Consider the following 142,139-nt stretch of genomic DNA (forward strand, 5'->3'; position numbering starts at 1 on the left):
TGATCAGAGATATGAATGGAAAGTACTCCCTCAAGGGATGGCTAACAGCCCAACTTTGTGCCAAATTTATGTTGATAAAGCAATCCAGCCACTTAGAATTCAAAACCCTGAACTACAGATATTTCACTATATGGATGATGTGTTAATGGCACATAAAGATAAAAACACATTGCTAGAATGTTATGCCACGCTTACAAACTTATTAAAAAATTATAATCTAGAGATAGCAATAGATAAAGTACAATTAAATCTTCCAATTAATTATTTAGGAGTTCTATTATCCTCAACCATGGTCCGTCCACCAAAAATTCAAATACGAGTAGATCAACTCAAATCACTTAATGACTTTCAAAAGTTATTGGGAGATATAAATTGGATAAGGCCTTATCTAGGCATACCAACAGGAGAATTAGGACCTTTATTTGATATTTTAAAAGGTCCATCAGATCCAAATTCACCCCGCATGTTAACGCCTGAAGCTAGAAAGGCATTAAAAATCATTGAAACATATATGGAAAATATGCATTTGGATAGAATTGATATAAGTTTGCCTTTATTATTTATTGTACTACCGACAAAAAATATTCCTACAGGGGTATTTTGGCAAGAAGGTCCATTATTATGGATACATTTATCTTATTCTCCTAATACTATTCTTACTAGATATCCTGAGGCTGTAGGGCAATTAATACTCAAAGGAATAAAGGCAGCAAAAGGAGTGTTTGGGATTTCTCCCAATAAAATTGTTACTCCATATACTATGGATCAAATTGATGAGTTAGCTAATGAGTTAAATACTTGGGCAATAATCATGTGTAAATCTAGTGTTGCATTTGATAATCACTTGCCATCTAATCCTTTGTTGTCCTTTTGGTCTAAGCATCCTGTAGTTTTTCCAAAAATGACAAGAAAAACCCCTATCATAAATGCTCCAAATATATTCACTGATGGGTCAAATAATGGTACAGCAGCAGTAGTTACTCCTGATCAAACTTTTACATTTTTAGTACCCAAACAATCAGCTCAAAAGGTAGAGCTCAATGCAGTATTGCAAGCTTTTATGATGTTCAAAGATTCTACATTTAATTTATTTTCTGATAGTCAGTATGTAGTTAATGCTATCGTATCTCTTGAAGATGCTGGTAGGATTTCTCCTTCCTCTACTGTTTTCTCTTTGTTTTCTGCTATACAAAGTCTAATCTGGGATAGAAAGGATCCATTCTTTATAGGACATATCAGGGCACATACAGGATTACCTGGAGCCCTTAGTTTGGGTAATGAACTAGCAGATAAATCTACACATGACATACATATTTTCTCCACAATAGAAGAAGCTATAAATTTTCATAAAAGGTTCCATGTCAATGCTAATACTTTACAAAAACGTTTTAAAATAACTAAAGAACAAGCCAGACATATAATAAAACAATGTCAAAATTGTGTGACATTTTTGCCACAAGTTAATCTTGGAGTCAATCCTAGAGGACTGATACCTAACCATATTTGGCAGATGGACGTCACACACTTGCCAGAATTTGGAAAATTAAAATATTTACATGTTACAGTTGATACTTCTTCTGGATTTTTGATGGGCTCCCTTCATCCCGGAGAAAAAACTAAAGATGTTATAGCTCATTGCTTACAAAATTTTGCCACTGTGGGTGTTCCTAAACAGTTAAAAACCGATAACGGTCCTGGTTACATCTCCAAGTCTTTTAAACAATTTTGCTCATCATTTGGCATTACTCATATAACAGGAATCCCATACAACCCACAGGGACAAGGCATAGTTGAAAGAGCTCATCAAACTATAAAAATGTACTTATTAAAGCAAAGGGACGGAATTAGTAAGGGGTATATATCCCCCAAAGATAAACTTAAAATAACCCTTTTTACTCTAAACTTTCTAAATTTGGATTCATCAGGACTTAGTGCTGCGGAAAGACATATGTATCCGAAAAATGTACATAAGCCTAAGGTACTTTGGAAAGATATTCTAACAGGACAATGGAAAGGTCCGGACCCAGTAATAGTCTGGAGTCGGGGCTCCGTCTGTGTTTTTCCACAGGAGGAACAGCAACCAATTTGGATTCCAGAGAGATTAACTAAAACAATTTCTACAGAAAAAGAAGATGATTTGACTCAAATCCATAACAGCTGATATCCAGAGTTCCAGCCTGGCTATTCTTGCATCTGCGACAGTGATTTACCACGGTGCCTTTTTCAATATCTATTTTATTATTTGCATTTTTCCCACATCATAAAGTTCTATTTTATTTTATTTTATTTTACCTTATTTTTTAAGCTCATACAAACCTAGGTTAATGTTTTTCTGATCAGTTTTATTTTTTTTGACTGTGTTTTATTTATTTATTTTTTTTTTTAACTGTAAAGTTTTTAAACATTGCAATGGAGATTTCACCTAGCTATAGCTACAAGGCCTTTATTTACTATTGTCTTATATGTTCTATGTTATGTATGCTGTTTTGTGTTGTATGTCTGTATGTGTGTATGTCCATATTTCATTTATAAGGAGCGCTCATGTATATATAGATACAAGTATTCAAAAAAAAAAAATTTAGTCACGTGACTTATATGGTTTAATTTACTTTAGGTAAACAGCTGTTATTAAATTTTGTTTTTAAAGGTGGTTAACAGATATGTTTGTTTACTTTCACCTTTCCTTTTCATTATATTTCATAATTCTGTTCAGGATAATGTCTCTTTAGCAACATGGCCATAATTCCCATCTCCATCCCAGTGCCGGTGAAGACTAAGACCAAACTACAACTTTTATGATAGCTATCACTATAAACTGTATAAATTGATACATCAATCAAAATAACTCAATAAGACTGCTCAATCAAGGACTTAATTTACTTTGGGAGGAAATGGACATATTGATAGACTCCTCCAATTTGAACTGCTCAATCAAGGACTTAATTTACCTTGGGAGGAAATGGACATATTGATAGACTCCTCCACTTTGAACTGCTTACACAACTTGTCTGGACTATGTATCACCTGTATACATTGTGTTCTATTTGTTGATACAGCGAACTGGTAGTGCTAAATATCTTAGCCGATGTGTCACCAGTGTTTCCAAAGGAGCCGTCAATTGGCTTGGTGTCGTGGCAATTCTGCGTCTTTCTCCCTTCTGCTAGTGATGGTCTGATTTTGGGGGCCAACAGAGGTGAGGCAAGAACCTCACCCCCCCCACTGGCACCAAGGTTAAATTTGGGGGCCAACAGAGGTGAGGCAAGAACCTCACCCCCCCACTGGTGCATAGGCCTATTACACAGGTATGGCTATATACTGGACCGGTAGTCAGTGACGGGTATGATTCGGTTACAGTGGTATCAACCTAAGCCAGGAGACTGACGCAATAAGGTCAGTTTTCCCATGACGGGTAAGAACCATATGTGAATTGGACATACCTAACAGGCACGGTCCCTAGCCACATTTGCCTGTTGTTTATTTAAACAGTAGGGGGCAGATGTTAGGAGCCACAGCAAAAATATTGATACAGGCACCTTTGGATTTTATTGACTGCCAGCCAGCAATTCACATTCATATGGTAATTGGACTCATGCTGTTCAGCTGGGCCCATTTCAAGACTCAGGTTACTCATGTCACTCTTGTAATGGGAGAGTTCCCATTGGTTGGGAAAGGATGGTAGGAGGGTGTTCCGGGGGAAGGGGAAACCCCCCGGCTCAGGTAGAACACACACGTGGCGGACCCACCTGTTAGGGGACGCACACGGCCTCTCTCTAAATAAAACTTTGTCTCAGTTTGACTGGCTTGTGTTTTTGTGCCCAACCGGGTTGCAAGATTGCAAGCCCGTGTGCACTGACAGCTCAGCAGGGGATCGCTCAGCAGGGGTGCCGCAGGCAGTGCTCGGCAGCAGGAGCGGGACTCAGCCGGCCTGGGGCCGGGCAGTTTGCGGCAGAGGCCCTAGGAGTCAGACACTCAGTGATACTGGGGTCTTTGAAAGCATTCCCTGTAGTTATTCTTCAGTCAATTATGCTTAATTAGTAGACTAGAATTATAGAATCTTCAGTTCACCAAACATCAATCCTAAGTGCTTTGCCTTGTCTCATATAATCTAAAAGGCTGACTTCCTCTTGTGTAGGTGAAAGTAGCAACTCCTCTTTATTAGCAAGGAAGTTGAAGCTCTGAGGGTTTAAGGACTTGAGCCAAGGCCAGACAGCTATGAAGAAGCAAAGCGGTCCACCTTTCAAATTGTATAAACCCTAACAATGTTAGCTAGATCAATAAGAAAACAAGCATAAGTTGACAGGAGAAAGAAAGGCTGACAAGTGGATTGCTTTGGTTCACATGTTTGGGAATTGTGGGCTGAACACAACAGATTCAGGCACAGCTTTATCCAGAGGTTGCAGTGTCATCATCAGGACACTGCCTCTCTCCATCTCCCGACACTGCCTTCTTTGCCCACTCTGTCTCTGGGGGTGGTGGCATGTTGCCAAGCAGCTTTAGAGACACAATCTTCTAGATTGGCATTGGAGGAAAAGACAGTGTCCTAATGATGATAGTGAAAGTCATGGGCCAGCCTGGGTCACTGCTTCTTTCTGCCCATTATGGTGGGATGGATTGATCTCAGTGGTCAAGCCTGGAGGGGCTGAATCATTGTGTGAGAGAAAGGGTAAATTATGAGACAGGGAGATGAAAGCCAAGCAGGCAACCCACAGATGTCCCCACTGAAGGGGTGAGAGCAGCTGCATTTAGAGCACAGCCCCTTGCAGTAGAGGTGGCTGATTTTGCCCCTGTGCCTGTCTTTGGTCTTAAGTGCTGCCTGCAGGCTTACTATTTGCCAGGTGTCCACTGGATCATGTGAGCAGACCCTGATATTGTACAAACAGACACCAACTGGCTGCATGGAGAGAGCCTCCTCAGCTTTCCTGGGTACCTCCAAGTGCAGTACCCAAGCCTGGCTCAGATTGTCCAGGTCTTAATCAGTGGAGGCAGTTGTAACTACGACCATCAACTGTGTGGCTTTGAAACATCAGAAACTGATTTCTCACAGATGTGAGGGCTGGCAGGCCAAGATCAGTGGGCCAGGATGGCAGGGTATGGTGAGGGCCCTCCCTCAGGTTGCAGCTGACCCACTTCTCATTATATCCTCACCCTATGACTTTTCCACAGCTTCCAAGCCCTCCTTTCCAATCCTGGGGGAGCTGTGGAGACAACAGTGAGCACAAGGAAGGCCCCTACCCTCTTGGAGCCCACAGTCTAGAAGGAGAGACCAAGCAAGGACAAGTAAACTCTTGAAGAAATAGGATGAATTCAGAAATGGTTGAGGAAACAGAGGAGAGAGGGGGTCAGGGTGTTCCTAGGTGGCAGTCAGAATGGGCTTCTCAGAGGAAGTGTCATGAGCACTGAGAGCTTATTGATGGACAGGAGCTGCTGGGCCAAGAAGTGGGAAGGGCAGCTCAAAGGTGCTCAGGCAGCAGGCAGCTGGCAGCCTCTTAGGGAGCAGGGGTGGAATAGAGATAAGTAGGGACAGCCCAGGGACAGAGAGGGAGAGGTGGGCCACCCTAAACCTGAGTCTCCCCTCAAGGCCTTCTGAGGAGGTGTCAGGCAGGGTTTCTGAGCTGTCACCATCAGACAGCTTCTCTATAAAGACCCCAAAGCCCCTTGAAGACCATGCTGTGCTGAGCTTGGAGAGAGGCAGGTTGGGGAGGAGGTGCTGGGTCTATTTGCCCCAAGCTCTGGTTGCCTGCCCTCAGCCTCTCCCAGTGCAGAGTGACAAAGCACACTTCTTCCTCCTCTTGTTTTTTACTTGATAACTTTTGAGAGAATTTTTAAGCTCAAAATTGAGGGGGAGAACAGAGATTTCCCAAATGCTCCCATCCCTGCCCAGCCTCTGCCTCTGTCACCATCACTACCCACCAGAGAGGCACATTTGTTCCAGTTCAGAAACCCACATCATTGTCATCTAGAGTCTGGAGCTAACCTTAATCTTTCCTCTTGATGATGCACATTCTGTGGGAATGGACAGTTGTAGAATGACATGAACCCACCTTTGGCCATGACCATGATGTTTACTGGCTGTGATCTGAGGAATCAGGTACGTTGGCCATCAGGACAGAGCAACCTGAATCCATGTGGAGCTTCACTGATGCAAAGTGCAGTCTCCTCACAGGCCTGATGGGCCTTGCCTTGCTAGGTCAGCAGCCTCATTGGAAGCTTGGGAATGGTAAAAGTGACACCTACATTGCATGGGTGCTATGAATCTTTGGGCTTACACAGGAAGCACTCACTTCCAGGAGGCACCCATAGGGGTTTGTGGAATGAGTGAATAATGGTACTCTCTTCCAGACTTGGTGTGGGACAGCCTGGATTTGAATCCCCCCCACCCCCGGCACTTGTAGCTGAGTATTCTGTGGCAAGTCATTTCATCTGACCATGATTCAGTTTCCTCATCTCTAGAGGGGGAATATACCCATCACATTGAGTTACCATGAAGAGTTGAAGAAACCATATCCATGATCATGGGCCAGAAACACAGTGGTAGGTGGTGCTACTAAAACAAATGTATGCACACTTACTATGCAGCAGCTACTGTCTTCAATTCTTGAAAGGTACTGTATTCCTCCCAAAATTTGGACATTCCTCAGAAGGTGCTGGAGCTGCTGTGTAAAAGATGTGTATTGCTTCCAAGCCCTGGCACATGGCCATCTCCTGCTTGGTGCTGGGAATTCTGGGAACTCAGTCTGCTCTGGGGAAAGTAGTGTTTTCAGAGGAGCATCCTGCCTGGATGTTTAGAAAACCGAGTAGGATGAGCCCAAAGAGTGTCTGCCTCAGGTCTGGTTCTGTGTAACTATAGGCAGCCTATAGCTCTGGCCTTACCCTGTGGGCATATCCCCTCCCTGTGAGAAAGTTCTCTGCCTCAGGCCTCACCACTCTGAGGCTTCAGGAAAAAAAATTTCCACATTTAGGAAGGAGTCTGTGGATTGCATCTGGGAGCATTCCAACCTGCATGTAGCCAGAATAGGGACACCTGGGGAGAAACGAATAGGGTCCTGGCCCTGAATAGCTAGGCAGTAGGTGGTTTGGCTCAGTCATCACTCAAATGTATGTGTAGCACCACCATGGGCCATCATTTGGCCTATTATTTAGGAATCAATGCAGACAAACCTTCTAGTCCTGCTGGAGTTCCAGTATTGTCAGGAACTTAGTCAAGCCCACCAGCCATCTTGGCAGATGAGGGGCACAGGATGTTAGAGGTGTCAGCCTCCTCACCATCTCTAAGTATAGAAACCTGCAGCCAGATGTTTGTGAGGAGTAGCTTCAAGGAAAGAAGAGAGTGTTCTTTGGGCCAGTCAGGAGGGCTCTTGTTTCATGGGGAGCTCTTATAAATGATGGCTGGGCAAATCCCAATTTCCACCCTGTGTGATTTCCCACAGAGGACTCAACTCTGGGGTTTACCCTGTAGAAAGAACATATTGTTCTGCATTTGACTCTGGGCACCAAAGGAACAGAGTCGTGGTTGGGGTCTCAGAGCCAAGCCCTGTGGGGATCCCTTTCCAACACAGCCAATCCAAACCCAGATTGCCACTACTTTTCTGTACAGAGACCGGAGAGCAAGAGTGGGGAGCCCCTTACCCACACATGTGCCTCACAGGTTGCCCTTTTGATCTGGTGCATGGACTTGCCTGGCTACTCTTTGGGAACCCATGATGCAGGGACCTTGGGAGGTTCCAGTTAAAAGAGAGGCCCTGTCCATCATGACTCCCTGTTTCACTCCACATTCCACCACACCCTCTGCTCCATCATCAAAATGCAGCTGTACTTCTATCCAGAATATTTTTGAGGTCCCAAGACATGGACAACCTGAAGCTTCTCAAGACCTTCCTGTTGATCATTATGCCTGAATCATAGGGGAACTTCCATGTCCTTCCCCAGCTGAAGAACACAGATCCTGTAAGTCTGAGCTCTCTGATGATGAGGTCTGGGGTGGATGACTGAAGGTGTGTGCAGAGGAATCTCAGCTGGTGCCCCTGGGATCTGCCATATGTTCCCAAGACACACAACTCTGACATCCTTCAGCAGGTGGAACCTAGTCTGGGAAGATGGCCAATTGTGGAGGAGGGCCAGGACTATTCTCAGAGGCAGGGTTCTAGTGTGAATTGAGAAAGGCCCAAGGAAAGTCAGTCATGTTGGGTGTTTTCTCCTGCAGCTCTAGCACCATATCAAGTGATATAATTGCCTCCAGCAGCTGTGGCCCAATTTACTGGCTTACATTTGGGGGATCATATCATCACATTCCCTGTGAAGGAGGAGAAATAGCCCTCAAAATCAGAGGTTGGTCCTACACCAGCATTGACCACACAGGAAGATATGGAGCCACCAGTGGCCACTGAACCTTCAAGAAGAGGAGGAAGCTTAGCTGCCAATAAGCAAGTCAGTGGATATTGAACATTATCTTCCACTTGGTATATATGTATGGTACATATGGTGCTCCAAGCTGCCATCCCATCCTCTGAAAGAGAACCACCTTTCCTGGCAGCAATATAAATTCAGGGTCCAAAACAAGAGAGGCAGGAGGTCAAAAAACTATTAGGCCACAGCCCTCCACATCTCCTAGAATTTATCCTCACTTCCCTAGTTCTGAACTTTTCAATGGCACCTCCCACATGTGAGCTCCTGAGCATTACCCAGGGCCAGAACCCCCAACACAGCTCCCTTCCCCTCCCCTCTGAGAATATCTATTTTATTTTTTGTGATGCTAATTCTTATGGCATTGTAAGTATTTTTAGTGACATTATTTTATGTTGACCTAAAAGTGCTTAATCCATTCACCAGGCTGTGCCACCACCAGTACTGCGTAGCTGCTGATGGAGCCCATGTAGAACTCATAGGTGCTGTGAGAGAGGATACAAGCAGGCCATCCAGGAGGAGGTGAAATAGATGCCCCTGTAATGGAGCAGAAGGGACTGTCTAATGAGTGTTGAAGATTTTAGGTCATTATAACTCATACTATGATCTATTTTAACTGTCATGTGGCACTACAAATCCCACTCACATAAGATAAAAACCTTAAAATATACATTCTTATTGCTCCACAGATCATGGCTCACCATCCTCTTATTCTTCAAGACACAATATTGAAGTTAAAACCGTTAGTGACTCAGTAATTGTCTGTATTGTTTAAATAAAAAGAAGAGTCTTACGTTTTGCACTTCAAATAAAAAGCTGTGCATCTTACACTACTTTGTCACACTGAGAATGCAAAGGAAATGTTCAAGAAGGAAATTAAAGTGCTGCTCCAGGGCATATGTAAATGACTAGAAAGCAAAAACGGCCTTATTGCTGATCTGGAAAAACTTTTTATATTCTGAAGAAAAGAAGAAACAACCCACGTTCTATGAAGATGAAGCCAAATCCAGACAAGGCCATCACCTTAGATTGTTATACTGACAAGAGAAGTGAGAAAGCTGCAGAAGAAGTTTGAAAGTGCCAGAGTTTGGTCCATGATGTTTTGGGCAAGAGGCCCCTCTCCATAAAATAAAAGTGCAAGGCAAAGAAACAAGTGCTGATGTAGAATCTCTTGCAAGTCATCTAGAAGGTCTTGCCAAGCTATTCGATGAAGATGTGTTGTGCTTTAGGTAGTAGGTGTCCCCAGAAGCTCATGGGTGAGCCAATACAAGGATTATCAGTGAAATTATTAAGTTCTGAGAGCTTTAACCCAATCAATGGTTTATTCCCCCGATAGATATGAACAGGCAGCAGGCATGGAAGGACATGTGCTGGACCCTCCCCAAGCCTGGAGGTATAGGTGGCACCTGCAAAGGCAACTAGTGGCTGTGAAAGAAGTCTGGTTTCTAGGACTGAAGCATATAGAAGCCAACCTCAGCGTTCCACAGCAGGGTTTCACATTGGAGGTTCCCAGTGACCAGGAGCAGTGTCAGAATCCTGTAGCAGGGGCATCCACCTGTGGGGAGAATGTCAAACAGCGAGCCTAGGTGTCTTAAGGCAGTTTGAGGAGCCCAGATGTATCAGTGGCAGGATGGAGAATTGGCCTCAGGCTTGGAGGACAGCCATAGGCAGGAGCCTGGGCAGTGAAGCCTTGGCGTTTGGAATCTGTGGAGGTATTGGTGTCTGAAGTTCAGTTATGGCAGTGGTGGCAAAGGCAACTGAGGAGTCTGTAGGTGGCAACGTCAAGCCAGGCATCCAGAGAGTTGCATTCTCATCCTCTGGCAGTGGCAGGAGTCTAGTCCCAGTGCAGTGATGATGGCTGCGGAATCACTGGTGGCCCTGTGGGGACTCCAGTGGCTTCAGTCTGGAGCTCTGTTAGCGGTGATGGTGACAGCTTGGGACAGCAGGCCTCAGAGTCAGAGGGCGAATGGAGGCTGTGATGGCCTCTGCAGTGTCTCCTCCAGGCAACTGGTATTGCTCCTAGTAGGGCCTGCCTGCTCACGAAGCAGGGCGCAGGAGCTGGTGGTAGCCAGACACCTGCTGAGGACCTTATGCTGCCCATGCCAGCAATGCCTGGCATTGGCCTTGAGTTCACCAGACTGCTCACCTAATCCTTGAGTTCACCCTGCCCCTCCCTGAGTTGCAGCCTCTGAGGGATGAGTAGGCCTGCTGCCAGCTGGGGCAGCCTTGGGAGAAGACACCCACCCTCCCCAGCTACATCGCCCCTGGGCTGTGGTAGCAGAGTGCAGAGGTGGGAGGTGGGGGGGCCTAGAAAATCCTCACCCTCCAAGTGCATCCCTGGGGTGGGACAAGGGTGGAGGGCACAGTTGTCAGTGGGAGTCTAAGGGCTATGAGTTCTCTGTCTTTGTCTTCTGCCACCCCCAGCCACAGAAATGCACTTTGGGGGTGAAGATGTCCTAGGACCTCTGCTTTCTGCACCCACAGTCCATGCAGGATGTGGCTGGAGATGGTGAGATTCTCTCCCAAGACAGCCCCAACCTAGCAGACAGCCTAGTTCCTCAGTAGAGAGGCTATATCAGGTGATGGGGTGAGCAGACACACAGTGGGCTCATGGCCAGAGCGAGACATGGCAGCTTTGGGAAGCATAAGGTCCTGGGCAGCTGCCTGGGTACCACCGCCTCCCGCGTGCTTCTTCCTGAGTAGGCCAGTCGACCAGGAGCAAGACCAGGGCCTGGAGCCTCCACCACAGAGGACATCCCAGCTACTGGTTAACTTATCACTCTGACTCCCACTATCCCATGCCCTTGCTGCCATGCCAGCCTGGAGCTCTTCGCTGCAGCCAACCAGACTCCCCACATGGCCACTAGATGCCACCTTCACTGCCCTGCAGCTGGACCCAAGTTACTTCTATAGGATCAAGATGCTCACTGCTGGACACTGCCTGCTGTTGCTGCCCCTGCTTCTGAACTCTTATGGTGCCACCACCATTGTGCAGCACTCAAACTTCCAAACTCCAGATGGACTCCAACACTGCCCACCAAGGCCCCAATGTCATTGCACTTTACCCCACACCTGATGCCTGACCCCCTATACTGAGGCTGGATCCCTGATGTAGCTGCATGTTGCTCCCACCCCTGCCAGACTCTGGAGCTCCACCCTGCTGCCACCAGACTTTAACATGGATACTAGACAGTGACACTCAGTACTGGGGCCAACTTCATTGCAACTGCAGCCAGACCCTTGTCACTATGGCAGATGAAAACACTCATGGCTGGATGCATCTGTTGTTACAACCACTATTTCTGGATTCTTCCACTGTCACCGCCACCATGAGTAGGAAGCAAGGAACTCCCAAATCACGGCTGCATGCTGACACCACCACAGTCACCCCCACCCTATGCCAATACTCAACTCCTGACTTTTGATGCCTGATGCCCTATGCCCAAAACAGCTGGATGCTGCTCTTGCCACCATATGCCATCATTTCATGATAGTGCCATTGCAATGAATTGACCCCAAGGATGCTTCTCTGCTCAAGATGTATAAGAGCTGGGAAACTGATCATTCTCCATTGCAGTCACCCCACCAAGTTCCACTGCATGCTGCCTGCCTTTTGTCACCCCAGGACCAGCCACCAGTCCTCAGGACCCTTGAGGAGTTGTGGCTCTAATTCAGGGAACTCATCCAAATAAACAAGTGAGCACTTTAAATAAAGGCTGCAGTCCTCACAGCAGGCAGTGGGTGGGGCTAGGTGGGTCCAGATCACTGGTGAGAGGGTGGAGTTAGAGCCTGGGAGCTGCTGGCCAGGTCTAGACCTGATCCTGTAGGGCAAGATACAGAGGGATCTCTGGCTGCTCTGGGAGTCTAGCCCTGGAAGAAACTTCTGGTCCTTTCTCTTGAACTTTCCATGGTGTCTCCTTCCCCTACTCCTCCACTCTTCCCTGAGGAGACTCTGTGTCCTGGACATAGGGTCATCTGGGCACAGGGTCTCTGGGCAGTGGTGTGAGGCCCCAGTACATTGCAGCAGGCTGGGGACAGCTAGACTGGCCATACCTGGACTTGTAGGAAAAATAGCCTATTGGGAAAATACCCTCCTAGATCTACCAAATTTAGCCTAACACTGGCTTCGTCCAAGAGATTATCAAGAAAGGAAAAATATAAGTAAGCAAGTTTGTCTGGCTAAGGGGTAGTGTGAGGAGAAGTAAAGACTTCAGATTGGGTAGAGCTGGATTTAAATCCCTCTTAACTGGGTGACCTTGACCAGGGTGCAGAACTAGGTACAACCTTGGGTTTGCATCTGGTAAAGTTGGTGAGGAGGATAAGCCAGGGGTAAAATTAAGATGTTCAGCAGTACCTAAACTTTGGGAGCCAGGAAGGCATTTGACATGATTTCCATGCAGAAATATATTCTGAGATTAAAGTCAACCCACTTAGAGGTGCACCTTTGGAAGGCAACTGACCTGTGAGCAGGCGGTTGAATTTACTTCATTTTTTAGATGAAATAATAATATATTGAAGATCATAAGCCAATGTTGGGTCAGACTTGTGAAATTATAGGCTGTTTTCAAATTTGTTTAAAGTTACATTGAGTTAAGTCTACATAGTTCAAGCCTCCTGGTATATCCCCCACCTCTTGTCACACCCCCACATAGAGCACTATCTACAATCCCTTACTCTAATTTTTAGAGTGTCACCAAATATGTCAATGCATGTATGTACATATGCAGAGATATACATTATGTAATACTTTGTTCCTTTTAGCCTGCTTTGGAACCTCCTGAAAATAAAATCTCTTATTCTTACGTACATTCTTTTGCAGCTTTCCCTCCTTAATTTGTACCCCTTAAGCTGAGCATCAGGAAGAAGGAAACACCAGAGAAACTCAAAGATCTGAAGGACACCAACCCTGCTCAAGTCACTCTGGAAGCTGACTAGCCTGAATGTGCCCAAAGCTTGAGGAAACATCAGCCCTGCTTCAGCCACTCTGGGTTGGATGTACAAGGTGAAAGATATACTAACCAAAAGGAAAATGGACTGTTTCACTCTTTAAGACAGCTCTTATACTGTCATTGCCACCCCTTACTTCTGTCATATACAGAGTCCTTTGTTTTGTCTTGACTCTAGGACTGATAACAATCAAACACATAGTTAATAATATCAGAAAACAAACACATGTACCAGTTCAATCCTGAAAGGGCATTGCAGTTGAGATCCAAGCTCACTATTTGGAGGATGGTTTCCTTTTCTTGGTGGATTTAAAAGCTTAATTGACATAGCATGGATTGTGCTATGAACTTGTTTATTGCTTCCATGTTTGTTTCCTCTTTACATTAAAATTAGTGGTTCTACAATAGAAGCAGGTTTCTTTTTTAAAAAAGAGAAACAACTACTATGATATTACATTATATAAAGCTTTAAGCCAAGAAGATAATAATGCCCTTTGACTTAGAGGATTAAACAATGAGCATCAAAGGGGGTAATGCTGTAGTTGCCAAAAGACCCCCACCTTAATTGTAACACAAAAGTCTCTCTCCTAATCAAGAAGAGATTATTTTAAGAAGTCAACAAAATTTCCAGAGCACTCATTGTGCTTTGAGCTCCTTTTTGTTGTAAAGGCCAGGTTTCTCTTTCTTGTAAGAGTTAGGCCTGCAGGGCTGGGGTTGTGGCTCAGTGATAGAGCACTTGCCTTGCACATGTGAGGCCCCTTGTTCAATTCTCAGCACCACATAAAAATAAAGGTATTGTGCTCATCTACATCCTAAAAAAAAAATAATCTCCAATCAAGTTTGTTGATGCGCGAAAATTTCTGTTTTCTGTGTAAAAAATTGTGAAACCTCTGTCCAACCTATGAATGTGGAACAAAATTAAGTTATATTAAACATTGTGTTGTGTAACCACCCACTGAAATCTTAGAGAATTTCCAGACCTGGGGTCCAGAGCTTGTTTGGTGTTAGCCCCTCTGGATTGCTGCAGCTTAAATAAATCTGCTTCCTCCAAATTCCTCAGGTGTCCAGACTCATCTTTCCTGCATCAATGCCTGCTTGAAATGCTAGAATGTCTTAATTATTGAAGGGCCTGAAGAGACAGTCTCTCAGACTCTGTCACAGTATGTATGAATTCTAGGAAAAGTAATTCATCACAATGAAACTAAATTCAGGTTTCATTATAGGGACTTCCTGAATGTGATATCAAAGTTGCATGATAAAACTTGTGTACGTCTATCGAGTTGCCATAATATACCCCATAAAGATATATAAATGATATATTTGAATAAAAATTTAATCTGGGGGAAAATATGTTTTGTGAAAAATCTAAAGCCATGCTTGCATTTTGTGTTGTTTTAAATATTATGCTGTAATAATATTATATTTTATTATTACATTTTTAAATCTGAAAAAGACATCAGAATTTTGTACCATAATATTGTCAAAAAGGGAAAATTTTAATGATTAGAACATATGCTTTCCTGTTTTTAGAGCTAACAGTTTAATTAAAGTTTTGCACCAGACACCAACTCCATCAGAACCTCAGTCTGGTGAAACCACATCTTGGTGCCTGCCCAGGCCAGTGCCCATGAGCAGGTCCCAGAAGGAAATCAGGCTGGCTCTTCCCAGAGCCCTCTGGACAGAGGTTGGCCTCCTCCACTCTTAGTGTTATTTTTTCTCTGATTGCCTGGCTCCTCTCCAGGCTCTTCAAGCTGTTCTCTCCCATCTTTGTTGTTCAGTGACATCACCTGTCATTCATGTTTTTATTGATCTCTGAGGAAGAGAAAATCCACATGGATTTCAGAATGGCTCAAGATGTAAATGACTGGTCATAATTGGACACCCTAAAAGGGGATGGTATTGATGGCACAGGGGTATAAATCTCATGATGGGCCAGAAAACTCATTTACAGAGCAGCCAAAGGTCTATGTAGATCCATAAAATGGCCACAAACAACCTGAAAATCTAGGTAGTAACTCATCTGGAGCAGTCATAACCTCTTTCTGCTGGAGAAATATCAGTGGCTTCTTTTGGAATTGAATTAGGTGTGAAAAATAGCTCCTATGCCATTTGGTTAGGAAAAATGGTAATGATGATGAAGGTGATAATGCAATAGCTTATATTCATAGGCCACTTTGCATACATTATTTCATTGAATATTCACAAAGTCCTTTCACTGACTGTCCTAGTCAGTTCTAGCTGCTACAACAAAATATTCTAAGTTTAAGAAACATTTATTTCTCCCCATTTGGGAGGGTGGGAAGTTCATGGTCAAAGTACTGATAGATTGAATTCTTGGAAAGAGCCCTCTTTTTGCTCATAGCTGGCTGCTTCTCACTGTATTCTCACTTGGTGGATAGCAAGTAAGCCCTGGTCTCTTTTTCAAATTCTGAGAACACTAATCTCATCTTGGGAGACATGCCCCCCCTGGCCTATCGAAATCTGATTACCTCCCAATGGCCCCACTTCTCATGCCATCACATTGGCATTAGGGCTTCACCATGAATTTGGAGGAGACACAAACATTCAGTAGGGAATGCACTATGGAGTCTTGGGCATATTCTGTATCTTCTCTGTGCTTCTGCTGCCTCATAAATAAAAAGGATGGTAATAACACTTGATCAATGTGTGTGCATGTGTGTGTGTGTGTGTGTGTGTGTGTGTGTGTATGATTACATTGAATTAAAAACAGGTGATTAGCCCATCTACTGTAATTCATTTCTCTCCTTGTTTATTTGACTTGCTTCATCTTAAACACTTAGCAAAGACAGTCAAAGCCAAAACACAGCTATTCCTGGACATTTTAAATAATAATAGTTAAATGTAACTTCCATGAATAAGTAAACTGGAGGCTGCAAAAGAGATTCTCAGACAGGAATGCCTTATAACTATCAAAAGGAACTGCCAAAGTAGTTTTTTTAGTTTAAGGCCTTTATTTTAACCTACACAGGTAGGCATGGTGTTTACTAGTATGATCATCCAGCCCTAATAACAGAATTAAGGTCTCACTATTAGACACAGAGGTCATACTAATAAAAGGATTTTGCAAGATCAAATGACATTTCTATATCTTAAGGGAAGGACAACTGTAACCCTAAAAGTTAAATGTTGTGTTTACATCCCTGACATTTCTGGCAATGTGACAAATATCCTTAAAGATTTACATGCTCAGATAGAAGCCATGTCCTCAGCAACTTTGTCATGGAAACAATATCTTAGCTCCTGGTTCTTGGTACTTTATGGTGGAAAACATTGTTTGTCTTTGCCATCATACTCATTGGCATATTCCTGTGTGGTGGCATTTATTGCCGCATCAATATGGTTCCAGTACTAATGAATTCTTGTTTCTCTTATAGACCACCCATCACTCAAATGGCCCTCCAGCCTATTACTTCTCAATAGGACTTTTATCATGGACTACTCCATAGACCCAATTTTTAAAAGGGGACTCCAAACTGCTTGCCCCACACCGTCCCTTTTCAGCCTGAAGAAGCCAGAAAGATCTTCTTCGCCCCCCTTCCTTACAGCAGTAAGGAGTTCCCAAATTAGAGGGGGGAATGAAGCCAGATTTAAACTTAGGTAGTCAGTGTAGTTAGGTAAATCGGGTCTAATACCGAGTGAAATCTAAAATGGAGGCCATGCTAGGAAATGCAGGATCCAAAGTCCACTCCAAAGAAATGTTAATGGAGCCCAGGAAAAAGCCCCCAGCGGATTTGGAGATAGCCCATCACAAAGAAGTGTTAATCTTCCTGCCCAGATTACTTCTTTAGCCCACCTGTGTCCCACCCCTCGGGCCTTCCAACCTACATTCCATCACCAAAACTATAAAAAGGGGAGACAACTGCACTTCCACGGATTCCACCTCTTGGGTCCCCTTCTTCCTCCGGAAGAAGTCTTTTCTGCTGTCCTTTAATAAACTTCTAATTTCTACTCTGAAAAAAAAAAATAAAAAAATAAAGTACATGAGCTGGGGAGTAAGGTTGAAAGTTGGAAAAGACAGAAATAAACAAAGTAGTACATATTTAACTGAGGTACTATACCAAGTTAGCAAAAAAAAAAAAAATAGACTTTAAAAATTGCATGTAACGACTGGGGTTGTGGCTCACCTAGCACATTCGAGGCCCTGGATTCGATCCTCAGCACCACATAAAAAGAAATAAAATAAAACAAAGGTATTTTGTCCAACCACAACTAAGAAAATAAAATATTTTTTAAATATTGCATGTTAATGAATGAGGTACAAAATATATACAGCAAATTATCATTCATTTGTCTAGCATTTATTTTTCTCTATTTGGTAAGTAATACCATCATTTATGATGCTATTCTTTTGTCACAATTTTTTTTAATTAGTGCTGGGGATGTAGCTCAGTGGAGGGGTGCCCACTCAACGTGCATGAGTCCAGTGTATGATTCTTAGCACTGAAAATAAGGGGAAAAACTTATAGTTTAAAACAAAATAAAATCAAAAACTAGTAATGTGGTTACCAATGAAGGTCTGTGATAGATTTATAACGTCTCTGCCTTTATGTTTGGCATATGAACCATATATCCAGTCATAATATCTTTATATGGTCTCATTTTATGCCAGTACTTACTTTTATCAGCACATGTTTGGAGCCTACAGGAAGGTATTAACCACTCCATTCATTAGATATAAGAAGTATTATATCAGTAAGAGAGTACCTCAATATTATCCTTGAGAGATTTTTTTAACTAAGTCATTATTATTTAAGTGAAGTCAATGAAAATCATATGACTTTATTAAATAAATGTTTATTTGACCCTTAAAGAAAAATTCCAATAGTTGACATTATTTAAAACTGAAAGTCTGGGCTGGGGTTGCAGCTCAGTGGTAGAGTGCTCACCTCGCATGTGGAAGGCACTGGGTTCTATCCTCAGCACCACATACAAATAAAAATAATGGTATTATTCTGTTAATCTACAACTAAAAAAAATATTTTTTAAAAAACTGAATGTCTTGAGTGAAATTTATGAATGATGATTTTAATCTAGAATTCATCTCCTAATGAAATATATCATTTTCCCCCAAGTTCTGGATCAATAGGATTTTTAAAAATTTTTTTTTTCGTTGTAGATGGACACAGTATCTTTACTTATTTTTATGTGGTGCTGAGGATTGAACCCAGTTCCTCACACATGCGAGGCAGGCACTCTACCACTGAGCTACAGCCCCAGCCCCGCAATAGGATATTGAGTCACCTAAAAACAGTACTTAATTTGGGGCTAGCGCTGATGTCATCTTTCAGGAAAACTCCTACTGAGTATTTCCTAACATTTTCCCTACTCCTATGTCTTTTGCAGACTATTTCATATGCAAACAATAATAACAAAATGCTCAGCATGTTTCCTGAAACTCCATTCTTCTCACAGAGAGGAAAGATAAGTTGGTCTGACCATTTTTTTCTCTTCCTGTCTAATCTGTCATGAATTGAGTCTTCCTACCTGAAAATAAATCAGAGTATATGAAATTAACTTCTGCTATTTAATTCTGTCTGCTTCAGGAAATGAAATGAGTTATCAAATCTGAAGCAAACTTATCTTCTTCCTATTATTTCTTTCCTATCTTTTAAGAAAACCTTTTGGCAATTCTATTTTGTATGGATGGGGTTCAGACCTCATCAATGAATTTAATCTTTCTTTTAAGATTAGCATCAAACACTGCTTGAAAGTACTTGAGTTGTGTTCAGTCAGGAACATTTGCAATTAACTATGATTTGAGGAAGACTCCATAAGTTCTAGGCATTTACTGCTACCTATTTAGTTACACTTAATTACATGCATACATTTTAATTTTATTGCAATGCCCTACAAAAATATTTCAGTGTTTTTAAATTATTTTACCAGTGGAGAATCATTTCACCAAATGAAGAATTATAACTTCCAGGGGGTAGAACAGAGAATTGAGAAATGATATTATAAAAGGGAGCTTAGAAATCAGTGCAATTCCCTTATTTTTACAAAAATAAAAGATAAGGCTCAGAAGTGAAATGAAATGAAATGATCAAAAAACTTTCAAAAATTATAATGTTTCTGTATGATCTTCTCTGGATCCAAAATCCTGAATTGTGCTAATTTCTACCCCCATTGGGTTCTTTCTCTTACTATCCATACTTTTCATTGTTTACTACCTCCATTCATCATTCCAACTAATATTAATGAGAATCTATTCTATACCACATACTGTTCTAGTCTTTGAGAATAAAAAAGTGGGGGAAAATTAAATTCTCTTTATCATCTGGGGTTTATATTCTGGTAAGGAAGATGGGCCATAACAAAATGAATAAATTAATTTCATAAAAGAGGCAAATGAACCGTGAAGCTAACAGAGCCCAATTTAAAAAAAAATCTCCTGACAGCAATTTCTAAGATTATAATAAATTTTATTTAGTCACTATGTAGTAGAACATACCTACTTCTTCATCTTATTCCTCCTGTATAATTAGAAATCTGTGTCCTTTGACCAACATCTAACTAATTCCCCCCTCTTTGTCCATTAAAATTTTTAGATTTCACTTGTAAATAAGATTGTGAATATTTGTTTTTCTGGGCAAGCCTTGCTTCACATAAGAAATGTCCTCCTGATCCATCCATATTGTCACAAATGACAAGACTTCTGTAAAAAGGAAAAAAAGTCAAGTTGAAATCCATTCTGTTTATGTCCCACATTTTTTTATTCATTCTTCAATTGGTGGATAATTTGGCTTCATCCAAGTCTTGATATTTTGAACTATGCTTGCAGTGAACATGGAAAAACACATATCTTTTCAAAATATATGAGACATACATAGGTAGGTAGGAGGGTAGGTATGTAGATTGATTGATTCCATGGAGTATTGCTAAATCACATATGACCATATGGCCTCTTTATTTTTAATTTTACAAGAAGTTTCCACAGTGTTTTTCATATGGGTGTATTTATATTCCTACCGATAACATATAAGAGTTCATTGTTTTCCATTTCCTATCTGAAAATTCTTATCTTTTATCTTTTCATAACAGCCATTCTAATAGTATGAGGAGTTATCTTTCTTGTAGTTTTAATTTTCATTACATGTATGATTAGGGATATTGATCATTTTTTCATGTAAAATTTTATCATTTTGTCTCTTCTTTAGAGAAACGTCTGTTCAAATTATTTGCCTTATATTAAATAATTTTTCATGTGAAATTGAATTATTAAATTATTAAATTCTATAAGGTTTCTCTTTACTCTGTCAGTTTTTTTCTTTCCAGAGCAGAAGCTTTTAGTTTGATGTAATCTCATTTGTCTACTTTTACTTTCGATTCTGTGTACATATCTTGGTCATTCTGTGTCCTGAAGTATTTCCCCTACATTTTCTTCTAGTAATTTTATAGCTCCAGGTCTTGACAAAAATGTTATTGCCAAAACCAACATTATGGAGATTTTCCTCTATATTATACTTTAATAGTTTCATGGTTTCAGATATTTAATTTAAAATTCTAATCCATTGTGAAATCTTTTGGTATATTGTGATAGACAAGGTCTAAATTTATTCTTTTCCGTGTTGTTATCTAATTGTCCTAACACCATTTATTGAAGACAATTTTATTTCCCCATTGTCTTTGGTACTTTTACTGAAAATCAAATATCAGTAAATATTTCTGGGCTTTCTGTTCCATTTGTCTATGTATCTTTTCTTATGCCAGTACCATATTGTTTTGGTTACTCTATCACGGTGGTTCATTTTGACATCAGGTAGTATGATGCCTATAGCTTTGTTCTTTTTGTTCAAGACCATTTGGGTTACTTGTGGCCATGTTTCATATACATTTTAAGATTGAATTTTCTATTTTTCTAAAAATTGTCATTTCAGGGAGCTGAGGTTGTAGCTCAGTGGTAGAGTGCTTGGCTACCATGTGTGAAGCACTGGGATCGATCCTCAGCTCTGCATATAAGTAAGTAAATAAAAGTCCACCAACAAGTAAAATAAAATATATTTTAAAAATGTTATTTGACTTTTGGCAGAAATTGCATTGACTGACTCTTTAAGAGCACTTTGTGAATTGTAGATCTTTAAATATTACTAGTTCTTCTAATTCATGACCACTGGAGGTTTTTCTTTTTTGATCTTCTTATACTTTCTAACATGTTTTATAATTTTCAGTGCACAGACATTTCACCACCTTCTTAATTTTATTGCTAATTAGTATTACTATTTTTGGTATTATTGTGAGGTTGTTTTCTTTATTTTTTCCTGATATTTTTAGGGTACAGAAATACTAGTGATTATATCTTACAACTTTACTGAGTTAATTTAATATTTCATCAGTTTTGTTGGTAAATATCTGTGTTTTGTCTACACAGGACTACATTATCTGCCAAGAGACAATTTACCTTCTTTCTTCCTTTTTTGAACTAATTTTTTATTTATATATAATAGCGGAATGCATTACAATTCTTATTACACATATAGAGCACAATTTTTCATATCTTTGGTTGTATATAAAGTATATTCACACCAATACTTCATATATGTACTTTGGATAATAATGTCCATAATATTCTACCATCATTTCTAACCCCATGCTCCCTCTCTTCCTTTCCAACCCCTCTGCCCTATCTAGAGTTTGTTCATTCCTCCCAAGCTCCCCCTCCATACCCCACTGTAAATCACCCTCCATATATCAGAGAAAATGTTTGGCATTTGTTTTTTGAGGGGGGATTGGCTAACCTTACTTAGCATTATCTTCTCTAGCTCTATACATTTACCTGCAAATGCCATGATTTTATTTTCTTTTACTGCTGAGTAATATTCCATTGGGTATACATATAACATATTTTTTTATCCATTCATCTATTGAAGGGCAAGTGTTGATGAGGTTGTGGGGTGGGGGGGGGAGTACACTCATACACTGCTGGTTGGACTGCAAATTGGTGCAGCCAATATGGAAAGCAGTACAGAGATTTCTTGGAAAACTGTGAATGGAACAACCATTTGACTCAGCTATCCCACTCCTCAGTCTACACCCAAAGGACTTAAAAACACCATACTACAAGGAAACAGCCACATCAATGTTTATAGCTAAACTGTAGAACCAACCTAAATGTTCTCCCTTTCTTTTTGATATGTCTCCTTTATTTCTTTCTCTTGAATGATTACTTAACTCAGACTTCTTGTAATTGAATAAAAGTGGTGAGAGTGAATTATCTTGTTCCTGATCTTAGAAAATATTCAGTCCCCCCTCTAACTTAGAATTTGATTTTTTCTATGGGTTTTTCATATATATCTTTTATTGTGTGGAGATTCTCTTTCCTTTATACTTACTGTATCAAGTTTTCTAAATAAATCATGTTGAATTTTGTTTAATGCTTTTTCTGTGTTTATTGAGAAATGATTGTACAGATTTGTCATTCATGATTGTACAGGTTTGGCATTCATTCTGTTAATGTGATATATCACATTTGTTGATTTACGTAAGTTGAACGGTTCTTGTATATCTGGGGAAAATCCCATTTAATCATAGAGAATAATTCTATTAATATGATGTTAAATTTGGTTTGCTATTATCTTGTTGAAATTTTTCATCAGTTTGGGAGGGATATTGAATTTTAATTTTCATTTCTTGTTCTATCATTGTCTGTATTTGGCATCATGGTAATGCCAGCTTTATCAAATGAGTTTTGATGTCCCTTTCTTCAAGTATTGGAAGAGTTTGCAATCATTAGAATTATTTCTTCCTAGAGTATTTGTAGAGGTGAGCAATGGCTATAATACCTTGGAATATCTTTGATTGGAGAATATTTATGACTAAATTAATTTCCTCACTAATTATTGGCCTACTCTTATTTTTTTTATTTATTAACAACTCAATTCTGTTAGTTATTTGTGTCAGGGCATTTATCAATTTCTTCCAGGTTTTCTAGTTTGTTTGGGTACAATATTCATAGCAGTATCTTGTGATGCTTTTTTATGTCTTTAGTATCAGTTTTAAAGTCTTCTTTTTAGTTTATAATTTCATTTATTTCTGTCCTCTCTTTTGTAAGTTTTTCTAAAGCTATGTCAGTTTTTTTAAAAATCATTTCAATTTAATTTACATTTTATGCTTTTCTCTAGTTTTTATTATTAATTTCTACTCTGATATTTATCACTTCCTTTTGTCTTTTTCCTTGAAGTATATCATTAGGTTATTTGGGGTTTTCCTATTTTTCTTTGTTACAAGGGATTGAACCCAGGGACATTTAGCTACTGAGTGACATTGCCATCCCTTTTTTGTTTTTTGTTTTGTTTTGTTTTGTTTTGTAATTAGGGTATCATTAAGTTGCATAGGGCTAGCTTTGAACCTGTGATTCTCTTGCCTCAGCCTCCTGATCTTCTGGAATTACAGGAGTGCACCACTACACTACTGTACCACCCACGCCTGGTCCTTGTTTTTGATATAGGTGTTTCTTGCTAGTAATTTTCTTTACAAAGTGATTGCACTATATCTCAAGTTTTAGAATATTGTGTTTCCAGTTTTGCTTGTATAAACATATTTTAAATGTTCACTTTTAATTTTTTCTTTTTTTTTATTCTGGTGCACCTTACTTAATTTCAACATAATTGTGAATTTTCCAAGACGCTTTTTTTTTTAATCAATCCCTATTTTCAATATCATTTACTCAGAAATGATACTCAGTATCATTTCAGTTTTCTTAAATTGATGAATTCTTTTTTTGTGTCCTAACATGTAATCTGTACTTCTAGGGGCATTTAAAATGAATGTATACATGAAATGAATGTATATATTCAGCTGCTGTTAAATTAACTGTCTGTTCTAAAATTCACTTTATATCCAACAGTTCCTTGTATGTGTGTCTCTGGGTGATCTGTCTATCATTGAAAGTGGTGTATCAAAGTGCCCTACTATTGCTGCATTGCAGCCTATCACCTTTCAAATCAGTTAATATCTGTTTTAAATGTTTAGAAGCACTAATGTTGATTGGTTATACATTTACAATTGTTATATCCTTTCAGTTAATTAACTCACATAATTATACAATGACCTCTTTCTCTTATTTTACATTTTTTTTATTTAAGGTGTATTATCTGATAAAGTATAAACTACTCCTGTTCTTTTTTGATTTTCATTGGCAGGCAACATTTTATTCCTTCCTTTTCAGGTTTCATTTGTCATTACAGGTAAAGAAAGTCACTTGTAGGCAGCATATAATTTTTTATTTTTAACTACTCATTCAAGTACACTGTGCCTTTGATGATAGAGAACTTCATTTACATTTAAGGTATTTAAGATATAGTTAGTATTCCCACTTTTTCAATTTTTCCTGATGGTTTTATATATTTTTTGCCCTTTCATTCTGTTTTTTTTTTTTTTTGTAATTAATGATTTTTCTCTAATGGTATGCTTTCATTCCTTGTTTTTTTTTTGTTTGTTTGTTTTTTGTTTTTTTTTTTTACTTTTATGTAACTACAATAGGTTTTTTTTCTTTGTGGATACCATGATGATTGCATAATACATCTTTTTTTTCAGGGCCTTGTACATGCTAGGTAAGTGCTCTGCAACTGAGCTAACTCCTCAATCCCTGAAGAACACATCTGAAACAGCTGTTTTATAACTTAATAACAAATTAACTTTGATCACATGTAAAACTTTATAATTTTATTCCAGTACTACCTCTCAGATATTAAATTGTTCATGTCACAATGTACATATTTTAGTGAATCTCTGAACAAATTGTTGGGGCTATTGGTATTTTAAGGGTTTTATGTTCTAATTCTCATGCTAAAGGTATAGGTGATTTACAGAGCAATATTAAAGTATTAGAAAATTCTCAGTTTTACCATATACTTCATTTTACTGATGAATATTTACTCTTATATGTTTTTGTTTTACTCATTAATGTTCTTTTCCTTTCCTGAACCACTCTTTTCAGCATTTCATGAAGTACAGTTCTGACAGTTATGAACTTCCTCTGTTTTGTTTGTCCAAGAAAGTCTTTATCTTTCCATTTCTGAACAACAGCTTTATATGGCATTGTATTCTTGCTTGGGACATTTTTCTTCCTTCAGCACTTTGCATTTATTATTTTACTCTCTCCTGGCCTATAAGGTCTCCATTGAAAAGTCTGCTGCCAGTCTTACTGATACTCCCTTATTTGTCATTTGCCCTTTTTTTTTGCTTTCAGAATCCTCTGTTTGTGCTTTTCTTTTTACACTTTTTTTATAATGTCTTGGTGTCTTACTTGAATTAAATGTGACTGGCAACTTTAACTGACCTCTACCTGGATATTTTATCAATATTTGGAAAATACTCTCATATTATTACTTTAAATAAGCATTCTGCCTTTTCTTTCTATTCTTATTCATAGACTCCTCTAATATTCACCTTTAATAATTTCCAATAGGTTCCATAAGCTTTCTTCTTTCCTATCCATCTTGTTTCTTTATCTCTCTGATATATTTTTAAATAACCTGTCTTTGAGTTCACAAATTTTTTTTTTATCAATTCAGCTAATGATTTTTCTATTGTATTTTTCCTTAATTTCATTGTATTTTTCACCTCCAGGCTTCATCTTAGCTAGTTTTTTTTTTTTAATTTAACTCTGTTGAAATACTATTTTACTCAAGATTTTCTTTATTTTATTGAATTGTTATTGTTTTCCAGTAATTTCTTGAAGTTCACTGAATTTCTTTAAAATTATTGTTTTTAATTTTTTGTTAGGCTGCATATCTCCATTTCTTTTGAGTCAACTACTGTGAGGTTTTTGTGCTTCAATTTTTCATGTTCTTATTTTGTTGATATAATGTCTATACTTTTTAAGGAGAAAGTATTTCATTCTTTACAGACTGACTTTGCCTGAAAATACCTGTATGCATGTGCATAGGTAATGTCAGGCTGTGTGGTGTGGTGGGAGTTTGAGGGAGAGGTCTTGTTACTGGATTCCTTAAACAGACATTTTTGTTAGCAGATGGCTGGTCTTGAATATACGTCCATGGGGTGGACTCATTGACTGGATCTCCATAGAAGGGTCTGGAGCCTGGGTCTATGAGGATGGACTTGAAGCCTAAGTCCATAGAAATTGGCCTAGAATTTCATTTCCATTCTGAAGCCTGGATCCATAGAAATTGACTTAGTACTGAGTTTTCCTAGAGCCTTATAGCACGGGGACAAGACTTGAGCCAGAATTGTGGTAGTGTTTCAGGAGCCTGGGTCTGTCTGGGTATTTTATGAGCCTCAGTCTATGTCCTCAGCCTGACATTGAGGACTAAGGTGAATCTATACCCTAGTTATGCTGAAGCATAACTGGACCCTAGTGCTGTGGGAACCAACCAGAACACTGGGGCTATTGGTTTGATATGATGCTGGATACACTTGGATCCTGTATCTAAAAAGACTAAACAACTTAGAGAAAGAAACAAAGAAAAAATTTAAAATTAAATAACATAATCAGTTAGGAATATTGCATTATATTTTGAATGTGATACCCTGATAATTTTAAGTATTCCTTCTCCAGTGCCCAGGACTTTTATGTAAAAATTGATATATTTTATGACAAAGAAACATCTATATTATATTATTCATGCAATCAAAATATTATAACCAGTTTCCTCTGATAATAATGTAATAAAATTAGAAATCTCTAAAGAAACAAAAAGAAAAAATACTATTTGCCAGAGTTCCCCAGAGAAACATACACACATACACACACAGTTGTTTGGTTTTTTGTTTGTTTGTTTGTTTGTTTTCTGCCACTGCTTGAAGTCAAATTCTCTGGTGAGCAACTTGCTTATTTCTATAGTGAGCAACTTGCTTATTTCTATAGTGAGCAACTTGCTTATTTCTATAGTGAGCAACTTGCTTATTTCTATAGTGAGCATGTGGCAGTAGTATGAATATCACTGAAGTAATTCTGACATTTGGTTGATAAGATTTACATTAAAATATATTTACAGAAATTCTTTGTAACTAGCATATAGCTACACAACCTTTATCAATTTCAAACACACTTGGTTTTCTCATGCATAAAACTTACTGAAATGATTGCCAAGAAAAGCAATTGCAAACTTTCTTCAAGCAGTTACTAAGGACCTATCTACAAATTTCCTCTATGGTAAAAGAGGGAAAGAATACTATAAAGCTGAGATAAAGCAAAGACTAAGATAATAAACTCTTGATTAATTAATCTATACTTATTTTATTGGCAAGTGTCATATGCAAATATGCACCATTAACATCATTCTTTTCAACAGAGTGCTTTGTGTTTTTGTAATTTTTCCCTCCTTCTTGTTTCATAGTTCAATTCCCTGAGCACATAAGAATTAACAAGGAAAGGCATTTATTTCTCTGGGGTATATTATCTTCACATTTGTTTAAAAATAGTTAAAGTGTATGAGAACATTTTCTATGCTGGAGTTTACTTTTACTAATTTATATTCATAAACTATGGTATTGCGTATCAACAGACAATCAAGTTCTATAATGTTGATGTTTTAATAAAGTTGTATTTACTGATTTGACTTTGAACAGGTTTTACATTAATGTTAAGATACAAAAGAACTTTTAGCTTATAGGAAAGCAACTAAATATTTCTAATAATAAGTATAGAAATGCAATCTTTACACAATTTTTACAGTAGATTGGCATAAATAATATAGACATACATTAAAATTTTGCTTGTCAATACTGCCTTATGTTCACTTAAATTTCGTAGTGAAATACAAAATTGGACTTTTATTAACTATGTACTTTGATGACAAAACAATTTTAAAGTGTTAAAAATATCTTTTTTCCTAAACACTGAAATCCAAAGATCTAACATGTGAAATTAGGAACCCAATTATGAAGCTGGGTGCACAACAAGATGGCAGCTGGAAAAGATCCCCTAAGGACTGTCTTCCTACAGACAAATCAATAATAAGTTATACATACAGCACCAGATTACCTTCATAAAAATTGAGGAAGCCAGGTGAGAAACTGCAGTGACTAATTTCAGTATAATAATAATAAAAACCATACTAAAGAAGGTGGGAAAGAAGACCCATACTACCCACCCCCAACTTCAAGCCCCTTGAGAGAGACATCTCCTTCTTGGAGGATGGAATAAGGTCTAGACCTTATACTTGACACCCCATAGTTGGCCTGCCACTGTGAAACCAGAGATAGTCAAGTCCTTCAAAATCTGTCCAAGCAAGTAACTGCAGAAAATGCACTGGGCTTCATTATACAGATGCCTACTGCCCACATCATCCCTCCTCCAATTGTGGACAGAAGAAGAGGAGCTGGATTGCATCCACAGCCAGGTGGTGCACCAACACAAAAAATTGTTTGAGAGGTAAGTTCTGTGGATTACAGGGTGGTATTTGGCATCAAGAGACCTTTATGGAAGGCGATATTCAAATACAGAGCTTGTAGGTCTGTTTCAAGATCAGAGAACATCAGCGGAATAGGTTCCAGTGCTGGCTAGTACCATTCATCCCCCAAGACAAGGCAGGTCCCTGCAACTATGAGAATCAAGAACCACCCAGATTTATGTCAGCTTCCACAGCCAAGGTTCCTGAAATTAAACAGTGTTTCCTCGTATAACCAAAAGATCAAGGAAGAAATCAGGAATGAATTAAAAATTTCTTAAAACAAATGGGAATATACTCAAACCTATAAACTGCAATAAAAGCAATTGTAAGAGGGAAGTTTATGGTGATCAATATCCACATCAAGAAAGTAGAAAGAGCCAGGCATGATGGAACACACCTGTAATCCCAGCAGCTCCAGAGGCTGAGGCAGGAGGATCAAAAGCAAAGCCAGCCTCAGCAAAAGCAAGAAGCTAAGCAACTCAGTGAGACCCTTTTCTAAGTGCATTGTTCACTCTGTTGTTCAGATGTAATCTCTTGTTGGGTTCAAACCAAGAAACAAGCTGTGTGAAAGTTCTTTCTTATCATCATTTAGTCATTGTTATAGTTTGGATCTGGAATGTTCCCAAAAGTCCCATGTGTGAAAGGCTTTATCCCCAGCTTGGCACATTGGGAGGTGGAGAAAGCCCTTAGAAATGGAGTGTGGTGGGAAGTTATAGGCACTGGGGCATGCCTTCACAGGATATTGTGGGACCCTGTTCCCACCCCCCTCTCTTTCTTTTTGTTCCTGACCATGACGGGAACAGTTTTCCTTTGTTACATAATCACACTGTGATGTGTCCCCATGGGCTCAACACAATGGGGACAATCAATGGGTCATGGAATGAAACCTCCAAAACTGTGAGTCAAAATATATCTTTCCTTTTTAAAAGTTTATTATCTCAGATACTTGTTACAGTCACAGAAATCTGACAAGCACATCCATTCTTGAGTTCTGAATTTTTACTTTTGTTTTTTGATAGGTGGAGTATTTTTTTTAATAGTTGGGCTGGGTATAAAATTCTTAAGCCACAGCTTCCATTCTTTTAACATTCAATCTTGGGGGAAATTATTTATTGCAGAGAAGAAATCTGAGTCTTTTGAAGGTAAAAAGATCGTTTTCATGTTTCATTTTTTCTGTCTAGATTTTTAGAAGATTTTTAATTTACCTTGGGATTCAAACTCAGAATTCATCCAGTTATAGTCTTCATTATTTGGTCTATAAAATGATAATATTTTCCTAGATACATTATTAATTTTTTAAACTCTGGGATATTTCTTCCTATTGTATCTTTGATTATTATAACTGAAGCAACAGTGCATCCCTCTTCATGGTGTTTATTATAATTGATTGATATTTCTTCCATAAAACATTTAGGGTGATGCCTGGCATTCACTAAGTGCTCAAATATTTATTTCCCTTTCCTCTGTCCTTCACGGTTATCTTCTGGAATAGTCAGGTTCTTATTTGGGCAGAGTTCACATATATTCATAAATTAGTACTGCCTGACATCCTTTTCTTCAGATCCCTAGAATTAGGTCCATGACAGGGCACCATTGTTTCCTGGAACACATGAGGTACCTGTATTTCAGAGAGAGAGGCTTTGAGATCTGACCTGACTCTCTGAAAAGCACTAAGCTTTTGATCTGGTACAAACCAACTGCAACTGCTCAAAAAAACATATTGAATATAGAGATGAGCATTCTGAACTTTCAGTGAGTGAAAAAGCAAAGAAATTCAGCCACTCATCAATTCTTTCTACAAATGCAGTTAGTCTGGCTAAGGAATGTAAACAAGATCAAAGAGTCTTCAACCAGCTATTAGGACCTATCTACAAATTGCCTTTATGTTAATTATAAATCAAGCACTCTCGAAACACCCACATAAGTTATTTTCATGCAAATTATAAATGACTGCAGAAGTTTCTTCACAAAATGATCTGTGCACTACTACAAATTAAGCAACTTAAACATACACAATTGGTATATGTGCTAATTACAAAAGTGTTTTAGAGACAAATTTACATATATGGAGACATTTATGAATTAAATATGTGACATATTTATAAATTAAATATGTATTTATTGCCCACTAAACTTTTTAGAAAATTATATGTACTGATGATTTTCATGCTAACTACAAGGCATGTAATTTGAAATTATACTTGCAAATAATCTATGTGCTAATTACACAATACTTTAAGAACACTAGTGTAGAAATGATTTATGTTCAAATGACATACCTAACACCTCAAAAATGCTCAAATTCAAATGATTATGAGTTATTATACAAGACACTGCAAAAACACCAATGTGTACTAATTACATCAATACTTAATTTCAGAAACATCTAATAAAAATTAAATGCATGCTAATCACAAGTAAAAACACTTCCTTGTGATTGATGTATGTTCTAGTTGTTAGCTTCTCTTATTTAAGGACCAACTGTCATCAACAGATTGACAGCTTTCTTCTGCTTGGTACTTATTATGAACATAAGTAAAATTTTCAAGTTCATAATACAAAGGTCTCAGAATTTGGGGCTTGGGTTGTGACTCAGTGGTAGAGCACTTGCCTGACATGTGAGAGGCCCTGGGTTTGATCCACAGCACCACATGAAAACAAATAAATAAAGGTATTGTATCCAACTACAAATAAAAATAAATAAATATTTTATAACTTTATTTTTATGTGGTGCTGAAGATCAAACCCAGAGCCTTTCATGTGCAAGGCGAGCACTCTACCACTGAGCCATAACCCCAGCCCTAATAAATATTTTTTTTAAATAAAAAAGGTCTCAGGGTTGGGGTTGTGGCTCAAGTGGTAGAGCACTTGCCTTGCATGTGTGAAGCACTGGGTTTGAATCTCAGCACCACATATAAATAAATGAATAAAATGAAGGTCCATCAACAACTAAAAAAAAATTTTAAGTCTCAGAATTTGCTTTTTTCTCCCTTCCTTCTGCATTCCTGCCCAATTACCACAGACTGTTCACAATTTGGGATGCTGGGAATCTGAAGAACCATCTCTTAGAGAAAAACTCAAAAGGATCCCTTTTGTCCATCTGGAAACATCACACTAAATTAATAAATGAAATATACTTGCTTTTAACCACTCAGTCTATGTATTACTATTTCACATTTTTAAAGAGTATTATAATCTCAATTTGTTTATTTGTAAATTTCATTATTCAGCCTATCATGGCCACTACCACTTCCATATGACCTTTCTGGCATAGGAGAATTTACAAAAGATTTCTGTATTTGGGGCTAGGGGTGTAGGTCAGTGATTGAGTGCTTGCCTGGCCTCCACATTGCCCTGGGTTCGATTTCCAGTACTACAAAAAAAATATATATTTCCACATTCACCATCTTATTGGTCTTGTGTCATATAAAGGAGGGATGAATAAAGATTAGAGATTAGACACTCTCATTTTGTGGGCAGGCAAAGTGAGGCTCAGGGTAGCACAGCTGTATTTCTTCCAGACCCAGCTCCAAAGTCAGCCAGGCTCCACAGCCTACTGGCCCCTCTTCCACCTGGTCCCCAACTGGCCCTTCCTCTACAAGCAAATCTCCAATAATCATCCTTCCAGAAGTCACCAGAACAAAACACCAACACTGGCCCCAGCCTCTACTCTCTCTTCCTCCCTCATCCCATGCTCTCTTTCCCTGGCTATGTTAGGTCGCTTTCCTCTCCTTCCCCACACCATGCTGGTATTTACCAACCAGATTGGGAGTCCCCAGTGTGCTTCTCACCTCCTTAAGAGTGAAAATGGATACCCCAGATATTTGAGTTTAATTGACTGATTAATAACAGAAAACCTAATTGAATGCCCCCAGCTTTTCTGTATGATGTCTTGGGAATAAACACAGTGGGGAGTGCTGAACTGCAGATCGAGCACTAGTACTTTCAATTTAAAGAGTCAATCTCATACCCCATGATCCGCCTGCAAACCCCAGGCTTCAACAGATTCGCCTCCTTCCAGAAGATCCTCAAATTCACCTTGAGAAGGTGCAAATTGCAGGTTATAGTTCTCCCCCATATCTATCTACCTATCTATCTATCTACCTATCTATCTATCTCTATCTCTATCTCTGTCCCTCCCTCCTTTTTATTTGGTCTGCGGTATATATAAGCATCTCAGTAAATGTTCACAAGTGCCATTGTAAGGTCTGTGAAGAGCACAGTGTGGGCAGCACAGGTGATGTGGATCTCTAGTGCTGAGGATGGATGATGGATGCAGTGAACCTGATCCTCCAGTCAAGCCCTTAGCTACAGCCGGCTCCCGGGACAGCCTGATGGGAAGGCTTCTGAGGCTCAGAGAGCTGAGATCAAAATTGTGGGCTGAGCTCTGAGTGATCAGGGAGCAGTCATGAAGGCTCCCTGGACCCCAGTCTCCTCTTCCAGGCCTGTCATCAACCATAGCACCTGAGGCCTCACTGGGGCCACCTGGGCATCTGTAACAAAGTATCGTAGGCTGAGTTACTTCAACAATGGAAATGCATTCTCTCACACCTCTGGAAGCTGCAAGGCCAAATGGAGGTGTGGCAGGCCTAGTATTACCTATGCCTTTCTCTTTGGCTCACAGATGGCAGCTACCTTCTGGTTGTGGCCTCACAAAATCTTTCCCCTGTGTGTCTGGGTGTCCAGATTTTTTCTTCAAATGGCCCCAATCAGCCTAGATTACGGCCTCTCTCTGAAGGATTCATTTTAACTTAATCATCCTTAAAAAGCCCAATCTCTGAATGGTCACATTCTGAGTCCTGGGAGATTAGGACTTCAACATATGAATTTGAGGAGAGAGAAAATTGAGACCATAACATCATTGCTGCATCAATAGATCCAAACCCCTAACTGCTACTGGCTTGGTATGTTCCATGACCTTGAAACTCTGCCCAGCTTCATGGTCCTAACAGAATACCACCAACACAAACTAGAATCCTCAGACATGTTCTGAATTACTTTGTTGCCTGGGCCCCTGCCCAACTCATCTCAAACTGCCCCCAGGGACCTGACACCCCAAATACACTATCCTCAAACCCCAGTGTCCACTGTCCCTTCCCAGGCACCGGCCTGCCTCAGGTGTCTGCATATGGGCAGCCTGTGTAGCTGAAGCCCACTGTGCATTCACCACAGGTGCCCCACACCTGCTCACACCCCCACCTGGCACTCTTTATGCCCCCAGCCCTGACCTCACTGACATCACTGCCTCCTGATGGACCTGCAAATACAAACCACATTTCAGCCTCTGATGTCTTCTCTGACCACCTCCTAAAGGCCGAGGGTCTTAGAATCCAGTCCTGCCCATTCCTCTTTTCTTCACAACATCTCCCTGGCTACTCCTCAACTACCTGCCACATGTTCACACAGACTACCAAGGTGGTTCCCTGACCAATCCCCAGACCAAGGCCTCTCAACTACCTTCTGACCCAAGTGTTCTCTGAGCTTTAATCCATGCTCATTAATGGAGAGGACGACCTTGTAGAGTAAATGTCTATAATGAGAGAGTTCCCGAAGCAGAAATAATCATTACTGTTTTTGTCGAAAGGACCCACCAGTCACTTCTCTAAGTGAACTAACCCCTATCTCCTGGGGTTAAATTTTGGATCATAGAAGATCCACATAATCGTACCCTATAATTAAGGTAGATGGACATTCATTTGTTGGGGACAGGTGCATAGACCCAAGGACACAAGATTGCCCTTCCATTCCCACCTGAATCTCTCATTGAGCAAAAATAAATTTGCCAGCCAGGTACAGTGAAACATGCCTGTAATCCCACCAGCTCAGGAAGCTGAGGAAGAGGATCACAAGTTCAAATCTAGCCTCAGCAAACGTGAAGCACTAAGCAACTCAGTGAGACCCTGTCTCTAAATAAAATACAAAATAGGGATGGAACTGGGGCTCAGTGATCAAGTGCCACAGAGTTCAATACCCAGTACCCAATAAATAAATTAATTAATTAAAAATAACAATAAATAAATTTGTCTTTTGGGTTGGCATGAAGCCAATAATATCTGGGTGCTTGGGGAAAAGGGTAGACTCTCCAGTAGCAATGCCTGAACTTGACTGCAAGTTCAAAACACAACCACCAAACTCAAGTGCTTAATGACACCCTGGTGGCCAGCTGCCAGTGACACCCTTATGGGCATCTGGGACCTATACAAGGCTACCCGAGACCTCACTGGAGGAGCAGTGCTGTTGTCTGAGTAGAACCTGGAACATTATTCTCCCAGCAGAGGAAATTGGTGCACCAGAATGCATCATCCACTTTTCCAATAGTGACCCCTTGTGGATACTGAGAAGTACAACTTGATCATTTGTAGATGAGCCTATTCTCTTCCTGGCTTTTGGAAACAAGATAGACCCCTTGGACAATTTGCTACAGAGAAAGAAGTCTCCAGAGGGAGAAAGTGGACTCCCTGGCAAATTTGGCAAGTGGGAGTTTGAGGCACAAATTTGAAAGAGACTTTTTTTGCTTCACCAAAGTGAGAGCCTAGTGGTCAATAAGTTTATGAAAATAACCCAAAATCTTTAGTCCTCATAGAAATGTAAGCTAAAATCACAAGCACATAGCACCACACATCCTGCAGAAGGGAGAAAATAAAGAAACTGATACCAAGTACTAGAAGGATATAAATAAACAAAGGCATGAGTGGGGGAGCATAGATCGAACATAGATCTACCATAGATGGTAGATCCAGGCCTGACTATTCATGTCCCCATGTGCCCCCCACAACTGGGGAGTGGGATGCAAAGGGGGGATCTGAAGAAGGGGTGTCACCAGCCCTGCATATGAGCCAGAGAGTCAGGACAGGCAGAACGTCTGTAGCCTGGGACACATCCCCAGGGCAGTGCCCTTCACCTTTCCATCAGGACCACCCTGTCTTTGGAAATCACCAAAACGTGTGACTTTTACCCTCAGCAGAGTCTTGGTCTCCAGAAAATCCAACAGGACATGTTCCTCTGCCTAATATTGGATGTCAGGAGGCCCAGAGAGGCAGCAGCTTTTTCCAGTCTCCTGTTATTTTCAGAAATGTCAGCAATGCTGATAGGTTCTGGGAGAGGAGTGAGCCCCCTGCAGCTAACCAATATGAGGGCCTCAAGATGCCTTGTGCCTGTGACAAGTGTGAGCTTGCAGCAGCAGAGACCTGGAGTCTGGGGTAAATGACTTTCTTTCCTTTCTTCCCTCTTGGTTTGGCTTGGTTTAGTTTGATTGCTGTTGGGTTGCTAAGGACACTGTGCTTTTAATACAGAGCAAAGTCACAAACTCATCTTCTGCTGGGTCCTCAAGGAATGTGTGTGTGTGTGTGTGTGTGTGTGTGTGTGTGTGTGTGTGTGTGTGTAAGAGAGAGAGAGAGAAGAAGAAGGAGAGAGCTGAGGAGGTAGGAAAAGCAGGCAAAGCAAAGAGAAGAGCACATGGAAAGAGGGAAGAGAGAGTAGAACAGAGAATAAAGAAGAAAAAATGAAATGAGCAAAATAGCCAGGGATGGTGGAGAGCTTGAGAGATAAGAAAGAAGGAAAGAAAAGAAAAATAGGGAAGAGAGAGGGGAAATGTAAGTTTGGGGAGAAAGGAAATGGAAAAGAGAAGAGAATACCAAGCATAAGAAAGGAGAGGATGCACACCTATAGGCCCAGTGGTTCAGGAGGCTGAGGCAGGAGGATCACAAATTGGATGCCAGCCTCAGTCCTAAGCAACTTAGCAAGATCCTTTCTCTAAATAAAAATAAAAAGGGCTGGGGATGTAGCTAAGCAGTGAAGCATCCCTGAGTTTAATCCCTGGCTCCCCCCCAAAAAAAATGGGAGGAAAGAAGACAGAAAGGCAGGCAGGAAAGAAGGAAAAGGAGAGAGAATAATAAAAGAATAAGAAGGCAAACAGGAGCTGGGGCTGTGCTCAGTGGTGGAGCGCTTGCCTAGCATGTGTGAGGCACTGAGTTCGACCCTCAGCGCCACATAAAAATAAACAAATAAAGGCATTCTGTCCATCTACAGCTACAAAATAAATAATAATAATAAAAAAAATTTAAAAGAAGGCAAGCAATAAGGAAGATGCTCAAGCATCCTGCCCAAGGCCTTCAGGAACAGCCAAGCTTTCTCATGCCAGCTAATCCTGGAAGTTGTCAGGCAGACCCCAGGGAAATCCTGAGACACAGACCCAAGGGGAGGAGCCCAGGCCCCAGGGAATCCATCCTCCCTTTCAGATTATAGTTAGGATGGCCAGAAATGTGGCTGAACATGCATCCTGAGCCCTAGCAGCCCCAGAGCACTGTGTGAACAGAAAAAAAAAATAGTCTTTGCCTTTCTATGGGACTGTGAGTGCCTTTGGGTTGGCCAGGGCCACACATGCCATGGGCCAGGACCCTGCTGCTCAGTCCACATGCTCCCCTCTGCCCCAGCCCATAGGCCCCACTGAAACTGAAGGACATCTCATCCTGAGATGAGGGTGGCTTTTGTGGTCTGCTTAAGTGTCCCACAATGGTCCATGTGTTAAAGGTTTGGTTCCCAGTGTGGCTCTTCAGGGAGGTTGTAGAACCCTTAGGAAATGAGGCCTAGTGGGATGGCCTTAGGTCACTGGGGGTCAGTGTCTCTTCCAGGGTCACAAAGTGAGTAGTTTCTCTGACACGTGTTCTTGCCATTGCCATCCAGCACCAGAGGGTTCACTGAAGACCCAAAGCAATGAGGCCACTTCATCTCAGATTTTTTAAAACTCTAGAGCTGTGAGCTTAATAAATCTTTTCTTTTTATAAATTATGGCCTCAAGGATTTTGTTATAGTAACATAAAGCTGACTAACACAGTGGCTTCTCAGCTTCTGAAAGAGCCAATGCTGTTTTGCCTAAGCTATTTCCAGATCATCTTAGACCCCCATATGGATGATCTTCTAAAAAAAAAAAACACTTTGATATGGAGTCCCTATTACAAAAATCATTTAGTGTATTGTATAAGTCAGGGTGTATAGTAATTGTACGTAAATACCAACTTAATATTAAAAACAAAGGAGATTTGATTCATTGTCTTCTGATTTTTAAAGTAATATTTCTAATGAATAACTTTTGGGGAAAAGTGATTTCAGACTCTCCTTTAAGAAATTTTTTAAAACTCATAGGACCAACACAATGGAGATTCAGAAGAAGAAAAATAATCAAATAAACAATAGAACCATGTTCTGGCATTGGAAGTAAAATCTTGCTTGGAACTTTCTAGAGGCTTACACAAAATAAAATCATAACCAAGAAGCTGAAAAATACTTTTCAGAAAATTTCCTCATTGTTTACCCTACTCTGGATTCTGAGAGAAATATTTCAAATGAGACTTTATTTAGAGACCACAGCATGAATTTTCAAGCACTCCCCTCAAAGGAGCAAAAGTCCCAGTAATGTTTTAATATGACATTGCTGCAGGAAAGACAGCTCTGTAGAAATCTTATGAGGCCCTCCTTCATTTCTTGCAAACTCTTTGCTACATTGTTTGGTCTCACTGCTCCTCCTGAGAAGCTACAGTACAGTCCGAGTTTTGTGACTCAGCATGGAACCTGAAACCAAACAATTAAAAATAGTGAAAAAATGCCAATTTGCACCTAGGAGTAAAAACCCTACTCACAGAATTGCAAATTTAAAATATATTTAATAACATATGCAAGGCCCTTTATATCTATGGATTGAAAATAATTTTGGAAGCTTTGCCTCTGTATTAAACAGGTACAGACTTTTTTCTTGTTGTTCCCTAAAAAATAACAGTGTAACAACTATTTCCATAGCACTTAAGTTGTTTTGGCATTGAAAGTCACCTAGAGATGGTTGATAACATACAGGAGGATGTTCGTGGGTTCTATGCAAATATTATACCATTTTATATAAGGGACATGAGCATCCTTGGACTTTGGTATCCAAAAGGGTCCTGGAATCATCCCCATAATTAACTGAGGGACTGCTATACATAAAATAAATTATGTAAAATATATATAAAACATAGGATAAATGTGAGTGCATATATATGTATATATATATATATATGTATGTGTATATATATATATATATATATATATATATATATAAACATTTTTGTGTCCACATGTGTATATGCTTTGTTCCTAAGTGTTACAACCCTGTATTCATTATGAAGAATTTAAATTTGAAACAGAAAAATTTAATGAGGAAAGGTGTTGCTTCTACAAATAACTCTGTGAACTGGAAAAGGCTTTTGGCTGGGTGGCCACACCAGGGCCCACTTCTTCTGGTGCCGGCCACTCTGATGGCAGGCCCAGAAGCCCGCCACACAGGGCAGCCTGCAGAAGCCTGGGGCAGATGTCTCAGTTTAACAACTCCACATGGCTTCTGCAGGAATCTGTCCAAGCCTTTTTTCAAACTATTTATACATTCAGCCTTTTCCTAATTGGGGAAGAGATGGAGGGGGGCTGGAAAAAGATTTTAATCACTTGTGATTGCCTCCTTGTCCAAAGATGAAAGATAACAGAGCAGGTTCAATGGTCCTGTATTGAAAACAAGCTGTGGCTCAAGGATCACACTAGGGTCTTCCTAACTTGCCTCTCACTTAATCTTCCCAGCACCCCTGCAGGGTGGGGCTCTGCAGGGCAGGGATCAGCAGAACATGTCATACTAGGGAACCAGGCTCTGAGAGGTCAGGACAGTTGCCCAAGGACGTGCGCAGTCTATGTGGAGAGAGTGTGAAACCTGGTCCGTTTGCTTGCCAAGTCTGGGGCCCTTCACAAGTGGCCAGCTCTTCCCTGGGTGCCAAGGGCAACTTAATGCCAACAAATCCTGGTAACCACCTGGTGGGAGCCCAAGTGCCAAGTACAAAGTGTCAGCTGCCGATCAGCTCTTGTCAATGTGTCCACCACCTCCCTGCTCCTGCTTGCCCTCCTCACTCCACGACTACTGCAGGTGGCTTTCCTGGATTTTGCAGAAACAGTAAATGAAGGTGGACATGTATGGGGGTCTCCCAGCTCTAAAATAGTCCAAAAGCCACAGGACTTTCATAAAAAGCCCATTTCTGCAATGGCGAGGCACTAAGTAACTCAGTGAGACCCTGTCTCTAAATAAAATACAAAATAGAGCTGAGGATGTGGCTCAGGAGTTAAGGGCCCCTAAGTTCAAGCCCCAATACCCACCTCCAAAAAAAAAAGAAAACATGCTACCATCCACAGGCAGGAAGCCAAAAATTATCATTTCACAACAGGGGGCTGCAGAGCCTGTACACAGCTTGCTGCTGAGAGGGAGGCACAAAGAAAGCAAAAGGAGACAGAAGCGAGGTGCAGAGGCAGAATGGCAGAATGGCTCCTTGTCCAAGCTGTCAGCTTTATTTATAACAATAGGTTACATTAGGTCACTGGCATCAGTAGTACATTATTTTTCATTCATTAGGCAGATTATAGAGTTAGCAACATTAAGCAGCTTATTCCTCAGTTAATACTACAGTTGCCCTGTGCAATGTTAAGGGTTTTGTGTAGCTCTCAAGAAAGTCCTTTGTTTAAAGTTACTATTGTGTGGACAGGTTTAGGTGCAGCAGAGGTGGCAGTGGAGCTTGGTGAAACATTGTGGTTGTCTAACAAGAGAGTTTATTGATTCCCAGGAGCTGTGTGCCTGAGATCAAGGGCATCTTGTGTCTTTGCACAGAAACTTTCGCAGCAGCTAGGCATCCTGTACTTTTGTACAGAATCTTTCCTAGCACCCAGCATGCCACAGCCATGAAGTCATCAGACACCCCAATACCAAACACAGAAAACTTACAGCTCTCTTTTCTTGTTTTGTATGACCTTTTGGATGAATAACACTTATCTTTCCTTTAATATTGGTGGAATCAAAAAATAAGGTAGGTATCGACAACAACAAGCACAAATAACAATCCTAGTTATTATTAGTAAACATCCACCTATGAATAATTGTTTGTCTTAGATGAATTGAAATTTTAGCCAGGTGAACCCAGATATTATAATGGGCTCTAAAAGTAAAAAAAAGTTTGATTTTACTGGATTTCCCAAAGCTGGGGTATAACAACAGAACATTATCATTAGGATGAAAGAATTTACAGAGTTTTCTGTACACTTAGCAATCAAAGGGGTGACTAAATTTTCTGGACTACATTTTATTTTTTTAATTTGTTTTAATAAATAAAAGTTATATATGACAGTAGTTTTTTTAATTTGTTTTAATTAGTTATACATGGGGAAGCCTGTGATATTCTTTTTTTAAAAAATTTTAAAGAAAGCTTGTATATTTGGAATCTTTTTATTTTTTTTCTCTTTCTGTGCTGTAACATTAGGGAGGAACTGGTTAAGAAAGCCAACTAAAAACAGATAAGATACCTAGCCAATCAGTTTGGATTTAAAAGGGACACATCTTCTGTCTTAGTTGATTTTTCATAAGCCTAGTAAACTTTGTAGGCCCTGTAATTTACATTTTAAACATAAGGCTAGGAGAGCTAGAGACCCAGCAGAGGCTAAGAAATAAGGTAAACTGCTATAATCATTTTTTTTCTTTTGTAAGATTATTCTCTTAAAGCATGATGTAGTAGTTTATATTCTTTCTGGAGAGTTATTTTTGTTTTTGTTTTAAATCTTGTAAATATTGTAATATTCTCCACATATGGCTGAACATGAGTGATGATTCGTTGTAGATTGGAAGGGGAAGAGCATGGTAGCCACAGGGAGCTTTTGGATACCTACTTATTATTGCTTCTTTTGCCCTTAACTGGGATAGCCCTTTGTAGGAGCCAGGTATAAGGCCATACCATAAGAAGTATTACTATAATCTTGTAATAGGTTGGTTTCCAATAATCCTGTAATTGGTTGCTCATTTAAACAAAGTTAATTTAGGTTTACCTTCAGTAATTGGTAAACATGTTCTAATGACAGTAGAGTTAAATTTGCATTTCCCCTTTCATTCAAAGGTTGTTGACTGAAACATAGGGACTCACAATCAATTAAGCAACGGAGGATCCTTTGGGGAGGTTTAAGGGCATATGGGACCACATTTGGACAGACATTGTACCAGTATAATTAAAATCAATTACTCAGAGAATAACAAATTGTCCGTCTTTAGCATTAATAGAATGAGACAAAATTAATCCAAAACTCTTCTTGGGTAAATTAATCCAAAAGTATTTTTGAATTTGAGTAGTAATTTTATATATTTCCCCAGAAAGTTGCATTTAGACATCTGCAGTAGTAATTAGATTAATGTTAGAGCTCCCTCTAGTGGCCTGAAAGGATTCCTGCAAGGATGTTTTGTTTAAATTGGAAACGTTTGTATCATGGGATCTTGCGGCAAACGGATTCCCCCTCCTTTTGTCTTGGGTCCACAGGTGGCAGTTCTTTAAATAGCAAAAAGTAATTATGCTCTGGCTGGCTAGTGGGATTTAAATTAATAGGACAAATGGCTAAAGTATGTGTCTCTCCCTCCTTTGTTGCCTGCTATGAATAGTCAGCCAAGGGAGATTTAAACAGGGGCCAAGGCAGTGGAGGAGGAGAGTGCTGTGAAGGCAGAGGGAATGGCTCTGTAAAGGAGACTGTTGCAGCTTTTGCTAAGGGGGAGGGAATATTTGCTGAGACATATAGAACTTATAAATAGCATGGCAACAAAGAAACCAAGCTTCCAGCACAAGCACAGGAGTATGTGGCTCTTCATGCAGCTTTTTACCTATGTCTTCCCAATATTTTAAACATAAGGAATCACTTTCTGGGTACCAGGGACAAGAGTCTATCTCCGTCAGCAAGGCAGCAAGATTAGCACTACTTACAGTATGTCGAGTCTTGTGAAGTAAAAAGGAGAGCTCAGTCCGATGACATCATGGAGCATCAGATAGGGAATTCCCCATATTGGGATTGGTACCAGGCAATTAAAGACACGTGTTATAGTCTGCTCCAGTCAGTAAGCTATTCTATTTCCTATCAGCACATCTGGAAGAGACCCTTTTTCAGGCGGATCTGTTGCTTTAAATTCCCTGTGGATAGAGGCTTTGAAGTAGTGTGGGGAGAGAACTCTCTTGTGCCCCATGTTGGGTCCAGCTGCAAAGAAAACAAAAGGAGACAGAAGCAAGGTGCAGAGGCAGAATGGTAGAAAGGCCCTTTGTCCAAGCCATTAGCTTTATTTACGTCAACAGGTTAATTAGATCACCAGCTTCAGTAGTATATTATTGGTCATTGTGTCATTAGGCAGGTTACAGAGTTAGCAACATTATGCAGCTTGTTCTTCAGTTACATATTAAGTTGCAATGTGCAATGTTAGGGCTTTGTGTAGCTCTCAATAAAGTTTATTGTTTAAAGTTACTGTTATGTGGAAAGCTTCAGAATAAAGAAGCAGGGAACTTAGTGAAACATTGTGGTTGTCTAACAAGAGAGGTTCTTTATTCCCAGGAGCTGTGTGCCTGAGATCAAGGTTGAGGCTGATAAGACTCTAGCACAGAGCCTCCACATGCAGGGCATTGCTACAGCAGCTAGGCATCCAAATCTTTGCACAGAAACTTTCCCAGCAGCTAGGCATCCTGTACTTTTGTACAGAATATTTTCCAGCCACCAAGCATGCCACAGCCATGAAGTCATCAGACACCCCAATTCCAAACACAGAACCCTTACAGAAGGGGCATCTGGGTTGGTGCATCTGACAGATGGTCTTTCTTCTGCAGCTAGGCAGGGTCCCTTTTCCTCAGTGGGCCTGGCCATCCCCATCACTGACAGTCTCAGATGACCCAAGTTCCCCTCGAATTAAGAGGAAGGATGGAACAACTATTCCCACCTCAGAGCAATTGCCTGGGCTTCTACTTTTTCAGAGTACCTGGCTTATGCAACAGCTGACTTATAAAAAGGAGTTAGTGTGACAGATGCTGGTGGTGAGGAGAACAGGATTGGAATCCGCTGGCTGTGTGACCTTCAGCAAATGACTCAGCATCTCTGTTTCTTCTACACAATGGGAATAGGGTCTATTCTTCTGCATTTGGCTGTTAGAGAAACATGAAAATAATAGCAGAGAAGTCCAGGATGCTGTGACTGGCCCCAGTATATGACTAGATAGGTTAACTCATCTCCCATTTGCAAGGATTACATTAAGCTCACTTGAGCTGCTTTTGCTAAGATGTTGGGTGGAGATGGAGGAATAGCAGGAAGATTGGGGGAGGTGGAGAAGGGTAGGGGGCGACTTAGGAGGAGAGGCGCACCAGCCAGGATGGCCTTGCCCTTGAGCACCTGCCCTTGAGCATAACTCTGCAAGCAGCCTAAGTGAGTAGACCCAGCTCCCCAGGTGTGTGACTTCTGCATTTTCCCAGACCAAAGATTTGATGATCTCTTCACCCAAGGTTGTGAAATTCTTGCCATTTGGGGAGGAAGGTCCCCACATTGTTGTTATGCACTTGGCCTGTAACTATGTCTTGACTCTCAGTCCATGTAGCCTATTTAGCCTCCACATCTGCAAAGCTGGGTTCTTGGATAGTGACCCAATGATGTTAAGGGCAATGCCCAGGGCCTTTCAAGGAGGTGCTAAGCACTTTCCTGTGCTTGGCACTAAGTACGTGCACATCCAACATGCTGGTGCATTTGGGACTCAATGCCCATATGGCCACATGTAGAAGAGGGAGGGGTGAGCCCCAGTGATTTGAAGCCAGACCAACCTGGGTTCTAATCATAACCTGCCACTCACCAGTCCTGGGTCCTTGCACAACTTCCTTCAGCCCTCTGCAGCATACTGATGCTGTCACTAGAGTGGGTAGAGTTGATGACTCCATCATGTCTCTTCCAGGTTCTTTGTGGAGCTTAAATTGGGATTGTGTGTGTTAAGCACCATGCCAGACACTTCAATAGTAAGCGTTAAAATTAATGGACAAGTGGCCATGTGGATCTCAGATTTCTACAACTGCAGAATCAGCTAACCTCAGATCAAATTTTTTAAAAAATTTTCCAGAAGTGTCCAAATAGCAAAACTTGAATGCACATCAATTCAGTGTCATGAGGATGCACCTGCCCACCTGCTTGGGATCCCACCAGCTCACAGACCTCAGCCTCCAGCACACTCTATGGTAGCATCCATGCATGGTCTGACCTTTCCTCTGGATGCCAGGTAGTCAGGCCTGTGATCTATGTCTGTACTGAAGACATACAGACTTCTTTTATTGCCCTTGTTCCCTGAACAACACAGCAAAACAACTGTTTACATAGCTTTTAGATTGTATAAGGTGTTTTAAGTCCTCTAGAGATGATTTCAAGTCTATGGGAGAATTGTATGGATATTTGCAAATGCTATTGCATTTTATTTAGGGAACATGCTCAGTCTTATATTTTTGTTATTGTGAGGGGTGGAGGCTGGGACCAATTTACTGGGAGATACAGAGAGAACTGTACCTATTCGTTGAACTTCTATGATGTACCAGGCACTGAAATCAACTCTAAGCATCCCATGATGAACCAGACAGACAGGTCCTGCCGTCAAGTGGCTCACAGTCCAGACATGGAGGCAGAAGATAAGCAAGCAGGTGGGCAAAGGGCTGCAGGCCACTTCAATGGTGACCTTTGTTCTGAGCAACCTGGGAGGACAAGGCAGGAAATGGGACTGGGCTATCCACCATGAGAAGGTTCCTTCCCACCCCAAAACTCAAATTCTTTGTGAACTAAAGGCCACAGTTTTCAACCTTACCCCCAAACCCATCTATTGGGGAAGGGAATTGTTCTCCAAAAATTTCCATATGATTCCCCCAATTTCACCCCTGGATGAGGCCCTGAGTCTCTCCCACCTCCTAAAGGGGAAAATCTCCCTGAAAACACCCTACCTCACTCTCTGCTTTCTTTTCTGGAAGATTGGGGAAATGCTCCAACCCATCCATCACTGATTCCAATCACTGGGATCTTCTGGATTGTCCTCAGATGCAGAATGTCCCGTGGCTGAGTGGGTCAAGTTGGGGTAGGTATTGTGAACTCGTTCCCTGGACTTAGCATCTCTGATGTGCCAGGCAAGATGCTGGGCTGTGAGGGGGATCATGGTTTCTACCCTGTGTGGACCCTCCCTGGGTGACTGTCCATACTGTCATCTTGGCCAACCTCCACAGTATCAAGCCACACTTCCCATTGGCTCCCCTTGGGGACCTTTCCAAGCCAAGCTCCCCTTGGGGAGCTTTCCCACCCATCAGAGGTGCTGATTTATTTAGTCTGGGGCAGGGCCCAGACAGCAGTCTGTTTCACAGCTTCCCAGGTTGGGGTGCTCCCCACAGCAGTCCAGGTGGAGAATCAATGGCAGGCAGAAGCGCCAAGCACATTTCAGAGGCAGCTCAGTTGCATGAAGTGAAGAAATAGGGTCTCTGGAGGGAGAATCTGAGGTGCAATCAGGTCCGGCTTCCTGGATGCAGAGATGTTCTGCTGTGCCCATGCAGGAAAAGCATCCCAAGAATAAGGAAGAGCATGTGCAAAGTGTCCCAGTGTGTTTCTGGAGCAAGGTGATAGAGGCAGGAGGGAGGGGGACCAGGCTGGAGAAGCAAGTGCATTAGCCCAGGAAAGGGGGAAACTATAGGCTACATTCAGTGTATGTGTCCATGACATAGGATGGACTCGGTTTCAGTGGTAAAGGTGCTGGTGGGGAGGCTCCTATGGCATCCTAGAAAGCTTTTGTGTGGCAGCCAGAGTGCTTCCACCAGAGGCTGCCCCAACCGGCAACCAGTCCAAGAACAAGCCCCAGTCAGACCCGGAGCACTGGGAGCATCAAACCTAGAATGGCGAGGGGTCTGGATCCTGGATTGTGGGTGGGTCACATCCTGTGATGATCTTGACCTCTCAGTCCCAACTCCAGGGCCATCTGTGTAAGGACCCCTACCCACTTTGAGACTTAGACCCTGAACCCACCTAAGAGCATCCAGACTTTTTGTGTCTAAACAGCAGGGCAGGATTAACCTCATGTGTTCAGAGTCCATTGCCTGGTTTTTAGATTCCATATTAATTTCTTGCTTCTGAATATTTTTCAGATTCTATTTTCAATTTAAGACTAGTCCTCCTATCAACAGGCTCTTTGCAAAGTGGAAATGTATCTGGTTAACAAATGTGTTGGAGAAACCTCGACTTGATGGGAATCTGAAAGAAAGAAATTAAAGCAAGAAAGTGCAACTTTCCCCCTATTTTTAAAGAATTATTTTATCATTAAAGTTATTTGTCAGTGAAAGCCAGAAGATGGTGAAGAACCCCCCACCACCCCCAACATAATGGGAGGGCGGTGTGTCATTGAAAATGTAGCAACAGGCACCAAGATCTTTCTAAAAGGCATCCTCTGGCCCCCTCCTCCAGCTGCAGAGCAGCATCTTGAACATGGAAGGTGAGGGACACACAGAGATGATGCTCCCTATAGCATTAAATATGAACCACCAAATGTGTGGTGACCTAAATGTCCACCCAAGTGAAAAATAAAAAAGTATTGTGACATCTAAAAGAGACTATTACACAGTCATTCCAATGTTTGGGCAGGGTGACTACATGGAAGCATAATTGTAAGATAATAGTAATTGAAAAAGTACAAAATTCCATAGCAAACAGGATGTCAAGTGCAAAAGAAAAACAAGCACAGGATAGACTGAGAACAGCAAAAATACCCTCCAGTTACATTGATGGAAATGAAGGGTCCTCATTGGCCTCATTTTATGGCTCCCCTCCTCTACCCTCTCCCAGTACCATTTCTATTCTTTCTAAGAAATTATGATTTCTCCTGAACACTGAACCTCTCTATAGCATGGATGTCAGCCTGGAGGTGGGTCCTAGTTCCTCCAGTCCATCAGCCCTGTGCTTTGGACAAATCACCTCCTTTTCTGAGCCTCATTTTCCTCATCTGTAAAGTGGTACTAATTTTCGTTATAGGCCACCATGGGAAAATTAGAACTGAATCAAGGCGTCAAGTCCTTGGACCAGCCTGAGCACTGGTCAGCCCATAACACCTGGTCCACAGACTTATGATCATTTTCTAAAATTAGATATTTTTATGTGTCCTTGGCTTTCTTTCACTATAATAATACCCAAGACAATTAACTTATAAAAACAGGAGGTTTATTTGGCCTCATGGTTTCAGAGGTTGCAGTGCATGCCCAGTTGGCCCTGTTACACATCATGGTGGGGAGCTTGGGATGGAGCAGGCTGGTATCAGCCCTTGCTGTCTCCTTCCTGGCCTGCTAGATGGTCCTGCTCCATATGTCTCCAAGAGTCAGGAATAGATTGTTCTAGAATTCCCATATAACTGTGTCCTTCTCTGGTATATGGGAGTCTTGGGTCTCCCCGGGGCCCTCTGGGGTAAATCTTAATTCCATGTCTGACATTCAAGGTTCAGTAGTCTTGGGATAAAGTCTCTGTCGCAGCCCTGGACCCTTCACCCTTCTAGCTACAGTGAGCACCATTAATTCTGCCTAAATGGTGGGGTGTTTCTTTCTGCTAGACCCTTCACCATGTGAACCAGCTGTCAGACTCCTATTCATGCTCTCTCCGGAATCCCAAGAGCCAAGACCTCTTAGAACATGCCTCAGGCAGATCCCCTACTGTCGCGACCCCTTGCCCGCAAGGAAGACGCAACTCAGGAATCTTCTCTCAGCAGTTTATTCAGGTCCTTGATACTTTTTCTTCTTTCAGCTGTTTATTCAGGCCTTTGTATTGACATGTCTTTTAGCTTCTACTGCTACTCCTACTGCTACTTCTACTGCTACTCCTACTGCCACTACTACTACTGCTACTACTACTGCCACTACTCCTACTCCCGTGTGCCCCAGCCTTAATAAAGCAGATAAAGCCCCAATGCACAACTGCCACGTGGACTTTTCTCATAGGGTGCCAAGTCACAGCGTGCCAACTCATTCTGATAAGGAGTTGTTTGTCACAGACTACAGGGGAAACCAGCGCCATCTTGTAATGGCGGCCACAGTTCACAGAAACGGCTCACCACAGTTCCCCCTTTTTTGTTTTATTACGACAATACAGGCGAGAGTAGAGGTCCTATCCCACTGTGCAGAAGTGGCTGCATAGTATGGCCCAGCCTTAAGGAGGGCCCTTCCCCAAACCTGAGGCCATATCAGCCGACGCCTTTTTTCGTGGGGCGGGGCGTGGACGTCAAACCTGCATGCAATAGGACATGCTCCCCTTGAGGTCCACTCAAGTGGATCACTCAAGTGCAGTGCCTTGCCTCGCATCCTGTATCGTGACGATGGTAGACGAAGGGGGACAGCTGAGGCTGTCTTTGTAGTGCAGACAAAATTAAGTTGGCAACACCCTAAGAGAAAGGCACGGACAATAGAGAGGGGGAGAAATTTGGTTGTGACATCTGCCATTGTTAGATAAAGGTCAAGACGTTCCCGTGGAGCACATATGTCATGGCCTTGTGAACTGGCCACTTTGACATGCAGAACAAGGAATTGGGGGCTGGGCCCCAGGGGCCAGGGAAGGCCTGCTATCAGCAAGTTCCCCTCTTTTGTTTATTGCATGTCAAAGGGAATCAAGTAGCCCCTGTCTTAGGTCGTCCACCGCCCCTGCACTGCTTACCCGTCTCTGGGGAGGCCCCACTCCCCTGTCTTAGGTTGCAGTGCAAGCGTGGAAGTTGCCCGTCACTGGGTACTACAAGATCAGCTCAGCGTGTTGTGGCCAACAGGACATTGTTATGGTAACCGCCTCCATAAACAGGACCCATGACCATCACCATCAAATGGCAGGTGTAGTTGGACTGTAAGATTAGCTAGCAAAGATCCTAGTGCAGAAAGGCAGGGAGGAGAGGTATGCACAAAGGAAAGATATGGTAGAAGTTCCAACACTAGAAGAGTGACAAAAGAAGGACATGTCGATCCCAGTGCAATGTTATAATAACTTGGGGTGTAACGACCATGTCAAAGGTTTACTGTTTAAGATGCACAAGCCAGACTTGAGGTGAGTTGCCATTTTCTAAAGCAGCAAGAGCTTGGACGAGCATAGCCTTATCCCGAGCATTGCGGGCCTTGAGACGACAGAGAAGCCACAAACAAAGAATCACACCAAAGCAACACATAGTGCCAAAAATGTCTACTCCCACCCACTCCTTAAAAAAGGAAAAGGCAGAAGATATCCAAAATATCCAAGTGGTGAATTGACTCAAGGTCACTGGATCGACATGGGTGCTATTCAAAACAGCAATCTGAGTTAGTTGAGACTGGATCAAGTTTTCTGCTTCCATGGACCAGGTTCCGGATAGATACTCTCCAATGATGCATGAGGCATTTCTGGCATCATAAAATCTGACAGAGGTTATACATAAATGTGCTCCTTGATCAATACAACCCAAATGTACTAGGTCAGACAATTCCTCAACTTGAACTTGAAGTAACTCTATCCTTTGATTAGCAGCCAAAATCCCAGATAAAATGTGTTGATTAATTCTACTTTGAGATTTAGAAATTACTTGATTGTATTTTTACTGAAAAGCAAATTTATAGTAAACACATTTATCTCAAATATCTGTAACTGAAAAGGCAGAGTATCTGATAAATGTAAATATAAAACATAAATTATGGGTTTTCTGTTGAAGAAAAACAATTAGGCAAATATATATTAACTAATTAATTAGGCATGTACTAATTAATTTATAGATTAACAAATATAGGTTATCTAAATATCTAAAATATATATATATATATTAAGAATAAGAATATGACTTATAATTTTATTAACTTTATGTAACCACGTGGTCTTAAAATATTTGGATCCATTTTAATTTATTTTTAACTAGGAATGCACTCTTCTATGTGACGTCACTTGATGTAACTGAAATAAGATCCTTGAGTATACATTTTTATTTTTATAGTTAGCAATGAAAATAAGGATTTTTTGGTCATCACAGGAACTTTGCCGGCTTGTTCCTGTGGCGAGCAAATGCATCCTCATAACCTCCAAAATTAAAAGTAAAATATAAAGAAGCATATTTGATATCTCCCATCAATAGAACATTATTTAGTAACACAACTATAGAGAAAAAGTCAGGTTATTTAACTTAGAACTAGCTTAAATTTAGGACTGTAACATAGAAACCTGTGGAATTAAATTTTGTCTGAAAAAGATATCTTTCATTAGCATTTACAGGTAGGCATTTTGTTGTAAAAAAAATACAGGCTCTGAGCAGCTCCGGTAGAAACCTGAAACACAGCAGTACAGGTTAATGGCTGGAAAGCGGGACCAGAAGTCCTGTCTGAGTGACTGTGGAAGAACCAATCAGAAGCCCGCAAAAGTGTGGGAGGTGGGACCAGGAAGCAGCTATGCCGGCCAGGCACCCCATGGTTACCATGGTGATGCAAACAACATGGAGTCTGGTGCCCATTTTCAGGGCAAAAGTTCTCCAAGTTTTCTTAGCCGATTGTATTTTGTTTGATTTTGTCTGCATTTTCCCCCGCCTGGCCAAGATCTTACTGCGGTAGCAGCTTGTTCTGTCTCTGCGACCTGCGGTTGCAGTTGTACATCCTGTACTTCCTGGCATTCCCCTAGGGAGTCTACAGATAGAAAGGGGTTGGTCCGTGGGAGGTGACGAAGTCGCCCACTCCCCGGGGTACCATTCCGTCCCTGGATTGCCCCATACACCTAGGCTTCCGGGGCCCGGGCCGGGCCCCTGTTTCCGTTTTGAGGGCAGCGGCCAGAACCTGTCCTGTAATATGAGCTCCATCAATATCCTTACAAGCTCGAATCATGTCATCAACACTCTTTGCTCTGGTAGATTTAATGGCATTTTGGCAATAGGAATTTGCATATTTAAGAGCCAATTGCTTAATGACCGGCATGGCTTGTTCCAAGTTAGGGAATATTTTTTCTGCTACCTGTATCAATCAGGCAAGGAAGTCAGAATAAGGCTCAGAGGGTCCTTGAGCAATTTTTGAAATTTTTGTTTTAGCATTTGAAATAGGTAGAGCCTTCCAAGCCTAAATGGCTGCTGTAGCTATCTGAGCATAGACCCCAGGATTATAATTAATTTGTTGATTTATGATAGCATATTGTCCCAAGCCTGTTAACATTTCAAGGTTATGCCGTGGGAAGCCGGCGTCCTGATTGACTCGGGCTAGCTCGCGACACCTCTCTTGATTTTCACTTTTCCACAACAAAAAATCCCCTCCGGACAACACAGCCATGCAAAGCTGTTGCCAGTCACTAGGTGTCAGCTGATTGGCAGAGAAAGACTCGAAGAGAGTCAATGTAAAGGGGGCATGGGATCCGTAATTAGTAACTGCCTCCTTTAGTTGTTTAATATCCTTAAAGGCTAAAGGAACATGTACTCTGGCCGGCTGTCCATCGACATCCAAGTTTTCAATTACTGGGAAGTTTGGGCTGTCTTAGGCTGCCACTGAACACCCCCCAGCCTTCTGGGGTTGTCCTTGTCCCAATCGGGGTTATAAGGAGGGAGCGTGACAGCGATCGGGGCTGTAGGTGCTTTAAATCTTGACTTTTACAATCGACCCTCCAGTTCCTCTATCTCCCTTTCCAATTCTTCCTCCTGCCAGCTGTTACCATGGAGCCCAGTTAGTAACTCCCTTATCTTAGAAATGTAGTCAGCACTGTGAAGCCCAGCTCAAGGCCAGAGGCCTTGTTACATATTTTTGTGAAAAACTAGTAAGGGAGTGTCCAGTGCCTGGAATGCTGATTTTTTTTAGACAGTAGCCAAATAAAACAGGGCAACATGAAAATAGGAAGTTTATCTACATTAAACCTTTTTGTAGAGATTCTTTTGCTGAAAGTCCTAAAATAAGCCATGGTGAATATTCTGGAGAAGGTCAATTAAGACTTTTCTGTGGGCCTGATAGGGAGGGGGAAGATGAGAAGGCGGGGTTGAGAGCGGCTAGGGTGGATCTAATTCCTCAGAACTGTCCGAGCTACTTGTGTCCTTGGGAGTTTTTAACTCAGTCAAGTCCGGATAGAGCCTTCTCCTCTGTTTAACTTCAGATTCCCTTATCTTTTCACCACTCTTACTCCTAATACTTTCTGCTACCTCGCTATGTGACCCCTCCGATTTTTCTTCATGCAATTGCTCAAGAACGGTTTGACCCTCGCTCACAGCTTTCTGGCATTTACCATCCATTATATACCCCCTCACTAATTTCCAAAGCGGAATGGTACCGCCCCTTAAAGTTCCTTGTTTGTAAGCGAAATCCAGATCTTTCCCTAATTTGTCCCAACTGGAAATCGTGAGACTCCCTGAAAAAGCAAACCAAGGAGCTACAGAGTCAGTCTCTTCTAAAAACCTCTGTAATGTGCTCCGCTTCACTTTAAGTCCCTTAGAACGCAGTAACCCGTCCAAGGCCAGCAAAATTGGGCTTGAGGGAGTAGCACCCATACTGTTCCAAGCAGTATAAAGAAAGTGAAAATACAAAACCCCGCTCTCTCTTTATCTACAGAGGAGCGTCTTATTTATTTATTTATTTTTTCCCCGCTCTCTCTTTATCTACAGAGGACACAACAACAAAAGAAACACAAAAAACAAAAGCGAAATGACACAACAAAAGAAACACAGAAAACAAAAGTGAAAGTACACAGTGCAGCTGCAATAAATATGAGGCTCTCTCTTTCTTTGTAGAGGAGCTGACCCCGCTTTGGACGCGGATCCCACTTACTGGGACTATCCCTGCTTTGATCGCAGATCCCACTTACCTGGGACTAACCGGTGCACCACCCCTGACTGACTGAAAGTTCTGGTTCCCGGGTTTCGGCGCCACTTGTCGCGACCCCTTGCCCGCAAGGAAGACGCAACTCAGGAATCTTCTTTCAGCAGTTTATTCAGGTCCTTGATACTTTTTCTTCTTTCAGCTGTTTATTCAGGCCTTTGTATTGACATGTCTTTTAGCTTCTACTGCTACTCCTACTACTACTTCTACTGCTACTCCTACTGCCACTACTACTACTTCTACTGCTACTGCCACTACTCCTACTCCCGTGTGCCCCAGCCTTAATAAAGCAGATAAAGCCCCAATGCACAACTGCCACGTGGACTTTTCTCATAGGGTGCCAAGTCACAGCGTGCCAACTCATTCTGATAAGGAGTTGTTTGTCACAGACTACAGGGGAAACCAGCGCCATCTTGTAATGGCGGCCACAGTTCACAGAAACGGCTCACCACACCCTACCAACTGGGACCCTTGTGGGCAACTCAACCCTGCTGTGGCACATTGACTCCACCTACCTAGTAAGCCTTTTCCCATCAGAGCACATGGTGTGGTTCCTTGCCCCACATTTAGTTGAACATCTATTTAGTCCTGCATGTATGTGTACCATCTCCTGCACTGTGGATTTAAAAGCACATTCATGTGTCATCCCCCAAAATTATTTATTGAACACCTGTATATTCCACTCACTGTTCCAGGCTGCCACAGCTGTCCTGGCCACGGGTGTGGTGGCTTGCATGGGACTTGGCTTCCCTGAGCATCTCGCTTCTCTGTGCATGGGAGATTTTCAGTTTGTGTGCATGCACACACACACACATACACACAAGCACACATACACATACCCACACACACCCACATGCACAGACTATACTGTACAGCCTAGGACGTGAGTGATTAGCAGGCTGAAGTCTTATAACATTGAAGTCTTGAGTCCTTTCAACATATTGTGTACCAACTGTTTGTCAAGCACCCTGTTTATGAAGAGAGCCTCATCTCCTGAACCTTTATGTCAAGTGCTACAGGATCCACCAAAGAAATAAGAAATGATCCACCAGGCATGGTGGTGCATGCCTGCAATCCCAACTTCTCTGGAGGCTGAGGCAAGCAGCTCACAAGTTCAAGGCCAACCTCAGCAATTTAGAGAGGTCCTAAGCAACTTATTGAAACCCTGTCTCTAAATAAAAAATAAAGAGGACTGGGGAGGTGGGGATGTGGCTAAGCACCCCTGGGTTCAATCCCCAGTACCAAAAAAGAGTGAGAGGGAAAGAAGAAATAAGATGCTCCTGGAGGAGGCAGTGCTGCTCTATCCAGCCTCCCCCCACAGCATACATAATGTTCGCTGACCCTCTGGCCATAACCTCCAAATCCCCTCAGAGACCCAGCAACCTCTCTCTCCCATCAGCACTCCAAAGGAGATACCAATCCAATGAGCCTTTGCAGTGTCATGTAAATCTGAACCCTAATGAGGCAAGCACCTCGGATCTCTCGGTAATTAGGCTTCAAGTGGCCCCCATAACTCAGCAGCTAATTACCTCACCAGCTCTGTCAGCTTGGGCTTCCAAGGCAACCAGCCTATTTTCCTGGCAGAATGGCCCATAAAAATCCCTGAAACACACGGATTTACTGTATTTATTTATTGGGATTTGGAGAAATATACCTGGTACCCAGAGGCCAGAGAAATATACCTGGTACCCATAGTTTTGAAATGCAGATGCTTAAAATGAAAAAGAATGATAAGAGTTGGCAGGCTCCAGCTCTCCAGGTAGCAGAAAAGATGTCACTGTAATAATTATTAGATTCAATGTGATATGACAGAAGCCATGTGAAGCAGAGGCTGGCAAGGTCCATGACCCCAGTTCCATGTCCCCAGCAGTCTGATTCCATCACTGGGCCTTGGAACTTGCTGTTCTCTCTGCCTGGCACTCTGTTCCATGCAGGCCCTGGCAGGGAGACTCATCTCATGGTTGAGTTAGTTCTGAGATCAAGCAGCACATCCTCCTGACACTGTCCCCTGTCCAGGCATGCCATTCTCACCTGCTGAGGAGTTCTCATAGAAGTTTCTTCACCACCCCATCTCTGAAAATAAGTTGCTCATCAACTGTGGACTTGGCTATTGAGTTTCTTCCCCAGATAATGGAAGCCTTTGTCCCTCTCCATCACCTCTGTGTTCCCGATGCTGAGCTTTGGGCAGATACATAGTGGAAAGTCAGGGCACATGGTATTTGTTGAATGAGTAAGTGATCAGGAGTCACAGAGGGCCATGGCAACCGCTGGCTTCTGGTCTCCTCTCTTCTTCTGCCTTCAGCCCCAGAAACCATGCAGTCCACTCTTTCTTAGTACATATGGGGAGACTAAGGTTTGGAGTGTCGTGGGGCCACACTGTGTGCTTGTGGCAGGGTAGAAAACAGAATCAAAGTGGCAGAGTGGGAGAAAAGTGGAATTTGGAGTCCCACCACTCCCATTTTGGGACCTGGGCTCTGTCTCTTCACTTGATCTCTCAGAAAATCAACCTCCTCCTACTCCCATCACACCTAGGGGAGCACATGCAAAGCATGCTTGGCACACAGTAGGTGCTCAGCAAATGATACCTCAGGCCAGACCCAGTGATGAGCACTGTATACTAGCTTGTCATTTCCTCCTGACAACAGATACTGAGAGGGATCACTCTTTCAGAGAGCATGACAGGCTCAGAGGCATTTGTCACCCCCCGAGGCTAACCAGCCAATGGGAGATCCTGACTGTGAACCCGGCTACTCTGACATAAGAAGCTGAGTTATCTGTCATTTCTCCTTCAATGGAGGCTCCTTAATCTGTAAAATGGAAAAGCCAGGCTTGTGGTCATCCTGCAAACCCCTGGTGTTTCCTGGGAAGATGGTTGGGGTATGGCATGTTGGGTGGGTGAAAGGGGGGAGAGAAGGAGGATGGCTGCGTGGGCAAATGGATAGATGGATAGGCAGATGGACAGATGGATTGATGGATGCATGCATGGATAGAAAAATGATTGGATGGATGAATGGATGGATGAATGGATGGATGGATGGATGGATGGATGGATGGATGAGCAGATGGACTGATGAATGAATGGATGGATTGATGGATGTATGGGCTGATGAATGGATGGATAGATTGACAGATGGATAGAAGGACTGATGGATGGATGAATGGAGAGATGGATGGATGGATAGGTGCATGAGTGAGTGAAGCAGTGGGTATATGGCTGGGTAGATGAGTGGATGGGGTAAAAGGGTGGATCTAGGGATAGATAGGAGGACAGGTGAGGGGACAGTGGTTGGGTATATGGATGGATGGGTGGATGAGGGTATGGAGAGTGGTGTGTGTCTGAACTGAGGGATGAATTGAGGGATGGTTAGAGGAAGGAAGGTAGGTGAGCTGATTCTCTGAATATCATAAGCATTGTTTTTCCCTCCAAAAGACATTTCTTCCTGTGACTGGCAGTGGTCCCCTCCAATCCCTTGCTCTCTACAGACATTTCCTGTGCAGACAGGTTCTCAGGACTCCTGCTGGGCCTGCCCTGTGCACACCCCTCTACAGAGAAGAGGAGAGGCAGGTCCTCAAGGCTCTGGATCAAGGAGATCCAGAGGGGGTCTCTTGGGCTTCTCTCTGAACACATCCAAGCACACCCTAGAACCAGGGGACCCACACACTATGCATTCTAGAATGTACTTCCCCCAGACAAACTAATGAGGAGGAAATTTTATTTTATTTCCTCTGTTTTGTGTCAAAAACTGTCTATCCTGAGGTCCTTTCCCTGTCTGCTAAAGCTCTTCCCAAACACACCTTCATTCTGCTTTTAGGCTAGAAACATAGGTCAATGAATCACCCTTAAGTTTCCACGGGTACACAACCCCTGGGTTCGTATGTGTCTGGGATGGATGAGGTCGGGTGAGATGTGAAAGCAGCCTAGAGATGGGAATCCCCATTGGTACAACCCCTGAAAGAGTGCTGTGGACCACTGGCATCCTCCTGGTCAGGAAAGGCCACCTGGAGCTGCATGTTGGGAAGAGAATCCTTTTAGGTTGCCATTGCTGGAAGGTGGGAACCCTGGTGATCATGGCTTATATATTAGGGGCCCCACATATTAGCACAGGGAAAGAGGAGTCTCCTATTGGGTTGCCAAAGGTTTCCTCCTTACCCTGGCCAAGTGGGCAGGATGACAGCCCTGAGCTGGACACAGCAGGCTCTCCTGCAGACTGAACCACCTACCCAAGTCTGGGACTCAGTCTCCCCCTCTGAGAAATGGGGGCAGTTCTCAGACTCATCACATAGCACTATGAGCAGGGTAGGCAGTAAAAGGAGCACGCCTGGCACATAGTAAGTGCTCACCAAATCCTCTTCCATATCATGACCCTTCCTACAAAGCCTCCAGTGTTCACTGAGTTCACCACATTGCCAGGTGGCCTCAAGCAAGCTCTTCCCCTGCTCTGGGACTCTGTTTCCCCATTTGAAAAGTAATGAAGCTGACCCCAATGATGTCCCATGATCCTTATTGCTTTGCCATCTCTGGTTTGAAGTTCTGTTACTTGAAATCCATGCATAAACAGCATCCCAAAGCACATATTATTCATATATGGATGATATACTTTTGACCCATCCTGATTCAGACATACTTTTTCAAATCTATGCTTATTTCTCTTGCCAATATGGGTCTATGCATAGTAACTAAAAAAATACAATCAACTTCTCCTTTTCCATATTTAGGCAGTTTGATTGACGGGAAGTACAACTTGACCTCAAATTTTACAGATTAGAACTGATGTTTACATACTCTCAATGACTTTCAAAAGTTAATGGGAGATATAAACTGGCTAAGACCTAGCTTACAGTTAGTAATCTACTGCAGATGTGAGCCCTTTGTTTGATACATTATGTGGAGATCTCCCTCCAGCCTCTCCTTGACAGCTCACAGCAAAAGCAAAAGCTGCCTTATCAAAAGTTGAAAGTGCTATCAAGATTGCACAATTTTCTAGAATTAATTTACAGAAACCTATACATGTTTTGATATTTGCTACTTCTCATATGCCCACATGGGCTATATGGCAATCTTCATGAGTTATCAATTTGATAACCAGTAACTTTAAACAATGGACTTTCTTCAGACCTACAGAAAGCTCCTAACATTGCACATTGCAACTGTACATTGAAACTGCATAAAATTGCACAAATGTTGCTAGTCCTGCAACTTTCTGAGTACAAAGAATAGTGCTTGCATAGTCTTTAACCTGATGATGAGACATAAATAAATAAAAATTGCTGGTGTACCTCTTTCAACCTGCTTCTCCATCAGAGAGCAGTGCTCCACCCAACTCTGGCTTTATCTTCAAAAGCATCTGTGTGCATGAGTCTTTATTTTTTTCTTTTTTTAATGTATTATCTCTCTTTTTAAAAAAATATCTTTGTTTATTATTTTTATGTGTGCTCAGAATCAATCGCAGTGCCTCACACAAGCGCCCTACCACTGAGCACCAACCCCAGCCCTGAGTCTTTATTTTTCTTATCCCCACTTTGCCCCTCACTAGAACCTGCTCATTTGGCTGTGCTGGTTGTGGCACCAGGGCCTGGGTGGATGGCCAGAGCATAGACCTGGAGGCTTCCAGCTGACACCCTCTGTTGAGGGCCACAGCTGAGTCGGGATGACGCATGGCATTTTTGCCAGAAGTAGTGGTTGAGAGGTGACACCAGCAAGCCATTAAGATGATGACTTTTGAGTTTTTACGGAGTTCCCGTTGAGTTCTGGTTGAGCTCTCACGGGGATTTCTGAGGAGTTCGCATTGGTTGGTGAAGTTCCAGTGGTGGGAGTTCCGGTTGCTGTGTGGTGTGCCTGGAAGGGCGCATGGGTGGCGTTCACGTGAGTTCGGAAATAAAGTTTGTTCCTGCTTGAGTGGCTCGTGATTTGTGCCCAGCCAGACTGCAGCATATGGTGGCCCATGTGGGGAACAACTGAAGGTAAGTGATAAGGTAATCTGCTTGCTCCTGAGGGCAGTGCCAGAGGATGGGTAACCATTTAAAGACTCTTCTTTCGTTTTGTTTCGCTTTTGTTTTAAGTTGCCAGTCCCTGGAGATGGGTGGGATGGAAGAAAAACCGCTCACATCTGAGGAAAAACTATTTGCGTCTGAGGAACAGATAGGGAGAAAGGATGGATGGACATTTCAGGAGGATAGAAAGGCTGATATAATGAATTTTTGTTCCATTTTTGTTTCATTTTGACTCGGTTTTCTTTTGCATTATCTTAGTGAGGGGTATCTTCATCATGGAAATATGGTATTAAAAATTAATAAGAACCAAACTGAAAGGGCATTAAGTAAAGTGCTAGAGGAAGGAGGCATCTCAGTAAAATCAAGAACAGTTAGGGCATAAGATGACACAAAGGTGTAGCCCATGGTTCATTAAAGAGGGGTTATTAAATATATCACAATGGAACCATCATGGTGAAGATTTAAAAAGGATAGAAAAGGAAAACCCAGGAACTCTGCCAGTTGGCACATTGCCATTGTGGATGATGATACGATTTTGTTTGCCTAGTCCAAAGCTTTCAGTTCAGATTATGGTAGAAGACATATTATATAAGGAAAAAGAGGAAGCCTCTTGAGATAGTCAGAAAGAGGAAGAAAGTTTAGAGGAGAAAAAGCTATCGGGGAAAAGTTACAACAGGAGGCTGCTACTAACACCTTTCTATCACCAGAGGGTGTAAGTGTCCGACCAACAGCTCCACCTATGGAGACAACATATGCTGAGTGGCCTTCAACCCCCATAGTTGATAAATGGGATCCTGAGACAGGACCTCAAAGATTAGCATGCCCTGTATTTGAGACGGCAGGAGGGCAGTGAATTCATCATGCTTTAGATTTCAAAACAGTGAAGCAGCTAAAAGAGACTGTAACAACCTATGGTCCTCAAGCACCCTTCACTGTAAGCATGGTCGAATCCATTACCACCTTGAACATGACGCCAGCAGATTGGTCTAGTATGTGTAAAGCTGTGCTAAATGGAGGACAATACCTGTTATGGAAGGTTGCCAATGAGGAATTTTACATGGAGACGGCTAGGTGAAATGCAGCAGCCTGTTATCCTCAGAGAAATCTAGATATGTTGTTAGGAAAAGGACCTTATGAGAGTCAGCAGCAAAAAATTGGATATGACACTGCCATATACTCACGAATTGCTGCAGATGTGGTTAGGGAATGGAAGACTTTACAAGAACATGGAGATTTACAAGGTCAATTATCTAAAGTAATACAAGGAGCTAATGAACCTTACACTGAATTTGTAGATAGGCTCATTCAAACAGCTACCAGAGTTTTTGGGGATACAGAACAAGTAATGCCATTAATTAAACAGCTAGCCTTTGAGCAAGCAAATCAATAGTGCAGGGAGGCCATTAGACCATGGAAACATGAAGATTTAAACACATATTAAATTATGTAGAGACATTAATGAACAAGGGCAAGTCTTGGCAGCTGCAGTACAACAGGCTTTAGATGCCAGGCCAAAAACATGCTACAATTGTGAACAAACAGGACATTTTAAAAAGGAGTTGCCCCATAGGAGGAGGGTTTAACAAAACTAGGTATCAAAGGGGTAGAATACCGGGTATTTGCCCACGATGCCATAGAGGGAGACATTGGGCTAATGAATGCCATTCTCAAACCACCATAGAGGGTACTCCATTATCAAAAAATGGACAAGGACCAGGTGGTTACCCACGATATTGTGGAGAAAGGCATCAGGCTCCATTGCCAAAAAATGGACAGGGGGGCCCAATGCTCCGGGGCCCGTGACCACAAATATACGGGGCACTGGAAGAACCCAGCAAAACCATGGAGGAACCCAGCAACACCATCAGGGTATAGTGCCCAGGACACATTATCCATCAGATCTCTCATCAGACGAACCAGAGGGAGCGCAGGGATGGACATCTGCGCCTCCACCAGAGCAGTACTAACTCCAGAGATGGGAGTTCAAATCATTCCCACAGGGGTAAAAGGACCTCTTCCCCAAGGAACAGTAGGCTTATTATTAGGACGTAGTTCTTCTACTCTAAAAGGACTTATGATAAGTCCTGGGGTAATTGATCCCGATTATGAAGGTGAAATAAAAATTATAGCCAGTTCTCCAAGGGGTATATCAGTAATTTCACCAGGAGATAGAATAGCACAGTTATTAAGAATACCCAACCTGCATGATAAATTTTCCAGCCGTACTATAGAAAGAGGTTCCAGGGGATTAGGCTCCACAGGTGTAGATTGGGCTATGCTTTCTTTAAATTTAGATTCTCACCAAATGCTAAAATTAAATATTCAAGGACATGAATTTAATGGGATACTGGATACAGGTGCAGACCTTAGCATCATCTCTCATCAAGAATGGCCAAAACATTGGCCGTTACAACAAGCCACTCAAACACTTTGAGGCCTAGGAATGGTAACTAATCCCCATAGAAGTGCAATGGTATTAGATTGGAAGGATCCTGAAGGATGTGAAAGAACTTTACAGCCATATGTATTGGACCATCTTCCTATAAATTTATGGGGACGAGATGTCCTAGATCAATTAGATTTGACATTAACAAATAACATCAATCCAAATGTGCCCACTATTATGGCTAGACAAGGTTTTAGGAAAGGAAAAAGATTAGGAGAACAAGAACAAGGTATAGCAGCACCAATACAAATAGATCAAGAAATAGATAGACATGGATTGGGTTTTCAGGAGGGGTCACTGAGACAATAAAAATTACTTGGAAATCAGAAAGACCAGTATGGGTTCCTCAATGGCCTCTGACTAAAGAAAAGGTACAAGCAGCTCATGACCTGGTCAAACAACAATTAGCAGAGGTACATATACAACCTTCCATATCTCCCCATAATACTCCCATTTTTGTCATTAAAAAGAAATCTGGTAAATGGAGATTATTGCAAAATGTAAGAGCCATTAATAATGAGATGGTTATTATGGGACCTGCTCAATCGGGGATTCCTCAATTGTCTGCTTTCCCAAAAACTTGGTATGTTTTAGTTATAGATATTAAAGATTGTTTTTTTTTTCAATTCCAATTCATCCTGAGGATAGTCCACGTTTTGCATTTACTATCCCTGCACTGAACCATGAAGGTCCCGATCAGAGATATGAATGGAAAGTACTCCCTCAAGGGATGGCTAACAGCCCAACTATGTGTAAAATTTATGTTAACAAAGCAATCCAGCCACTTAGAAATCAAAATCCTGAACTACAAATATTTCACTATATGGATGATGTATTATTAGCACACAAAGATAAAAACACATTGCTAGAATGTTATGCCACACTTACAAATTTATTAAAAAATTATAATCTAGAGATAGCAATAGATAAAGTACAATTAAATTTTCCAATTAATTATTTAGGAGTTCTATTATCCTCAACCATGATCCGTCCACCAAAAATTCAAATACAAGTAGATCAACTCAAATCACTTAATGACTTTCAAAAGTTATTAGGAGGCATAAATTGGATAAGGCCTTATCTAGGCATACCAACAGGAGAGTTGGGACCTTTATTTGATATCCTAAAAGGTCCATCAGATCCAAATTCACCCCGCATATTAACACCTGAAGCAAGAAAGGCATTAAAAGTCATTGAAACATATATGGAAAATATGCATTTGGATAGGATTGATATAAGTTTGCCTTTATTATTTATTGTACTACCAACAAAAAATATTCTTACAGAAGTATTTTGGCAAGAAGGTCCATTATTATGGATACATTTATCTTATTCTCCTAACACTATTCTTACTAGGTATCCTGAGGCTGTAGGACAATTGATACTCAAAGGAATAAAAGCAGCAAAGGGAGTGTTTGGAATTTCTCCCAATAAAACTATTACTCCATATACTATGGATCAAATTGTTGAGTTAGCTAATGAGTTAAATACTTGGGCAATAATCATGTATAAATCTAATGTTTCATTTGATAATCACTTACCATCTAATCCTTTGCTGTCTTTTTGGTCTTCGCATCCTGTAGTTTTTCCAAAAATGACAAGAAAAACACCTATCATGAATGCTCCAAATATATTCACTGATGGGTCAAATAATGGTACAGCAGCAGTAGTTACCCCTGATCAAACTTTTACATTTTTAGTACCCAATCAGCTCAAAAGGTAGAGCTTAATGCAGTTTTACAAGCTTTTGTGATGTTTGAAGATTCTGTATTTAATTTATTTTCTGATAGTCAGTATATAGTTAATGCTATAATATCCCCTGAAGATGCTGGTAGGATTTCCCCTTCCTCTACTGTTTTCTCTTTGTTTTCCACTATACAAAGTCTAATCTGGGACAGAAAATATCCATTCTTTATGGGACATATCAGGGCACATACAGGATTGCCTGGAGCCCTTAGTTTGGGCAATGATTTAGCTGATAAAACTACACATGACATATATATTTTTTCTAAGAAGCTACAAATTTTCATAAAAAGTTCCATGTCAATGCTAATACTTTACAAAAGCGTTTTAAAATAACTAAGGAACAAGCTAGACAAATAATAAAACAATGTCAAAATTGTGTGACCTTTTTACCACAAGTTAATCTCGGAGTCAATCCTAACGGACTGATACCTAACAATATTTGGCAGATGGATGTCACACACTTGCCAGAATTTGGAAAATTAAAATATTTGCATGTTATAGTTGATACTTCTTCCGATTTTTGATGGGCTCCCTTCATGCCAGAGAAAAAACTAAAGATATTATAGCTCATTGCTTACAAAATTTTGCCACTGTGAGCATTCCAAAACAATTAAAAACAGATAATGGCCCTGATTATACTTCTACCTCTTTTAAACAATTTTTCTCATCATTTGGCATTACTCATATAATAGGAATCCCATACAATCCACAGGGACAAGGCATAGTTGAAAGAGCTCATCAAACTATAAAAATGCACTTATTAAAGCAAAAAGATGGAATTGGGAAGGGGTATATATCACCCGAAAATAAACTTAAAATAACCCTTTTTACTCTAAACTCTTTAAATTTGGATTCATCAGGGCTTAGTGCTGCGGGAAGGCACATGTGTCCAAAAAATGTACATAAGCCCAAGTTACTTTGGAAGGATATTCTAACAGGACAATGGAAAGGTCCTGACCCAGTGATTGTCTGGAGTCGGGGGTCTGTTTGTGTGTTTCCACAGGGAGGACAGCAGCTGATTTGAATTCCAGAGAGACTAACTAAAGCGATTTCTAAGACCAAAAAGAAGATGACTTGGCTCAAATCCATAACAGCTGATATCCTTACATCTGCCACATTGGTTCTCCCACACCTGGAGGCTAATGAAACCAGGATGCTTTTTTCAATATCTATTTTATTATTGCCTTTTCCCACATCATGAAGTTCTATTTTATTATTTGAGCTCATACAGACCTAGGTTAATGTTTTTCTGATCAGTTCTATTTTTTGACTGTGGAGTTTTTAAACATTGAAATGGAGATTTCACCTGTGAAAAGCTACAATGCCTTTACTATTATGTTATGTGTTGTATGTATTGTGTTATGTGTGCACATTTCTGTTTTGTGTTGTCTGTATGTGCGTATGTCCATATATCATATATGAGGAGCGCTCATGAAAAAAATGGATATTTTTATTATTCACGTGATTTAAATGGTTTAAATTGGGTAAACAGCTGTTGAGGATTGTTTTAATATGTGAACAAAAAAGGAGGTTAACAGATCTGTCTGTTTACTTTCACCTTTCCTTTTCATTATATTTAATAATTCTGTTCAGGATAATGTAAATTGTTCAGAAAATTGTTTTCTTAGTGCCTGCTGGAATGTTACATAATGTTTTTTTAGCCATCATTGCCAGAATTCCTATCTTCATCCCAGTGCCAGTGAAGACAAAGATAAAACCAAACTACAGCTTCTTTGATATCTATCACAGTAAACTGTATAAACTTCTGCATCAATGAATAATAACTCAGCAAGTGATGCTCAATCAAGGAGTCGATTTACTTTGGGAGGAAATGGACATATTGATGGATTCCTCTGCTTTGAACTGCTTGCAGAACTTGCCTGGACTATGTATCACTTGTATGCATTGTGAACTATCTGTTGGTGCAGTAAATTGTGGTACTGCTGGGGCATCTTTGCTGATGGTGACATTGGTGGTACAATATTTCCAAAAAGAGCCGTCTTTTGGCTTGGTGTTGTGGCATTTTGCATCCTCCTTCCTTCTGCTGGCACCAAGGCCAAATTTGGGGGCCAACAGAGGTGAGGCAAAGAACCTCACCCCTCCCAACTGGCACCAAGGCCAAACTTGGGGGCCAACAGAGGTGAGACAAAGAACCTCACCCCACACACACACTGGTGCAAAGGCCTATCCACAAGTATGGCTGTATGCTGGACCAGTAGTCAATGATGGGTAAGATCCAATTGCAGTGGTACCAACCTAAGATAGGAGGCAGACGCCTTGAGGTCAGCTCATCCAATGACAGGTAAGGACCATATGTACTACTGGACAACCTAACAGGCATTGTCTCTAAGCCACATTGCTTGTTATTTAATTAAACAGAAGGGGGGAGATGTTGAGAGCCACTGCCGATCAGAATGACGCCTGGCATTTGCCAGAGGGAATGTTTGAAAGGTGACGCCATCCTCTTGTGGATGTTGAGATAACCCTGAAGTTTCAGGCTTGGCTTTATTACTGTCAAGATGAGAAGAACTGTGGAGAGCTCATGCAGCTTTTATAGGAACTATTTTATTTATTTATAACAATTTTCCTAATGTCAGATGAATGTAACATGTCTGGCTTCTTTTTGCCCACTCTTGAAAGTAAAAGGGACTGAATGGCCTGAGTCTGGGTTGCATTTCTTTACCCTGAAGCCCAGAATCCTAGAGGATGTGACCTTCACCAGTGTAATGCAACATTCTTGTAGTTTCTATTTGCACACCTCTGGTGATGGGGACTGCTAAGTCATCTGTTAAGTCCCACAGTGATCCTCCTGCTCTCTCCATCCCCTGAGGTGGCTGCAATAGCCTCCTCCAAAACCTCCCAACCTCCACTCCTGCCTCCCTCTAACCCATTCTCTGAGCCAAGGTCTGCACAACCTTTTATCAATTATAGAATAAGGTAATGTGTGCATTGCTTAATGACAGGGACACATTCTGATAAAGGTGGTTTCTTCACCAAGGGAGCATCCTGGACCATGATCACACCAATTGAGGGGGTGGATGTTGATCCTTCTCTCGATGAAGTCAAGAAATACAGCCTTAGAAAAGAAAAGGTTTCACAGTAAGCACAAGATTAATGAGGCTTCCACTGGCATAACCTGCCAGACCATTTTACCGTAAGCATTTTTTGTAAGTTATTGTATATTCTCTTTTTTTTCTTGGTACTGGGAATTGAACCTAGGGGTGCTTAACCTCAAAGCCACATCCCCAGCCCTTTTTATTTTTTTATATTGAGACAGGGTCTTGTGGAATTGCTGAGAGTGGCCTCAAACTCACCATCCACCTGCATCCACCTCCCAAATAGAGGACTGATGGGATTATAAACATGTGCCAGTGTGCCTGGAAAGTTGTGGTATATTCTAAAACAATGATTAAAAGTACAGTGTAGTAAATACACAAATTAATGAAATTGACATTTACTACCATTATCAAGTATTATGTATCGTACATAGTAGTTGTTGCTATACTATTTTGGTTTTGTTTGTGATGGGGTCTTGCTATGTTGCCCAGGCTGCCCTTGAACTTCTAGGCTTAAGTGATCCTCCTGCCTCAGCTTCCTGACTAGCTGGGAGTATGGGTGCATGCCACTGTGCCCTGCTTATTTGGAGATTTTATATAAGTTGAATAATAATATTGATAACCTCAACCATGGCATTATAGTTTTTGTGATTTCTTCCTTTCAACATTACATGATGAGATTCATCCACGGTGTTGCAAGAATCTAGAATTCATTCTTTTCACAATTTTCTTGGACTTGTCAGAGCCTTTAATATTTTAATGCATTTATTTACATCATAACTCATCATAAGCATCACCTCTGTGACAGGTCCAAGCAATACAAAGGTGATTAAAACTGCATTAGGAGTAAGTAGGGTAGATGAAATACACTGGCCTTAAATTTGAGTATAGTTTTGGGTTTTTTTTGTTTTGTTTTTTGTTGTTGTTGTTGTTCTTCCAGTCCTGGTGGGAAGACTTGGGGAAATCCCTTACCATCTCTGGGCTTTCTGTCTTCTAATTTGCAAAATGCAAGTTTAGTGATCGAGACTCCCTCAAAGACTTCTCTCCTGATACTTCCATACCCATGTACATATATTTTAATTAATCAGAGGATTGTTTAAGATTGTATGGGCCTTGAGGATTTGAACACTATAAGGAACTGGAAAGGGCAGGGACAGTATGTGGAAGTGATGGAAAGTGGACGCCCAGAGCTTTAGGAGGAAGAGGAAAACAGTAAGGCTCAAGGGAGGTTTTGCCCAAAAATAAAAAAAAAAGACGATGGTTCTGGGGCACACCACCTGGTGGCCAACCCCCTGCCTATTCCCACCCAGTCATGAGTACCATCAGAGGTAGCCAGAAACTTCATTGTCCAGAGCACATATTCTCAACACAGGTGGGTGTTCCAAATTAGAAAGAATCCTACAGGTGAATGCGCAGGATTCACCCAGATCCCCAGTATGTCTGCGGTATTAAAAATTCATTGGTGCTCAAGGGCTAGCAGAAAAAAAATGTCTAAAAGAGTGCTTTAGGGGGCCAATAATAAAAAGAAAATGCTAAGAAAACATTGGCCTTTAGGTTGCCAACTCCAATGTCCAAATCTTCAGGATCGAGGTAGATGGTGATGAAGAAATAGGGGGTGGTGGAGACTACAGCAACCTCCTGTGTCCAGACAGAATACACTATATCATTTTTAAAAAGTGTTATTATTGTTCAGGCCAAAGAAAATACATCTGCAGTTTGGATCAAACCAACCATTCCCCACATTGGACCCCCAGATTTAAATCAAGAATCCAGCCCTGTCTCAGTCCTTGTGACCAATGAGAAGGCAGCGTTCATTCTGGCACAATGCCCATTGGCTAGGGTGTGGGTGTGAGTGTGGGTGTGGGTGTGCACATCCTGCTCCAGACAGGATGCTTGCCTTGTTCCTCAGCATCCACTGAAGCCTACTGTGAGGATTAACTCCATGTGGTGCATAATTAGTGCCAAGAGATAAATGTGCAGATTGGCAATCACAGATTGACTGCTATGGTCAGGTTCCTGAACATGGGCTAATGGATCCACTGCCTGAAATCACTATATTCAGCACTGTTTTGTTAAGCACCTGTGCAAACAAATCGTGGCAAGGGGGACCCACCACCTTGTAGCTTTTAAGAGACTCAGACTCATGTTTGAAACTGCCTGGGAAGGATCTCTTGGTTCTCCAGCCTTTCCATCACCTGGCATCAGCGATGTGCCAGACCCAAGCAAATGTTGTACCATTGTCAGAGAGGTGTGGTTGTTGCCTTTTTGCAGATATGGAAAGGATATTTTGCTCAGAGTCTTGCTGGTAATAGACAGAGGAGTCAGGATTCCAACCCAGTCTGTTGACGCTTAAATTGCTACTATTCATTTTTCCAAGTATTTTCTGATTGCTCAAAGCTGGTGGTGCATCAGGGGAGATGTCCCAGACACTGGGGACATGCAGTGAACCAAACAAGACTCTCCTTCCAGAGAGTTCCATCCTGGAGTCTTCAGTTCAAGAGAGGACTCTGCTGTAGTTTGAATGTCCTCTCCAAATTCATGTTGAGATGTGATTGCCATTATGATGGTACTAAGAGGTGGGACTCCTAAGAGGGGATGAGGTCCCTGTGCTCTGGCCTCATGAATGAATTAAGCCATCATCACTGGAGAGCATTCCTGAATCAAAGATGAGGTTAGTCCAGCATTCTCTATCTTGGATGAGGCTGCTTGCCCTTCATCAGGGCATCTGCAGTCCAGAGGTCCTAGTCACTTGGTTCCCTGAGAACCCTGAGACAGATCAACCTTTCTTATTCTTAAATGATGCAGTCTGTAGTGTTCTATAATAGCGGAAGGAAACAGATGAATATGGCATCTCCCACAAGGATCTATGGCCAGTGTAGGATCCCTGGGTGGCAGAAGGAAGGCACATCAGAACACAACAGATGATGCACATCTGGAGCTTCCCTGGTGAATGAGGGGTGCTAATGACCACTGCCTGTTCATCTACCTCCTCTTTCCAGAACTGACTCTCAGATTTTTTTTCTCTAGGGAAATACCTCTCCCTCAATCTCTCCCAAGTGTTTTAGGTAGGATTGGCCCCACCTCTCACCTAAGGGGTACCACCTGGTAGATTAATCAACTCTTTCCATTCTCCTGATACAAGCATTGGTAAAGAAGTCATGGGACCCAGTTAGGCCCATGACACAAAAGATTATGCTGAGAAATAGGAAAAGTTTCTTTTCTCTTTTAAGTAGGAGTTAGGGAGCATTCTGTGGCCTGATGGATAGTGCAGAATGAGGCAGTATATTTGCTAAAGCTATATCCACCATCATGAAGGAAGCCTCTGAATCAAACTGTAGTTGAAGCTTATTTTGAACAGTAACTTCAGTCATAGAAGCCAGTGAATTTCCCTCTGGCCTTTTGTTTGTTTGTTGTTGGTTGGTTTGGTTTGTTTTTCACCACTTTGAGCTGAGTTTTCTGTATCTACCACAAAAGACTCCTCACAGACATGGAGAGGTTTAACTTCCTAGTCTTTCCTGGGTCTACACATTTAATAAAGTTCAGAGCACAAAAGACCCTAGAGCTCTCGCCATGTGGGGTAGTGGAGAGGAGGTGAGAGCGATGCACCATTTGCCAAATGCCTTTGGTTCTTGTTCTGTCATTCTTCACCCCTGTCCTTTCCTGCTCCCCATGCACCTCTAACCCCACACACCATACTTGGGGCTCTGGCCCTCTTTCTTCCCAGGGTCCCTGCAGGCCTTGATCAACAGAAAATTACCAGGTTTCACTCAATTACACCCAACTTGGGGAAGTCACATGGGGTTGGCTGTTAAAAGGGTCCAAACTCTACCCACCTCACAGTGAGCCCTGCAGCTGTAATACCATAGCCACTCTTAGGGTACACTTTTTCCCCCTCTCATTTTATTTTACTATTATTTTCATGGACAAATCACAATCATTTGTGGTCAACATGTACAACATACTATTCAGAAATGAGTCTACATTGGGAAGAAACTAAATCAAACTTAACATATGCATTCCATCTCACACTTAATTTTTCTTGATGTCACACTTAAAATCTAGTCTTTTAGCAAATTTCAAGAATAAAATACAGTCAGGGAGGTTTAATTACAGGCAGGGTAATTATAGGTGCATGCCTGTAATCTCAGGGAATGAGGAGGTTGAGGCAGAAGGATCTAAAGTTTGAGGCCAGCCTCAGCAACTTAAAAGACCCTGTGCATCTTAGTAAGACCCTCTCTCAAAATAAAAAAATAAAAAGGCTGGGGATGTGGCTTAGTGTTTAAGCACCCCTGGGTTCAATCCTTGGTACCAAAAAAAAAAAAGTACAACACAGTCGCCCCCCTCCACCTCCCACTTATCCACAGCTTTGTATTCCCTGATTTCAGTTAGCCATGGTCAATTACAAAGATTATAAAATGGAAATTTCAAGAAATGAACCACTCTTATTACAATGTCTTATTACATTTGTTCTCTTAAAATGCTGTTGTTATCTCTGACTGCACCTAATTTATAAATTAAACCTTATCTTTGATGTGTATGTATAGGAGAAAACAGTCTGTGCAGGATTTGGTCCTTTCCAAGGTCTCAGCTCTGCAATGTTGGGGTGTGTCTCCAATGGATAACTGGAGACTACTGAATGTGGTTGTTTACTGATGTCACCATCCAGTGCAATGGCTCTCTTGAACTTATTTCTATTTGTGTGATGTGGACAACTGTCCCTAAAGCCTGGTATGTGGAAAAGACTTCATCCCAGCCTATGGCACTATTAGGAGATGGTGGCACCTTTAAGAGGTGGGGCATGGGGCGGGGGAAGGTAGATCATTGGTGCATGCCCTTGAAGGAGACTCTCATTTTTTCTTCACTTCCTCACAGCCACTGGAAAAGCAGCTTCCTCTACCAGGAGCTCCTGAGCTGATGTTCTGCCAGGCCACATGCCCAATAGGGCCTACCAAACACAGACTGTTCAAACCTCTAAAATTCTGAGCCAAACACAAACTTACCTCTTGATAGACTGATCATCTCAAGTATTAATTGCAATAATAGGAAGCTGTCTAACATGCTTAGTCTCTTAATTTAAAATAAGAAAAATGTCATGAATGGTGGCATTTGCCTATGATCCCAGTAGCTCAGGAAGCTAAAGCAGAAACATCACAAGTTTGAAGCCATCCTCAGCAAATTAGGGAGGCTCTAAGCAACTTAGCCAGACCCTGTCTGCAAATATAAATATACAAAGGACAGAGGATATGTTTGAGTAGATAATTGTCCCTGGGTTCAATATGTGCTAGCAAAACAAACAAAAATAGACTCACCAAATTTTCAGTCTTTCTGATAGTTTTGTTTACTACAATTTCCCTCTGGAATCATGGCACTGAGATTAGCTTCCAGAAAATCACTTCCATTGAACTTCCCATCATTCACTTCCAATCAAAATCCTGCTACCCTGGTTTTGATCCTTCTCAGTGAAATGCCCAACATTTCATTGTGAAATGAGGCACAGCAGTGACAACTCTAAGTGGAACAGGCTGGCATCCAGCAACTTGGTATTCCGCTGTGAGGAGATTCCAGGCTCCGGTAGCAGATTGCACTTGCTTTCTCTCCCCACTGGGTGTTTCTGGGCCTTGGGCGCCATGGGTGCAACTTAATGCCTGCTGTGACATCCTGGCCACTCTCCAGACACCTCCTGATGTCACAGACAGGCGAACTGACAGCACTATGACGTCGCCATTCCCCGGGCAACCAGAGAAGTTTGTGCTCCGCGCTGCTTCAGACAGATTCAAGACAAGCACCAGCTCATTGTGATGGTATGAGGGAAGACCAAGGGACCGAGCCTCAGGGGCATGTTCTTTTCAAGAAACATGATCCTGATTTTTTCACCTACTGGAGGTGGAGCCAGGTTGCTCTGGGGGCGCGGCCCATCTGGCCTATGGGCGATCTGGATCCTTCCAGGGCCTGTATCACCCTCCAAGGCTTCTAGGTGGCGCAGTCTAAGCTTGGCCAATTCAGGCTTGTTAGCCTCCTTAACCCCTGCCTCCTCTTGCAGGCAATTGGCTACACACCCAGGTCCTGTGAACCCTTGGAGGTAGGGAGGGGAACCGCGAAGACTTGAGGATCACCCAGCATAGCACCAGACCCAGCGGCATTGCCCTCCAGCCCTGCTCCTCCAGGCCCTAGCTCACCTGAGATATTGCCCAGTCAGGGAACTGGCCTGGGGCCCTTCCAGCCATATGGAGTGGTAGCTGTTGACATCTGAGGGCAGTGGAGCATCCAATTCGGCTGGGTGGTTTAGGTGAAGTTTGAGTTTGAAAACATCACACAAATTCTGGCAAGGTGCCCCTTCATTCATAGGAAGCCAATACAGGTGACAGCTGGAATCTGTGGAAAATGAATGCTAAGGAAAGGTGGGTGGCAGCTGTGCTCTCTAGTGAGGGTGAGAGGGAGGGAGTCACTGAGCATGTGTGAGGGAGGGAAGGAATGAGGTAGCAAAGGAGTATCCCTGTTCTTTGCACCCAGGGCACCTGCCAGGTCCCACCATGGTTGCTGATACCCTGCACAGAGGCCCAGCCCAGAAACTTTCTTTGCCTTATTTTCAACAGTCTCCTTAAACTCACCTTTAGATGCAGAAATATCTGACCAATCTGTCTTAACATAATGGTTCGTCCTCGTGGCCTGACTGGTACCTATCAGACACAAGGCCCTCTGTGACAATGCCAAGGGTCCTTTGCGCAGCGCCTGGAGGATACAGATTTTAGGTGAGCATCACAGACCCTGACACAACAATGCTCCAAAAAAGTTAATGTGATGGATGAAACAAGTGCCTAATAGTGCCGTGATGAGCACACTTTTCCAGTGCTTAATGTCATCTTTACACATACACCATGCTCAAAGACAGGAATTGTACAAAGTTTTTAAAGGTGAATATTTACAAAGGAAAGCTAAGGACTTTTCTTTGGAACACTAACTACAGAAAAGAGTTGGAAATGAAAGGCTAACTTAACAGACACAGAAAAAATTGTAATTGTCAATGATTTTCTGAAAAATACCAGAAGTTTCATCAGCTTCAAAATATCACCAGCAAGAAGTAAAGGGGAGAAGATTAGGTAAGCAAAGATAAGAATTGACAATAAATCAACTTGCAAAGGACCTAAATGCAGAGTTCTGAGATTGGCTCTCCTATGAGTCTTGCTCACTCTGTCTTTGTTTTAATCTCCCCCATAAAGCCCAGTGACCCAGATAGCTTCAAAACTAAAGCTGTGAAAGTGTTGAAAGCTTCAGCTGAATTCCAGATAAACTACCCCCAAAAAAGATCATCTTCCTCTACAGGATCATTCTGATCTTACTTCCTCCACAGACCATTATCCTCCTATGCCCTGTATAATTTACTGGAAGAAACGATTATTGCAGGTAATCTGGAGAAATATGCTGAAAGAAGCCAAGAGCCTCAAATTTTGTCCTCACACAAGCCAAGGAAGCTAGTTTATCTTTCATAGCTATGAGGTTGCATGAACCACAGGTGACTATCCATGAAAAGAGCTGGCATCCAGTAAATCAGAATCTGAATCAAGTAAGTGGCATTCAGCTTCACGAAGAACCGGATAATGAACCTCATGAAGTCATACATCAGGATGTTCCACAAAACCAAGAAAATCTTTGTGACATGTGGACCTTCTTCAACTTACCAAAGAGAGGCAACAGGACAGACCAACAATAAATCAATTTGGAAACTACAATGAAAGAAGATGGGCTACTGTGGCATGTGTATCTTACAAATAAAAAAGGAAAGTTTTTTACTTTCGGAATGCTTTGGTTTCTCAGATTCAGAAATGCTTATGGAAATAGAGGTAGTCAAAGAGGCCCTAGTTGCTGTGCTTATTTCACCATGCAGGCAGAATGCCAGCAACAAGAACAATGGCGCATGTGACCTCCCTTCAGGTAATCCCTTGTTGAAAGTAGAAACATCAGCACAACCCCCCATCAGAAAGTTTGAATCATTCTGTTTCCACTCAGGATTTACAGTCCCCAGAAAACAATGTTGAAAGGTCTGGGACAAATAATGAATATGGCAACTACTCCCCATGTCTAAGTCTATGACAGTTGCAAGCCCTCTGTGGAATCAGCAGAAAAGTCTTGTTCATCTATAACAGCATCCTTGAGTTTCATGAACTTTTGGTGGTACTTCAGAAAGTACATCTGAAAAAGTTATCTGTCAGTCATAAAAAGTAGCCAAGGGCCAAACAAGTATTAAAGGGTTTTCAGAAAGATAGACCCAAAATGAGCATGTGAGCCACAGTGATGATTGTGTGCATGTCTCCTTTCATCAGTCCATACCTATATCAGTGAAGACAGAAAACTTGGGCATTGCCTTGGAATTGGAATAGAAGATGTAGGAAATACTAACTACAGGGGTCCAGATTAGTTGGCTGACAAGGGAAGTGTCCCCAAATCTTAACAGTAAGTGAAATCAGCTGTGTCACTTTAACCTCAGCAGAATCGTCTTATCAGTTACATTGCACCTTAGATGTAGAAAAATTTCATCCAAACTTGTAGCAGGTGAGGAGCATGCACTCAGCAGACTTCTGAGATTTCTTAATTTCTAATAAAATCTATTAGCATGAACTCATGATATTTGTTTTATAACTTGGGTTATAATCAAATACTACCTTGGTGGCTCAAATTGTTCCATCTTTGGCCATTGGATTCTTTCAGTTGGCTCCAGTGTCCCATTGACAGACATTTTGGTATCTCCCCTGCCCCTCTTCCTCTCCCTTTCTCTCTCTGTTCTGGCTCTTTACTTCGTGACTTTCTTGCACCATATAGTTCCAAGTTCATCTTATATACTTTCAGCCCCTCTTGGAATCACCTATTTCTCCAGGGATCATTGGATACTTGATAGAGAATGGTATAGAAACCAACATTGTGTTGCTGAGTGGAGTTGTTGCTATAGGGTTTTGTTGCTTCTGGGCCCTGTGAGATGACATAGCTAGGAAATAGATGGTGTATATTAATCTGTGTATATTAATCTGTGGGTATGTAGGCATCTAAAAATATTCATGCACGTAGCCCTCTATATCTTCATTAAACAAACATGAGTTCATATTGATGTCTCCAACTCTAATCCATTACCACATGGATCATTCCACCCTCCTTCCCTCACTCACTTCAGTAGTGGTAAACCTGGTTTGTTCATTTGCCATGCATGTATTTAATACTTGTCAACACTTTCTCCACCCTTGATTTATATACTCCTTTAGATTCAAAATTTGTTTGAAAATTCAGATATCGGCCTTCGGAGCTATCATATTGTCCTTTTTCTCACATTGTTAACTGAGCTTCAGGAAGCTTAAATGGTTACTTCATATCAGTGTCTCCTCCACACTTAATTTACAGAGCACCAACATGAAAATTCCATAAATAAGCAAGAAAAAAAATTATTTGTAAAACATAGAGAAGACAAACAAGGAGAAAATGGGGGAGAGGGAGGTAGGAAGCGTAGGCAGCAGTAGGCATCCTACCTACTCCCAGGCTGGAGGGAAATGGTCCAGGCAACAGTGGGAATGAAATGAACTGGGAAGTTGGCCAACAGCAGCAGCACCCTGGACTCCCTCAGGGACTATTCTGCAGGGCTAAGCTGGATTGACCAGCATCCCATTTATTGTTGTCTAAAGACCGGGTGAGGAAGCTGCTTGCTGCCTGGGGAAACAGATCCTTGAGACCAAAGGAAGGGCACCTCTTTTTAATGTCAAGCAATACGGAGATGTAGAGAAATGTGTGACTCCTTGCAATGATACCAGGAGGTGCATGTTGCCACTTCCTCCCTCTATCCACTTCAAGTTTCAATGAAAAGCAGGAAGGGATGGGACACTGGGTCAGAAGCAGGCCATGTCAGTTCAACTCTGAGGACATGTCTGCCTCCTTCCCATCATACCTTCTTAGCATCTTGGGCTTCCAATTGACTATAGAAAGGCAAAGATCTGAGATAAGTTTGTGTTGGAAATCTAGATAGAGTATAAGATGCAGGTTGGGGAGTAAGGAGACAGAAAACCTGTATGATTCCCAAGCAAGCTATTCTTTCAGTCCAGTTTTTGCTTCTTTGACCCAATGTTATGCCTCCTAAATCAGAAGAAATTAGGCTGGTATATAGTCCAACAGTTCTGTGCTCAACACTCTCTGGGCAGGTGCTGTGGGAGCCTAAATACAGAGTTGCTCCTTGCTGTGCCCAGGCCAAAGACAGGATTGCCAGGAGTGATGAAGGGAATGTGCATGCATCTGAGCACATCTTTCCTTGCTATGGTCTTGACTTTCTCTGTGATGAGGGGATGCTGCCTGGGTGGGCCCTGGGGCTCTGGCTGAAGTTTGGGGAAAATGATGCTTCCAAATATGAGGACATTTATGGTGCTGAATCCCGTGTTCACCATGGGGGTGCAGTGGCTTTTGAGGCTTTATTTATTAGGTCTTCTTCAGTTCCTTTGAGCATTATTTAATAGTTTTCAGTGAACCAGACTTGCATGTCTTTGGTTAAATTTATAAGTATAGATGTTCTTCAACTTGTGATGGGGTTATAACCTGAAAACCCCTTTGTAAAAGGTTGAAAATGTCATTAAGTTGCATATACATTTAATACACCTAACCTACCGAACATCTTAGCCACACAGTATATTGTACTGGTTGTTTACTCAACACAGTGAATTGTACTCGTGATTGCCTGGCTCAGCTGGGAGCTGTGGCTCACGACAACTGTGAAGCTTCTCAAGACACCATCATATTGAATGTTGCTGTTCTGGGAAATGTCAAATTTACAGTATAGTTCCCACTGAATTCACATCTCTTTTGCACTATTGTAGAGCTGAAAACATATAAGTTGAACCATTATAAATTGGAGAGCATCTGTGTGTTATTCTTTTCTAATGCTGTTGTAAATGAAACTGCTTTCTTCACTTCCTTTTGGATTGTTCATTGATAGTATACAGAAAAAAATCATTTAGCATATTGATCTTTTATCCAGAAATATTGATGACTTATTATTTCTAACACTTTTTGTGTGGACTTTTTAGAATTGTTTATATTTAAAATCATGTCTTCACAGACTATAGATAATTTCACTTCTTTTCTAAGTTAGATGTCTTTTCCTTTTTGTTGCATAATTGCATTGGCTAGGATTTCCAATAAAATATTGAACTGATGTGGTGAAAGGGAGCATCCTCATCTTATTCCTTAGGGGAAAAGTTTTAAATTTTCATTATTGAGCATGGTGTTAGTGGCCCTTCATTATGTTGAGGGAGTTGCCTTGAATTACCAGTCAGTTGTAGTTTTTTATTGGTGAATTATAATTATGCACATTAGTGGGATAAATGCACTTTAGTGTCACATATTTGGACATGTATATATGAGAACAATATAATTGGCTCAATTTTGTTTTGTTGAAGTTTGCATCATGAAAATGTGTTGGGCTTTGACAAATGCTTTCTTACATCAGTTGACATGATCTCTTTTTTCCCCTTCTTTCTGTTAACATGGTATATTGCACTGATTGAATTGGATGATTTGTGACCACCTTGCATTCTTGTGATAAGCCACTCATGATCATGGTGTCTAATATTTTCGCTGTTCTTTTGGAAGTGTTATGCTAGCATTTTCTTGTGATGGTCTGTGAGGTTTGTTGTTGTTGTTGTTTGTTTGTATTGTCATTTCTTTGTCAGGCTTTGCTTTCAGGGTAATGTCTGGCTAATACAATGAGTCAGAGATTGTTCCCTCTTATATTTGTTAGAATATTTGAGAATTATTGGTGTAAATTTTTATTTAAATACTTAGTTTAATTATCAATATAGTCATCTGTCATGGTGTTTTGTTGGGAAGTTTTTGACTATTGATTCAGAAGTCTTTATTTGTTATTCCTCTGTTCCTCCTTTCTTTCACTTCTTGAGTCAGTTTTAATTGTTTTGAGGACTGGATCCATTCTGCCTTCTGCTTGGTATGACAAAGCTTATTATACCTTTTCTGATATAGAAAGTCTACTGTAAGCTTATTGATTTTCTTCCTTTTCACCATAGGCATTTACAAGCTATAAAGTTCCCTCTGAGCATTGTTTTCACTACATTCCTTTAGATTTAATAAGTTGTGTTTCCACTTCATTTATCTCAAATTATCTCAAAATAAATATTTTCCCTGTGATTGACTTTTGTGATATACTGGTTGTATGTTGTTTAATTTCCATGTGTTAATTTTCCTGTTCTTCTGTTGTTAACTTATAGATTCATTCCACTGTAGTAAGAAAAGATAGTTTGTATGATTTCAAGCTTTTAAACTGTAGTGAGGCTTGTTCTGCTGACTAAAATATTGGTCTAGTCCAGATAATATTGGTCATGTGCCTTTGGAAGGAATATATATATATATATATATATATATATATATATATATATATATATAAATTTTTTTAGGTGTAGATGGACACAACACAATGCCTTTATTTTTATGTAGTGCTGAGGATCGAACCCAGGTCCCGCCCATGCTAGGAGAGTGCTCTACCACTGAGCCACAATCCCAGCCCAAAAAAAGAAAGAATATATATTTTGCTCATTTTGGATGGAGTGTTCTTCGCATGTTTCTTTTTCTTTTCTTTTCTTCTTTTTTTTTCCTTTGGTTGTGCTGGTGATCAAACCCAAGGCCTTGTACATGCAAGGCAAGCACTCTACCAACTGAGTCCCTTCAGTAAATGAATGGATAAAAAAATGTGGCCTATGTACACAATGGAATTTTACTCAGCAATAAAAGAGAATAAAATCATGGCATTTGCAGGTAAATGGATGGCATTGGAGAAGATAATGCTAAGTGAAGTTAGCCAATCCCCAAAAAACAAATGCTGAATGTTTTCTCTGATATAAGGAGGCTTTATGGGAGAAATAGATGAACTATAGATAGGGCAGAGGGGTAGGAGGGGAAAGGAGGGGGCATAGGGTTAGCAAGAATAGTGGAATGTGATGGACATCATTATCCAAAGTACATGTATGAAGACACGAATTGGTGTCAACATACTTTATATACAACCAGAGATATGAAAAGGTTTTTTGTATATGTGTAATATGAATTATAATGCATTCCACTGTCATTTTTTTAAAAAATCAATTAAAAAAAGAAAATTGCATTGGATTCTATTGCCAATATGTGCTGGTTTCTCCTCTATAGTCTGTATGTTATCAGGGAACTAATAAAGGTGCTTCTTTCTGTTAAAAAATAAAGTTAAAAGAATTTACAACTAGAAAGCCTACATTACAGAACATCCTTGGCAAAATATTCCATGAGGAGGAAATGAAAAGTGACAATAAAAATCAGCAAAGGGAGGTATTACACTAAAGGAAAAACCAGTCAAAGAAGAAATCAAGTCAAGTTAAAAAACCAAAACTAAACCAAAACAACTGGGAATACAAATCATGTCTCAATAAAAACTCTTGAGTGTTAATGGCCTAAACTCATCAATCAAAAGACATAGACAGGCAGATTGGATTTTTAAAAAATACCCAACAATAAGCTGCGTTCAAGAGACTCATCTCATAGGAAAACATCCACAGACTGAAGGTGAAGGGAAGGTTGGGAAGAATCATACCACCCAAATGGGCTGCGTAAGCAAGCAGGGGTTTCCATCCTCATATCAAATAAAATAGACTTCAAGCTAAAGTTAATCAAAAGGGATAAAGAAGGATATTTCATACTGCTCAAAGGAACCATACATCAATAAGACATAATAATCATAAATATCTATGTCCCAAACAATGAAGCATCCATGTTCATCAAACAAACTCTTCACAATTTCAAGAGAAGTAGACCACAACACAATAATGCTGGGTGACTTTAACACACCTCTTTCACCACAGGATAGATCTTCCACACAAAAGCTAAACAAACTATAGAACTCAATAACTTAGACTTAACTGATATATATAGAATATTTCATCCATCAACAAGTGAATATGTTTTCTTCCCAGCAGTAGATGGATCCTTTTCTAAAATAGACCATATATTAGGACACAAAAGAAACTCTTAGCAAATACAAAAAGTAGAGATACTACCCTGAATTCTGTCAGATCATAAGGGAATGAAATTATAAATCAATGATAAAATAAAAATTAGAAGCTACTCCAACACCTTGAGACTAAATAATATGATATTGAATGAACAATGAATTGCAGAAAAGAGGATTTTAAAAATTCTTAGAGGTAAATGAGAACAATGATACAACATCAGACACTAGGAAGGCAGTACTAAGAGGAAAGTGCATTGCATGAAGTTTATTCCTTAAAAGAAGAAAAAAGTCAACAAAAAAATGACCTAACATTACTTATCAAAGCCCTAGAAGAAAAAAATCAAGACCAAAAGTAGTAGAAGACAGGAAATAATTAAAATCAGAGCTGAAATCAATGAAACAAAATAAACAATTTTAAAAATTGACAAAACAAAAAGTTGGTTCTTTGAAAAAATAAATAAAATTGATAAACTCTTCACCATGCTAATGAAGAGGAGAGAGAAAACCCAAATCACAAAAATCTTTGATGAAAAAGGAAATATCATAACAGACACTACAGAAATACAGAAGATAATTATTTTGAAAATTTGTACTTTGATAAAATAAAAATATGGAAGACACTGACAAATTTCTAGAGTCATATGATTTACCCAAACTGAATCAAGATAATATATACAAGTTACACAGATCAATTTCAATCAATGAAATAGAAGATGCCATCAAAAGCCTACAAATCAAGAAAAGCCCAGGACCAGACATATTCACAGCTGAGTTCTACAAGACTTTCAAACAAGAACTAATACCAACACTCCTCAAATTATTCCATGAAATAAAAAAAAAGGAAGGAACCCTTCCAAATTCATTCTATGAGGCCAATATCATCCTGATTCCAAAATCAGACAAAGACACATCAAAGAAAGAAAACTTCAGACCAATATCTCTAATGAACATAGATACAAAAATTCTGAATAAAATTCTGGCAAATTGATACAAAAACATATTAAAAATATAGTGCACCACAAAAACATATTAAACATATAATGCACCACAATCAAGTGGGGTTCATCCCAGGGATACAAAATTGGTTGAACATATGGAAATCAATAAATGTAATTCATCACAACAATAGACTTAAAGATAAGAATCATATGATCATCTCAATAGATGCAGAAAAAGCATTCGACAAAATACAGCACCCCTATGTTCAAAACACTATAAAAACTAGGGATAACAGGAACATATCTCAACATTGTAAAGGGTACCTACGCTAAGCCTCAAGACAACATCATTCTAAACACAGAAAAATTGAAGGCATTCCCTCTAAAATCTGGAACAAGAGAGGGATGCCCTCTCTCACCACTTCTATTCAACATAGTTCTTGAAACACTGACCACAGCAATTAGACAAAAGAAATTAAAAGGTTACAGATAGAAAAATAAAACTCAAATTAGCACTATTTGGGCTGGGATTGTGGCTCAGCAGTACAGCACTTGCCTAGCATGTACAAGGCCCTAGGTTCGATCCTCAGCACCACATAAAAATAAATTAATAAAGATATTTTTAAAAATTAGCACCATTTGCCGACAACATGATTCCATACATAGAAGATCCAAAAAATTCCATCAGAAAACTTCTAGAGCTAGTAAATGAATTCAGCAAAGTAGCAGATACAAAATCAACACCCATAAATCAAAGGCATTTCTGTATGTCAGTGACAAATCCTCTGAAAGGGAAATAAGAAAAACTACCCCATTTACAATAGCCTCAAAAAAATAAAATACTTGGGAATCAACCTAACAAAAGAGGTGAAATACCTCTACAATGAAAATTACAGAACACTAAAGAAAAAAAAAGAACTTAGAAGATGGAAAGATCTCCCTTGTTCTTGGATAGGCAGAAATAATATTGTCAAAACAACCATACTACCAAAAGTACTATACAGATTTAATGCAATTCCTATCAAAATCCCAATGACATTCCTCATGGAAACAGAAAAAGCAGTCATGAAATTCATCTGGAAAAATAAGAGACCCAGAATAGCTAAAGCAATCCTTATCAAGAAGAGTGAAGCAGGTGGCATCACTATACCAGAACTTAAACTATACGACAGAGCAATAATAACAAAAATAGCATGGTATTGGCACCAAAACAGACTGGTAGACCAATGGTACAGAATAGAGGACCCAGAGACTAACCCACATAATTGCAGTTATCTTCTTTTAGACAAAGGTGCCAAAAATATATATTGGAGAAAAGATAGCCTCTTCAACAAATGATACTGGGAAAATTGAAAATCCATATAAAACAAAATGAAATTAAACCCCTATCTCTCACCATGCACAACACTCAGCTCAAAGTGGACCAAGGACCTAGGAATTAAACCAGAGACCATGCATATAATAGAAGAAAAAATAGGCCCAAATCTCCATCATGTTGGATTAAGCCCCAGCTTCCTTAATAAGACTCCTATAGCACTAGAATTAAAACCAAGAATTAACAAATTGGATGGATTCAAACTAAAAAGCTTCTTCTTGACAAAAGAAACAATCAGTAAGGTGAATAGAGAGTCTACTAATTGGGAGCAAATTTTTACCACTTGCACATCAGATAGAGCACTGATCTCTAGGGTATATAAAAAACTCAAAAACCTAAACACCAAAAAATAATAATCAATAAACTGAACAGACACTTCTCAGAAGATATACAATCAATTAACAAATATATGAAAAAATATTCATCATCTCTTTTAGCCTGCGACCAGCACTGGCTTCATGAATGAAGTTTCGAAATGTGAGAAATCTCTAGAGAGTTTTAAATTAAAGAAACAAGACTCTAATTACCTTTAAACCAGCTCCAAGATGGCTCCTCCTAGCTCCAGCCTATTATGGTAGTGAGGTTTACTGAAGAGGAGAGAGAGAGAGAGAGAGAGAGAGAGAGCGAGAGCGAGTGCGCAGGCCAGGGAGTGGACTTTTATTGGGAAACAAAAAATTCTGAGGAAAATCCCATCCAGTGAAGATTAAGGGGGGCAGCATCCCAAGGTCAGGGATGACAATTGGGTCTTCAGGGTAGTGGCCAGACACAGAGATAGGGGTTCAATTTCATTTTGTTTTATATGGATTTTCAATTTTCCCAGCATCATTTGTTGGTAGGACTGATGACCAGCTGGTATCCAATCCTAGTCCTTGTGCTCCACAAGGCCTTGGACCTGAGAAGGGTAGGAAAGCTCTGGACACAAGAGGTGCCTAAGCACCTCTCGTCCAGCCAGGGAGGTAACTCAAATCACGTGTGAGGATGGCCTCCCACAATCTCTAGCAATTAGAGAAATGAAAACCAAACTACTCTAAGATTTCATTTACTCCATTCAGAATGGCAGCTATTAAGAGTACAAACAACAATAAGTGTTGGCAAGGATGTGGGGGGAAAGGCACACTCAATAATTGCTCGTGGGACTGCAAAATGGTGCATCCAATATGGAAAGTAGTATGGAGACTCCTTGGAAAACTGAGAATGTAATCACCTTTTGACCCAGCTATCCCACTCCTCCCTCTATACCCAAAGGACTTAAAAACAGCATACTACAGAGACACAGCCACATCAATGTTTATAGCGCACAATTCATAATAGCTAAACTGTGGAACCAGCCTAGATGCCCTTCAGTAGATGAATGGGTAAAGAAACTGTGGTATATATACACAATGGAGTATTATTCAGCATCAAAAGGTAATAAAATCATGGCATTCTCAGGTAAATGGAGGGAGTTGGAGAAGATAATGCTAAGTGAAGTTAGCCAATCAAAAAAAAAATTCTGAATGTTTTCTCTGATATAAGGAGGCTGATCCATAGTGGGTTTGGGAGGGGGAACATGGGAGGATTAGATAAACTCTAGATAGGGAAAAGGGGTGGGAAGAGAAGGAGGTAACATGGGTGTAGAAAAGATGGTAGAATGAGATGGACACCATTACCCTAAGAACATGTATGAGACACAAATGGTGTGAATATACTTTGTATGCAACCAGAGATATGAAAAATTGTGCTCTATATATGTAGTATGATTTGTAATGCATTCTACTGTCATATATAACAAATTCAAATAAAAAATTTTTAATAAAAGAACACAAGCCACGGGCTGAGGTTGTGGATCAGCAGTAGAGCACTTGCCTAGAATGCATGAAGCCCTGGGTTTGATCCTCAGCACCACATAAAAATAAAAAAAATAAATAAAGGTATCTACCTTCAACTAAAAAATAAATACTTTTTAAAAAAAGAATATAAGCAACAACAAGTGTTGGTGAGGATTTGGGGGAAAAGGCACACTGTTTCATTGCTGATGGGACTGCAAATTGCTGCAACCAATATGGAAAGCAGTGTGGAGATTCCTTGGAATGGAACCACCATTTAACCCAGCTATTGCACTCCTCAGTTTATACCCAAAGGACTTAAAAACAGCATACTGCAGGGACAAAACCACATCAATGTTTATATTGGCACAATTCACATTAGTGGAACCAAACTTCAATAGATGAATGGCCAAAAGTTTTCTCTGATAAGTGGATGCTAATCCATATTGGGTGTGGAGGGGGGAGCATTGAAGGAATGGAGGAACTTTAGATAGGACAAAGGGGAGGGAGGAGAAGTGAGGGGTTATGGGAGTAGGAAAGATGGTGGAATGAAATGGACATCATTACCCTAGGTACGTGTATGAAGCCACCAATAGTGTGACTCTACTTTATGTACCACCAGAGAAATGGAAAATGTGCTCCATTTGTGTACTATGAATTGAAATGTATTCTGCTGTAATGTATAACAAATTAGAACAAATTAATTTTAAAAAATCAAAACACCAAGCTGGCATTTCACTAAAACACATATGAATGTCCCAGCTGCTCTCTTGATATCTTTACATACTGATATTCTTCAATTTTCCCTTGAGTTTGTCTTGCAGTTTAGCTGTTCTGGGAACTAGACTAGGTATTCTACTCATTCCACAGTCTAAGTGTTTACATTTGATCAGTTCAATCGTATACAGAAAACTTACAGATATAGCAATCCCCATACCGGTCACCACATAAAAATTTTAAAAAAATAAAGGTATTGTATCTAACTTCAACTAAAAAATAAATACTTTTTAAAAAAAAAAGTTTGAGTAGTCATTGGTATTATATGAATTGAACATAATTTGTATAATTTTCCTTTCTAGGCTTTCCACATTCCACAGTACAGTGCTGGGTGCTCCAAACCCTCATTGTCAACCTCTGCATGTCCATTTGACTGGTGGAGTCCTGAGCCAATTCCTGGACCCTAAAAATTCACAGGTGTGTTAGTGCACGTGGAGCAGAGCACTGGGAGTGTGTAGGTGGCAACAACGCGCACTCTGCCTCCTCCTGCCGCCTGCAGGACCTCCAGGGTGCTGTGTCTATTGGTGGGTTCTCTACTGCAGTTACCCGTGCCCGGCACATCTTCGCTGGCCTTCCGCTGAATATCCTGCGGACCAGTGAGGGTCTTGTGGCCTAGTGGACATGAGCGCGGTCCCTTCCCTGAAGCAGGAGTTTCAGAGATAGACATGATTGCCTGTGCGCATGCTCTTGACCCACATTCCATCTTTGATGGTTGAGGAAGTTGAGGTCCAGTCTCCTGGGTCGCACCCACTCTGTCTAGGTCACTCTGTCCTTCCCTGTCAGACATTTGATCTAGAAAATTCAAAATCAGGGTAGGAGGATCTTTTACGGGGAGGAGGTATTGGGTGAGGTCAGGAACCTAAACTCAGTTTGATGGCTTGTGCTGGGAATTGGTGGAAAAAAAAATAGAACCATTTGCAGGAATGATACTTCATTTTTGACCAGATGTCTGCTGGCTGTGAGTGGCTAGGAGGAGGGAGAGCAGATCTGTTACATAATGGGGAGTGGGCAGGGAGCTTGACTTTATCTAACAGCTTCCTTAAATGATAATGATCTAGGAATTTAATTTATCAAAGTTGTCCCCACCCCTAGGCTATAGATTATTGAAGGATTTTTTTTTTTTTTTTTTTTTTTTTTTTTTTTTTTTTTTTGCTCAGAGCTCAACAATCACCTTCTCTTGACTTCTTACTAAAACTGGGTTATAACTTGATTCAGTGATAACATCCCAGGACTGCTGCCAGGCTAGATAAAAATTTTGTCAGTAGTGCTTTCATACATGAAACTACAAAAAAAAATTAAACAAGTAATTTGTTTGGTCTAGGAAGAGATTTTTTCCAGAGCTTTCAAAAAGAGGACAGACTGGAAGAGGATCTTGTCACCTGCCATACTGACCCTCTTTATATATACCTGCTTGTTCATACTGTTCATCATATTCTTCTCTTTGTAGGATTTTGAAAATAGAATCTGGTTTCAAAAATCAGCGGGCTTAACATCGAGGCATAATTACAATTAATATTTTTAGCAGGAAACTTGGGTAGGAGTCCTCAGTGCTTCATCCCTGGCTTGACTTGTAATAGTAGATTTTGTTTGTTTGTTTTTCCAACATTCCTGCTCTCCAATTCTTCTTCAGAGGTGTTTAGTAAAATGTTCTGTCTCTGGATTTTGCATCAACATAGTGATGAAAATTGTACTATGCCCATTACCACAGGAAATGCAGGTAAAATTGACCTTGTTAATTACTATTGGCTGTTATTGGAGGAGTGCTGGGCTTGGAACCCAGGCTCATTCAGGAAGCACCCAACTTTACCACTAAGATAGATGCTGAACCCTCACAGTTGGACTTGACTGGAATTCACAAGACAGGGCTTTCCAAGAAATCTCATTTAAATTCTCTCCATGTGTAAGAGGGGTCCAGCAGAACGTCGGAGGGAGAGACCACACAAGAGACTTACTCCATGCAATTGGCAAAAGGGGATTTATTGGGGATCCATTCCAGCGCGCTGGGGCTCCGCGCTCACTCAAGAAGGGAGAGCAGCCCAGAGCCCAGAGCTGAGGTCAAGCAGAGCTTAAGTACACTTTCTGGAGAGGGCGGTGGGCTTTGCATACATCAGAACAAATCATCATGAGGCGCAGGAAAATTGAACAACAACTCTGAGACGTGATTGGCACATTCATTGGCGGGAACAGGTTGGGCGGGGGTGATTGGTCATTCCTAAGCGGGTTACACATTCAAACTGATTGGTTCGGGCCCTGTGACGAACTGCACAGGGCCCTAGGCTAAATGGCCAGTAGGGCGTTGTTTTAACTATCTCAGGAATTTCAGGTACTGGGTGTAACAGAGGAACTTAATAATACCTAATCTTTTACATTCAAGCTTTCCAGCTTAGAAACTTTACCCTTTCACATGACCCTGGTCAGCCATCAAAAACTAATAAGTATCACATTTCACATGGCACAGCTGATATGGGAGCATTAATCGGCCTACTCTTTAAGACAAAAGGATGGTCACAATGAGTTTGTACAATGAAATCCAGGGAGGCACCCAAAAGGAACACCTGCTCTAGTCTTTCCAGGTAGTAGCCTTCTGGGAAAGGCTACATGGCTGTATATAAATTAAGTATAAATGGGAAGGAATGTAGGACAATCTAAATGTGAGTTGGAAAACCTGTAGTTGACGACAAAAAAAAAAAAAATGTGCTGCTCCTTGGCAGCACATTAACCCCTCTATTTTGCTTAAGCCTGAGGAATTTTTCATTCTTCCTCATGGAAATGAGTTAATTGGAGTAGAACAAATATCTTAGTGTGTTCTGATTTGTCTGAGGAATAGTTAACTGGGTCACTGAAGAAATTAGTTTATAAATTCCTAGAATCAAATGAACATGAAAACACAACAAACCAGACTTGTGGGACACAGAGCCAACACTGCTAAGAGAGAAGTTTATAGCAGTGAGTGCCTAAAAGAAAAAAGATATCTCAAACTAATAAACTAATGATGCATCTCAGTATCTTAGAAAAATTTAAACAAACCAAGTCCAAAATAGCTAGAGAAAAAAATAATAAAGATCTGTGCAAAAATAAATGAAATTAAATCTAAAGCAACAGTACAAAATATCCTTCTTCAAAATGATAAAACAAAATTGACAAACCTTTAGCTAAATTAACCAAGAGAAAGACAGAGCCAAATCAATAAAATGAGACTTGGTACCATAACAGATTCCATAGAAATTCAAAAGATCATTACAGAGAATTTTGAAGAACTTATAAGCCAGTATGTTGGAAAATCCAGAAGAAGTGGAAAAATTTTTACCAAACTTGAACAAAAATGATATTAAAAAACCAAAATAATAGCTGAGTGTGATGGCACATGCCTGTAATCCCAGTGGCTTAGGTGGCTGAGGCAGGAGGATCATGTGTTTAAAACTAGCCTCAACAAAAGCAAGGTACTAGGCAACTCAGTGAGACCCTTTCTCTAAATAAAATACAGATCCTCTTCCAGTCTGTCCTCTTTTGAAAGCTCTGGGGATGTGGCTCAGTGAGAGAGTGCTCCTGAGTTTAATCCCAAGTACCCCACAAAAAAAAATAATAATCAAAATAATGAGTAACAATAAGATTGAAGCAGGAATAAAAATCTTACAGCAAAGGAAACAAAGCTCAGGTCCAGATGGAGTCAATGCTGAATTTTACCAAACTCTAAATGAAGCACAAACACCAGCACTCCTCAACTTATTCCATAATGTGGAAGTGAAAGGAAACTGTCTAAATTCAGTCTACAAGGCCAGTATGACCCTGATTCAAAATCTGACAAGGATAGAACAACAATAACAGCAACAATAATGAGAGCCTGCTATCCCTGCCCAGGAGTGGAACCAGGCACTGTGGTAGATGTAGTCATCTGTGAGTTAAGTGTAGGTCTCCTCAGTGGAGAGCCTGCTCCTGGGGCTTTCCTGTTGCTCCTGTAATAGGCACAGTCTGATTAGACTTTTGTGACTTTTGGGGAAGTCATTAAGTCCTTATTTCTGGTTCCAGTATTAAGAATCTACTGGTTTGTCCCACCACTGACAGTTGTACCCAGGGATTCTGTGGGGAAGATGATGATTGGGTCCAAAAGGTAGGTTGGAGCCCCTGGGTCTCGAGGCGCTCAGTGAGGTCATCACTGCCACCACCATCTGATGCTTTGTCTCTTCATTGAGTTCATCCTTTTCATGGAAGTTTTTGAGGAGGTTTTTATTCCAGTGCCCATTTTCCTTACAGTAGGCATTTTGGTTCTTTCCTAAGGTCATTTTCCTTTTGGGGTAAGGCCCCTGGATCTAGATTCATTCATAGGTTTGCATGTTTTGGATGACAAAGTAGTAGCCTATTTGGCCTTTTTTAATTTCCTGGTCATTATAACCATTGCAGGATTTGTCCACCGACGGTATAGGGTGCATCTCCACAGCTCCTCCAACTTTTGGAAATACATGCGCTAGGAGGAGAAAGCAATCCACCCACCACATTGGACTCAGAGACTCCAATATGGAGGTACTAAGGATGGTGGAGAAGGCAGAAGTGGCCCTTTTGTCTGAAGCCCCAAGATGTCACTTACCTGTTCCCTCCTCATGCAGAGAGGGCCCCACAGGGACTAGAGAGCATGGTACAGCTATCCCAGAGGACCTGAGTCTCACCTCTCAAAGCACTGTTGATGTGCTACAGAGTCTTCTCTTGGTCTAGGTCCCCAACAATGACTGGAAATGCCAGTTCCAGAGGTGACAGCAGTCTCTGTGCAAGGGCACAGCTGGAGAGGAATCTTTTGTTTACCTGGCCTACAACTGTCAACCATGGGTGAGCACTTCTTCTACAAAGCTGGCTGCCCTGCTGTCTGTCTGATATCTTCTTGCACTGGCCTTCTTTCAGGCAGTCTCTGAGACTGAAGAGGGAGCCTGGGAGCCCTTCTCCTTCATTTCTGAGGATGCCAGGGGCAGTTTTCAGTTGGATGAGCCCCAATCCCTCCTCTTCAGTGGTGGGAAATCTCAAGTGGAGCTGTATGAGCTGGTGATGGCCTTTTGTTCACACAGGAGGCCCTCCATCTTGGAGCTCTGGGCCTGAAGGTTTCTCAATAGAGCCCCAGACCTGGGCACAAAGGAAGACTGGCCTCCATGGAGCACCAGGAGCCTAAAGGCACACTGTGTACTCCCAAACCATTTGGGCCCCCCTTCTGCTGCTCTCTGACTTCAGGGTCTTCCTCCTGCTCAGCCACCCCTTTGCTTCTGTCTCCTGGAGCTGTGAACCGACTTTCCAGTGCAAGGGTTTGGCAGACCAAGGTGTTGCAAACTGCCAAGGCCTGCTCTTGTGCCAAACAAGGTGTCAGTTTTCTCAGTAGGTGATCTAAACTACAGGAAATCTTGAAAGGGGCAGCAGGCAGCAACAAATGGAGACAAGCTGTGTGGATTGAGGTAAAGGTCCCCTCTCCCAGAAAATTGTTGGGTCCATAAAACCCCTAAAAGTGCCTGGAAGGCCTTTTTACAAACCACCAATGTACAGTGTCAGGATATGTGAGGGATAGCCCACTTGCCCATGGGCACCAGCAGTTAAGCATGGCCAGCCAGTGGGCCCTTGGAAAGTGTAGTAAGCAGATTACATGCAGGACCCTTTTGGCAGATGGACATTTTCCCCCAGGGTCAGGGGCAGTAGCAAGGGGCAAAATTTGCCCAGGGGACTTCCCAGGAAACAGTTGGAGAAAGTTTAATTCTGGAGTTCCAGACTGAGCACAGATGGTCTTACTTCAGGAGAACATGCAATATTTGGCCTGTTGCCAGGACACATGTTTGGAAAGTACAAGCAAATAATGGGCATGTGGGCAGAAAATCGATGACCAAGGGCACAATATACTGATATGCCAGAAAGGGGCACATATGCAAGGTAAGTGTGTTTAAACAGATGCAGGAAGGAAGGATGGATTATGTGCATGTGTTTTTGCTTTCATGTGGCCTGATGAGACAACATGGGCTAGTGGATCCCACAGCCCAATGGCAATGCATGAGGTCTCCACATCTCCTGGGGAGGATGGAAGATATTGGTATTGAAGGCCAGTAGCTATTGCAGTAGCAGAGATACATCTGCCCATGGCTGGGCCCTAGAGCTGTCAGAGAGCTCTCAAGGATGATCCACACCATGCACATGAGGAAACACTGGGAGCAGGGTTACTGGCATAGCAGCAACTGCATGAGGAGATAGCTTTAAGATAGGGCCTGTGTGTCCTTCCATCCATGTCCTTGGAACACTAGAGGGAGCATCTGTGGGATCAAAAGTGCAAGTACCACCCAATGTTGGCTAGGGTGACAGCTGAGGGGTGGAGCATGGCCGGCTAGGAGGACAGCTTATCCTGTGACCCACAATCTTTTTTCTAGGTATTAAAGGCAGAAAAGCCAACTTTGTGTCCTCACGAACACATGTATGAATGTTTGGGCAGCTTTATTCATATCTTCTAGATGCTGAGGATCTCCAATTTGTCAAGTGAGTTTGTCATCGGGGTTTGGCTTTCTGGAAACAACAGTAGGTATCCAAACTATTTCACCATCCTGTAGGAAGTCTTATTTGCCAAGGTAAATAAAATACAGAAACCTGTACACACATGAAGATCACTTTGCCATCCACTCTCTGTCAGAGTTGGCATTCTGTTAGCTTTGTATGAGTTGAACAGCACCATGTCAAAGTTAGTTATAAAGCTCTAAAGTTTCCCCTATTGCCCGTGCATCTGCCTCAACTCTGGGAGTGAGTCAGGCCTTCTGCAGCCACTTCCACATCTGGCTTATGCAGCGATCCACCAGGCAGTGGCCTGGGAAGGAGCCCTAGTAGGATGGGAACCAGTAGAGGACTGGTAGGGTGTGAGGGGTTAGTGTGAGAGCAGTGTGGCAGGGCCTGCAGCCACCAAGGCTGTTCCCCGTTCACCGCAGGTGAGGACCATAGTGCTACCTGTGAGCCCCAGGATCCTGGTGCCCTGAACTCCCCAGGGCTATCAGAGAGCTATCAGGATAGGGCTGACCAGACAGAGGGGAACTGCTGCAGGGCTCCTGGTTAAGAGGCATCTGCAGGAGGTGGCATCTTTGAGATCAGGGCCTATGCGTCCTCCTGTTCTTACCCTAGGGACACTGGAGGAGATGGCTTCTGAGAACAGAAGTATGAGTGCCACTAGATGTCTGCCTGGATGGCAGCTATAGAATGCAGCAGACCCAGCTGATAGGGACAGCTTACCTATAGACCGCAATCTTTTCCTAGGCATTGAAGCCAGAAAAATCAGGCTCCTGTTCTCAAAAAAAAACTTGTTTGTGAATGTTTGAGCTGCTGTCTTGGTATCCAGCTATGGAGGTTCTCCAGTTTTGTCTTGAGTTTATCTTTGTTGTTTTGCTGTTTGGGGAACAATAGACGGTATCCTATTTGTTCCACAGTGTGAGAACTGTTGACATTTGACCAGTTCAATCCAATACAGAAACCTTATAGACATAGAGATCCCCTTAGCCTTCACTCTTTGTAGGTTAGAGTTGCCTCCGGTGTTCATTTTCTATGAATTGAAGGGCACCCTGTCGGACTTTGTGTAATTTTTCACTCTAGAACTTTCCACATTCCACAGTGTAGCACTGGGTGCTCCATCCTCCTTAGGTATCTGGTGATGTAAGTTGATGTGAGCTGTGAGATATAGTGGATAGGCTCTCCTCACCTCTTCTCAGCACCAATCCACTGGCCCTCCCAGATACATAAGATACATCAACTTTTGGCATGGACCCATGCTCCATCCCCTGCATGTGAATTAGTTAGGGTCATGCCCACTGGGGCTTGGCCACTCTGTCATCCCCTGTGTTGACATGGGAGAGCTGGTGCTTGTCTTTAACCTTCTTTGGGCATGAGCAGGACTAGAGTTTGCCTGACTTCCCTCAGTGGGTGGTGAAATCAGGAGTTAACCAGAGAGGGGTCATGAAGTCATAACAGGCCTTAGTGTGATACTTTAAGCCCTAGGGCCTGAAAGACCCACCAGGAGAAAAAACAAGTGCAGGATCTGCAATCACCAGGGCTTTTGAAGTGAAAGCTGGTGAATTTCAGCCTTTTACAATTTTAATATCACAGTTGTCAAATACTTTATCTTCACTTCAAGGAAGCACTATTAGTATAGTTAGACATTTGACTTAAAGTAATCAAAATCAGGGAAGGAGGGATATTAGTGAGAAGGGATGTTGGGATGTTGAGTGGAAGTGACTTTTAGGAAGCAAAAGTCCCTGACGGTTTGAGATAGGAATTGCTGAAAAAATTGAACCTTTAAGGGGGCTGAAATTTTTCCTGGCCTTTATTTGGGGTGGATATGTGATGGTTAGAATTTTTGTTAAGGAATGGCTAGGAAGAGGGAGAGCAGATCTTAAACAAATAGTTTGCATTACAAAGGGGTGGGGGTTGAATTAATACAATAGCTTCTTAGGTAATACTGATGATCTGAGAATTTAATTTATCCAAGTTGTCCCTGTACCTCTTGCCCCATGCCAACAAGGATCATTGAAGGTTTTCTCTGGTCAGAGCTCAGCAACAGCTTTTTGTTTGCTTTCTTGCCAGGACTGAGATATAACTTAATATGATTACACATCCCAGGACTGCTTTTCTTGACAAGTAACTAAAATTTTGTCAATAGTGCTTTCAAGTATGAAATTGCAAAATTGGTTCACAAGTGATTCATTTTGTCTCAGAATAGTTGTCTTCTAAAGCTTTCAAAAGAGGTCAGACTAGAATAGGATCTGGTCACCTGCCATCCTGACCCTCTTTAGATATTCCTATCAATGCTTTCTATCATTTTCTCCTCTTCATAAATCAGATAAATATAATCTAGTTGGAAAAGAAGCTGACTTAAAATAGAAGAATAATGACAATTAGTGTTTCCAGCAGGAAACTTGGCTACAATTTATGAGGAGATGGCTCTTGTCAGCAATTTTCAGGATACTAAGCAAAGCCTATATATAACATAAGTGGGGCAGTGGGTGGCAAAGATGCTTAAAAAATGGTTCCACCATTTCTGCCATGTAATAGAAGGTTAGAGTTCTTCTCTTTAGCAGGCCAGAAGATGAGAGTGTGGTGTAAGTTGAGAGAGAGTGAGTGACTGACTTTGGGATCACTCCCCAAAGATATTTTCTTAGCAGGAATTTTCCGAGTGCCACCGGGGTGAATGCCCTGGCCAAATTGTTTGCACTGCTGGGTCTTCAAGGAGCAAAGTCTTTGAACTTACCATCCAATGAAGGAGATGTTAGGATGATAAACAGTGGCCCCATTGACGAGAGGAAGGCCATCTGACACCCAGCAGAAGCGAGTGGAAAAACTGTTGGGATCAGAAGAGCTTCAGGGTTTAAAGCAGTAGCATCATTCTATCTTCCCCTTCAACCTCTTTGCTCTCAACCAGCAGAGGCCTCTCTTTTGGTTTGTGATGCCTTGGTACCACCAGTTCAGAAGGGCCTTTATTATATGAAATCATGAAAGATTGAACACATGGTATTTCATCCCATTTTCCTGATCTTTGACACAAAACTCCAGCTGTAAAATAATACAGTCATTCAAGGACCCATGTTTGCATCTAATACATACACAGGCCAGGTTGTGTTCCAGCAGTAACTCCTTTTCTTCTTGCTCACAGGTTCAGAGCTACAAGCAGAGAATTCAGTGAAAATTCTTCCCAGGAAGCTTCCTGATAGTATGGGCTCAGTGTTTTCCTACTGGCAAATGACAACAGTGATCTTCTCAATACCCAGGTTCCTCTGTGTATCTCACATCTCTTCTCACCATCTGGTCCCACATATCTTGCAATTTCCACTGTTCAGGAAAAAAATTATAAGCCCAAATTGCTCAAACAACAAGGAAACCCGAGAGAGTCAGGCTGAGGGCCTCATGCCTCTAGTGGTTAGGACCTCAACCAAGGAGCCCAAATAAGATAATAAACTCCTACTGTCTAGTTTTGAAGCAAAGGGGCTAAGAAAGGCAGGAAAGGTATGCCATGTCTCTGAACCTCAAGTTTCCCCAGGATCACAGAGGTCAAGACAAGACCTGTTGTATGCTTCTAAATGGGGCACACACCAGGTCCTGTAAGGGAGAAGGTGTATGTTGCCTTTGAGCAGTATTTTTCCCTCTTGGACTTTCACAGGATTGGGTTCTGCCCTGGAAGAGGGTGGTCTGGTGGATGGTCCAGCACTCGTGGGACCTCTCTGGTGGCAGAGCCCTGGGTAGATAAGGAGGGTGCCTTAAAGGCAAGGTTTCTCTTCACTGTGCCCCTATGAAAAGCAGAATTGCCAGGGCAAGAGGCTGGCACAGATGTGTAGATACATGAGCAGCCTTGCTTGAAGTAGAGTTGGTGCTCCAAGGTGACCTTGGGAGTTTTCTGCTAGGGCAGTCCTTTGAAGTTGGCACTAAAAGAAGAGGCACTGGAGGCTCCAAGCACATGGTTTCTCTTTGTTCCGTGTAATTTGATCACAATGGAAATGCTCTGGCTTGTGGTGTTCAGACCCAAGCTTGTCTCAGAGTGTTGTCTTCTCCTTGGGTTTCCTTCTCTTTGGGAGCAAACGCACATTGCCCCAAACACAAATATCAGATCTGGGTGTAAGTCTGTGCTCCAAGATCTCACTGAGGCTACTGCCAACAGGGATGTGCAACAGGAGGAGGCATTTCTGGGGATAGTACTGGTCCCTGGAGATGAATTTGGGGATTTCTGCTTGGGCAGGACTTTGTGGCTAGCACTAAAAGTAGAAACCAGTGGCTGTACGCACAAGTTTGATTTTCATCCTGTGTCCCTTGGTCCCCTTTGAGTTACTCTGGCTAGTGGCACTATAGATGTTCAGGCCTAAGCTTGTCTCTTAGAACTGTCTGATGTTTGGGGTACCACTTATTTTGGAGCAGAAACTCATTGCCGCAAAAGCAGATATCAGATCTTGGGGTAGTCTGTGCTCCCAAGTCACATTTATCCTGCTGGCATAGTCATTTAACTAAAGATGGCTGTTCTAGGGGTAGTTCTGGCTCCCAAAGATGAACTTGGAGATTTCTGCTGGGATAGGGCTTTGAGATCAGCACTAAATTTAAGGGCATCAGTGGCTCCATGCACAAGTTTGCTGTTCATCGTGTGTCCCTCTGTCACACGATGTGTTATGTGTTATGGCAAAGGACATGCACTGTTTAGGCCTGAGCTTAACCTATAGCACTGTCTGGTTGTTGAGGTCCCTCTACTTCTGAAGCAGATACAACATTGCCACAAAGGCAGATATCAGATCTGGGGACAAGTCTGTTCTCCTTGTTCCCATTAAGGGGGCTAGACTTTCTTTGGCCCATTTTGACCAGGGCTGTCTGTTCTTTGGGCCGGATTGGCCACAGCAGGGGGCCTCTAGTGGCACCTACAGAGGCAAAGGTAGATGTAGTAGATGTACTAGCAGGCTATGAAGCCTGACTGATTATGTCAGGGTGCTTACACAGGTACCCAGATTGGGATTTCTGGGTGGGTAAGCCCCAAAGGACTGACTGAATTGCGATGCCTAATACTGGAGTGCCTGCAGTAAAGGGTGGGGCCATGCATGAACCTGAACTTACAGTTCTCATTAATTCTTGCATGCTATCTGCTTTTCACATTAGATGCCTGTACATATTGATATAGACTTTTGAAAATCATGGTCTTATAATTCTATTATCTCTGCCACACCAAAACTTGGTTCTGAGGCTTGGTTTGCTCTCTCTCTTCAAACTGCATATTCTCTCTGTTAATGTTGCGTGTCTCCTATTTTCTTCATTAAAGATCTAGCACAGTTGATTTAATTTCTCAGTTGGATAATCCTGAAATCATTGTGTATCTTTTTATGGTTCTGATGCTACTTTGTCTCTGCAAATGATGCTTTTTTCCTTTTAGTGTGCCTTTTCACATTTAGTCCTGATGTAGGCATGATGTACTGGTATGAAAACATTGAGAGAAATATGTCTTAGTGTGATGTTTTATATTTTTCTAGTTCAGATTTGGGGAGTGTTGTCCTGTGCTGTATTATTATCACTTGTGACATTGGTTTTCCATGAGGATTTCTTCTTCATAAGGTCTGAACCTTGCGGCTCCTTCTGTTATAACCTGCTGTTAGTATATGGAGGTCCTAGTAATGCAGGGTGAGTTGTGGAGAGAGAGGAAGCCTTCTTTCATTCTGTGACTAATCTGTGAGTGAACCTGAAACCCTGGACTTCTAGAAGTACTAATTTTATTTTGAGACACGATCTCCTTAGTTGTCCAGCCTGGCTTCAAATTGGGATTCTCATGCCTCAACCTCTCAAATTTCAGGGTTTACAGATGGGTGCCACCATGCCCTGCCCATGTGCTTTTTGAGCACAATAAAAACTGGAAGTTACATATTGCTTCTTTGGGTAGTTTATAGAATTTTGTTCACACAGTACTGAAATTTATATATATGCTTTTTAACACTATATCTTACGTGAATGCCCTGAATTTAGAGGGCACCCTTTGGGATATGTAGAAGGTCCTACTCAATCTGCCTGGAACTCTGGGGTCACAGTCCTGTTAAAGTTGTGAGAGACCCTGTAACTGTATTTGTCTCTATTATTTTGTCAGTCATTGTCTTCTATGTCTTACAATGCCCTAAAACCTTATGTAATATATTTTAGACTGCAATTCTAAGTAAAGTTTGGGAAGCCATGTTTTGATACTGAGACTTATCTTTCTTTGATTTGACTGCCTAGAATCTCAAGAGCCAAATTCGAAATTCCAGTTTACCATTCATCCTAACTTACATAATTGTGTTTCTTCTCCCTTCCTTCTTTTCTTCTTTCCTTCCTTCCTTCCTTTCTTCTCTCCTTTCTTCTGGTACTGGTGATTAAATTCATGGCCTTGCATACATTAAGCACACACTTTACCATTGAGTTACACCCCAGATTCTATGTATCTTTTAAAATATATTTTTCTTAAATATATTTTCCTGTGTCATTATTATATTTGTTTGTTTAGTAAGCTACCTTAAATCCTTTGTGGAAAAGGGTGTGTTATAGTTTATCTATAGAAATTTGAAGCTCAGAACTCTACACAGACCCTTGATATATAATTATTGACTAATAAAATTTTATTTATTTTAAAATCTGGTAACCATTCAAAATCATTAGTTCTCATTCAGAACTAAGGAACAGAGGAAATCATTTGGAAATGCATTCCAATGTCTAATTGTAAAAGTTAGACTGTGCCCTTATTAGTTCAGGGTATAATGTATGTATTTGGAATCTAGTTTAAATAGTGAACCAAAACTTGCTGGTGCCAGACTATAAATATAGTTCCTAATTCATCACTACAGGCATCCACTGCACCTAATTCTTGTTTTTGCTGGGTTCAGGGTTTGGCCTCCTGACTTGGGAAATGAAAAACTCTGAAATTAAAAAACTCCATTCTAAGTCACAGTTACTTCAGGAACAAGTAATAGTTTGGTGTGATGAATTGCTGGAGCCTCTAAATTTAGAGTTGTTGGGTTTTCAAGTTGGCAGAATGGAGAAAGTTGATTTCCTGGCTGTTCCATGTTGTGAAACCAAGAAAGCAGACAGGTAGCTTCTCAGCAAGGTTGGGGGTGCAGGAGAGCGGGTTTACTGGAATTTAATACTGTACATTCAAAACAAGTTGGGGACTCAAGAGATTGTATAGAATAAAATAAAGAAAGATTCCCCAGAACCACAGCCACTGCATAGCTTGAGGCACCAGCCAGGGAATAGCAACACAACATATCAAAATCTCTGGGATGCTATGAAGGAAAATTTATTGCATTGAGCTCATTCATTAAAAGAATAGAAAGTTGCCAAATAAATAACCTAAAATTGCATCTCAAAAGCCCTTGAAAAAGAAGAAAAAATCAACACCAAAATCATTAAAAGACAGGAAATAATTAAAATCAACTCCAAAATCAATGAAATTGAAACAAAAATAAATCAAAGAAACAAAAATTTGGTTCATTGAAAAAAAAATAAAATTGATAAACCCTTAGCCAAGCTAATAAAGAGAAAAAGAAAATTCAAATTACTAAAATTCATGAAGAAAAAGGAAATATCATGTTGGACACTACTGAAATACAGATAATAATCAGAAGGTATTTTGAAAAGCTATTCTCTAATAAAATGTAAAATTTTGTTATTTGGTTGTGGTTATGGTTTTGGTTTTGTAGTGCTGGAGTCCAAACCCAGAGCCTCTGCACTTTACCATCTAAGCTACATCCCCAGCCCAAGTTGTACAGTTAATGAACATAGCTGTATGAGATCTAATTTAATCTCTCATTCCAGCTTCATTTTTAATTATGTGGCCCAAGGAAATCATTTTTTGTGCCTAGGAAATAGTATTTCTTATAACACTAGTTAATTAACAAATAAACATGTAGTCTCATTTTATAATTAAAAGATGGTATTTGGCAGAATTTATTTATAAGTCAATTGTTAGAAGCTTATATAAATTCTCATGGAAATAATGTCATATAAGTTCCTTATTTAGCCTGAGAATGCATATTAACCACACAGGCCAAGTGGAAAGAGTGCCTCTGCATAAAAGTGATAGAGGATAATTTTTAATACTAGTAAGAAAATAGTAAAATTTAAATGAAGTTTTAATTACCTTATGCCACATTAAGATCTTATAACTGATAGGAGGGAAAATGAATCTGTCTTGGTCATTTTTTCTTTTAAATCTTTATATCCTAGAAAGTATAAATGCTTTGTCTGCCTTTTCTGACCATCTTACCATATATGCATTTCAAGGATCACTTTATTGCATCTGTTTCCAATCTGCACAAGCCTTTTATATCACAGGAAATTGAAGCTACATATGATTCTACCAATTATTCATGTGTGCATATGGAACATTTTAGTATACATTAATCTATGATTTTCCCATCCTTCACTGTCTATAGAATGAAGTAAAAACCCTTAGAGAAACTTAATGATTTCTACTAGTCTGGCCCAACTTCCGTATGAATCTTCAGCATGGGTAGAAATTATTTCTTTCAGATCTCTGCAGTTCTAAGAGACGCTTTCTATGGCAGTGGTTTGAATCCCAGCTCTGCAGATTTCTAAAATGATTAGTTTACTATGAGACTACCCTTTAGAGATCCTCAACTCCTGGAAGCTTAATTGACCAAGGGTCCCAGCTACTATGCTCTGAAACCTGTCACTGTGCTTCTGCCAACAAGACCTTTGTTCCCTCATAGCCCAGTGACTGAACATGACAGAGATACTAGGAAGGTCTGTTTCTAGAAGACACAAGATTGCTCTGTTAGCCAACTGAGGCTCAATTACCCCCCATTGGCTTTGTCAAGCCTTCCTCTCACTATATGGCAGTCATGGACACTTCCACTCAACCTTCCTTCCCTCTGTCTTACACTTGGGGTCAGACTTGCACTGTAATGTGATTCCACCCCATCTTTCCCAGCTGCCCCCCATCTTCTCTCCTAAAAATATTGCACTTTAAAACCATATTGGCACCTACCTCTGGGGTGGTTAAATTGGGACAGGCCCATCCATTACCTGGCACACCAAGAATAAGCCACCCTTTGGGTAGGTGGGACCCATATAGTCCCTAGCATAATGGTGCAACTTAATTTCACTAGTGTTTACCAGGGACAGTGTCCTAGGAGGAAATACTGTAGTAGGTGTGAAAATACAGGCATTTGGAAAATATGGAGGGTGGGAGGGTAACACAAAGACAGCCTAGTTGGATGGTTACTGCTAACTTGTATTGGTGCACTGTAGAAGGAAAATGAGGAAGACCAGTTAAGCAATTAAGAACTAAATGTGAGGGGCTTTGTGGTAACTTATAGAGGCTATTATTACCTGTAGTAGAAAGACAGATGCAATTAAACTGCAACTCAAGAGCTAATTGTTAAAAGGCACAGAAATCCAGACACTTTTGAGTGTTGAATATTTAAATCAGGCAGGTTTGTTAATAAGAGGCTGGGAATACACAGCCTACATCTTGGGAGCAAATATTTACCCCTCACACATCAGATAGAGCTCTAATATCCAGGATATATAAAAAACTCAAAAAGCTAAGTGCCAAAACCACAAATAACCCAATCAATAAATTGGCCAAGGAACTGAACAGACACTTCTCAGAAGATGATATACAATCAATAAACAAATATATGAAAAAATGTTCATCATCTCTAGCAATTAGAGAAATGCAAATCAAAACTTACTCTAAGATATCATCTCACTCCAGTCAGAATGGCAACTGTTATGAAGACAAATAACAATAAGTGTTGATGAGGATGTGGGGAAAAAGGTACACTCATGCACTGCCAGTGGGACTGCAAATTTGTGCAGCCAATATGGAAAGCGGTATGGAGATTTATTGGAAAATTGGGAATGGAACAACCATTTGACCCGGCTATCCCTCTCCTTGGTCTATACCCAAAGAACTTAAAAACAGCATACTACAGGGACACAGCCACATCAATGTTTATAGTAGCACAATTCACAATAGATAAACTGTGGAACCAACCTAGATGCCCTTCAATAGATGAATGGATAAAAATAATGTGGCATATATACACAATGGAATTTTACTCAGCAATAAAAGAGAATAAAATAATGGCATTTGCAAAGTAAATGAATGGCATTGGAGAAGATAATGCTAAGTGAAGTTAGCCAATTCCCCCCAAAAAAAATGCAGAGTGTTTTCTCTGATATAAGGAGGCTGACTCATAGTGGGGTAGGGAGGGGGAGCATGGGAGGAATAGATGAATACTAGATAGGGGAGAGGGGTGGGAGGGAAATGAAGGTGACAGGGGATTAGCAAGAATGGTGGAATGTGATAGACATCATCATCCAAAGTATGAAAACACGAATTGGTGTCAACATACTTTATATACAACCAGAGATATGAAAAATTGTGTTGTATATGTGTAATAAGAATTGTAATACATTCTGCTGTCATTTATTTTTTCAAAAATCAATTTTTAAAAAAATAAATAAAAGGAAGACATGTATAGGCTAATGACAAGTATATGTCATGAATTATAATTAGCCTAAATATGTGTACCTTGGGTTCAATAAAAACATAAAATATATAATATTATACAAGGAAGGAGATAATCTGAGTATGTTATATGGCACAGAAGAGACTAGCACATAATTAGTATCAATAATAAATAGTAATCTAATAAAAAGTGTCATAGAGCCAAATTTGGAGATTAAAAGAGTGCATTTGTGTGGCGAAAGGGGAAATGATAAGTAAATCCTCATCATCTTCATTGGGAAGTCAACAGATAGTGCCTAAAATGGAAAAGCAATAAGTCACAAAATTATCACATTATTTAGAACTAAAAAGGTAAACAAGAGAATTTGCAATCAGAGTTCAAAATGGTTGACTATGGTGGTGGGTTGGGAGTGAAAAAGGAAGTTGGTGTTTACAACAAAGCTGCTAAAAAGCTGACTGACCCTTTAAACTGTGTAGAAAATCAGTAAATTTAGTAAAAATTAAAATTGTAAATTAATTAAAGGTGTTGTCAGCAATAACTGAAAAATAAGTATATAGTAAAAAATAATGGAAACTCATGCCTGAAGATAGTTTTCCTAAAACTGATCCTATCAGTTGATCTATTATTTCAACCAATTGGTTCTCAGCCAATTCTTTGGCCATTTTTTAATTTTAAAAAAATCTGAAGAAAGTATGTGCTGTGCATCTACTTGTACTTCTATTGGATTAATAGCCATATTGCATAATCCTAAAATTACAAAAATAGGTTAAACTTTTATTTAGGAATTATGAACTGAAAAGACAACTAAGATATTGTTCTGATTAAAAATAAGAGCTCCATAAAAATAATTGAAAAATTGTTACAAAGTAAACCAAAAACTGGAAAAACTATTGTCCAAATGACATAACAGCCTGGGATGATGGTGCACACCTGTATTCCCAGCAGCTTGGTTGGCTAAGGCAGGAGGATCACAAGTTCAAAGCCAGCTTCAGCAACTTAGCAAGGCCCTGAGCAACTCAGAGAGACCCTATTTCTAAATAAAATATAAAAAAGGGCTGTGATGTTGCTCAGTGGTTAAGCACCTCAATCCCTAGTACCAATAATAATAAGAAAATTGTTAAACACTGAAAAAATGAGTTTTGCATAATTCTGCAAAAAATCCTGCTCTACACTTCTTGTAGAAAATATCCTTTTGTTCTGGCATGATGAACCATACCCTAAAGTGAGTTTTTAGCACTGCGTCAATTATCCATGAACTGTGTGTTTTCCTTTCTATTTACTGTATATCAACTGTGTCTGTGAAACACCACCCCCAGACCCTAGCCATGAGAATGAGACAGGTCACAGGCTATCTCCTCTGGCCACTGATCTAATCTGAAACAGAAGTATGTACAACAACAATGAAAGCTGAGTTTTAACAGAACATTTAAAGTTTATATTCTTTAATTGTGTCTCCCTTAGCACAATAGCCAAGAAAGCCATTGGTCTGTCTCCTCTGAGATGCTCAACATTATTTACAGTGCTTCCATAGTTGGGGGTAAATAAATCAGGGTTTCTTCATATAAGAGGGAAAGTACACAAATAAAAGGGATTTGGGGTCACACATTGGTAAGGAATAACTAAATCCAGCCTGCCCAAATCCTAGTCAAGCCTGAATACATGGTTACTAATGACTTTGAGATCTACAGGGGTTCAAGGGATGCCTTCTTCCCCCTTGTTTTTCAGATGGGTAACACAAGCACTCATACACTGGGATTCCTTTGATCTTCAAACCCTGAGGTAAATGCCTAATATTTTCTCTACTCAATTCTGGCCCCAAAAATAGTTAAAGAATAGGGAGAGATGGCTCTTGAAGGAAGTATAAACTATAACTCCATCTTACAGCTAGACTTACATGAGCAATTACCCAAACTGACTTAAGGCCAGAGGAAAAAAGTGTCCTTTTAAATCCAAACTTCTATGGAATTCTCTCATACTCTGAGGTTCTACTTTCTCAGTAAGTTTCAGAAAGAGGGACAAAAAGGGAAAATATGGAAAGGGATACATCCACTGAATATCAATATGCCTACTATAAGAAGAGGGTCCAAAAGAAGTCTTTGAATACAAAGTTACTGTATACAAGTAAGTGAGGAAACTCACTTGATGGTGAGGAACTCACTTAAAGTGATGCCATTATAATAAAAATAAGGGAGACAAGTAAGGCTAAAAAATATCTTGTGTTCCAACCCCTTTAATACCTCCTAGTATGAAATTTGTTGTGTAAATTAAGTTCCCAGATGACATTCATAAGAATTGTTTCAGAATATGAATTTTTATAGATTTTTTGATATTGTTCTTTTTTGTCAGAATATGAATTTAAGAAAGGGTCTGAAACTAGAAAAGATAAAAGAAATTTATAGCTATGGAAATACATTTTAGTATGGAAAAAGAACTATTTCTGGATGAGAAAGTATTTTGTATGATTAAAGTAATATTCTTGTGCTAAAATCCAAGATAAAAAAGAGACCAAGTTAAGGATATAAGAAAGTTGTAAAATGTGTAGGTTGCAGAAGGTTTATGGAAAGGCAAATCTCAAAAAGTTTGTGTAAGTTAAATTGGTTATAATTAGCAACATCAGCTAAAGTTATTCAAATTTTAATGTACTAATAGGAAGCAAAGTCTGAACAATTGATCTCCTATCTGTTAAGATGATTTTTCTATTAAGATACATTATCTATTAAGATAATATTATATTAAGAAAAATTTCTTGTCTCTGTTATATTTTATTATTTAGGGAAGCTAAGTCTTAAAGGAATTGGGTTTTTAAATATTTTTTAATTGTAGATGAACACAATACCTTTATTTTATTTATTTATTTATTTTTATGTGCTGCTGAGGATCGAATCCAGTGCCTCACACATGCCAGACAAGTGTGCTACCGCTGAGCCACAACCCCAGTCCCAAATTAATTAGATCTTATACCTGTTTTAACGTCTTTTAAACTATTCTTTCATAAATGGTTAATTAAACAACTACTATTATAGGTTATTGAATAGAGTTGACACCCTAAATATATGTGATTTGAGATATGTATACATCTGAGAACCATGTTTGTATGAGCCTTGTCTAAGTATCATGTAAAAGTTTTTAAAATGAAAGTTTATGTGGGTTTACCAGCAAGATAACCAATAAGTGCTCTCTTTTATACACCATATCTGACATAGAAGGACCACATTGCTATTTGAAGACCTGGCTTATATCTGTTTTCTTTAACCAAATCTATTTCCTGTATACATAAGAAATTAAGGCTATTGGTTGATTTTTGCTAGTACTGCTGACCCACACAGAACTATGATTTTTGTTACCATATACTATGAGTTCTATATTTTATTTTAAAATTTAAACTTAATTAACATAGGACATCTGTATAATTGTGACACTAATTGTGACTACTGGCTTCTTCGTATACTAGATGCATTTATGTTTTTCAAGTAGATAAGCCTTTGTAAATGTAAAACTTGAAAGAGCAGTTCATCAAGTTGATGTTCTCAAAACTAGTAGCAATAATTCTCTTCAGATTTCTCTAAAAGTAACAAATTTGGCTAGTATTTATGTCATTTGATATTTTGTAACTGGATAAAGGTAACCTGTTGTCAATAAATTATATATAAAATTTTGTGTTACTCTTTACACTGGGATGGGAATTTAAGTGCATTTTTGGCACATAATAAGAAGAGACTGATTTGTTCAAAAGTTGACACTGTAAAACACAAGAGCATTTTACCAGTTTCTCCATAAAAAGAAAGTTAGGAGGAGTTTAGTTTTTGTTTGATTCATGTTTCAGATGTAATATTGCATTGTGGTTTTTGTCAAGAGCTCCACCTTACCTGAGATAAACCTCTGCTTCTCACCCTACTCCATGTTAGGACGGCTCCAAACTAGGCTAGACTTAAGCTTATATAAAGATGTGTTCAAAAAATATATTTTTGTTGTAAAGATTACTGTGATCTCAAAATAAACAAGGCATATAATACCAAACTAAGTAAAGGGTTGGGTAAAGTATAAAGGGTATGTAGGACTGTAAGAGATGAACTGCTAAAAAGGGGAGATCATTACCGTGGGTGAATTCCACCTCAAAAAGTTAGATGGATGGCAATAACACGGGTACAATGAAAATGGGAAATAAAAAGTCTAAAAAGAAAAGGAAGGTGTGAGAAATAGAAAGTCTGGTGGTCCAATAGCCTTAATTGAATCCAATGTAACCATTTTAATTATAGCCCTTCCCTTTGCCTGCCCATTTTAAAACTAGTCAATCACATAGATTATACCCCCCAGCTCCTCCAATCAGGGACAAAGGCAGTACTGCCTTAGTGATAAAAATAGGCAGACTGCCCACACAGGCACACTTGCTAGCCATGTTCGAGTAGCCTGCTCTTCTGGCAGGAGTAAAAATAAAAGTTTGCCTTGACCACCCACTTTAGAGCCTGTGTTTGATTTCTTGTGGCACCTCAGTTACTTTTAACACTTCCAACCCTACATTGGAGACCAAGATCCTACAGTCCCACTTTCCCCTCCTCCTCTCCTGTGAGTTTCTCCCCCTCTGCTGGACACTCTCACCATTCCCATGTCCTCTTTCTCTTGTCCCGAAAAAGACTTTCCTTGACCCTGAATACCACTTCTAGATATTGCCTTATTTCTCTTCATATTCATTAGCAAATGTGATTTATTTTAAAAAAGGAGAGACTGAGACATCAACACTTCACAGGATTTGTACTCACTCTCATTTACAGTTTGTTGTCTCCATGACCTCATCTCCTATCCTCTCCAACCTCCTCTGATTGAGTTTCTGCTCCCAATCATTCCACTGAAACTCTTTGCTGGGTTTCTCTTGGGAGCATTCAACACACAAGTCCTCCCTTCTTGAAATGCTGACTCCCCAAAAAGAATAAACAAAGACATATGTGCAGATGGTTTATTTGGGGGGAGATAATAGGGAGCTAAAATGAGCAGTAAAAGAGAAGGAGAGAAAGCTGATCCATGAAGTTGGGGAACGCTAGAGGTGGCTGGTGCAACCAGTGCTTGATTCACGAGACTCTGAAGTCTTATAAAATGTGCCATAGAGATAAATAAGCTGCATCCAATGTATCTCACCCCAGAGGGCTATTGTGAGAATTGCAGAAGATAAAGCAGCTAAAGGGCAGACACAGTGCCTAACACAGGGTGAATACTCAGTATACGGGAATCGTTGCTGTCATTGCCATTATCATTATCTCACGCTCAATCTCATGCTCAATCTCATGCTTCCATTTACTAAAGTACTATAACTGTTCAATATTGTCTATCAACTACTCATTTATTTCATTTTATGTCACTTCTTCCTTATTCTCAGATTATCTTTATTTCAAGCACATCTCAATCACAATCTCAAACTCACTTTCATTTCATCTCACCTCACTGCATTTCTGCTCATCTCATTTTGTCTCATCTCATGGTGTAGGGAATTATTGTGAGGTGAATGCCCCTGTAATCATCACTCAAGTCAAGAAATATATATCACATCCTGGGTACCCCCAACCTGATCAGACCCCCAGAATTAACTCTCTGACTTTTGATAAATTATCCCTTATGTTTTTTATGATGTTAGCACTCAAGTGTGCATTATCAGACTTTACAGTTTTAGTCTTGCCAAATTTTTTGATATGTCTTTTAATTTCCTTCACAATCTGTGGAAGAACCTGGGAAATTTTCTAGTGTTTCCACAGTCTAAGATTTTGTTGATGGTGCCATTCAACAAGATCCTCTGTCTTCAGCATTTCCTGCAAATTGGGTCCAAACACCTGATCAAACTCAGGTTAGATCCCTTTGGCAGGATGAAGATGATTGTCTTTTCTGCCTTTTATAATGTCATCATCATTCAGAGGCATTAATTCAAGAATTTGAAAAAAAGTGAAATATCAAAATATTTCTGTAATTTTATTTTTATTTGTTAGCTAGAATAATTTTTTAAAGAGATGCTTCTTTAAATCTACAGTAATACAGTCCATGTAGGAAAGGTGAGATAAATCCTACATTTTTCTTGTATCAGTTTTCTAGATGATAAATTTGTTGTCATCCTCTGAAGAAGATATTTTTAAATACCATAAATGTATAAGATGTATAAACAGACATCTTTATACAAATTTGATAAATTCCAGCACATTGCAGTTCCTGTCCTTAATGAAGCTCAAATGTTCCATTTTTGTCCAGTGGGAGCCTCTTTAGATTATCCCTTGAGTCCTTTAAAAATTATCCTACTAAATTGTTAGTGAATAGTATCTCTGGTATGACATGTTCCTTACTAATTTTAAATACTTTTTGTCTCAGACCTGGAAGTTAACCATTTCTCCTAGAAGCTCTGTTTTCCTTCAGTAAGAAATGATATTTCTAGACCACAATCTGCTTTTCAGGAAAGCAGGAATACACACATACATACACACACACGTATTTAAGATAAAGAATCTCTTTAACACATACTACTATGTTCAATGCAAATTCATGATTATAGAGCTTTAGCTTGGCTTCTTGTCTGTTATATCTTCTTGCTTTGACACCACGAATCTTGGTTCTCAAAGATAAAACACATGAGACACTTAGAATATCCCATAATAATTCATTTGTTTTATTCCAATTTCATGTACAATACCCTCATAATAATAATTCTTATATGATCACTAGCAATTATTTTTACTAAAAACAGTTCAATTCTTTTTTTTGTTTGTTTGTTTCTGCATTTGTTCTATTTCTGCTCCTTCATTGTTTGTTCTGGGCCATATCTACATTGTCAGAGCATACAGTTAAATATCTTTAATTATCTGTAGTCTTAGTTCTACAAGTAATTACATATTTAATGTTCACTACCAGTCCTTCTATAGATATATGAGTTATTTTTGTTGAATTAAACAGACACTTCTCAAAAGAAGAAATACAAATGGCCAATACATTAAACATTAAAAAGTGTTCAACATTATTAGCAATTAGGGAAATGCAAATCAAAACTACACTGAGATTTCATCTCAAACCAGACAAAATGGCAGTCATCAAGAATACATATCATAACAAATGTTAGAAAGTATTTGAAAAAAAAGAAACATTTTATACTCTTGATGGGATTGTAAATTAGCATAACCACGATGGAAATCAGTATAGAGGTTCCACAAAAGACTAGGCATGAAACCACCATATGACCCCCCTATACCACTCCTTGGTTTTTATTCTGAAAAATTAAGGTCATAATACTACAGTGATACATACATACCCATGTTTATAGCAGCACAATTTACAAAAGCCAACTATGGACCAGCCTAGGTATCCATCAATGGATGAATGGATAAAGAATGTGATGGACATCATTATCCAAAGTACATGTATGAAGACACAAATTGGTATCAACATACTTTATATAAAACCAGAGATATGAAAAATTGTGCTGTATATGTGTAATAAGAATAGTAATGCTGTCATTTATTTTTTAAAAATCAATTAAAATTTTTTAAAAAAGAAAATATGATATATAATACAAAATAAAGTTTTATTCATCATGAAGAAAACTGAAATTGTGTCATCTGCAGGAAAATGGATGGAACTAGAGACTATTATGTTAAGTGAAAAAAGTCAAACTCAAAGATCAAAGTTTGTGTATTTTCTCTTATTTGCTGATGCTGGAGAGGAAAAAGTAGACAAAAGGGAGGGTCAGGATCTCGAGAACATCCAAGGGAGATCAATAGAGTAGAGGAAAGGGAAGGCGGGGGGAAGATTGATGCAGAGAGTCTCCTGCCCTTGGTTACACCCAGGGCCCCATCCCAGGGTCTTGTGGATGGAAGGAATTCCCCTCCCCTGGATCCTCAGAGGCCTAGTTGTCTGCATGTATCCCCTGCCACCCCCATTTATATGTGTCTCATGCACACTTCTCTAAGTGGGGATGTTTACTCCCAATCTCTCTATAACATGTCTACACCATAAACACCACTTCTTTTACTGAATAAATGAAGAAGCTCTAAGGAAGACATGAGCATGTTCTCTTTGATCTTGAGCATGAATACACTAGTAAAAACACTAAACAAGGGAAGGCTGTACACCAATAGACTTTCTCTTCATTTCATTATTGTCTATCTCCTGCTGGCCTCATTGTATCCATTCCAAAACTGTGGAAAATTTCGAGAACCTTAATCATAAGGGACCACTAGGATTAGCTGTTAGGTACACTTTTATAGAATTTTTCCCCTGTTTACATTTAACATCAGTTTGTGACCAATATCTAAGATGAACTAATTTGGTGGGCAAGTATTGTTTTGATTTTGCTTGGTTTTTTCCAGTGAAGGAAAATTAAAGAATCCAGGGTTTTGAAACACATTCAATATTCATTCAACACGAATTCTTAAAGGAACACTATGAAGTGTATAGCACTGCCCTGGACATGTGGGACATAAGACACCTGATCTCTGCCATCCAGGAGGACAGCTGATGGAAAGAGCTTAAGTTTACAATTAGGCCAAGATTTGAACTGCTGTCCTTGTGTGTGTGTGTGTGTGTGTGTGTGTGTGTATCTTGTATATATATACAACTTGTGTGTGTGTATCTTGTATATATATACAACTTGTGTGTGTGAACTTCTGTGTGTGTGTGTGTGTATATATATATATATATATATATATATATATATATATATATCCATGTTTCTCTGTCTGTTTTCTCTCTGTAACAGATATAATAAACCTTATTTCCTGATATTGTGAATATTTAAAGCCTCTAGTCACATCAAAAAATATACTGTACCATGACCAAGTTGGAATTACCTAAGGTATAAGTCATTTAATATTTTTAAAATACATTTAATATATCTATTAAACAGTGATTAGAGAAAAAACATTTGATCATCTCAGTATAGATGGAAAAGATTTTTGGAGAAAACTTCAATATTTAATCATGATGAAAACTTTTTTTTTTTTTTTTTTGGTACTGGGGATTGAACCCAGGGACACTCAACCACTGAGACACATAGCCAGCCCTTTTTATAAGATATATTTCATGCTTGTATAAATATATCAAAATAGATTCTACTGTCATGTATAACTAAAAAAAATTAAAAATTTTTAAAAACTCAAAAAAAAGCTAGAGAGAATTCAGATTTTCACAAAATGAATAGATTTATATGAATATATAGTTTATTATTAGCATAGTAATTATATGTAGTGGACTTATATAATGTTTTTTTTTATAATAGTGGCAATGGATGAACCACAACTACACAGAGACTTTCTGTTTAGTCCAACCAGCCTGTGTTTTTCATGTCCACCACACCATGCCACTCAGTTCCAGCTCGAGATAGCTAGTCAGTTTGGTATCAGTGTGGATTTTCAGCACAGCCCCATTTCCCTTCAGACTCATCCCACTTCTGACTCTACCATCCAAACAGTCTCAGGACCCACTCCCAAAGCAGGCGTGTGTGTGTGTGTGTGTGTGTGTGTGTGTGTGTGTGTGTGTGTGTTGACTGCTGTGTAGAACAGGAGAAAGGAGGATTCTGGAACAGCATTAGAATTCTGTTAAGATGAGGAAGGAGGAAATGGACACTGGTACACAGCCATCCTCCACTACTGTTTCTGTCTCCTATTATACCGCAAACTCCTTGAGGGAGGCACCACGTCATGATTATCTTGCATTTCCCCAGCACTATGCCTGGCACATCTTACACATTAAACAAATATTGAAATAAAAAAAAGAAATATTGAACAAAACATTAGCATAAGAAACATCCAGAAACATTAAACTGATCAGATCTAATGGAACAGACCGACTGAAACCCAAATCAGGTCAGGAGCCCCTTGCCAGAACCAACGTTCTCACTGAGAAGGCTGGTGTGGACAGACAAGGAAGTGGGCGAGGGCAGATTAGGACACAGATGTAGTTTAGGGGCTACTCTGAATGGCAAAGCAGCTGGTCAGGTGCAGTAAGCTCCCTGGGAGTGAGTTGAGGTGTAAGGACTGATGGACACGTTACCTTCTAATGAAAGTGCCCTGGAATCTTTGGAGGTGACTGCACAGTAAAGTGGTATTTGTCTGGTCTTAAAAGTACAATAGAGAGGGCGCATATGCACTGAGAAGCTGGACTGGGAGACCCTTAGAACTGTTTCACTTGACGGCGGTGAGCCAGGTGGACAAATGTTCCCTTCAGCACTCAGCTAGGCTGGATCAAGAAGTGCTGGAGTGCAGCGGGCCAAGGAGGGCAGTGGACTGGCATTCACAAAAGCAGCATAGGGATTCTTTCCCAGGAAGGGTCCTACCAAGAAATACGACTGGCAGCAGGTCCCCAGTGCTTTTTTCCCCAGGAGAGAGAGAAGAAAGGTACCAAACCCTCAGTGCTTCCTTCAGAACAGTGGCTGAATTCATGGACTTCAAGTCAGTGTGGGAAATATTATTCTTCTGTGGCAGAGGAAAGAGGGACAACCCATGTCTCTCATTATCACAGAGGGAAGTCGCAGCTACACATGTGCTCTTACAGAAGGCTTGGTCAGAGAAATGACAGAGAAAAGGCATCCCTCAGTTCCGGAAGCAACTGTGAAACATCAGCATGTTTCAGAGGCATCCCAGCCAGCCGAGAACGTTATCAAAAGACCTCTACATAAAAGTATATCCAGGGACCTATTCTGTCATTGTGGGCTCAACTTCCTTGACCAAGAAGATTCACGTGGTAGCCATTATTTACTGGACAAAGTGTCTTCCCTGTTGGCTTTCACTGCCATCACATCACTCTTTTTTTCTTTTTCTTTTTAAATTTTTTTTAGTTGTAGTTGGACACAGTATCTTCATTTTATTTATTTATTTTTATGGGATACTGAGGCTGAACCCAGCTCCTCACACTAGCTAGGTGAACGCTCTGCAGCTGTGCCACAACCCCAGCCCCCCAACATAATTTGTTTTTTAAGCAGCAGGAAGAATAAAGCCACCATATGATTTTCTTAATAATTACACATTAATCCTGCTTTTAGCACTGACTGTAGAGGTTAGCCTTCCTGGGAACTGGAATATGTCTCTTTCAGTTCCATTTTAACTTGAGAGTCCCCCATCCTCATTTGCCTGAAAGTGATAATGTGATGATGCTATCTGAGCAGTTTTTACTACTGGCTTTCCAAGTAAAGGCTAATTATGATAATAAAGGGAAAGATTTGGAAACAGAGAATTCATTTTATTGCTATTAAAAAGAGGTCAAACACAATGTTCCCCATGTACAACTGTAGTCTTTATGAAAAGATAGCAGAGAGGCTGTGGAGACATTTGCCCAAATCAGGTCTACTATACCCTGAGGCCTCTGTGGAAGTGTTGTCCTCAAGCAGTGCCACCAAGCAGGGCCACTGGCTCCTGTGCCCCTTACACATGGGGCCTTTCTGCTGCTCATCTGCAGTGAGGTCTTAATGGGGTGAAGACGCTGCTGCTTACTTGACTCTTACCTGTAGCCTGTGTTCTACCTTCCATTGAACAAGGTCTTTGTAATTTGTCAGGTATTTATCATCATAATTCTTTAACTTCCTGTTAAAAAGAAAAAGAGAAAAATCCTGAGTCCCATGCTGAATAAAATTTTAAGGATCAAGGGCTAGGGTTGTGGCTCAGTGGTAGAGCGCTTGCCTAGCCTGCATAAGGCACTGGGTTCCATCCTTAGCACCACATAAAAATAAGTAAATAAAATAAAGGTATTGCGTTCATCGACAACTAACAAATATTTTTTAAAAATGTTTAACGATCAGAAATCACTGTTTTTAGAAAATTCATTGATATATCCCAAGATTTTTTAACCTACCACACCAACTGCCAGGTAGATCATATCATTTTGAATATAGCTAATCTTTCCTCAGGAAAAATGCTACATATTATGTGACCAAAATAAAGTTTTAAATAGATTTATATTAGCATTCCCATGAGGAACAGACTCACCTAGACAGTGAGACTAGTAAAGCAGACCCATGGGACAGCACTATTTAAATGGAGAACCTAGCACCTCCCCTCTCACAAGAAACCAATGATGAGCTTCATGGGTTCTATAAGCCTTCTGAAATTATATGCAAAATTGTGAGTACAATTTTCTGGAAAAGGGAGCCATTGGTTTTATAATTCTCAAAGGGCATGTGACTCTAGACTATCTAAGAACTATGTAAGGATCCCCTAAAATGACCCTTCTCAACCATTCTGCTTTACCTAGACCCCCAGGAATTTTAGTTTGAATTCTTGGGAATTCTTGTCCCTTGGATGTATCCTGGTACCTCAGTTTTCTGTGTTCAGCTTCCTCTGGCAGAGTTTACAGTGGCTTCATGTTGGTTGCTTTCAGGGTCATCTCCTTGGTAGTCTCCACTACTGCAGTTTGAAGTCTCTGCTGTTTGTTGTTCTTCTCTTCTTTCCAGATGTTGCAACCTCTTGTTCCTAAACCCAAAATAATTAGGTCTGGTGAATATGCTCCCATTTGGATGAGATTAGTCTTGATGACAAGTAGAACTACATTAAGATTCACTGAATGTCTTAAGTATCTGTAAGCTGCTAATATTGTTCTGTATTTTTAAAGAGAAATGGACTTTGTTAATCATTAAAAAAAAAAAAAAAGCACAGTAGAAGTTTTATTCTCTAGTCACCCAGGAGTGGAGCCAGGCTGGCCATCCAATAGGACTTTTAGTGGCATTTCCAAGCTCACTCCCTAATTGAAGCCAGCCACTCTTTTGACAGGCTGGGGCACTTCAGTTCTCATGCACCAGGCCCACAGGGTTCACCCACTTGCCCCTGTTTAACCAATTAGACCAGTGTTAACATTTCCTACAACTATGGTAATGAAGGATTTAGAGCACTTGAGTCTGAGGAAAAACAAGTGACTCTGAGAAACCCAAAGTCTTCCTGACTTATGGTGAAACTGCTATGATCTGGCCATTGTTTCCAAGTATTTCAGGACCAAAACCGAACTTCATTCCTACCTACACCTCAGGGGGATCACACTATAGTTAGATACTTTGTGCATTACATGAAGGCTCTGACTGAGGGGCTCTGGACCTGAATCCAGACTGCACTCTGCTCACTAGACCCAGGGGTCTGGTTGTATCCTGCATCTCCCAGAAGAAGGGGGCCCTTTTCTTCTTATAGAGACAATTACTGCTTGCCACACTAGAGCTTCATCTGCCCAGAAGGGACCCTTCATCTAGCTAGCACGGAGACCCATTCCCTTGCCATTGAATTCCTAAGATGGACCCAGAAGCCTTGGACTGATTTGACATCATTCTTGACTCAACAGGAAGTACCTCAGGCTTTCTTACTATCAGTGAGACCATCATAAATGCCTTACCTCATTGATTCTGTTTACCAGATTCTTATTCCCCTTCCTTCAGTAGGGCTGGGATCCTGGCCAATCTTCCCAGCCTTGCTGATGATATCTCCATCTCCCCAGCTGCTATCTTCAGAGCATCCTCTGACCCCTTGATTTCTGTGCTCAGTGGCTGCTCATCCTGCTCCTACCTGCCCCCGGCTCCTCTCCTGGAAGTTTCCTGGCTTACAGTTTAGCTCTGAACTTTCTTTTATTTGTGCCTAGGCTCTTGCGTGAATGCTGACATCAATACTAAATGCTTCTAGTCCTGGTGTTCAGTCTTGATTCTGGGCTTCAAAACTTGAAGGCTTGGCATTGACAACAACCTCTGATCTGGGCAGAAGGGATTGTTATCCACAGATGGAGTGCCTCTGTCCAACCCAATAAGACATCCTTGAGCAGCCAGACCCAACACACAGGGCATGCTTTACAGATCTCTACTTGGAACTTCCTCTGTTCCAGCACTCCCCACTTGTTCTTCTGCTCAGTGAGCATGGATTCATCTCACTGTTGTCTTGGATCCCATGCATCCTTCTAGATGATTTGCCTCGACACTATTTTTTGCAATTTGCTCACAAACTCTCAGTAACATCCTTCATAACGTGGCCCATCTCCTAAGATCTTCCCAAATGATATCTATCACCCCAGCTATCACCCCTACCATCTTCCCTTCACATCCACAACCTGCTTTGGGGTAAGGTCCAGAGACTTTGATTGATGACTAGAGCGGGAGGACTCAGAAGCCAAGTCTGAGAAGGGGCATGTGCTGAAAGTCCACATTGTTACCCAGCTGGACTGGCTGCCTGGAACTGAGTGTCATGGTGTGTCAGACATGAGACACACAGGCCAGAAGATCTGGAGAGAAAACCAGAATTGGAAAGGAATAAGAGACTAGGTTTATGAACCAAATGTTCGTGTCCCTCCCACCAAATTCATAATGTTGAAGCCCTAACTCTCAATGTGATGGTTTTGGAGGTGGAAACTTTGGGAGGTGATTAAGGTTAGATCAGGTCATGAGGGTGGGGACTATATAGTAGGATTAAGGGTCTTTTTTAAAATTTTTTTTTAGTTGTAGGTGGATGCAATACCTTCATTTTATTTATTTATATGTGGTACTGAGGATTGAAACCAATGTCTCACATGTGCTAGGCGAGTGCTCTACTGCTGAGCCACAACCCAAACCTGGATTATGGGTCTTATAAGAAGAGAAAGGGTCTACATCTCTGAGTGCACACAGCAAGGAAAGGCTATGCAAAGGCATCTACAATAAGCTATCTACAATCTAAGGAAAAACCCTCCACAGACACTGATCATGCTGGAACCTTGATCTTGGACTTTCCAGACTCTAAATCTGTGAGAAAATAATTATTTATTTTTAAGTCACCTGTCTGTGGTATTTTGTTATGGTAGCCCAAGCTAAGACACTAGGGTGCTGATCCTGTCAAAAGCCTGGGAGAAAGATTACTGTTATCATCTAGATATAAGGTATCCCCAAAAGCTCTTGTATGAAATAATGCAAGAAGGTTTAGAGATGAAATGACTGGGTTAGAAGAGCCTTAACCCAATCAGTACATTAATCCTTTGATAGGGATTAACTGAGTAGTGAATGTAGACACAGTAGGGTGACACTGGAGGAGGTGGGTCATGGGGGCATGCCTCTGGGGTATATAGTCAGTGGTGAGGGGTGTCAAGAGTATTATGAATGAGGGCCATAAACACTCACCTTATTGATTACTGGGAGCTGTTGACAGGGTTGGCTATCCTCAAGTTTGATAATCTACAAAAATATTTAGGGGACTGATATGCTATACTTAATGTGATATGAACTTGAATTATTTACTTATAAAATACTCCAAGGTCTTTTCTACATATTTAAGAGATTTTAAAGATTTCTATTGTTTAATGAATGAAAGGTAAAATTAAATTTTCTTCAGGTGTTTTCCATAGAAACATAAGTGATTTTGTTGTTGTTTGGGTTTTGGGGTTTTTTTTTAACAGTACTGGGGATCAAACCTGTGCTCTCATACATGCTAGACTGGTGCTCTACCATTACCACTGAACTACATCCCTGAAAGCCAATTCTTTAAGGGGAAAATGTGTATTCTACTGTTCCTGAAAAAGTTCTAGATATGATGATTTTATGTATTTTACAACTGGGTAGTATTTTTTCAACATTTAGTAATGCTTGTTACCCACTTCCTGGATATTTTCCATGGGTAGGTACACTTCCTCTCTAAATTTACTTGATTAAAATAAGTTAAGAATTACTTGGCAATTCAGTTTATAGAAATGAACTGTTATTTTAAGATATGATCCTAGAGGCTGAGACAGGAGGATCCAAGTATGAGGACAATTTGGGCAACTTAGTGAGACTCTGCCTCAAAATAAAACATAAAAAAAGGTTGTGGATGTGGCCCAATGGTACAACACCCCTGGATTTAATCTCTAGTACTGAAAAAAAAAAAACATGAAAAAAAGGACGTGATTTTAGAGATTCATCACCACTTATTTTTAAAATTTTTCTATGTATACTACTGAAAAATGGGGGGAAGAAATACTTACCAATAATCTTGCCATCCTAACCTAAAACAGGGGGGTTGTCTATTTCCTTTGAGGAGTTTTTCTTAAAATATTTATTCTTTTTAAAATATTTTTTAGTTGGACACTGTTAGGGTCAGGCGAAACGTCGGAGAAAGAGACCACAAGAGACTGTCTTATGCAACAGCAGAAGGGTGGGTTTATTTGGAGAACAGCATGCTGGGGCCCAGTGCTCTCTATAGCAAAGAGAGATAAAGCCCTGAGAACAACTTAAGCAGAGCTTATATACTTTCCTTGGAGAGGGCACGGAGAGAAGTTACATTTTGTAGTTTGGAAGTTGGGGACAGCTCATTCTGGGAACAAGATTAGCAAACAGTTCACAGTTGGGGACAGCACATTCTGGGAACAAGATTAGCAGTTATTAAGATTTCAACAGTGCTTTGTTAAGCATATAGAAAAACGGAGTGACAAGTACCTATTTTATTAACCTTTCAGACACAATTTCTTTCTTTCTTTCTCTCTTTCTTTCTTTCTTTCTTTCTTTCCTTCTGAGGATCAAACCCACCTCCTCACACTTGCTAGGCGAGCACTTTACCACTGAGCCACAACCCCAGCCCAAATATTCATTCTTTTAAATATGAAATACTTCAAGCATACAAAAACTAATAATTAATATAACAGAACTCCTCTTTTCTTCAGTGTAGCAAATTATTTACTCTGAACATCCCTTCACTGGAAAAAAAATGCTAAATAAAATGTTGGAATTAAAAGTTATTATTAAATGAATCACTGAATTGATAAGAGTATAAAATATCAGAAGTAACCATGTGGGAATTCTGAAAGATGAGCATGAGATGAAAGGGACAAGAAACAAGCCCAGAACCCAACCAATGTAACGTCTAATAGGAGAGTCCCAGGTGTAGCTAGGATCCTAAATGGCAACACCTTCAGGAGACAAGTGCACTAGATGTAAACACATCCCACAGATAGAAGCGGTAAGGAAATTTTTCATCTTGACCACTATACTGTGTTGGATAGAAGGGTGTAAAAATCACCCCTGAAAATTCATAACTACAAACTAATCCAAATAGGAGTTTGTGTTCCACATTTTATATCTATGAGGATGAAAAAAACTTCAAGATAAAAAGGAAAAATGTAGGCTGGTTACAAGTTTCAATCACTTCAACAAACAAGATCTTTACTAAAGGAAACCACCTTCAAATCCCATGTCTAAAAGTTTCCACCAAATATCATCAAAGAGTATGATTTGACCATGGGAAATCTCAAAACACACAAGCAGTCAAGACACTATAGGGAATATCCAAGAAACAAAGTAGAAAAATTAAACCCAAAACATTAGATATTATCATTATCAGTTTCACACAAAAAAGTGTGTTTAATTGGATAAAAATATTAATAAAGGGCCCTAAAATTCTATAAGAAAAAAGGACTAAAAATAATGACCTTGAAAATTTTCTCAAGAAATAGAACATCTAAAAATTAAAATATACTGTTTAAACATATTAAACACAGTAGAAATTATTCATAAGGCAGAACAGAGACAAAGAGATGAAAAGCATGAAATGAAAGGCAGGGTACTTGTAGCTATTAGCTCTTACATAGATCTAAGAGGGATGTCAGAGAGTAAGACTCAAATTCAATAGCAATCAGGAAAAGTTTCTTTTTTATTATTTTTATTACTTGAAACAATCACCACTTATTTTTTTCTCAGCAGTTTCTTTTTATTATGAAAAAAAACGTATTCTAATATATGGGTCTCCAGTTTATTTTACTTTCTCCTCTTGATGGACACTTAGGTTGTCTTCATTCTATTATACTATGAACTTTCATGTAAAGGCTATGGGTGAACATAATTTTCCCTACTCTTAAATAAACTCCTAGAAGTGGAATTGCCATGCCATGAGATAAGTGTGTTTCACTTTATAGGAACAGCCAAATTGTTTTCCAAAGAGCTATACCATTTTGTATTTCCATCAGTAACTTGATCCCTGTTCTTGTCAATTTGAATTTTAGAGAGGGCTACCTAGAACCTAAAGGAAATATGAGAAAAAAAAGAAGGCAGATAATTGGAAGAGAAACAAGAATTCCAATTTCTCAAGAGAATGTGAACAAAGGAAAATGTGCCCTGCTTGGACAAACATAAAGTTCTTGCAGTTAAAAATGCTGGATAGGATATACAGTTCTAATAACACTGGCTAAATCACAAAATACAGATGTTTTCACTCTACCATCAACCAAAATAATTCATTCATTGTATAGCATAACAAAGTACTTGATACTTAAATATTTTGAGTATCAAGTATTTTGACTCCCAATACCTCCACACAGTCTTTGTCTACATACAGTGTGATATATTTTGATCACATTGCTTTCTGTGAATTGCTAGGAATATATGTAATGACACAAGAGTTGGGGGTCCTACAACAAAGGACCAGGGACCACCAGGCATAATACATGATTTCTTACTGTTTTTAAAGATGGAAATTGCTGATACCACCATATCTCTTTATTGTGACACTTAACATTGTATGTCATAATAAGAATCAAGTACTTAATTTATTGCTATAAGTTGTTTGCATATGTTGTTGCTATTATTTGTCTCCCCTTAATCTGTGAGGTACTGGAAACCTATAAGGACACTATAAGTTCATAGGGTAGAAACTCTCCTGCTTCAGATCCATTTGGATAGATGGGTAGACATTAAAACAATACAGAAAGGGCTGGGGATGTGGCTCAAGCGTCAGCGCGCTCGCCTGGCATGCGTGCAGCCCGGGTTCAATCCTCAACACCACATACAAACAAAGATGTTGTGTCTGCCGAAAACTAATAAATAAATAAATATTTAAAAAAAGTTTTTTTTTTCTCTCTCTCTCTCTCTCTCCTCTCTCTATCTTAAAAAAACAACAACTCTTAAACGAGTTGTCTATACACATGGTTTCCATGTCTCATTTTCTATTCACTCTTAAAAAAAAAAATACAGAAAAACCCCAAGGGAACAAATCACCCCAAACCACCCCAAATGCCTCAACAACAGACTCCATTGACATCATAGCAAATGTCAGAGAAAGAATTTAGAAAGTTTACAGTTAAACTAAACTGAGGTAACAGATGAAATAAGTGAAATCAGAGAGAAAATAAGCCAATCCCAAAAAAACCAAAGGGTGAATATTTTCTCTGATAAGAGGAAGCTAACCCACAATAAGAGAGGGAGGGGAAGAATAGAAGTTCAGAGGAGTGGACAAAGGGAAATGAAGGGAAGGGAGAGGGATTTAAAAAAAGGAAAGATAGTGGAAAGAATCTGACATAATTTTCCTATGTACATATATGAATACACCACAGTGAATCCCACCATCATGTATATCCACAAGACTGAGGCCCTAATTAGAATAAGATATATTCCATGCATGTATCACTTTATCAAAATGGACTCTACTGGCATGTATAACTAAAAAGAAACAACTTTTAAAAATACCCAAATGGCCAATAAATGTAAGAAAAAACACTTGAACTTCATCAGGGAAATGTACATGAAAATCACAATGAGAGAACATTATACACTCGTCAAAATGGCTTAAAAAACTCAGAAAATATCAAATGTTGAAAAGAATGTGGAACAATAAAAATGATTAAATATTTATTTGGGAATGTAAATGAGTATGACCAATTTTCAAAACTATTTGATAGTATTCTATTAAACTAAATATCCCACTCATAAGTATACAACAACATATGTGCTTATATTTGTTCAGTATTTGAATGTTCATAATATTAATATTTGTAATAGCTCCAAACTGGAAACTACTCAAATGCTCAATAGTAGAACAGATAAACAAATCATGGTATACTCCTCCAGTGGAATACTTTAAGGCAATGAGCACAAGCTATCTATAATTATACTTAACAATGTAAGTGACTCTCACACATAATGCTGAGGGAAACAAACCAGATACAAGCTCATACTAAGGTATAATTTAATTTATATAAAACACAAAAGCAGTGTTATATCATGTGCATATATAAATATGTAACAACAAATGCCTCTGTTAGCCTTCAACTACAATGCTCCAATAAAAAAGAAAATAAGAGCTGGGGCTGGGGCTCAGTGGTAGAGTGCTCACTTAGCACATGTGAGGCCCTGAGGGCCCTGGGTACAATCCTCAGAACCACATAAAAATAAATAAAATGAAGGTATTGTTTCCAACTAAAATTTAAAAATAAATATTTTTAAAGGAAAATAAATAAAGTTAATTGTAAAAAAAAAAAAGCAGGTGACACTAATCTGTGCTATTGGAAGTTTCTTTTGATGGGAAAAGGAAATAATGACTAGACAGGAGCATGTGGAGGTTACTGATATAGTTCTGACAACTTGGTTTCTGGTTCCAAGAATGTATTCAGTCAGTAAAGATTCATCTAGTTGGGCTGGGGCTATAGCTCAGTGGTAGAGCATTTGCCTGGCATGTGTGAAGCACTGGGTCCTATCCTTAGCACTGCATACAAAATAACTAAATAAAGGTCCATCTACAACTAAAAAATATTTTTTAAAGATTCATCTAACTATACATGTAAATGCATTTTATACATATAGATAGTAAATTTTTTAAGTTTTTGCTTAGATTAGAAAATATCTTATGCAGTTTTTCTTATTGTTTGCCAGAATTGCTCTTCTTTCCATTCCCAATATATAGAAATTTTAGTTAAAGTATTTACCTAATCTCATTACATTCCAGGTTCTTAGATACTGTCGCCTCCCTCATGGAGCTTACATTCAAGTGTCACTTCTGGTTTAATGTTTTCCCAGTCTCTTCAAGGCAGAAATAATTATTCCCTTTTCTGTTCTACTCTTAGTTCATAATACAAGGATGACACTTAGTACCAGTTAATATGTTTTAAAGCAGAGTTCCTTGTCTTATTTATTTTTGTGAACTACCTAACTCAGTGTTTGGCACAATAAATAAGTGCCAATAAATAAGTGTTTGCTGAAATAATAAACATTTACAATTGCAGAGATCAAAAGATCAGCCATGCAGGATATAAATCCCACACAAGGGGCAATGAAGAGAAGGAAGGCAGGATAGGAATCAGAAAGACAGTAGAATGAATCTGACATAACTTTTCTATGTCCATACATGAATACAATACCAGTAAAACTCCACATCATGTACAACCACAAGAATGGGATCCTAACTAGAATAAGTTGTACTCCATGCATACATAATATGTCAAAATATACTCTACTGTCATGTATATCTAAAAAGAACAAATAAAAAGAATAAAAAGCATGTGGTAATAAATGTGGATATAAAGAAGACACAAACTTATATCTACCAAGTTTTGTAAATATTTATGATTTCTCTTTTTTACATATTTTAATTAAAATTAAATTACCCACACATTTATGGGGTAAATGTGATTTTTACTTTGTAGTGCTAAGGATTGAAACCAGGGTCTTGTGAATGCTAGCAAGTGCTCTACAACTGAGCTATACTTCCAGCCCAAAATGTGAGATTTCATTCATGAATACATGTGTAAAAATCAGATCAGAGTAACTGGCATATCCATCACCTCAGACATTTATCATATCTTTGTGTTGGGGACATTCAAAATTCTACTATCTAATCTGAAATAATTAATTGCTGTCAATTATTATTGTCTGACTATGCAATGGAACGTTAGAAATTATTCCTTCTACCTAACTGTATCTCTGTTAGCCAACCTTTCTTCATCCTATACCCTTTCCAGAGTATTTATGAGTGGTTAAGAGGAAAAAAATCAAATTTCTGAGTAATGTGAATAAGAATGACTTTATTTTGTACAACAAATAAATCAATAAATTTATTTTTAGGATGCAATTGATCCTTCTTATTAGTAGATGTCACATTTGTGTGTACTTGCCTAATAACTGTAATTTATTTGTAAACCCCAAATTAATACTCTTTCACTTTTGCAATCACTCTCAGATAAGCACAGAGCAGCAACAAATTTGAGACAAGTGAAGCACATGTTCCCATGTTTACAATATTTAGTGCCCAATTACATTAAATGTTTATGCTGCCTTTGGTGATTTTTCTATTTAAAATGGCCGCACACATTGTGCTAAAGTGCTGGTTAGTGTTCTGAAGTTGAAGAAGGCTGTTATATTCTTTAGAGAGAAATTATATATGTTTGATAACATTCATTTAGGCATCAGTGGGTGAGGGTGTGTGTGTGTGTGTGTGTATGTGTGTGTGTATGTGTGTGTATACACTTGTACATGATGTGCATGTTTGTACGAGCAAGGAAAAAGGTGTAGAAAAAAGCATATGAAGTTCTTAACACTAGTCATCTCAGATATTGACTGAGGGTAGAAGGATATGAAAGAGACAGTATGATGGAATGGCTAAGAGCAAGAACTGTACAGCCAAAGAACCAGGTTCAAATCCTTATTCTGCTACTAACAAGTTGTATGGTCTTGGGCAGGGTCATCAAGCTCTCTATCAAAGAACCAGACAGTGAATATTTTAGGCTTTGCAGTTAATTCTACTATTATAATATGAAAGAAGCCATAGACAGAATGGGTAACATTCTGTAACAGAATGGGTACAGCTAGGTACCAATAAATCTTTATTTACAATATCTGGAACAAAGAAACTCCTGGTCTTCCACAAGTTGTTTAACCTCTCTGGACTTTAATACTTTCATTTGAGAAACAGATAATAGTGACAATGTATTGTTGTGATATTAAATGAGTTAATGTTTACAGATAGTGCCTGATCCAACTGTTACTTATTTTTCATATATGGTTTCCCTTTTTACAAATAAGTGTGTATTACTTTGGTAATTTATCCAACATCAAATAAAGACAACCAAATGTAAAATAAAAATAACACCTGTACCCTCATGGAATTTAAAAATTCTATCAAAATGACTTAAACATAAAACAGGAGTTAGTACACAAGACAGCCCCAGAGACTAAGCAGCAAATGAGTGCTCCAGGAACAAGAAAGTGAACTGTTGGTTACCTGAGGCTGGTTCAGAGTAGAAAAACTTTGTGGGCAAAGTAAGAACTAGTTGGGTAAGAAAATGTGGAATTCAGACAAGAGGCAAGGAAGAAGAATGTGATCAGTCCAGGCAACGAAGCAAGAACGCTGTGACACATCTGGAACAAAAGAATCAGGTTAGTGTTGCTGGGGCTGAGTTAAAAAAAGAGTAGAGTGAGAGAAAAGATAAAGTACATAGAAAGCAAGATGTAGAAAATCTAGAATGTCACTTTTTTTAAAAAAAGAAATGCACTTAATCATTTTAAAAATGGGAAACACTATATAATAAAGGTTTTTAACAAAGATTGAGTTAAAACAAAAACTCCAGCTCTAGGACCATCAGAAGTATTTTTATATGTGTGGCAAAGTACTAGTCCTTAAACCTGATTAATTATTTTTAAGAACAAGTCATACTTATAACCTTCTATTACCAGTAAGTGTCCATATGATAAAATGCATTTGGTTAAGTTCTGGGGATTCCAAAACTTGGTGACAAAATGAACTTTACCTGTTATAATTGTAGTGATATGAAACTAATCTAGATGGGCCTTAATAATAAACAGGCAGAAGAGTTTTTCTTTCTTCATCAGATTAAAGTTTACACAATTTCACAGGTAGTTCAAATCTAAAGTTCTTTTTAGGCTTTGAACAGCATTTTTAAATTGGAAGAACTTTCAAACTAATATAATATAATATACTCATACAGATGCCAAAAAGAAACCTAGAAAATACTGATTTGCCATATCATAGAGTTAGCAAATGACAGGGGTCCTTTTACTATACTACACAGTTCAACAAATTGAATTCTAATAATTATGTTACCTAGAGGCAGGTACTTGTAAAGAATAATAATAAAGAGGAGACACAGACAAGGTGCAGGGGCAGGGAAGGTGGCAGAGTGGCTCTTTGTTCAAGCGGCCATGTTTATTTATAACAATAGGTTACATTAGGTCATTAGTACCATAGCCACATTATTGTTTAGAGTATCAGTAAGCTTGCTTATTTTGCAGTTACATATCATAGTTACAATATGCAATGTTGGGAGTTTTGTGCAGTTTTCAAAAAAGGTCCATTGTCTGAAGTTACTGTTAGGTGGGCAGCTCCAGGAGCACTGGAGATTGGTGAAACATTGTAGTTATCAAGCAAACAAGTTCCTTTATTTCCAGGAGTTATGTGCCTAAGATTAAGGTTGAAGCTGATAAGACTCTAGCATGGAGGGCATTACCATAGTGAATGGGCTTCTTGTGCCTTTGCACAGAAACTTTCCCAGGCACCAAGCATGCCACAGCCATGAAGTCATCAGAGACCCCAATCCCAAACACAGAACCCCTACAGGTACTACCTGAAAGAACAATCAAGGCTTGCCAATGGAGAAAATGCCCTTGTGGCAGCTATGAGTTCAGCTTGTTGGTTGGTGGTATTGGATGGGAGAGGTTTTGCCTCTATGATGGATGAGAGAGAAACAACATCATACCCCCCCACACTTTAACCCCTTTGTGTATAAAGAAGCTACCATCTGAGAACCAGAGGAGGTCTGAAGAGGGCAGGGGTCCCTCAGAAATGGTGGTAGGGCAGGGTAAAATCATCTCTAATACCTCCAGGCATTTGTGGACGGGATCTTGTGAGGGAGAAGATGGGAGGAGGGAGGCAGGGTCTAGAACCCTGGAAAGAGGAAGTGACTGTAGCCCCCTTGTAAGTGAGGAAATCCTTTAGATGGTGAGGAGATGAGATGGTTAGTGGGGAGCCAAAGGTAAGCTTCTGTGCTTCTTTCTGGAGGTCATGGGCTGCTGCTAGGGCTCTGAGGCATGGGGGCCAGCCCCTGATGGTGGGGTCAAACTGTTTGAATACATAGGCCACTAGTGCAAATGTGGGGCCATATTCCTGACCCAGAACGCCCAGACTTTGTCCCTGTTTTTCATGTACATAGAGGGTGAAGGATTGGGAGAGGTTGGGGAGATGCAGGGCAGATGCCCAGAGGAGGGTCTTTTTGTAAAGGGCTTCCCTACCGCTGAGAGTAGGGGTTCATCTTGGGGGCCCTTGGCTAGATTATATAGTAGCCTGGCAAGGAGGGAGAAATTCAAAAGTAATCCAAGCCCTGAAGTACCCAGCCAAACCCAAGAAGGAGAGTCATCTTTGGTCTTTGGTGTAGGTATAGACACAATAAGCTGTTTTCTGTCTATTTTAATGGCCTTTTTCCCTTGAGAGATAGAGAACCCTAGATACATGCTATTTGGGCCTTTTGTGGAGAGGCCCGATATCCCTTTAAGGCCAAGAAATTAAGCAGGAGAACTGTGTCATCTGTTAAGCGCCCTTTGGACGGGCTAGAAGAATTTGTAGAGGTTTGCAAGGGGTGCAGAGATTGGATGGGAGCAAGAATGAAGAATAAAGAATAAAGCCTGGAAGAAATCCCTTAGAATGGAGGGATCCCCTGGCCCCCGCCCTGTTCTGCCACTAGCGCCCACCTGGCTCGGGCAGTAGTAATAGCTGTACTCCTTAGGGTCCTGGCGCCTCGGCGGGACGTAGCTGAAGGAGGACAGCGCGGAGATTGGCGGTGGCCGGGCCTCGCCCCGCAGCACGGCTGTGGTGATCTCCTTGTCCTCCTAGTCGCTCCCATCCATAGTTCCCTTTGCAGCACAGTGACTCCAGGGAGCAAGAGTGAGGAACCAAGAGGAATGAGAAGCAGAAGAATCCATGTCCAGATGCCTCAACCAGATCTCTACTGAGGGAAAGTGGTGCTCAACTGGGTCCAGACCTTTCTGAGGATCCTAGAAAACACCAGGGTATTTTCTGCATCAACGTGGATGTGTGTTTTATCTCTTGCTCATTCTCCTTGGGTACATTAATGGAGTAAAAAGCTTTAAAAAAATGAGTTTGTCTCTCATGGAGATCCAACATGGTGGCGGGCGGAGAGGCAGCGTTTTCAATACTTCCCCAGTGATGGGGTCATAAAGACGCATAGATAACGCTTAGATTCTACCAACGGAGAATCTCCTAGCAAAATTCCACTGAAGAGAGACCGGCCGGGAGCTACTAGGATTTTTTGAAGCCACAGATTGCCCCACAAGACGCAGAAGTCCAGATTTGCCAGCCACAGTCCTTGCGCCCCGGCGCACGGCTGCCAGCCCGTCAGCCCGCAGCAAACATGACTGGGTCCCGCTAGCCTCCGAGGCGCAGCTTGGCAGGAAGAAGTCTTTAGCCAAGCCTTCATGAATTAGCTAGCTGGGAGCTGAAGCCAACCGGGGACGGACCAGTCCCACCCCTCCCTTTGGACACTCCGGCAAGGAGCCTGGGGCCCGCCATAGCAGAGAGGTGACATCATCAGAGTTCGGCCTAAGGAATTCCTTCCCAGTAGAATCCACTTTAGCAGGTGTGTGACTCCATCCCCATCCAGATACAAGCAGCCAGGAAACGTCATGGACCTCTCAGGGGTTGTGTCTGTAGGGAAGTAGAGGGGATTCCCGACCCCCAACCCCCCATATCACCAGCGGTGACTCCCAAGGTCTTAGCCACCAGTTTAGCACAGCACTGGGGCTTAAATGGGACACGTGGTGGGGATGCAAGTGTAACTAGATCTCTGGGGAACCGCTTCTGGTGAACAGGACCTGGCTGGCTGGCTGACAGGAGGAAGGGGGGTAAGGGCCTGAGAAGTGAAATGGCTCTGGACTGACAAGTCTGAGAGACTCCCAGGAGATGCCTTACAGGGATTGCTATGGGCAGGTAGAGAGCAGAAGCTCCGCTTGGAGGGCACAGCTCCGCCTACTGGAAGAGAAGAAAATGGATCTCTAAGACTTCAATATTTTTTTTCTTCTTCTCTCTCTGTTCCTTTCTCCCCTTTTCCTTCTCTCTTTCTTTCCCATTTCAAGTTTTATTGTTGTTTTCATTCTCCTCTAATCTATCTCTCTCTCCTTCTTTCTTTTAAGAACACCTTCATTCCCCTACCCCCCAAGTTTCATCCCAAGCATTACGTCTTCCATTACATGTAATTGTCTAAATGTAAATAGGTGAATGTCTCGAGACTGTCTATAGGGCTCCTAAATACCTAGCTACTACCAACACCCTGATCCAATTGCCTGTTAGTATCCACCTTCAGTAGAGCAAGTAGCCAAGACATACTAACCCTCGTACCATCACAGCACCTAACCTAAACATATAGTCCTAAGAACAAACAACAATTCACTATATGCACACAGAACCTGGAAGCCTTTTATGAATTGAATGAATCAGCTTTAAAGTACAATAAAGCCCAACATTTCTAGGCATAATCTCCCACCACAAAGGAGAGACAACAGAGATATACAAAGCCAAAACAAATGTATAGGAGAAAGCAGTTACAAAGCAGTCAAACAGAGCTGGAAAGTAACGTGAACAACATGAAAAAACAAGGGAAAAAAGGACTACAAACAATGTAAGACAACTTAAATCTACAGGAGGACCTAGAAGCATCAGAAACATGGACAGGGAAAGAAATCAAGGCATACCTAACTCAGATGGAACCGAATATTAGAGAAGACATGAGGCAGCAAGTCCAAGCATTGAAAGTATATTTTGAAAATGAACTAAACAAACAAATTCAAACTGCAAAGAAAGAGCTTTACCAGGAGATAGAGATTTTTTAAAAAACAAACAAACAGTAATCCTAGAAATGCAAGAAACCATAAACCAGATTAAAAACTCTAATGAGAATATTACAAATAGACTACATCAAGTAGAAGTCAGAACATCAGATAATGAAGACAAAGTTTATCAACTTGAAAAGAATATAGTCAACACAGAAAAGATGCTTAAATTTCATGAGCAATCTATCCAAGAGATATGGGATCTCATAAAAAAAAACAAATTTGAGAGTCATTGGGATAGAAGAAGGCACAGAGTTTCAAACCAAAGGAATGGACAACTTATTAAATGAAATAATCCTAGAAAACTTCCCAGAGATGAAAGATGGAATGGATTGCCAAATCCTGGAAGCCTACAGGACCCCAAACATCCAAAACCGTAATAGACCAACTCCAAGACATATAATTATGAAGATAGATAACATACAGAACAAGGAGAGAATATTAAAAGCTACGAGAGAAAGGAGGCAGATTACATTCAGGGGTAAACCAATTAGGTTAACGACTGATTTTTCATCACAGACTTTGAAAGCGAGAAGATCCTGGAACAACGTATTTCAAACGCTGAAAAATAAAGGATTCCGACCAAGAATACTGTATCCAGCAAAATTAAGCTTCAGATTTGACAATGAAATTAAAATCTTTCACGATAAACAAAAGCTAAAAGAATTCACAGCCAAAAAACCAGCACTTCAAAGCATATTGAGCAAAATACTATAAGAAGAGGAATTGAAAAATAGTGCCCAAAACTAACAGTATCTCAGTAAAGGGGGAGAAAAATAACCAAAGAGGAAAAACTAGCCAAACTAAAATAAATAAATAAATAAACATGACTGGAAGTACAAACCATATTTCAATTGTAACCTTAAATGTTAATGGCTTAAATTCACCAATCAAGAGACATAGGCTAGTAACCTGGATTAAAAAAACAAATCCAACAATATGCTGACTTCAGGAGACTCGTATGATAGGAAAAGACATACACAGGCTGAAGGTGAAAGGTTGGGAAAAATCATACATACCACTCACATGGCCCTCAGAAGCAAGCAAGAGTGGCCATACTCATATCGAATGAAATCAACTTCAAACCTAAGTTAATCAAAAGGGATAAAGAAGGACACTATATACTGTTAAAAGGAACCATCCACCATCAAGCATAACAATTATCAATTTGTATGCACCAAACAATGGTGATGCAATGTTTATAAAACAAACTCTCCTCAAGCTCAAGAGTCAAATAGACCACAACACAATAATTATGGAGGACTTCAACACACCGCTCTTGACATTGGACAGATCCTCTAGACAAAAGCTGAACAAAGAAACTATAAAACTCAATAACACAATCAATAACCTAGACTTAACTGACATATATAGAATATATCAACCATCATCAAGTGGATACACGTTCTTCTCAGCAGCACATGGATCCTACTCAAAGATAGACCATATATTATGCCATAGGGCGACTCTCAGTAAATATAAAGGTGTGGATCTGATCATAATGGAATGAAACTGGAAATCAATGATAAAAGAAGGAAGGAAAAATCCTACATCACATGGAAAATGAACAATGTGTTACTGAATGATCAATGGGTTACAGAAGACATAAAGGAAGAGATAAAAAAAATTCTTAGAGACAAATGACAATACAGACACAACATACCGGAATCTATGGGACACAATGAAAGCAGTTTTAAGAGGGAAATTCATTTCTTGGAGTTCTTTCCTCAAAAAAAGAAAAAAACAACAAATAAATGAACTTACACTACACCTCAAAAACCTAGAAAAGGAAGAGCAAAACAACAGCAAATGTAGTAGAAGACAAGAAATAATTAAAATCAGAGCAGAAATCAACGAAATTGAAACAAAAAAAAACATTGAAAAAACTAGAAGTTGGTTCTTTGAAAAAATAAATAAGATCGACAGGCCCTTAGCCATACTAACAAAGAGAAGAAGAGAGAGAACTCAAATTACTAACATACGGGATGAAAAAGGCAATATCACAACAGACACTACAGAAATACAGAAGATAATTAGAAAGTATTTTGAAACCCTATATTCCAATAAAATAGAAGATAATGAAGATATTGATAAATTTCTTAAGTTATATGATCTGCCCAGATTGAGTCAGGAAGACACACACAATTTACACAGACCAATAACAAAAGAAGAAATAGAAGAAGCCATCAAAAGATTACCAACCAAAAAAAGCCCTGGACAGGATGGGTATACAGCAGAGTTCTACAAAACCTTCAAAGAAGAATTAATACCAATACTTTTCAAGCTATTTCAAGAAATAGAAAAAGAAGGAGTTCTTCCAAATTCATTCTATGAGGCCAACATCACCCTGATCCCGAAACCAGACAAAGACACCTCAAAGAAAGAAAACTATAGACCAATATCTCTAATGAACTTGGATGCAAAAATTCTCAATAAAATCCTGGCAAATCGAATACAAAAGCATATCAAAAAAATTGTGCATCATGATCAAGTAGGATTCATCCCTGGGATGCAAGGCTGGTTCAATATATGGAAATCAATAAATGTAATCCACCACATCAATAGACTTAAAGACAAGAACCATATGATTATCTCGATAGATGCAGAAAAAGCATTCAACAAAGTACAGCATCCCTTTATGTTCAAAACACTAGAAAAACTAGGGATAACAGGAACTTATCTCAACATGTTAAAAGCTATATATGCTAAACCTCAGGCTAGCATCATCCTAAATGGAGAAAAACTGAAGGCATTCCCTCTAAAATCTGGAACAAGACAGGGATGCCCTCTCTCACCACTTCTATTCAATTTAGTTCTTTAAATACTAGCCAGAGCAATTAGAGAGACAAAAGAAATTAAAGGCATAAAAATAGGAAAAGAAGAACTTAAATTATCACTATTTGCGGATGATATGATAATATATTTAACAGACCCAAAAGGGTCTACAAAGAAACTGCTAGAGTTAATAAATGAATTCAGCAAAGTGGCAGGATATAAAATCAACATGCATAAATCAAAGGCATTCCTGTATATCAGCAACAAAACTTCTGAAATGGAAATGAGGAAAACCACTCCATTCACAATATCTTCAAAGAAAATAAGATACTTGGGAATCAACCTAACAAAAGAGGTGAAAGATTTATACAATGAAAACTACAGAACCCTAAAGAGAGAGATAGAAGAAGATCTTAGAAGATGGAAAAATGTACCCTGTTCATGGATAGGCAGAACTAACATCATCAAAATGGCGATATTACCCAAAGTTCTCTACAGGTTTAATGCGATGCCAATCAAAATCCCAACGGCATTTCTTGTAGAAATAGATAAAGCAATCATGAAATTCATATGGAGAAACAAAAGACCCAGAATAGCAAAAGCAATTCTAAGCAGGAAGTGTGAATCTGGAGGTATAGCGATACCAGAGTTCAAACTGTACTACAAAGCAATAGTAACAAAAACAGCGTGGTACTGGTACCAAAACAGGCAGGTGGACCAATGGTACAGAATAGAGGACACAGTAACCAATCCACAAAACTACAACTATCTTATATTTGATAAAGGGGCTAAAAGCATGCAATGGAGGAAGGATAGCATCTTCAACAAATGGGGCTGGGAAAATTGGAAATCCATATGCAACAAAATGAAACTGAATCCCTTTCTCTCGCCGCGCACAAAAGTTAACTCAAAATGGATCAAGGACCTAGATATCAAATCAGAGACACTGCGTCTGATAGAAGAAAAAGTTGGCTACGATCTACATACTGTGGGGTCGGGCTCCAAATTCCTTAATAGGACGCCCATAGCCCAAGAGTTAATAACAAGAATCAACAAATGGGACTTACTTAAACTAAAAAGTTTTTTCTCAGCAAGAGAAACAATAAGAGAGGTAAATAGAGAGCCTACATCCTGGAAACAAATTTTTACCCCTCACACTTCAGATAGAGCCCTAATATCCAGAATATACAAAGAACTCAAAAAATTAAACAATAAGATAACAAATAACCCTATCAACAAATGGGCCAAGGACCTGAACAGACACTTCACAGAGGAGGACATACAATCAATCAACAAGTACATGAAAAAATGCTCACCATCTCTAGCAGTCAGAGAAATGCAAATCAAAACCACCCTAAGATACCATCTCACTCCAGTAAGATTGGCAGCCATTATGAAGTCAAACAACAATAAGTGTTGGCGAGGATGTGGGGAAAAGGGTACACTTGTACACTACTGGTGGGACTGCAAATTGGTGAGGCCAATTTGGAAAGCAGAATGGAGATTCCTGGGAAAACTGGGAATGGATCCACCATTTGACCCAGCTATTGCCCTTCTCGGACTATTCCCTGAGGATCTTAAAAGAGCATACTATAGGGTTACTGCCACATCAATTATCATAGCAGCACAATTCACAATAGCTAGACTGTGGAACCAACCTAGATGCCCTTCAATAGATGAATGGATAAAAAAAATGTGGCATCTATACACAATGGAGTATTACACAGCACTAAAAAATGACAAAATCATAGAATTTGCAGGGAAATGGATGGCATTAGAACATATTATGCTAAGTGAAGCTAGCCAATCCTTAAAAAACAAATGCCAAATGTCTTCTTTGATATAAAGAGAGCAACTAAGAACAGAACAGGGAGGAAGAGCATGAGGAAAAGATTAACATTAAACAGAGATGAGTGGGGGGAGAGAAAGGGAGAGAGAAGGGAAAGCATATGGAAATGGTAGGAGACCCTCAATGTTACACAAAATTACATATAAGAGGTGGGAGGGGAAAGGAGGGGGGAAACAAGGGAGAGAATTGAACAACAGCAGATGAGGTAGAGAGGGAAGATGGGAGGGGAGGGGAGGGGGGATAGTAGGGGATAGGAAAGGCAGCAGAATACAACAATCACTAATATGGCATTATGTAAAAAATTGTGAATGTGTAACTGATGTGATTCTGCAATTTGTATTTGGGGAAAAAATGGGAGTTCATAACTCACTTGAATCAAATGTATGAAAGATGATATGTCATGAGCTTTGTAATGTTTTGAACAACCAATTAAAAAATTTTTAAAAAATTCAAAAAAAGAATGGAGGGATCCAGGGACCCAAAAAGGGGCCATCTGCTTTGGTTGTCTAAGGGATAAGTAGGCCAGGCCTGGGTGCTATATTTGATCCAAGAGGCATTGTAGGGGAGAGTCGACCGGCAGAGAGGACACATTACCCATGTAAGGAGGAGGGAAGAGGACGCAGAGAAGGAGAAACTGATTTATTGGCAAAAGGGGCGTCCCTGCTAGAGCCAAAAAATCAGGAGTGCCTAAGTGGCAGGTTCGAGCTGCAGAGATTGGTCGTCACCAAATTCTGATAGTCGAAGCTCTTGTCCTGGACAGAGCCAGAGCCGTGGGAGACCTTGGCCAAGGCTTTTCGGGACTCCCTCCTGGAGAGGCCAGATACTCCCAGGGCTGGAAAGAGGGGAGAGGAAGGGGAGGGTAAGTGTCTCTCAAGCTGCCAAGTCTTAAGGTGAGAGGACTAGGACTTTAGAATCTGCCCAAGGAAGGAATCCCTGAGGGCCACCGTAGCCTTAAAGGCTGTAGTGGGATGCTTTCCTCCCCACAGGTGGGCAAAGAGATTTTCCAGACGATAATCATTATATTGCAAGAGGATGAATTCAGGGCACTGGGGGTGAAAAGGTTGGAGGTCAGAGGCCAAGGTTTGTCCAAAGAGGTGTGGACTATCTTGAAATCCCTGAGGAAGGACAGTCCAGGTTAAAGGCAAAAAGATATCCTTTAAATCTATGACAGAGAAGTAGGTGGCAGTGTGGGGGATCTGAAACAGCAGAGTGTATGGGTTGGGAACCAAAGGATGCATGGGCCTAACGGAGGTGTTGATGAGTCATAGGTAGGACCCGTTGGGCTTTTTTACTGCTAGTATAGGAGAATTGTAAGGGGAATGAGCAGAACAGAGGTACCCCTTGCTAAGAAGGTCCTGAATAATAGGTTGTAGGCCCAAGAAGAGCTTTTGTGGACAGGGATTATTGAGCCTGATTTGGGAAGGTGTTAGGATCTTTGAGATGAATGTTAACTGGTGGGAAGGAAATGGTGGAGGGGGTGTGGGTATTTGGGCTTGAAGCAAATAGGTGAGAAGCCAGGTCATCCTGCAGCTAACTTTGTTTGGCATGACCTGCAGACCAAACTGTCCTGCACCTAACACCCTTAATTCCACTCTTCATTCCTAGTACAATCTAGCTCCCTCCCCTCTCTATTAAGGCTGCTCTTCAAACTTTCTCCTAACTGGGTATACCAGCTTGCTTCTCTCTTTGCTTTTCTCAAAGGTGGCCAAGGGAGAATGGTGGCCCATTGTTACCATATTTCCCTTTGAGAGCAGTCAGATCTCTCCAGGTTTTATGTGAAACACCTCAACTTTAAATACTGACACTTGAAATTCTTACAAAACTGGGAGGGTAAACAAAACACACATGTTCCTCCTTATGCCCAAAAGGCAACTGGTAAAGTGCTCTCTTATGATCACACTTATTCAGGGGTCATCATGCTCTGGACACCTAAGTGGTTTGTCAGAAGGACAACACACAATGGTTCCACTACCGGCCAGATCCAAGCAAGTAGGGGGCCTGTAAGGAAGAGAAGGGGGTCTGGCTGGAGCGGGCCCTTAGGGTCACTTGCCTTGAATGTAGGGCAAAGAGAGAACCCAAGAGGGGCCAGAAATGAGGGGGAGGATTAGCATTAGGTTCTCAGATGGTAGCTCCTTTATACACGAAGGGGTTAAAGTAGTGGGGTATGCTGTCTTTTCCCACTCATCCATCATAGAGGCAAAACCCCTCCCATCCAATACACTGAACTCATAGCTGCCACAAGGGCATTTTCTCTGATGGCAAGCCTTGATTATTCTTTCACGACCCACAAATATTTTCTTTATATGAAAAATATATTCCCAAAAGCTTATCTGTATTTATAAATCTGCTCCTAGAATGTCGTTAAGACATTTGCTGTATAAGAATACCTCTTGTTTAGTATACTATGTAGTAAGTGGTAATGAATTACCACTTCATTCTTTTTGTCAAAGTTATTTTATTCAGTTGCTTAAAAGTTATATAACAATATTGCTTTTTGCATGTATCATGTATGAGGCCTGTAAAATATTTGAAAAATTGCTTTTTGTATCTATAGATCCTAGGAAAATCATGTTCTTTTGAGTAGATGGGTAATAGCTGGCATAGAATGTATGTGTTAACTTGTTGAAAACACTCCAAAATGTTGAGGCAATACTTGAAAAACACATTTGTAAGACTAAATAACTATGTAAAGATGTTTTATTTTTAATATGCCAATTGAAAGTCCATTTGTAGTAATAAAGATCAATGATTGGAAAAGACCTCTATAGGTTTATTACTAGAAAAATTATTTTTACTCAGTTCAGCTTGTATAGTACTTTAAAGAAAATTATTGATATTTTAATAAATGTCAAATACATGAAAATCTATATCACATTATCACAAAATTATTTTAATAATGTAGTGTGCTGGTGCCATAGTGCTGTTTGAAAGTTCAGCTATCAAGTAAGTGATTGTGGGCAAGTTACTTTACTTCTCCAGTTTCTTCCTTAACTGTGAGGTGTAATTGAAATAATAGCATAAAGTTCTTGTCGGGGGGGCAGTACAAGGGATTGAACTCACTCAGGGGCACTCTATCACTGAACCACATCCCCTCCCCTATTTTGTATTTTATTTAGAGATAGGGTCTCACTGAGTTGCTCAACACCTCCATTTTGCTGAGGCTGGCTTCAAACTCTTGATCCTCCTGCCTCAGCCTCCCAAGCCACTGGGATTACAAGTGTGTGTCACCAAGCCTGGCAAAATAATAAAATAAAGTTCTTGGCACAACACCTGGCACATAGTTAAGTGCTTAATAAATGTTGGTTTTTATAATTATTGTTGTTGCTTTTAGTTCTAAAACAAAAATCACACAGACACTTAAAATTTACTGAGAGAAGTAGCTCAAAAAGTCCAAATAACAAAGATTTGGTTGAAGCAAAATGTCAGTGTGTTAATTTACAGTGAGAAAAAAATAACTGTGAAACTATTCATATACTCAGTTCAGAACTTTCCTCTCAGGAAGGAAACACATTTAGGAACCCAAATGAGATCAGGGTCTACTTGGTGAGTACACTGAAATCAAGCCAGAAATGTGACAGCTTTCTCTCTTCTCTGTTTCTCCTTCAACTTCAGTATTTCCTATCTCTACTATAATTTAATATTCCTAGGAAAATTATTTTACTTGCTATCATGAATAAACCCTCTGGCTTTCCATTAGCTACAGAATAAAGCCATAAATTCCTTAGAAAAGTTTTTAAGATCCCTATTAATATATTTCCAAAGTTGCTATCCAAATGTATTCCCTCTTTGTGTCCAATACAATGAGCTCTACACTCAAGATTGGTTCTTTGGGGCTGGAGATGTGGCTCAAGCGGTAGCTCGCTCCCCTGGCATGCATGTGGCCCAGGTTCGATCCTCAGCACCACATACAAACAAAGATGTTGTGTCTGCCGATAACTTAAAAAAAAAAAAAAAAAAAAAAAAAAAATATATATATATATATATATATATATATATATATATTTTTTTTTTTTTTAAAGATTTGTTCTTTGTTATTCTCTGAAACATGACATGCTTATTATTTTTTATTAATTAACTTATTTATTTTAATCAGATATGTATGACAGCAGAATGCATTTTGATTCATTGTATATAATTGCAGCACAAACTTTCATTTCTCTGTACATGATGTAGCATCGCACCATATGTATAGTCATACATGTACATAAGGTAATAATGTCTATCTCATTCCACCATCTTTCCTGCCCCCATACCCCTTCCCCGCTTTGCCCAATAAAAGTTCCTCCATTTTTCCCATGCCCCCTCCCCATATGGATCAGCATCCATTTATCAGAGAGAACATTTGGCCTTTGTTTTTTTTGAGATTGGCTTACTTTGCTTATCATGATATTCTCCAACTCCATCCGTTTACCTGTAAATGCCATAATTTTATTCTCTTTTAATGCTGAGTAATATTCCATTGTGTATATATACCACAGTTTCTTTATCCATTCATCTATTGAATAGCATCTAGGTTGCTTCCACAGTTTAGCTATTGTGAATTGAGCTGCTGTAAACATCTGTGTGGCTGCATTACAGTAGTATGTTGATTTTAATTCCTTTGGATATAGACCGAGGAGTGGGATAGCTGGGTCAAATGATGGTTCCAACTAATAAATGGGATAAGGAGCTGAACAAACACTTCTCAGAAGAAGATATATGAAAAAATGTTCAACATCTCTAGTAATTAGAGAAATGCAAACCAAAATTCTCTAAAATTTCATCTCACACCAGTCTGTTGCCATGCTTATTCTTATTTCATAATTTCCTCATGAAATTCTCTTCTTTCCAAAGTCTTTTGATCATTTAATTTCCAGTTTAAGTCCTACCTTCTTCATAAAGAATAGACAATTCATTCCAGTCTATACTAAATCTCTCAACCCCTATGATTTGATTTGCCTTACCCTTTTTTACAAATATGCAAATATAGGCAAATTGACCTAACTCCTATAAATGTTATTTCCCTAATCAGATTATAAACTTCTGTAAGAGGAACTGTTTGGGGTTTGGGTTAATTTGTATATACTTTTACAATATAACAGTGTTGCATATATTATATTATTCTGAATATCAATGAATAAAAACAGATGCATTAATGATTGTCCTAATTCAGCAAGGTTGTTTGTCCCTGACATGCCCCTTGTTATAATTTGGATCCTAAATGTCCCCCAAATGTTCTTACATTAATGTGAATGGCAAGTCTGTAGCACTTTTGGGAGTTGATAGAAAATTTAGGAGGTCAGGACTAGTGAGAAGAAGTTAAGTCATTGAGGGTATGCTCTTCCAGGGAATATCAGGACCCCGGACCCTTTCTTTATATTTGTTTGCTTCTTGGCCACCATGAGATGAGCACCTTTGCCCTACCACCTACTTCCTGCCATGATGTCTGCCTTGAAAACCCTCAAAATAATGAAACCAACCAACCATGGACTGAAACCATGAGCCAAAATAAATTCTTTCACCTTTAAAGATCATTGACTCAGATATTTTGTTACAGTGGTGGAATGCTGATCAACACACTCCCCCAGGCTTCAAGCATTCAAGTTTCTCTGAGTGCTCTCCCTACCCTTTAATTTCTATCATTTCATCACCATATACAGCACAAGTTTCCTAATTGCTTCGGGAAGTGAATAACTAACAAAGAATCATTCTCTTCAAATATCTCTTTATTTCTGATTTGTTTTACTCTAGACGATAAAAGTACATAAATATGAAATAAATAGGCAGTAAGTAACTTTGTAGACAGTTAAAATGTAGACATACTCTCCCAGAATATTATGTGCCAATTAACTGATTAAAATGCTGCTAAATGGGGGCGGGGAAGACACATGAAAATTCTGAAGTGACTCACTAAATGATCATTGACCTCTCTTTAAATTCTACACAAATTGTGTATTTTTTCAAATTTTTTTTGTACTTGTAGATGGATGGAATGCCTTTATTTAATTTGTTTACTTTTATGTGGTGCTGAGGATTGAACACAGTGCCTCCCAAGTGCAAGGCAAGCACTCTGCCACTGAGCTACAGCCCCAGTCCCAAATTGTGTATTCTGATGGAATAGAGAACTGAGCAGGAGCTATTTGTGAGAATGTTTCAGTTCCTTCAACAACTAAAACTTGTAAAAAAAAAATTAGAGAGCTTGCCTAATACACTACTTCCTATCTTATTTGGCCCAAGGATGGAAATGAAAAATTCTAAAAACTATAATCAAGGATAGTTATATAAATAATTTCCCAGGTTGTTCAGTTAGGGATAAATTTAACAAGCTCAAAGTTGAAAACACAAAGGAAGAATGAATACAAAAATAGTCTTATCAGACCCTATCTGAATCTGAGTGGGAAATATCTTTATTGTGAATTTTCCAAAGGAAAACTATTGAGATTGGTTGCCTTCTTTGGTAAATAAGTTTAATAAACATTTTAATCTCCACTACCAATTATCTATAAATTTAACATATGGTCTCTGGATTAATTTTTTCAACTGCTCAATGCAAATCATGGATGATTTGTTCATTCAAAAATATTTTTGTATAACCCAATCCAAAGGAATTAAATAGGCAATTCACAGAAGAAATATGAATGGTCAACAAATATATTTTAAAATGTTCAACATCTTTAGCAATTAGAGAAATGCAAATTAAAATGACACTGAGGCTGGGGATGTAGTTCAGTGGTAGAGCACCTACCTAGTATGTGCAAGGCCCTGAGTTCAATCCCCAGAACAGCAAAAATAAGTAAGTGAATAAAGACACTGAGATTCCATCTCACTCCAGTTAAGAATGGCAATTATCAAGAATACAAGTAATGGGCTAGGGTTGAATTCAGTGGTAGAGCATTTGCCTACCATGTGTGAAGCACTAGGTTTGATCCTCAGCACCACATAAAAATAAATAAATAAATAAAATGTATTGTGTCCATCTACAACTAAAAAATATATTTTAAAAAAGAATAAAAATAGCAAGGAGTGCTGGTAAGGATATGGGGGGAAAGGCACACTCATATATAGCTGGTGGGACTGCAAATTGGTGCAACCACTCTGGAAAGCAGTAAGGAGATTGCTCAGAAAACTTGAAATGGAACCACCATTTGACCCAGTTATCCCACTCCTCAGCTTATATCCAAAGGACTTAAAATCAGCATAGTACAGTGACGTGGCCACATCAATGTTCAAAGCGACTCAATTCACAATAGCTAAGCTATGGAACCAACCTAGAAGCCCTTCAACAGATGAATGGGTAAAGAAAATGTGGTATATAAAAACAATAGAATACTACTCAGCCATAAAGAAGAATGAAATTATGGCATTTGTTGGTAAATGGGTGGAACTAAAGACTATCATGCTAAGTAAAATAAGCCAATCCCAGAAAACCAAAGGCCAAATGTTCTCTCTGATACCACACAATAAGGGGGGGTATATAAGTTCATTGGATTAGGCAAAGGGGAATGAAGGG

General features: G+C 40.2%; 1 pseudogene; it reads left to right on the top strand.

The window, feature by feature from the left end:
• Positions 1 to 10,030: 10,030 nt before the first annotated feature.
• LOC113196847 (A-kinase-interacting protein 1 pseudogene) lies at positions 10,031 to 113,496 on the top strand (annotated as a pseudogene).
• Positions 113,497 to 142,139: the final 28,643 nt, after the last annotated feature.

The sequence above is a fragment of the Urocitellus parryii genome, chromosome 3 (assembly GCF_045843805.1).
Source record: "Urocitellus parryii isolate mUroPar1 chromosome 3, mUroPar1.hap1, whole genome shotgun sequence".
Classification (NCBI taxonomy): Eukaryota; Metazoa; Chordata; class Mammalia; order Rodentia; family Sciuridae; genus Urocitellus; species Urocitellus parryii.